Source organism: Microtus pennsylvanicus, chromosome 2, assembly GCF_037038515.1.
Source record: "Microtus pennsylvanicus isolate mMicPen1 chromosome 2, mMicPen1.hap1, whole genome shotgun sequence".
NCBI lineage: Eukaryota > Metazoa > Chordata > Mammalia > Rodentia > Cricetidae > Microtus > Microtus pennsylvanicus.
In genome coordinates, this window is record NC_134580.1 from 4110190 (window position 1) to 4227282 (window position 117093).

Sequence of the window (117093 nt, forward strand, 5' to 3'; positions counted from 1 at the left end):
ACTCTGGGACCCTGTGGGCTGCAGATTGGTCTGACCATAAATAGCCTCTTCTCCCCATGCCTTTCTTGCAGCGAATAAGACATGTTTGTTCTCCATCACAATGCATTTGCAATTTTGTTTAACGTGTGGGTGCGGGCTTGGTGTTTAAAATATGCCAGACAGTGGGGTCTAGGAATGTCTCTGGGCTTTTCCTGTGAGTCCTTGGGGAGTATTTCTCTCTGGGTTCTAAAGATCATGCCTCCCTGGATTCTGATCTTCATGTGACCCCAAGTCCAGGGCTCCCAAGTGTTCAACCCTGTTACCCAAACTCAACAGAAAAAAAAATACACTGAGGTTTTAGGCTAGACTCTCCCCAGAACACCACCTCCAGGACTGGGTAGTCCTGGGTTTTGCCTTTTGGATTGGACCCATGGGGGACAGGCTCATAGGACACCCACTGGGGACAGGCTCATAGGACCCACGGGGGACAGGCTCATCCTGGAATATCAGCCCCTGCTGCAGAGTACAGGGAGGAGGGTATGGACGGAGATGAGCTGAGTTTCATCCGTATGGACAGGCAACTCTGGGGTCCCAGCACCTGATGTTTCTGACATGGATCGGGGGCCACCCTGGCACAAGTTTCATGTCCTCCTTTGTCAGAGCTTTTCAGACTAAGGATGGTGGAGAGACCTGCCAGTTCTCACCACACCCCTCCTTGGAGGGGTGGGTGGGGAACAACTCAATAGATACCCTTTTACCATTGAGGGGGTGTGGCAGAGCTGGGAGTGGGCTTAGCCGGACTGTGCAGTAGGTGAAGATTGTGTCTCCTCCTCTGCTGAGACCATCATTGCCCCCCCTCTTGGCCCACTCAGTCCCCTAGGACACAGGGGGACGTGGATTCAATTACAACGGCTCCTATCATACAGGGCTTAGAATAACTGGAGCTACACCTCAGAGGGCTAGAAGCTGTCACGGGCGCACAGCCGGAAGCCTCTTCCTCACAGCTTGGGCTGCCTTCCCAAAACTGACGGCCACAGAAGCAGGTGTCCTGCTTATGCCCAGTGAGACACCCGAGCTGCATTTTCCTTCACTGTTGGGCCCCCACCCCTCCTCTTTCTTCCTCTAGCTCTGTTCTTCCCCAGTACCTACCGTCCTCCCCTTCCCCTCCCCTTCCTCCTCCCTCCTAGCCCCCTTTCTTCTGTGTTCTCCCTTCCCCTCCCCTTCCCCTCCCTTTCCTCCTCCCTCCTAGCCCCCTTTCTTCTGTGTTCTCCCTTCCCCTCCCCTTCCCCTCCCCTTCCTCCTCCCTCCTAGCCCCCTTTCTTCTGTGTTCTCCCCGCTAGCCTTGCTTTCCTCTTTCCCTCTCGTATACCTTCCTTTCTCCTCCCTAGGCCCTCCCTCCTCCCTCCTTTGTCCCTCTTTTTCCTTCTTCTTTTACCCCCTCACTGCCTCTTCCCTTTCTCCTTCCTCTACCCCTCCTCTTCTTCGTCTCTCTCCCCCCAAGCGAGCCCCCTTCTCCTTTTCTTCCTCCCCCACCCCTTCTTTCCTAACCCCTCTTTTCCTCCCCCAGACTTCCTGAAGCCCTTCACGTTCCTGCTCACTCTTGCAGTCTCATATCTGCACCTTTGATTCCATCCTCTGAGCTTGCACTGTCCCCTGTGGGGTGCAACACTTACTTGCCGCTCTGATTTTCTCGGGTTCCAGCGATCCTACTCTGCTCCAGGTCCCTGGGGTAGCCCAGTCAGCATCTCACACACCAAGACACACAAGTGCATGCGTCTACAAGTGCTACTTCTCAAGGGAACCTGCCAAAGTCACACCCCACCTTGACAAAGAACTGTAGTGGAGGAGTGGGAGATGCCAGCCAGGCAAGATTGGGGCATCAGGCAGGGCAATGAGTGGGCAATACAATGGGAACAGCCCCCACTGCCTAGATTGCAGCGATGATGGCCTAGATTTGAAAGACTTGGTGGTGACCTCCACCAAGGGACGGCCTAACTCGGGTTAAAGAGGTCAGGCCAGTCAATCAGGGGAGGCTTGGGTGGGGTCTACGGTAGCTGTGCCACCAAGAGGAGCCCTAAGAGGTGCCTCAAAGCTACCAGGGGCAGCACACTAGTTAGGTGGCGTTGGGTAATACTTGACCCCTCTTTGCCTTAGCAACTTCATCAGTATAGTCAGTGGCCACAAGACCACTCCTAGGAGTCCAAACAGGTTGTGTGTGTCTCCAGCTCATCTCTGAGGACAGGTTTGGAGGGAAAGAGTGGGCTGCCCTTGTGAGGCTGTGGATGGGAGGGGCTGCTGAGGCAGGGTAGGTCTCTGGTGACTGGCACCCGCCCGCCAGGCAGCACTGAGGGATGCAGGACAGAGGAGTGTCAGAGCTCTGGCCAAGGTGATACTCAGTGTTGGGGAGGAACCACCTCAGGCTAGACCTGATTCTAATCGTCTTCAGGACATTAGACCTTGGTGTCAGTGAACAAGAGCCACAGCTGCCAGCATAGAAGTGACCGCCAGGGTCAGAAGGAGGCAGGCTCAGGGGGCATTGAAGTTAGCTGACATCAAGGACAGGGCTGCAGTCTTGGCTATGGTCATGGGTCCCCACAGCCCGCCCCCAGCACACTCCTCCCCAGCTCCCCAGACCCAGGCTAATTGGCTGTGACAGCTCAAGCCCTCAGCAGCTGAGCAGTGTCGCTGTGAATTAGGCAGGCGCTGAGCCGCCAGTCGCAAATTACTCTGCCTCTGCTGTGCTGGTTCCTACACTGTAGTGTGCTGTGTGTCTGCACTTCGGCAGGGCGGGAATGCACAGGGCTAGAGAGTGCAAGCGTTAGTCTCCGTCCTTTCTCCTGTCGACCAAGGGTCTCTCCTTCCGCCTTCCTACCTTCCTGTGGCCCTTCTGCCCCAGACACTTCACGATCTCCCCATTTATTCCGGCCCTGATCTGTCTCGCCTCCTCTCCTCTGCACCCCTGCCTCTGGCTGGTCCTCGCTGGCTAGTGGTGGGGATGAAGCTCTGACTTCACACATCTCTCAGTGGACCCTAGATGATCCTTGGAGTTCCTAGGGTAGCCACTGGCCCCCACCACAGGATACCCTGATAGTTGGGGTTTAGTATGACCCCCTTCTAATCACAGAGCAGCTCCAGGAAGCCAGCGCTTCTTCCCCACCGTCGCTGACAGTGTCCCCTGCTTCCCCTCTGGCTCCTGGGTCTTACACAGCCACCAGGGTGTCATACTATGAAGGGGCGGGGCTTTCATCTGTTCGTCTGAGGATGCCCATAACCTGTACATCCTTTCTGATGCTTCCCAGTTCCCTCAGGATGGGACATTCTTCCCAGGCTATCCCATCCTGGCTCTCTCTCTGCCTCTTCAAGGAGACTCTCATCTCTCACCTCTGGGTTGGCTCTGTCATATCCAGAATAATGTCACCCCCTAAAAGAGCCCTCGACATACAGTAGATGCTCAATCAATGCTCAAATAAATGAACCGCCTCTCTAGGCGCTCCATTTTTTCCAGGACTTGCCTCTCAGGAGGTAAGGGCAGAAGGATGGTGGTGATGGGTTATGGTGCACCCTCCCATCCCTGGCCTCTGCCTTGGCCTGGACTGGGCTAGAATCTGGAAGAGCATGTGGCAGAGACCCAGTGCCTGCACCCAACAGGGCCTCCCTGGTCTCTAGCATGATTCCATGTCCTCACAAACTGCTGATCAGGCAGCTGGGTCCTAAGGACAGGGTCGGTGGGGGACAAACAAGAGAGTTGTGGATCCAGCAGGATCGGTGTCCCTTCCCTGTGGCTTTCATGGCTGGCGCAACGTTCCCACAGTTACTCTTTCCAGGACAGGCTGCTGGTAAGGAAACCCTAGCTTGAGGTATAGCCAGCTTCATCCTTATGCTTGCTCTGCCTGTCTGTCTGGCCTGTGCCCGGGGACCATCTCTCCTGAAACCACTGCTCCTCCTCCTCGTGCAGCTGTGTGAGGCCCATAGACCTTCATCTGCTGGTGTGTACTAGAGGACCTGTGCCCTTACTTGGAGTCAGCCTTGTGCCTTGTGCATGTACTGGGATGGGAGGTGTCTGTGTGTACTTATTCTGCATGTGTGGCTCTCTGCGTGCACATCTCCAAGTGTTGGTGTCTGTGTGTGTGCACAGCGTTGTGGTGTGCACTCCACGTGCTGGAGACACGCAGGTCTTTTCTTGCCCCAACTGTAGAGCTGGTTATAAATAAGAGATGGGTGGTGGGAGCTTCAGTGTGCAGGGGAGGAAATGGAGGAAGGCAGAGAAGCACCCAGCTGTAGCTGAGGTGGGATCTTCCATGTGCAGCAGCTCAGAGGCTGGTAAATGAGTTGCCCAGAACGAGCAGCAGGGCCAGGACAGGGCTACCTGGAGCACAATAAGACTCATGGAGCCAGGTTTGCAGGCTTGAAGTTCTCAGTCTGCTGGAGTCCATGCTGTGTTGTGGAATCTTTGCAGACCACAGGAAAAGGCCAAGCAGCCTCAAACCTTCCTCCAGGGCACAGCTGGGCTCTCTTGCTACATCTGTTGTTGGTCATTTTAGGCCCTGTTGGTCCCCAGGAGGCAGATGGAAGGATGTGGGGAGGAGACGCTTGGGTGCAGGGTGTGGGATAAAACCCGAGCAGATCTTGTGGTCTCTACACAGCCTCATCAGCAAGATATCTCTCCCACCCCGCCCCACATCCTCAGACAGGAATGGCTGGTGGGAGAGGACTGGAGGCCTGATCTGCTCTGGTTCCCCATACTGAGGCTCGGGAAACACCAGGCTTCTCTTGGCAACATCTCTTGGGGCACCTGGGAAGCAGGCATGGTCCTGGATGAACCAAACAAGGCATTAAATGAAGGCTAATTCCACGGTCCGGACTGTGGTCACCTGTGCCTCAGCCCCAGAACTATATTGTCCTCTAGGCCCTGTGGTCCAGATAGATCATGGCTGATACCTAGTACTGCTATTGCCCTGACACACCAACACAGAATGGACAAGCACGCACATCTGTACACGACACACACACACATGTACACTGGCACCTGCGGGACTCTCAAGATAATCTTAAGTGGGACACTAAGGCTCCTCAAAGTCCCTGGCAGCTCACCCCAACCTCTGAGCCAGGAAACTGGATACCTGAAGCCCTCCCACCCTCACTACCTCGTCCTCAGCAAGGTACTTGGGGACACACTGAGACCTTTTTAAAAAATGGGAGTCTTAAGCCAGCTATGACGGCTTTAAACCCAGCACTTGGGAGATGGAGGCAGGTGGAGCTCTGAGTTCCAAGACAATCTGGCCCGCAGAATGGGGTCCAGGACAGCCAGCGCTATACAGAGAAACCCTGTTTCAGACAACCAAAAAGAAAAAAGAGGGGGAGCCCTTTGTGTAAGAGTACCCGCCTTATGCACACAGGTCAGTACTTCTTCCCCTGCACAGGACAAGGGAAAGCCAAAGAAATCCCCATGCATGGGGTTTCTGAGCTCCCAAAAAGGCTTCTAGAAAAGGCAATCTTTTAACTCCCAGAGTGAGTGGCTATGACTACCAAAAGGTCCACATTCATTTGCACGCCTCAGCCTCACTCCCAGAGGAAAACCAGAGTGAAGAGTGAGAAGGGAGAAGGCAAGTGAACTGAGATCTAATCCTTCACAAATAGGGTGAGAACATGGAGCAACCCCAAGAGGACAACAGCACATGGTGGCTCCTGAGTACCACACCCAGCCGTGTTACAGTAGAGTCCCAGATGCTCAGAGACAAAACCTTGAGTACTGGATGCTGCGAGGCCAGGGTGCTGGGTGGTGAAGGTGGACACAGCTGTTGCCATCTCTCCCCAAAAGAAGTCCAGCGGAGGTCACTCAGGACCCATTTCTGAACTTCCTCCAAGAGGGTGGTTCTGTAATGACTCCGGGCAATGGGAGGGGAACACAGAGGTGCCCTGGGTCCTGTTCTTGACTAGGACTTAGATGTACCATTGGGCCCCCAGCAGCAGCGTTTCCCTCAACTCAGAGCCCCTTCTTGGGAGGACAACTTGTGTGAACTTCTCCACTGTAGCTGGAACCCGCAAGTCTCGCCTCACATTGAATTAGTTCTTTTAGCTCAACCCCCAGTGTCTGTTTCTCCCTTTCCAACAGCATTTTCTCCCAAAAATGCTGGCTCAGCTGCTCCCAGCCTGGGGTGCTACACAGCCCTCTCTGAGTTATTCTAAGGCAAAAAGAGCGGCGGACAAAGCCTGCTTTTCTGGGACCTGGGATTGAGACTCAAACTCGGGTGATTCTCTCAAGACTGAAGCTGTAGTGTGGCAGAAGTAGCTTCCGACTTCCGACCTTCCGACCGAGTGCCCCACGCTAGGCAGGATTCCCGCTTGCTCTAAGTTTGCAAACTGCGGACCTTCACAGTCTACTCTAATGAAGGGAGGGGACTGTCATCTAAAAGTGTAGCTAGCTGCCCACAGCCTCGAAGGGTGAGATTTTCAGAGCTCTCTCTTATTACCTAGGTGGGGCTTGCACCCTTTGGAGAACAGGGACTGGGCCATCCACCCCGGGGAGAGGGACAGCTGGCAAGAAAGGCCAGGACAGTTCGGGCCACCAGGACAGGTTGCAGTGCCCTTGAACTCAGCACTGCTGACGACTGCAGCCTCTGCTGCCCTGCCCTGCCTCGACGGGAGCCCAGGCTCCTTGAAGCCAATCATAGAACTGGCTACTGACATGCATTTTTGCCTCTTGGTCAATCTTTCCCTGATCTTGCTAAAACTCAATCCATGGACTTCCATATTTTTTTCTATTCAAAGAGAAACACATATAAAATGAAAGCCACAGACACGCTAGTCAGGTTCCAGTGACTTTTGGATCTAAACAGATTTATTTTTTAAAATTTTTTCCTTTCCTCAGTTTTGTAACAAATGAAAAAAAAAGAGAACACAACAAAACCAACAACACAAATTTCTTATTTCAACGAGTTGTTTAGCGTCCTGTTCAGAAGGTTCAGCAGGAGCCGCCTGGAGCAGCAGGAGAGACTCAGAGCACCGGAGCCAAACCTCGAAAAACCAGATCTCAGCCGGTGCAGAAGCGCCCAGCTTAGAGTGCCTAACCGCCGGGCCTCTCCCCCGGCTAGTCCAAAAAGCGACCAAGCTTTAAAAAAGATTCCACAAACGAAACACAATTTAAATTAAATAAAAACACCTTACCACCCGCCCATGCCAGGAGGTTCAGGCCTAAGCCTCCTCTTAAAAAATTTTTCTTCTATAACTGTGCATTACTTTTAAAATTCTTCCGCTTCTCTGGAGGGTTAAAATAAGATATATTTCCCCAGGAGTCATAAATACGATCTGGTGCATAGAGAAATAGCAGCGCGGGAGTCCGGGCCAGCCCCCACCCGGCTGAGCACGGCCACCCTCCCCACCCCCCTCCCCTAGTCGAGTATAGCAGGGCTGTGGGACCGACACGCAGGTAAGTTCCTTGGCTTCCTCTACAGGGAGAACCGGACAAGGTGGGGACAAGCGGGCTGGAGGGCAGGCAGGGCCGGACCCCTCGGAGTGAGCGAGCGAGCGAGGGCACATGCGGGCACTCGCTGACCTCCGAGGGCGCACGGGGACCAGGGGATTCCTCCGGCTTTTCTAATTACCAAGCAAAATAAATACTAATGTTGCGAAAATAAGACCGCTTTAAAAAGGAGGATGGGGAGGAGTAAAAACAGGGCTAGGAAAGAGACTGAAAAACGACGGGGGGAGCGCAGAACCAGCGGAGGCTACGGGGAGCTGCTGGCAGCGCGGCCCCGCTGCGGGTGGGCGGAGGTCGGGACGCAGAAGTGCGCTCCACGTCTTTAAGTGGTCGTTGCCGAGGAAGTCAGACCTGGCTCGGTCTCCCCTAGTATTCACCATTCCCGGGGCGCCGAGGGACCTCAATAACGTCTAGACGGCGACCCGGAGGACGTTCAGAGCTGGGGGGGGGGGGGGACGGGCGGAGGAGGCGCACCGCTGTAGCTACCTGGAACTGGGGCGTCGCGGCGGGACGCACAGGGCGAACAGGAGGACCACCGCAGCTGCACGGCCCGCACGCGCGCCCCGGGCCTCAGAGTCCGAGCCGAGGCCGGGGCGGCCTGCGCAAACTTGTCCCCAGCGGCGGCGAGGCCCAGGGTCCCGAGCTCACAGGAAGAAGTCGGGCGCGCCTTTGGCTGCACCGGGGCCAGCCTGCGCCGGCGAGGGCTCCCGAGGGAAGCCGGCCCCGCCCGCGCCCCCGGGGCCGCCCCGGCCCGCCAACTTCTCGTATTTCTCCTTATACAGGTCCCGCTCCTTGGCCAGACGCCCCACCTCCAGCTTCAGCTGCTCCACCTGGCTCTGGAGCTGGCACTTCTCGCTCTCCAGAATGTGCCGCTGCTGCACCCGCTTGAAGCGGCACGACTGCGCGTAGCCGCGGTTCTTGAGCGTGCGTCGCTTCTGTTTCAGTCGGATGACCTCCTCCTTGCTGAAGCCGCGGAGCTGCCGGTTCAGCTCCCGCACCGACATGGACACCAGCTGGTCGTCGGAGAAGCGCTCCTCCAGGCGCACGTGGTGGCCCGCGCCGCCTCCGCCGTGACCCGCGCCTCCGCCGTGGTGGCCCGTGCCGCCGCCGTGGTGGTGGTGGTGATGGTGGTGGTGGGCAGAGTGGTGGTGGTGGGCAGTGTGGTGGGCGCCGTGGTGGTGGCCGGCCCCCATGTCGTCCGCGCCACCGCCGCCCGCGAAACCCTGACCCCGGAAGGCCTCATAGGCCGCAGCGGCCGCCGGGTGGTGCGCTCCGTGGTGCGCGCCGTGGTGGCCGCTGCCGATGAGAGCCTCCACGGCGTCTTCGGGCGTCAGGTTGAGCGCCTCGGGGTTCAGGTGGTGCTGGTACCCGCTCATCCAGTACAGATCCTCCAGCACCGCTTTTCCTGAGGCGCCCCCGACAGTGCCGGGGCCTCCGCTCGGCGGCCCCGGGGCGCCCCCGGCCTGAGCCGCACTGCCCCCGCCGCCCGCGCCGCCGCCGGTGCCCGGGCTGGGTGCGCAGAAGCTGGGCGAAGAGGGCACCGAAGAGCAGGGCGTGCTGAGGGGCGTCGAAGACAGCGAGCCGGGCGGCAAGCGGTGGCAGAAGCGCTCGGCCTCGGGCGGCTCCTTCTTTACCTCGAACTTCATCAGGTCGAAGTCGTTGACGTACTCGATGGCCAGTGGGCTGCTGGGCAGCTCTGCACCCATCGCCAACTCCGCGGCCATCGCCCGGGGCCCCAGCCCCGCCGCTGCCGCCGCGCCCGGCCGCGCCCCGACGGGTGGCGGGGGAGCGGGGGGAGCCGTTGGCCTCTCTCCCCCTAGCTCCCCCCCCCCCGGGCCGAGGTTCGTGTCGCGGTGAGCGCAGCCTCTGGTCGCGCCGCCGAAGGGTGCAGGAAAAGTTTCGCGCAGTCAACTCCGGGCTGCGCTCAGGGAGCGCCGCCGGCCAGGCCTCTCGGGCGGCCTCCCGGCCCGCTGCGGGCGGGCGAAGGGCCCCGATCCTGCGCTCCTCCTCCTGCTCCTTCGCCGTCCCAGCCTGGAGGGTGCAGAGGCCGCGCCCGGGGCTCTGCCGCGCTCGGGGCTCTCCCGCCCCGCCCCGCCCCGCGCCCCACCCGCGCTGCCAGCCGGCCCCGCCTCCCTCGACCTAGTGCGGAGCCGTGCAAGCCTTTATAGAGACGCGCTCCTGGGCCCGCCTCCCCAGGTGGGGGCCTGCGCCCCCGGGCCAATCGAAAGCCCAGCCCTGACGCCCTCATTTGCCTATCCCCATGGCAACCAGAGCCCAGCTGTCAATCTCCTGCGGGAAACAGCTGTGGGAAGGGGTGGGGATGGGCCTCCGGCAAGAGGAGTGGGCAGGGCCCCCTGGTGGCCGCCGCGTGGGACTGCACAGCGGAGGGCGCGAGACCAAGCGTCAGACTTCTGCCACCCGGACCTGAGGTCCCAGGATTGCACAGCCAAAGAGTGCGGTGAAGCTGAGGAGGCCGGCGCCCAGGGGACTCCCTCGACGTCTCGGTTTTGCTAGGTGGCCTAGTTGGCTGTGTCCCACACCCGGCCCGATCGGCTGGAGTCCCCGGAACGGGGACCTCTAACCATCCTGACACGGGTGACTCTGAGCTGCCCGGGAGCACTGGCTATTTTTATCCTGTGGTTGGGACGGGTTCAGGAATTCAGTCAACAAAGTTGCTGGCACCTCGGGCTGGCGGCGGGATGCACGGTGGAACGGCAGGCTTCTGACCCACGGTGTGTAAGGTGGAGAGGGACAGACGCCTGTGGGCCACCATGGGCCTAGGGGAGCAGGTCTCAGGGGCTACCTGAGAGTCCTTGACAGGTCTGGACGACTGCTGAAGAGTTGCCAAATAGGGCCCACAAGGAATCTCAGACCCAGCTGCCCACCACTGGGTTTGGAGGCGCCTTACAGGGTGGGCGAGAGTTGGCATGGCAGGTGGAAAACAGATTGCCAGTCTCACTCCCGCTGAATGTCTGTACAGCAAGAGAAACACAGGGGGACGAGGGGTGACAAGGAGATGTGAATTCTGCGACCCCCCCCCCACGAGAATTTCTGACCCCAAAGAAGATGGAAAAGGAGTGCACGTAGGAGCAACAGCTGGGCATGACTTGGAGTGGGGTTTTTCCCCCTCTACATCGCTGTTAAACTCCTTTAACTATTAAACATAAAAATCATTTGTGCACAGAAAAAAGCCTGGAAGGATGTTTACAGGATATCTATCCCAGGATGCCATGGTGTCAGAGGTTTTGCCTGCTATTTTATAGGGGGAATATCTGGCAGCGAGTGAACAGCTCCCAGCTCCTTCCCACAATGTCCCGTGGTGTCCTGACTCAACTCCCCTTCATATTCCTCTATGCAGGAACAAACAAAAGCGTAAGAAACCCCCACAAAAGTCTCAGCCTCTGCAAAGGAGGCTCCAGTGGAACGCGTATTGTGGGACTCTATAGTGCTGAGGTGGTGGCCACAGCCATTTCAGTATAATCGTGTCCATTCTACAGATGAGAAAACAGGCTGCGAAAACAGGCTTTGTCCAAGACGACCTGTATCGGGTGAACCTGGGCACAAAGGGGGGTCTTTGAGATGGATCATGAGGCCTCACCAAGTGAGCCAGTATTTTAGCTGCCTATGTTTCCTACAGCTTGGCAAAAGATGAGGGACCAGGGGACTAGCCTGAATCCTTAAAGGCCTTAAAGATGAGCCACAAGTCTGGGCATTGCATCCTATGTGGCCTTGGGCACCCTGCCTCCTCTGGGCTCCACTGCCTGTTTTTTTTTTTTTTTTTTTTTTTTTTTTTTTTTGCCTGCCGGCAGTAAGAAAAGGGGGGAGAAGCAAACCAGGTATGATGGATGGCAGATCTCTGAGAAAGAGAAAGAAAGAAAGAAAGAAAGAAAGAAAGAAAGAAAGAAAGAAAGAAAGAAAGAAAGAAAGAAAAGAAAAAAAGGAAGGAAAGGGGAGGGAGGGAGGGAGAGAGGAAGGAAGGAAGGAAGGAAGGAAGGAAGGAAAGCGAAAAGCAAAGAGAATGTTAATTCCATCCCAGGGTGCCATCACAAGCTCAGCAGCACAGAGTTTGTTCACTCACTATTTCCGAGTGTCAGGTCAGGAACATAGGCAGAGCCTGGCAGGGGTTTCTGTTGGCATTTCCCAGGCTGCAGTGAGCTGTGGTCTCATCTAGGACAGTGGGGTTTTTTTTGTTTTTTTTTTTTGTTTGTTTTTTTTGACTCTAGGACAGTTGCTGACTTGCTGCTGCTGGCTGGACGCTGCTGGATTGGGTGAGTGAGAAGTATGGAGAGAGCTGAGGAGGCAGGACAGCCCCCCTCCCCGACATGAGCAGAGGGAAGAGTAAGCCCTGAATGCTGGGGGGGCAGGAGGGTAGCCTGGACTGCAACTGCTTGGCAGAATGGCCAGGGAGGTTGGTTCAAGGTCAGACCTCTGGGGGATGTTGAGGAGCCTGGGAGACCACATGTGGCCCAGGGATTCCTCAAGGGCTTGGAATAGAGGGGAACGGGACTGTGAGAAGTGATGGGGAGGTTAGGGTGTCCATCACGCCACCCCCAACAACCAGTACCACTCACCTCCTGAGACCATCCAAGGCTGCTGCTTGCTATTGCACTCGGCAGCTCCAGTGACTACTGGATGGCCTCAGCTGGGGTATGGTCACAGCACAGGGCATGAGTCACAGGCAAGGCTGATCTAACTTCCATGGTAGGCGGAGTCTCTAGATATTACCCATCAGAAAGCATTCTGCAGTGTGCAAATGGGACCTGTCATTTGTTGCTTTTCATTCATGGGAACGCGGCTACTGGATGAGGCAGTGAGTGCCACATTACACAGAGCTCAAACCACACCCTCTGCCCGTTAGAAGGGTTTCTTTATGTAGCACAATCTGGCCTTAAACTAAAGGGTACAGGGGTTACGGGTGTGTGCCAGAAGAGCAGCACCTACAATGGCTGTCTCAGCCTACGCCAGTACCAGTTGAACACAGGGGCCCATTGGCTGAGTCAGGAGTCCTCCCTGCAGTGATGCTCACTGAGGAAGTGAGTATACAAAACATGAGGGTAGGTTTGCCTAGAATCTACCTGTGAAGGTAGAGTGCTCAAGGACCCCAGCCGTACCCCTTTGTCAATCTGTGGGGTTGTCAGTCATGGGGGGGGCAGGGAACAGGGGAGTGCTGCAGCCTGGCATCCTGCAGTGGGAGCCAGATCTTCCTCCTACCTAGAGAGAGGAGAGAGACAGATCTGTTTGCCAGAGACTTTCTTTTCACAGTGTCTCAAAGGTGGGTACCCCAGAAGCATGGGGCGGAGGATACAGATGGCTCTGTAAGCCCAATGGCCCTAAGCGGCTGTGCTATGGGTGGTACTTCATGTCAGTGGACTTTAGCACTTCATATTCTAGGCAAGCACTATACCGCTGGTCCAGCAAAGTGTGCCTCCTCTGTCCCCCACCCCCATCTCCTCTGCTGGTGCTCATATGGGGACCCTGGCTAAACGAGGGAGGGCAAACTGAGGGGCAGTTAAGTAATAGCTTGTCCACTGAAGGCCAAGGTTGTAGGTGGCACAGGGCATCTAGGAGCCACAGTGCATGCCAGGCAAGGACACCTGGCTGGGTGGGACTTGCCAAAAGAAGGAAACCCACCCTGGTCCTCCTATAGGTCCCTGTTCATCAAGTTCCAGGGGTCCAGTATCAGGGGACTCCAATCTTCACTGACGGATGAGTCTCAGGTTTGTTTGTTTTTTTTTTTTTTGAAAACAAAGATTTAGAGTCTAGCTTTCTACTGAACTCTTTCCACAGTAGCGCCTTGATAACAGTAATGGAGAGATGGTGAGGGGTGCCTGGCTACATGTCTAGACCTGCCTGCCTATGCCGGACAGTTTCTGTGGAGAAGTGTGTTTTCTCAATGAGGCCTAGGTAAGGAAACTCACTTCCTTGGCAGGGGCTGTGGTAAAGTATGAAATGGCACACCTATACCTCCTATAGCCTTGAGGGTAGAGGTCTTACCACCTGTGTGGGTTGGGCACCAGGATCCTGAGGGACTTGGGGTACTGAGTCACAAGGCGGAGTGAAGGCCCAGCTACATGGCAGTGGTCTCACATACTACACTATAGCATGGGCAGTAGCTGACCCATACAAACATTTAGTACAGACACCAGGAGGTTGCTGGCCTGCATCCCTGTAGGCCTGTGAGCAAATCCTTTGATGGTCCATGCCTCATCCTTGGAAGGGGCACTTGAATGACCCTGTGCCCAGTTTTCCCTATCCAGTGTCTATGTGGAACGAACCAGAATTTCAACCCAAGCCATGCCCCTCCCCAGGGTAGCCAGGCCTTCTCTTCCTCTGCCTTGGCCCCAGCCTGTCCCACATAACATCAGATTATGCCCCGCAACCCAGTAAACCCCATTTGTGTTGACTTGGCCAAGGGGAGACACTGCATCTAGCCTCTAAGTCACACCAGAGTTGGTTAGGGCAGGCCTTCCTCCTGCCAAAGGAAGAGAGGACTCTTTCCCAGGAGACTTTCTCCCTCATATACCCAGAGTCCTGTGGTTGTGTGGTAGTCAAGACAGGCCAACTAGACATAGGATAAAACCTTTATTGCTGAACATAAAATACCCACCAGAGAAGCCTGGCCAATGGCCTCTTCCCTGGGCAGGAGTCCTGGATGGGGAGGGCTCGGGCACAAGTCCTACAGCTATTACCACACCCACCACAGGAGAGAGCCTGGGGTGAACCTCACATGGCACTCTGACGGGTGGGAGTCAGGGACAAGTCCTAGTGTGAGGCTGAGTGCCTTGAGGGGTGGGGGAGAACAGGGGATGGACGGGGCCTTGGCTTGGTAGAGGGAGGAGAACAAGGTCTGGGCACACAAAGCCTCCCAAGGCTATAAGCCAAATGGGAGGAGCTATGTATCTCTGTTTATAGCCCCGGTTGGGCTCAGTGGCAGGCTGCTTCTCCTCAGGAGCAGTGGTGGGTAGAGCCTCCATCCTCTCCAGGGGTGAGGGTCTGAGGTAGGTGCGGGTTGGTTCCCCAGGAAGCCTCACAGGCGTGGTTTGATGTGTAGCGGCTTCCCTACATAGAGAGCAAAGGTCAAGCATCAAGCCACTCCAGCCCAGAAAGAACTTCCCCACTCTAAGTAAGTAAGCCTCAGGACAGGGAAAACTACCTGCCCAGCCCTGCCAGCAAGGGTCTACAAGGAGCCAGATGTCCTCCAGCCCCTGCCACCAGTCTGGCCCTGAGGAGTTGAGAGGGAAGGGGATCTGGGGACTCTGCCAGTTGAAGGGCTTCCTGGGCTGAGTAGCAGCTTAGGAGGGCCAGGCAGCCCCTGTAGAGTGGGCGGGCCCACAGGTGGGAGCCACAACATTCTGTGGTTGAGCTATAAATACTGAATGCGTGTAGACACCCAGGCACATGGCACACTCACACCTGGGAGCAAGGCTGCCAGACACAGACAAGGCAGGTGTGCTCTCCACATGGAAAACTGCAGTGTGTGCAAGCAAGTGGCCCCAAAGGGGTGGGGTGAAAAGACCAATAAAAGCTGACAGGGTCTGGAGGCAGGAGGGGCAGGAAAAAGAGGATCCCTGGAGTAGCATGTCCTAATGGCTCCTGCCTGGTGAGAGCTTTCTTTTCATAAATGTTCTGTGTCACTCTCCCAGGTGACAGTATCCGCTGGTCACAGCTATTTCAATGTGGCTATGTGGCATGACCCACGTGCCCCTGTAAGACCTCTCTCATGACGGGGTTCCTTTCTTCGGGGCTGTTAATTCCATTCGCTGTCCAGCCAGCCAAAGACAGGAGTGAGGCCCAGCAGCTGGGCCCAGGCCTGCAGATTCAACTGCCTGGGCCAGGTTAGCCCCCATTTGTCCTCTGGGCTGCTTCAACAGGCACAGCTAGGCTTCCTGCCAGAGATTGTCCCAGGCTCAGCTGCACCTGCCCCTCCAGCTCCTTTCCTGGCTGAACAAGCCTCAAGAGTTTTCTGGAGCCCTCTTCTAGTCTGCCCAAAATGCATGCAGGTTTTAAGTCCCCTGTGGCTTCTTTGGTCCTCAGATTAACTTTTGGGTTCATGATCTTTAAAGCCACACACTGCCTCAGGATCCCCGGCTGCTCACCAGTCAATGGCCACCTACATGAAAGAAACTGTTGCCCCATTTAGTTAGGTTCCAGTTGGGCAAGGGCCTGATATCATCCACTCTGCACCCAAGAAGGACGATGTAACCAGGAGGCAGTCCCTACAGCAGGCGCTTCAGTGTGCTCAGTGGGGCTGTTAGAGAAGCCTGCAGCAAGCATCTTCCATTAACGTTACGGCCGTGAAATATGACAATAAAATGATAGCCGTATGGTCGCAAATTTGCAGCCCGCCGAGCTGCGTGGGGTTTATCGTCACTCAAACGCGCAGAGAGCTGTAAAATGTTTACAGAAAGGGTCGTTTGCAGCCATAAAATCCTCTTTTCTCTCCTAAACAAGGCTGAGTGGAGCCATTTACCAAGCCCCAAACGCTCATTGGGGAGAGGGAACATCTGTTCTCTCCAGGAGTGTGCGGTGATCTTCCAGAACAAATTAACAGAAATGGGTGCTTTCTAATTAAATCAGCCCTCACTGGGGTGGTCTTCGAGGCGGCCACTGCTGTGCTTGCTCCTCACTGGCCTGCCCTGGGCACCTGGTACACTGACTCCCAGGATGCCATTCTAAAGTGAACATTTAAAAAGACCCAGGAAGGGCTGGACTGCTCACCTGAATCCTTGATGCGGGGGCTCCTGGGGGTCTGGGGCCCAGTCTGGCCTCCTGGGCTCGGGGAGGAATGCAGGGAGATGAAGGATGGCAGCTTGCAGAGGCTGCTGGAGCCTGTTCCTGAGCCTGTCCCACCTGTCCCAGAGGCAGCTTCTTCCTGGTCCAGGGATGGGGTGGGGGAGCTAGCAGAGGGGGAGGAGGATGGGGAGGAGGCAGCGGTGGCCTTTGAAGACAGGGTAGAGGTGGAGGCTAATACCCTTGGGGAGGGGGGTTGAGAGACTGGGGCCTCAGTTCTGGAGGTCAGACTAGTGGACATCTGTCTGGCAGGGCGTTGAGCAGTAGAGGGCTTCCTGCACGAAAGGGGGAACAAAGTAAGAGTGGTGGCTTCTCCACAGACACGGAGAGAGGGTGCTTGTCAATTATTCGCATGGCACTCATTCCTGTAACAGGGCTTCCAGCCCCTCGCCTCCATCCCGACCCTGGAGGCTACTGAGCATGGCTATACAGATCATACAGTTCAGGGACAGGCTGGTTCCACAGCCTTTGACCAGAAAGAGATACGGCTGAAGCCTGTGAGATTCCAGCTCCATTCCTCACCTTCTGGGGCCTAGGGTTCATCTGCAGGGAGTCCCCACAAACCACAGGAGATGGGCACAACTGTGGTAACCCCACCTTTCAGGGGCTTCCTCCCCCCCAGTAGGGAGTGGGTTTCTGAAAGCCTTCATGCATGGGGTGTTTATGACTCTGTCCACATTCAGAGATCTAGAATACAGGCATCTTAGGAGCTCTTGCCTCCAACTGAGATTCCCTTTTGGATCTAAAGCCCAGAGTGTTGGGGTGAGACTTTACCCCAGAGGGTCCTAAATGTCCTTAGAGCAGGGATGGGCCACCTCCAGTCACATAAGATCAAATACGCAGCACCCATATGATCTGTCACCTGAGTACATGGCCAGCTGAGGCCCTGCTTCTGGGGGCTCCATCACTGGGCCCTGGGGTAGGAGGTGCAGCTGTCCGCCGGCCATGTCGCTTCTGGTTACGATGGAGCAGCTGGCACTGGGCACCACGGGGACAAATACCCCTGCGGGCAAAGTCAGGACACAGCAGCGTGTGCTTCTTCTTGCACTAGGGGAAGAATAATCGTTGGTGGAACTAAGCAGATGCTATGGCTACACACAGAAAGGAGGGCCAGATACAGCCAGTGAGAGCCTGCTGACTGGAAGCGACCCACCAGGCCTCAGGGTCAAAGGCTGCTTGCTAGAATGATGAGGCCATCAGCCTAGAGTTGTTCCACCTGGACATGCACTGCAGGCAGGGCCAGGGCCAACACTTGCCTGGGGATTCCCAGAACCTGAGGCCAGGACACTGCTGGGGCTCTGCCTGTCTGCTCTGTCTGTCTGTCTCTGTTCCAGTGGGTGTGTTTGGAGCAGAGGAAGGTGGGTGGGGCTTGAGGCCTCAGGGGACCTCATGGAATAGGGTTTGGGCCAGGAGCCCAGGCTAGCAGGCAAGGCAGGTCGGCTGAGGCCGGGCATCACTGGGTTAGGGCTGGGCCAGGCACTCGATCCATGGCACCTGTCATGGGGCTAATTATACCAGTGTAGAGGGTAGGGGGAGGGCATGCCAGGCAGCAGGTGTCCCAGGCCAAGGCTTAGACTCTGTTCTGTCCACCAGACCACATCAGGGGCTCCAGAAGCCTCTGCCCAGTGTACAGTGGCTAGGCCTATCCAGCGGGAAACAACGCAGAAATGTTGACTGGTGTTCAGGGCTCCCAAGCTCTATTCTGGTACAAAACCCAAAACTTCTCCAGGGGAGGGGCTACTACTCTCCCATAGTTTGACAGAGCGAGCCAGAATCTAGTCAATCTTGGGCACCCAAACTACACCTCCTACTGGACCAGGAAACAAGAAGCCCCAGGTCAAAATGAGATATTCCACGGGACTCACAGGGTTTATCAAAATCAGTCATAGTACCAGAGCAGCCCAGGCTAAGTCATGGGTAGAGAATGGTAGCCCAGCAGTACATAGCTCTCACGGTCTTACAGCCACATCCTCTCAGGCCTTACGACCTCCCTATTAGAATGTATCCTCTGAGGGAGGAGGGCATCCCCTACCCTGCTACCAACAACTAGGACCAAGCCTGGCAGAGTGCCTCACAGAGTGGGGAACACCCTTCTCAGCAGGTGTCCAACTGCAGTGAGACGAGCTGGACAGAGTAAGCACCCTGCTGTGATTTGCTCCTGTGTTGTGCAGGTGCAGGCAAGGCTCCTCCCTTCATAGACTCACTTATTGACACCTACCAGGAATGTGAGCTCCTGTGCACTGGGCCCAGCCAGCAACCTGGGGTTTAAAACTCAGGGCCGCCTGACAGAGGGGATAAAAGCTGGAATGGCCAGAGAACAAAAGACTCCCCACCAGCATGCATGTGGGCATGTAGCCATGTGAGCAGTGCAGGTGTGTACAGTGTGAACAGTAACATTCAAGGAGCGTCAAGGGACCCACAAACATGTTTATCAAAGCTGTAATAGACCATCAGAGCTTGGATCAGAGGCAGCCTGGACCCTACTACTCTATACTGTGGCCTACAAGCACCTAAAATGAGATGGGATTAAGCAGAGGTACCCTGCAGTGGTCAAACATGATGAACTTTAAAGTCGGCAGGAAAAAAAAAAGAATACAAAATATGAAATTCTATTTTTCATTGACTACATACTAAAAATTTTGATTGAAGGAAAACAAATTCCACTTGTCTGTCCCCCCCTCCCAAAACATGTGCATTCTTCCCGGAAAGTGCTAAGTTGGTCTAATGATCCTGAGAAGCACCAAAAACCCTAGAAAGAAAGGTAAAGAGCGTCCTTAGATCATCCAAGAGCTATGAGAAAGCAAACAAAGAAAATTTCTAGGTAGCAGAGATGGGGCCCACCTCACTCTTAGACCTGGATATGGGCACTTAGGAAACAAATCAGGGATCACCTCACTCCCAGCCCCGGACACAGGCCACTCACTGATGCAAAGACCTGACCAGCAAGATAGCCAAGGATCTGGAGTCAGGCTCTCACTCTTCCACGGCCAGCTGGACTATAAGTAAGGAGCCATGCGGGAGCTCTGTGGCAGTGCACCACCGTCTGTGCAGGGTAGTGCTGTTCCTAGGATCCTAGAGCCTTAGATGTTTGTAGAGAAAAGAGAACCCATCTCTCCAGAGATGAGAGAAAGCAGAAAAATGAGCCAAAAAATGTGAAGGAAAGAGGTAAAACAGTAGGAATTAACGCCAAGAAACTCCAAAGGTTCCTCTTCTCATAATCACTAATCAGGAAGCAAGGGATGAACAGCACAGGCAACGCCAGTACAGGAGTAACATCTGATGCTAAGACGCACAGAGACATGAGTCAAGGCGCAGCTCGGTGGGACAGTGTAAGCATGGGCGTGTGAAGTCTTTGCCCCAATCATCTGCACTTAAAAAAGACCTATTTTACATCAAGAACAAGCTTTATACCAACCAATCTGAATACATAGGTGACATTGGCAAGTTCCAGAAAGATTAACAAGAAATCTTAAAAAAAAAACTTGAATTTTCTTATTGCCATAAAGAAATTTCAATCAGTATTTAAGAGAGTTCTAACTCAAAGAGTTTTTATTATAATCTTCCAAGAATTTTCAAGACACAGTTCTACTTCATAAACAAATCAAATCCACAGAGGGTAAAACAGAAAACCACAGTCTATAAAGTCAGAATCATCTTGAAAAAAAAAAAAAGCTTGCCATGAGAACATCTAGGCCAACACTGGGCCTAGAGAAAGCTGCATGATGAAGAGGCACTAAGCAACCAGGACCATGAGGAAATCAACAAACAAAAGGTAGAAGTTATCAGGCGGTGGTGGCACACACCTTTAATCCCAGCTCTTGGGAGGCAGAGGCAGGCAGATCTCTATGAATTTGAGACCAGCCTGGTCTGCAGAGCGAGTTCCAGGACAGGTTCCAAAAGCTACACAGAGAAAACCTGTCTCAAATAAAACAAAACAAAGGTAAAGTTGATTAGAGAAAGATTAAGGGCTGACAAGATGGCCCTGTGGTGTAGAAGTGCTTGCCCTGAAAGCATGAGGAATTGAGTACAATTTCTGGACCCCACATAAAGGCTCGGATGAGAAACCTAAACCTACAATTGTCAACTGACTTTCACATATTTGCCATGACAAATGGGCCCCCTCACACACAGCAATAATAACTAAAAATTAAAGATCACCAAGCATGGTGGCTTAAGACTTTGATCCCAATACTCTGGAGGTAGAAGCAGGAGGATCTCTGTGAGTTTGAGGCCGGTGTGATCTACACGATGAGTTCCGGGGTAGCTAGGGTGGGAAATATGGCTTGCTGGCTAACAGTGTGTACTGCTTAGAGAGGAACCTGCTTCAGTTTCCCAGAACTCATGTCAATCAAGTCACACCTACCGCTAACTAGGTTCTAGGGTATCTAATGCCCTCTTCTGGCCTCGGAAGGCACCTGCATGCACAAGATACACTCATCCACACATTCAAAAATACACAAATAAATGGTGCACAAAAATTTAAAAAGAGTTCTCAGTAGTCCTCATTGTCCGCTATGTCCAGCAAGTCCGGTTTTATCCCATGCTTTTTCAGACCCAGGCCAGCTGGCCTTGGTGAGTTCCCGATAGAACATCCCCATTGTCTCAGTGTGTGGGTGTACCCCTCGCGGTCCTGAGTTCCTTGCTCGTGCTCCCTCTCCTTCTGCTCCTGATTTGGACCTTGAGATTTCTGTCCGGTGCTCCAATATGGGTCTCTGTGTTTTTGATCCTACTGCACATAATGGCTTTGGTGGAGCCTAGGCAGTTTGGATGCTCACCTTACTAAACCTGGATGGAGGTGGGCGGTCCTTGGACTTCCCACAGGTCAGGGAACCCTGTTTGCTCTTCGAGCTGATGAGGGAGAGGGACTTGATCAGGGGAGGGGGAGGGAAATGGGAGGCGGTGGCGGGGAGGAGGCAGAAATCCTTAATAAATAAATAAATTAAAAAAAATAAAAAAAATTTAAAAAGATTGATAAACAGAAATTATTATATTACAAGGTTAACTGAGAAGACAAAGTCTTAGATCATATCCATAGAAATGAATTATTTAATAAAATCCAACCTTAATTCAAAGTTGAAGTTAGGCACATTAGTGAAGGAAAGGAACATATTCTTACTATAAGAACCTCCCAGACCTGGAATGGTGGCCTACACTTTAATCCCAGGACTCTAAAGGCAGAGACAACTGGATCTCGGCAAGTTTGAGGCTAGCATGGTCTATTTGTTAAGTTTCAGGACAACCAAGGCTACACAGTAAGAATGTCTCAAAAAAATAAAAATCAGCATGAGCCAGAGAAATGACTCTCCAGCTCAGGCAGCTGCCACCAACTCTGATGGCTGTAGTTCAGTCTCCAAGACACACATGGTGGAAGGAAAGAGAACCAACTCCAACAAGTTGTCCCCTTACCTCCAGCTGCATGCAAGGACATCTGTGTGCGCACATACACAGATGTGCTAAATAAATAATGTAAAGACATTTAGACTAAAGCAGTAAAAGCAAACACGTTGTTCCAGAGGACGGCAGCACAGGTTTCCTTCCCTGCAGTGCTCACTAAGCTCTGGTTCAGCACTGTGGCTCACTATGCCCAACACTTCTTCTCCCTCTCTTTCTGGCTCCTTTTGAGATGGCTCAGAGGTTAGAGGCACTGCTGCTCTTGCAGAGGACCTGGGTTTCTGTACCCACATGGAGGATCATAGCCATCTAACTCCAGTTCCAGGAGTCAAACATCCTCTTCTGGTCTCAGCAGTCACCAGGCACACATATGGTCCACAGAATACATGCAAGCAAAACACTCATACATAAAATAAAAATAAATAAAATAAAAAAATCTTTTTTTTTTCCTCAAGACAGGGTTTCTCTATGTAACAAGTCTGGCTGTCCTGGAACTCACTCTGTAGACCAGGCTGGCCTCGAACACACAGAGCTCCTCCTGCCTCTGCCTCCACAGTACTGGATCTAAAGGCATGCACCACCGCTACCTGGCTACAAATAAATCTTTAAACAAGCAAAAAACAAAAAACAAAAACAAACAAACCCAAAAAACCAAACTTCCAGAAAGCGTGCCCGATGGAGAGGAAAGGCTGGGGCTCCCACTGCTATACTCTACTCATACTACGAAAGAAAGGGGGCATGTACTTGGGCTAAAAAACAAACAAAACCCTCAATGATTAAAACACCAGTGTTTAACTAGGAATCATTACAATTACCATCACAGATACCATGTAGCAAGACAGCAGGAAACAAAATCAACATAAATACTATCAATGAATAGTGAGAAAATAAAACTGTGTGGACCTGGGACTGAACCAGGGCTTCATGTATGCTAAGCAAGAGCTCTATATTCTACTTATAATAGTGCCACTTTAATGGTGGAAAGTTCACCATGATAAAGTGATAAAAGCCCATGTCCGCTCTCACTGCCCTGACCCACAGATTCAACAATCCCAATTAGAATTCCAAGTGTGCCAGGTGTGGTAGGTCCACCTGTGACCCCAGCACTCAGCAGGCAAGACAGGAGAATCCTGAGTTTGAGGCTAGCCTGGGCTATACAGCAAGACTCTGCTTTAAAGAAAAAACAAAACATGAGGCTAAAGAGGAAGCGTGGCAGTTAAGAGCACTTGATGAGCAATCAGGAATACAGAGTTTGGATCCCAGCACCCATGTAAGTCAGGCATTCCACAAATGCCTGTAACTCCAGCTCCAAGGAACCAAATACCTTGGTCTCTTTTGGCCTCCATGCACATGGACATGCTTATCACCTGTACATGTACCCAAGAGTACATACCACTTACACAGGCATAGTCATAAATAAATGAAATTAAAAATACTAAAACAGCAAAAGAAAAAAGAAATCAATAAGCAAACGAAACAACCCAAGTATCTTTTTAACTTGATAAAGTGAATATCAACTGTATTTCCAGGCTCAGTGGTACTATACTTGCCCAGCACATGCAAAATGAATGAATGAATGGAGTAAAATATACTTTTGGAAGACTGAGGGTAAATATAGTGAAAACTAGCTGGGTGTGGTGGCACACAACTTTAATCCCAGCACTCAGGAGGCAGAGACAGGCAGATCTCTGTGGATTCAAGGTTAGCCTGGTCTACATTGTGAGTTTGAGGCTATCCAGGACTACATAGTAAGATCCTGTCTCAAACAGCAACAACAAGCTTAGCTGGTCGAGGTGGCTCATGCCTTTAATCCCAGCACTTGGGAGGCAGAGGCAGGAGGATCTCTGTGAGTTCAGTGTCAGCCTGGTCTACAGAGTGAGTTCCAGAAGAGCCAAAGATACACAGAGAAACTCTGTGTCGAGAAACCAACCAACCAAACAACAAACAAATAAAACAGTAACAACAACAAAAGAAGCAAATCTACATATACTAATAGTAAGAATTCTTGTTCTTCAAAAATACACCACAGAAATAGAAGATGAAAAGAAATAAATATTCAGAAAAAGAAGAATTGATTTCACTAAGGAAATGACACATGAAGACTCATGTCACAGTTGTATGATCTTGGATATTTTAGAGAAACTTTGGACTGCCAGAGAGATTTTGGGTAATTTGAGAGAGAACTGGGTATTTTAGAGAGGCTTTGGACTTTGAAAAAGACTCCAGATATTTTAAAGGGATTGAACCTTTAAAGTACTGAAAATTTAATGACTATGGAACTTCTAAGTTATACTGTATTTTTTTTTTTTTTTTTGCTTTTTCGAGACAGGGTTTCTCTGTGGTTTTGGAGCCTGTCCTGGAACTAGCTCTGTAGACCAGGCTGGTCTCGAACTCACAGAGATCCGCCTGCCTCTGCCTCCCGAGTGCTGGGATTAAAGGCGTGCGCCACCACCGCCCGGCCAAGTTATACTGTATTTATATTGTGACATTAATATGATATCTTAGAGATGAAGACTAAGAAATATTATTGTTCAATAATGTTGTGTTGGTGTGTCAAATCAATAGGGAGCTACTATCCTGGCTAGTTTATGTCCATTTGACACAGGTTAGAGTCTTTTAGGAGAGGGACTCTCAACTGAGGAGATTCCTCCATTAAGGTTTGCCTGTAGGGGCTGGGGAGATGGCTCAGCAGTTAAGAGCACTGGCTGTTCTCCAGAGGACCTGGGCTCAATTCCCAGCACTCACACGGCTGCTCACAACTGACTAACTCCAGTTCCAGGGCTTCTGACACTATCATGCAATATACATGCAGGCAATGAACACAAAATAAATTTGAAAAAACGACTTGCCTGTAGGCAAGCCTGTAACACATTTTCTTGATTGGTAATTGATGGGGGAGGGCCCAGGCCACTGTGGGTGTTCTTAACAAAGCAGGTTGAGCAAGTCAATAAAAAGTGTTCCTCCATAGCCTCTGCTACAGTTCCTACCTCCAGGTTCCTGCCCTGGTTTCCCTAGATGATGGACTACAAGCTGCAAGTTGAAATAAACCTGCCTTAGTTAGGGTTTCAATTGCTCAGAAGAGACAGCATAACCACAGAAACTTTTATGAAGGAAAACAGGAAAACATTTAGTTGGGTGGCTTACAGTTTCAGCAGTTTAGTCCACTATTATCATGGCAGGCAGCATGCAGACAGGGTGCTGAAAAAGGAGCTGAGAGTTCTACAGCTTGATTTACACGCAACAGGAAGTAAACTATAACACTGGGTGTAGCTTGAGCACAGGATACCTCAAAGCCCACCCTTCCAACAAGGCCACAACTACTCTAACAAGGCCACACCTCCTAATAGTGCTACTTCCTTTGAGGGTCATTTTCTTTCAAATCACCACAAAATCCTTTCCTCCCCAAGTGACTTCTGGTCATGGTGTTTCATCACAGCTATAGAAACCTAAGATATTTAAATGTTGAGCCATGAATATGTGCCAACCAGAAGGAGACAGGTATTAGAACCACTGACAAGGGTTTAAAGCAGCCTCATAAACATGCTCCAAACTAATGAGACAGGAGGGTGTAGTCAAACCAATAAATTTTAAGAGCTGAAAAGTACAACGACTGAAACAAACTCAGCAGTGGGCAAAGGGACAGAAATGGAGTGGAAACTAAAATGAACCATAGAGACAAAGTCAGACCAGGAGACCTGAAACTGTAAGCCAAGACCTAATTGTACTGCACTAGAAGACATTGAAGGAAAGGAAAAACAACTGGAATTCAAGAAGTAGCATGAACCCCAAACTGGATAGACCAAGAAATCCTCCTAGAATACATGATGATCAGATGCATAAAAGTTGAAGACAAAGAAATAACCCTGAAGCAACCAAAAAAAGAAATAATTATTTTCCCACAGGAGAATGAAATGACCATGAAGAGAGAAATAGCATAACCTTCTTCAAGATAAAAATAAAGAAAAATACTGCTAAGCTAGAATCTTTTTGCTTATTTGTTTTCAGAGTCAGGTTCTCATCATGCAGCCCTGCTTATCTTACAACTTGTTATGTAGCCCAGATTGGCCTAGAACTCATGGAGATCAGCCTGGTTCTGTGTATTGTGATTAAAGGTATGCTCCACTATCCCCAGCTTTCTGTTTTTTCTTGAGCTTCCTACATTACACTCAAAAGTTACAGCATTTAGTGTGCTTTTAATTTTTATTTATTTTGTTTTAAGCAGAGCTTCATTATGTAGTCAAGGCTTTCCTTAAGCTAAGGGTGAGCCTCCTTGAGTACTTTAGCCTCTTGAGTGTTAAGATTTTAGGTTTGAGGGCTGGAGAGATGGCTCAGAGGTTAAGAGCACTGACTGTTCTTCCAGAGGTCCTGAGTTCAATTCCCAGCAACCACATGGTGGCTCACAGCCATCTATAATGAGATCTGGCGCTCTCTTCTGGCATGCAAGCATACATGGAAGAAATGCTGTATACATAATAAATAAATCTTTAAAAAAAAAGATTTTAGGTTTGACCCTATACACTAAATATAAATGGCACAGATTCACTAACTAAAAAGCAGATATTACTGGGCAGTAGTGGCACATGCCTTTTATCTCAGGAGGCAGAGGCAGGCAGATCTCTGTGAATTAGAGGCCAGCCTTGTCATACAGGGCTAGTTCCAGGACAGCTAGGGCTGCTACACAGAGAAAACTTGTCTCAAAAAGATCAAAACCAACCAAACAACCAAACAAAATCAAAACAGATATTGGCAGAATGCACTTAAAAAAAAAAAGTGGCTGGGCGGTGGTGGCGCACGCTTTTAATCCCAGCACTCGGGAGGCAGAGGCAGGCGGATCTCTGTGAGTTCGAGGCCAGCCTGGTCTAGGAGAGCTAGTTCCAGGATAGGAACCAAAAGCTACGGAGAAATCCTGCCTCGAAAATTTAAAAAAAAAATAAATAAATAAATAAAAAGTGACTTAGTTATATGCTGTCTATAAAAAGTCACTTCAAATACTATGAATAGGTAAAATGAAAATAAAAATATGGAAGCTAGGTGTGGTGTATGCATCTATAATCCTAGCACTCAGGAAGCAGAAATAAGTAGATCTCTGTGAGTTCAAAGCCAGCCTGCTCCAAGTCAGCCAGGATTGCACAGTGAGACTGTTGTCTCAAGAAAAAAAAATGTATATATGTGTATATATGGAGAAATTGGAGAGATGGCTCAGTAATTTGGAGTCTGTCTGCTCTTCCAGAGGACCAGAGTATTGTTCTTGGTGCCAATGTTACGTGGCTCACAACTGCTTGCAATTCTAGCTCCAGATAGATCTGTGCCTTTGGCCTCCAAGAACACCTACCTGCATTCATGTCCACATAACCAACACCCCCCAACACACACACAAGTTTATATGATTAAAAATAAAATGAAAATGAATACATACGTAGGGGAGGGAGTCTGGAGAGATGACTCAGAGGTTAAAAGCATTGGCTACATCCACATGGTAGCTTACAACTATCTGTAACTACAGTTCCAGGGGATCCAATGCCCTCTTCTGGCCTCCAAGAATATTACATGATACAAGAAATGCACAGACATACATATAGGCAAAGTACTCAAGACACATACAACAAAAACAAATAAAATTTCAATATACACACAAACACACACACATTAAAAAAAGGCTAGGTCATACAGAGTTGATCCACTGAAGAAAGGAATGGCCATAACTCAATCTGAAAAGGAGGCTGCTGAGCAAAGAAAGCAGAGCCAGAGGTAGTATATAATGACAGGCCGTGACTCTGTCAAGAGGATGAAGCAATTCTAAAGTGCACATGCCCTATCTGGCATGCTTGCACTTTCTGTAATCACAGCACTGGGAAGCAGGAGCAGAAGTGCCACAAGCTGGACACTGGCCTCCTCTCAGAGTGAGTTCTAGATTAACACAGACATCCTGTCTCAACAAGCCCAACCTAATAAATTAAAACCTAAAATGCATATGTACCAAACAAAATAACTTTTTCTTTAAAATTATTTATTTTGTGTGTATTAGTATATTAGTATGTGTGTGCACCATGTGTGTGCCTAGTACCTGCGGAGGTGAAAAGATAGCACCAGATTCCCTGACACTGGAGTTACAATGATCACGGGCCAACATGTGGCTGCTGGGAAACAAGTCCAGGTCCTCTGAAGGAGTGGCAAGTGCTCTTAGCTGCTGGGCCATCACTTCAGCCCTACGAAAGAGCTCTGTGGGAGCTATAGAGATGGCCTCATCTGGTAAAGTGCTTGCTATTCAAGCACAAAGGCCCTGAGATGGTCCCCAGAAGTTATGTAAAAAGATGGGCACAGCAGCACGTTTGTAATCTCAGTGCTAGGAAGGCAAGACAGCAGGATCCTCAGAGTCTACCAATGTGGCCAATTGGTGAGCTCCAGTTTCAAAGACCCTGCCTCAAAAATTAAGGTGACAAGCCTGTAAGGATGACACCTGTTATCAAGCTCTGACCTTTACATACACATGCACACACAAGCACATATGCCAGAACACACATGCACAGGCATATGTATATACACAACAACAACAAAAAACTTACTGGCATAAAAAAGAGATAAACAGACTCAGGAAAACTCAATGCCTGTGAGCTAAAGATGTAACTCAACTGGCAGAGTGCTTGCCTATAATGCATGAAAACCAGGGTTTTGGTGCTCCCACCATGTAACTCAAGGCAGGGTGGCACACACGTGCAATCCCAGCTCTCTGGATATAAAGGCAGGAAGATCAAATGTTCAAGATCATTCTTAGCTACATAATGAGTTAGACATCAGGTTGGGCTACATGAAACCATGTCTTAGAAAAGAGAAAACTAGACAAAAAGTCAGAACTCAAAAACATCTCTAAGACCAGCAAGGTAGTTCAGCGGGTGAAGGATTGATGGTACAAGCCTGGCCACTTAAGTTCAGCTCCTAGAACCAATCTGAAAGTAGAAAGAGAACAGCCTCTGCAAAGTTGTCCTCTGGCTCGCATCCACGTACCACACAGCATGTGCACGCTCCCTCCACATCTTTGTGTGTGTCGGTCCATGTGTAGTATATTGTATATATATACACATATAATATATACTCATACACACATATATAATAATAACAAAGGGAATTTTTTTAAAAAATCTTTCAAAAGCAAAACCTATTTATGGAATCCCAGAATGTTTTACCCAATAAAAGAAAACATTTTTTCCAGGGTACCACATGGTGATGTTCGTTAGGCCCAATGTTCTCATATAACAATTGAAAACTGGCATTTGTGGTCTGACATGTTTTTTTTTTTTTTTGGTTTTTCGAGACAGGGTTTCTCTGTGGCTTTGGAGCCTGTCCTGGAACTAGCTCTGTAGACCAGGCTGGTCTCGAACTCACAGAGATCCGCCTGCCTCTGCCTCCCGAGTGCTGGGATTAAAGGCGTGCGCCACCACCGCCCGGCTCTGACATGTTTTGAAGCACAGCAAAGGACAGACTGTAGTTTCAACCCTGGGAAACAAATAGATGTAAAGTTTTGAGTTTAACCTTGGTTACACAGAGAGATTTTGTCCCAAACCAAAAAATAAAATAAAATGCAGTTTAAAACCCTTACATAAATGACAATGTGGCTGTGCTTACAGGTATAAATGCAAGCTGTTTCCAACGGAAGGTCAGCAACAAGCCACAGGGTTTGGTCAGAAAACAGCAGCTAGAAAGGGCAGCTGCGTCTCGAGGCTTGCACTTTCCCATCCTGTAGAAAATACCCAAGACATAAAACAGGCCCAAAGAGCCAGGCAATGATAGCACACACCTTTAATCCCAGCACTGGAGGCAGAAGCAGACAGAGCTCTGAGTTCAAGGACATTCAGAGCTATGCAGAGAGACCCCAAAACCAAACAAACAAACAGGTGCTTAGAAACTGAAAAGGCTGGGATGTAGCTTAGTGTAGAGCACTTGCCTAGCATGGGTTTGAGTCCAAGTTGGATGGGTATAGGGGCAGGCAGAAATACTAAAATTATACAGAGTATATTCTTTACTATGAGGGGATCAAATCAAGATCAGAAAGATAACAAGACACATTTCCAGATTCCTGGGAACTGAACAGCACACTTCTGAATAATCCATGGGTCAGAAAGCAGCAGCCATTGATAACTGGGAAAAAAAGACATATTCCTAAACTTCTCCCAGAAGGTCAGCGTTACCTTGAAACCACAACATTCCTAAAAAGCCCAAGGCTAGCATCATGCTTATCGACAGAAAACAAGAGAAGGGATGCTCACTTCTGGCACTTTTATTCAGCAACATACTGGCTTACCAACCAGAACAGCTAGACAAGGAAAAGAAACAAAAAGACTTCAGACTGAAACAGGACCAGTAACATTTTGTCTGTCTTCAGATGACAGATCTTATATTTCAAAAATCCCAAGGAATCTATAAAAATTACCAGTGTTAACAAATTAGTTCACAACATGCAGTGGGGAGGATTCCTGTTTATGGAAATGTGAAGTCGTCCGGGCACCACGGAACACAGTGTGGCAGGCTTACAAAAAGACAAATATAGGACTGATGTACGACCCAGCAAGGAAGTAAAAGCAGATGCATGCATGACAGTGTTCAATATAGCATCATTCATAGCAGTCAAAAGGTGGCACTAACCCATGCACCCATGTCTTTTTACACACATACAGGGATGAACATAATGCCTGCATGCATGTGATGGAATATTATGTGGCCATAAGAAGGAATGATGTTCTTACGTGTTGCAACATGAACCCTGAAAGCACTATGGCGAGAGAAAGAACCCAGACGCCAGACACAGAGGAACAAACACTGCCTGGTTTTATCATGTGAAATGCCTAGACAAGGCTACCAGCAGCCGGGGACAGGGAGGAGGCCAGTTCCTGCTTAATATATTTATAGTATTTCAGTTTGGAGTGCTGAAAAAGTTTTGAAAATATTTCACAGTGGTGGTGATTGCAGATTACTGTGGTTTTTTTTTTTACTATGAATATTTATTTACTTTTGAGACAGGTCATGCTGTGTGACCCTGGCTGGCCTAGTACTCAGTATGTAGAGCAGACTGGGCATAAACTGGCATTGTGCCATGTGCTGGGATTACAGATTTATGCCTTGGCTTAATATTGTAAATTTAATTAAAGGCAGAGTTGCTGCCTTAAGAATAGGTAAGATAAGGAGAGCTGCTGTATGTGTCACACCACAGACTTCTGTAGTTCTGGGACTCACGCTAGGCCGGTGCCTCACCATGGAGTCACATCCCAGCTCCATATTACATTTTCTTTTTCATTTCATGCCATAATTAAAAAACAAAACCAAAGTAAAATAAAGAAATAAAGCGTGAGCAATGAGGGATTATTTCTAAGGCAGGTATTTGCCTAGTGTACATGTTCCAGGCTCAATCCCAAGCACTAAAAACAAACAAAAATAATATGTCAAAAGCTGTGCCACCGAAACCGTACGCTCCCTGAGTTATATCTCAGTGAATCTGTTGTTTCCTCTAAAACCTCCACGTTCAGAGGGAAAGGAAGACATATTAGGATGTCATTTGAGAAATACGCTCACTACATACAGATACACCAAGTAAAGGCCTCACATGACAAACAAATCAACAACAGCGATTCCAGGGAGTGCATGGCAGCCTGCACGAGACAGTCATGACATAGCTCTTTTTACCTTCTCAGCCTCATGTGGCAGGCAGAGCCCTCATCTCTAGGAAAGGACGCATCCTTAGTGGTGAAGAGCTGTGCAGGTGACTGTGACTACAAGTGGCCAGGCAGGCTGGACTTGAGTCTAGCCCCTTACCAACAACCACCTCACCACAACTAGTGCAGTCAGCAGTGCCAAAGATGGGAGCTCTCTGTGATCATGGATAAAGATGGGCCCTCAACAGACTCAGCATATAAATTATGGAGAAAATGGAAGGGCTGCATACAAAAATAAAGATCTGGGCTGACTGGAGGATGCCCCCTCACAAGGCACAGATAGTATGAGGCAATGGGTAGGAAAACCAAGGATACTAAGGGAGGACTCGGGTGTTTCAGTAGCCAAGAGGGTTAGGATGGACTAGTACAGAGCTGAAACCGAATAGTCAGGGTCCTGGATGGGCCTAAGCACATGCAGGAGATGGCAGAGCAGGAGGCACTGAGTACAGTGGAGAGCTGTGTAGCAGGTTCAGCAGAGAGGTGGAAGAAGCTGGGATACACGCGCATACACAATCTCCACACACATGCACATATGCATGAATAAATGGCTCCCAAAAGCACACACACATACCCAAAATGCATAGGTATACATATACAGAGACTAGATTCGCCAGCTCTGTGCCCTGGGGCAGATGTACACAGAATACTTATGATCCAAGGAGATAACTGCTGAGGCAAAGCTAGCGGCGTCACATCCCTCAAGTCATCAAAGTGTGCCCTAGGTCAGAGCCAGGAACGGGAGGATGCCACGGTGCCACACTTGCCACTTTCTACTACAGTGTGAGGATACACCAGACCCAGACAGTGCGAGGCATTCTACAAAACAGTCACCAGCCTGCTGTCACCAACTGTCCTCAAGTCCAGAGGAGTTGTCCTGCCAGCTGGCAGAGGCTACCCCGAGTGGGAGGACCTGGAGCAGCCCCATGGCCCCCAGAAAGGGAAGGAGCAGAGACTTACTCCCAGCCTAAATTATTCAAAAGGAAAGGGAACGTGCCTCTTTAACAAGCCCTGGCTTTATGAAGCAAGGTTAACAGTTTCACTTGATTCAGTGGAATATTATAAACTCTCTAGGGCCCATTTGAGGACTTCTACTTCAGGCGCAAGGTGACGACTCAGCACTTTTTATATTATTTAGAGAATAAAATTAACCCTCACAGGCCCAGACTGCTACCTCCCCTCCCGCTGGATCTGGCCTGCTCAGCGCTTTCCCCCATATATAATTACAAGCTGCTATCCATCATGCGGCAGGGACGCAGCGCTGACACGCAGAAAGGGACGCAGTAAGCACTTCCACTAATAGAAGCAGGACTTAAATATCGCTCTGATATCTTCATTTAAATTGGAATATTTTACAATAATCAGCTGCAGCTTCCATGGGGTCCTGCCCCTCACCTGGGCCAGCGCCTAGAAGTGACCCTGCCAGGTCCTGCCAGTCCCCACCTCCCCGGAAGGGCTTCCTTGCCAGGGATCAGTGCCCTTCAAGGTGACCCAACAGCTCCTGTCAAGCTCATGTTGTCAGTAGAAATACAGAAACATCAGTAGGCTCAAGGAAGTCACTGCTCGTACAGAGTCTCAAGCCACTCTGGTGGGTAGCTAGGATAAAAGACAAAAAGCATCAAAAAGCTCAAGCAACTTTAGAGGGCTATGCCCATGTAGGGTGGGGCACATACACTGTGCTTCTGCTGTCCCTGTGACACACACACACATATACACCCAGCTTCCATGGAAGCAGGCAGTCATACAGCTATTTCAGTCCTGTAGAGCTTCAAACCTCTGACATCTCTCTCAGTCACTACTGGCCTTAACTCACAGCAATATCCCCGGGTTTTGCTGTCTCAGTCACTATAACCCTCCCATATTTTGGGCAGGTTCTGCTATTAATCCCCTGCTGCCCCTGCATGAGGACCTGGAATGCTACCTGGCCCTGTGGGATCCTGGGCAAATAGCTGTACCTCTGAGTCATTTGCGAGATAGACAGAATTACAATGACCACCTCAGGGCTATACAAGACAACAGAAGTCAGTGCAGAAAGTACTGAAGACTGCTTAACAACCTGCCCCACGCCCGCCTGCAGCCCCCTCACCTTTGCACCCAGTGGGCAATAGCCTTTGAGGAAGTCACCGCACACTTCAGCCTTGCGGGACACATACACGTGGCTGTAGGGACAGTTGCTGTTGCTGCAGATCCCCTTCAGAAAGTAGGAACACACAGGCATCTGTGGGGAGGGAAGAAAGGTGAGGGCCCAACAGTCTAGAGCTTTGCACCACACCCACTTCACAAGTACAAATACCAGGACTTGCAGGCCCCTGAGAGGGTCCCAGAGCTGGACACCAGCCACTCAGATCCTTCCTGAAGACCCCCACCATGGTCCTCCTGAGAGAAATGGACACAAAGCTGGGTGTAACAGTGCACACCTTTAATCCCAACACTTGGGAGGCAGAGAAGGCTGAATATTTGTGAGTTCCAGTCCAGCCTGGTCTACATATTAAACCCAAGACTAGCCAGGACTATATCTATATCTATTTCTCTCTCCATATATATATGAGAGAGATTCCGGGGGGGGGACAAACAAAAACAAAACAAACAAGAAATAAACCCCAATCGGAATGAATATACAGTGCCAGCTAGCAGCAGCTGGGGTCTGGACAGCCACTTTCCTATATCAAACCCCTGCTTCCCTTATCACTTGGCCAAAATGAAGATATGGAGCTAAGCCACGGCAGCAGTGCCTTTTCCTAGGTGTGCTATTCCCTACACGTGAACACAGTAAACAGGGCTCATAACCACCAACCCATGGCCTGGTGTATCTTGGGAGCCCTGGGATATAGTTCTATTAATCTAGGTGGGGCAGACTTGGAGATGGGCATCCATATACCAGGTCAGACACTGGTCACATGGTAGCACTAAGGCCTAGCCTATCAGTATGTTGGGTCCTGGAGCAGGAAGTCTGGACCCACCCTGGCAGCTGTGGGTGGACAGGCCTGGGCAAGTGACTCAGCCCAGGAGCCGGATATATATCCTGCTCCTTTCTCAACAGAGAGCCGCAAATCAGCCCTGATGACTGCTGGCACCATGTGGGCCTGGAGGGGAAGATGGGCAACCCAGGGAAAAGGTGGTCTCTGAATTTTCCAGGCTCCTTCCCCTTCCAGGGGCCAAGCACCAGCCCTTCCTGGACTGTTTGGAGAGTGGACATTGTCACTGTCCTTGCCCAGCACACCCTCCTAGGCCCCAGGAAGTGACAATGCACATCTCAGCCTGATGAGAGATGTTCACACTTGGACCAGCAGTGGTTTGAGGAATACTTCCCTGACCCATGCACGGGCTTTAAAAAGTCACTTTTCTGGGCAAAGTGGGAAAGGGGAAGGCAGGAACCTGTCTGAGGGAGGCCAAAGAGGAAGAGGCTGGGCAGCAGCCCTGGAGTAAAGAGGGGGGAAATCAAAGAAACAAAGGGTGATTTACTGAGCAAGAGTTTATTTTTAATTGTCTTTTAACTGCAGCCACAGAGGGGAGAGGGGCTGGGGGCCCCGTTTGGGCTGGCGGTGGTGAAGCTGTAGACAATTCCCTTAATGTGGTTTTTGATATAGAGCCCAAATTAGCTCTAATAAAAAGGGATAATAAAGCCAACTCTTGCACCAAACAGAGCTCCTCCTGGCTGTCAGAGCGGGGCCGTTACCAAGAGGAAACTGCGTTCTCATTTCAATTAACCTTGTTTGCACCCCGCCACGTCCACACAAATAACAATAACATTAATTCAGGGCGCTGGTGCGGCCCACACATTAGACAGCTCGGAGTGCGCACAGGCTCTGGAGCTGGCGCTTAATGAACCTGAAACTCGACGTGAATTTCCAAATTGCTCACGACAGAGTTTCGAAGCTCGATTAGGGAGAAAAATGCTGATTCTCTCCAAGCTTCTCAAGGGGAAAAGCTGTCGGAGCAGCAGCGGGCCTCACCCACCCGCCTCCTCTGCGCTGCGGCCTTGGCCCCAGGCCCTTCCTCACACTCATGGCCATCTTCTCAGAGGACAGAGGGTACAGCTAATGCCAAGAGGTCTGTGGCCCTGACTGCAGTGCTCTCAGTCCTTCCAGGCTGGGGCACACCTAGGCATTGCACTCTTGGCCTTACTTCCATGGCTCTTCAGATCACTACTCCACCTATGACAGCCTTGGGACAGAAGACAGAAAAGACCTTGGCCTCCTACTATAGGAGCATCTTTGAGGTTTCCCTCCCCTGTTCCGTAGAGGAGGTGGCAAGTAGCCTGGCATCATTATAGGACCTGGGGTGATGGAGACAGGAGGAGACTCTTGTCTGTGATATACTGGGACCCCAGGTTTGGTGCCGCTTCCAGCAGGAGGAAGAGGCAGCACAACACAGCGGGCCATGGGAGTGAAGGGGTGAGCTGGAGGAGGAATATATGAGCGTGTGGATACTGGAGGTGGGAGCTGTTAACTTAAGACCAAGGAAAACTATGCAGTCCAATATGTCTGAAGGCTGGATGGCACCCAGGAACATCTGGAAGAGCAGACCTGCTGACCATACAGCACTCACCTTCTCCTTGGATACATGGTGAGAGAAAGGGCAGGACCCATCTGTCTTCTTGCATGTGCCTCGGACAAATCTGCAGCATGGGACAGGAAGGTTTGGGGAGGGCTGGTGCCAGGTTTTGCCACTAACCCCCCAAGTAGTCAGTAAGGACGGGCAGGGCACCTGGTGCACACGGCCACCTTCTCAGGGTCATGGATATAGGGGCAGCGCTCGCCACGGTTACACCTGCCAAAGCGGTTGTAATACATGCAGTACTCTCTCTTCTTCTCTTTCTTCTGCTTCGCCTGCCGGATGATGGCCAGGCTTCGCTGGACGGCCCGGCTGTATACAGGGAGAGGTTTGTGAGCCCAAGAGTGAGCAGGGAGCCCCTACCTTCCCAGCCTCAAGGGACACACCTGGCCAAGGAACGACTGCAGCTGGTGGCAGGGTCCAGTCGTCCTACAGGGGAAGAAACAGGTCACATCAGGCCCATCCCAGCTACAGCCTTTACCTAACCTTCCCTGGCTGACTCACACCTTCTTCCTGCCAAATCATCTTGGCAAAGTACCCTGGAGCCCCCTAGCACTTAGCTCAGGCATAGCCCTTCTTCCCTCTGGGGACACAGCATCAAGAGCGGGGCAATGCTAGGCCCTGAGCCTGGCTTATCTTGAGGGTGGGCAGCCTTGGATCCAGCATCAGGGTCAAAGACTGGAACAGACTGCCAGTCCCTGATGTCTCCAACCAGCTAGGTGACCTAAGATCAACTTGGTATTTGCTGGTTCCCTGCTGGCTTCCCAGTTTCCTGCTCCTGCTCAGTGCCCAGGAGGCTCAAGGGGCAGGTCCTTGCACTGAGGCAGTGATTAGCTCATGGACATGTCTCTAGACTCTGTCCTTGGCCTGGCTACCAGGGAGGCCATCATACAAATGGCAAAGGGTGATGGCACCTACTTTGTAGAGCCTGAGAAGGTAACAGAGGAGGCTACTTATTTATACCAAGGCGGAAAATATGGGCCTGGCTGTATAGGAGAGAAATTGGTTTTTTAGACTTAAAGGATTGTTAAAAAAAAGATGGGGGGGAGGAATGGAGGAAGGAAAGTGAAGGAGAGGAGGGGGGGACGAGAGTGAGAAGGGGAGGAGAGAAGGGAAAAGGGGGGAGTGTGAGGGAAGGACAGTGAAAAGAGGGGAAGGAAGAGGGGGAGGGTAGGAAAGGGGAGAAGAAAGAGGGAGAAGGGGAAGAAGAGGGGATGGGGAGAGGAGGAAGAGGGACAAGGGGAGGAAGGGAAGAAGAGGAGAAAGAAGAATGTGTTGGCACAGCTGAAAATGCGACCTGCAGTTCTGCAAAGTGGCTGCAGACAAGGGTGTTTGGGTCCATTTGGATCTTGTTACTTACAAGTTGGAAGGCTCCCTCTCATACTCCTCAAACTCCCAAACACCAAAATCCAATTAGCCTTTCTGAGGTGACCAACGTGACACGAAGACAACGGAATAGGAAAGGGGCTCCCTGAAAACCTCAAGGCATCTGTGTGAGGAGATGCCCAGGCTCACCACACAGCTTTGCCGGCCTTTTAAAGACACAGGCCAACTCCAGGATCACAGGGCAGGCAGGGCAGGGATTGCTCAGGGTGGCTTTCCCTGGTTCCTCAAATACACACATGACCCTTCCCAGACCAGATCCGATTTCCTGCAGAGCAGCTGCTGAAATGAATACTGCATTAAGAGGCACAAGTGACATCACTCAGAAATTCTGAGGACCTGAGGTGATGACAAAGCCATCTAGGTTTTAAAAGGGGATGTTCTAAAGTGCCTGAATGCACACAATCAGAACACCCGGGACCTGCTCCAGAGCAGCACCCCTCCATCCCCACTGGTTGGGAACTCATACCATTGTCCCTGGGCACCCTGCGAGCTACTTGGCCCTGAGAGCTCCCCACACCCTTTTAGTCTTCCCTAGACAGGGGTGAAATGATATGCTGAACCTTGGTATCTTAGGGACTTTGGGCCCAAGACAAGACCAGGCCTGCTAGGGAAATCCTGTCTGCGGCTAGGAAGTACCTGAGGTATCTGAGGTATGAGCTGTGAAGCTGGATGTTACTCTCCCAGAGTTCTGTGGGACTCTCTGGTCAGAGGCTGCCCCACAATTAACTTCAGTGCCCTTGAGTTTAAAAAGGATATCCATGGGGCCCCAGTGGGGAGCAGGGGCTCTGTTGCATAACTATGCAGGCTCAGGCAGTTGGGGCATGAACAAGGACCTCAAGGAAGGCACAGGAAGGACTGCAGGGTCTGAGGAGGAAGCAGTAAGGGGAAAGGAAGGGTGGCAAAGGTCTCAGGGTGTGGAGAAGCAAGGAAGAATTTAGGGTGGTCTCTATTTCTAGCTGAGGACACCCGCCCTTAGGGTGGCAGTGGAGTAATGTTCAGGTGGCACAGACACATATTCACACCTGCCAGTCTTCGTAACTAGTGACGTGCAATGTGATAGTCTGTCAATGAGCACTGGTTCCTGGGCTGTCACCCAGCCTGCTGGTGACACTGGCACCATCTGCTCCCAGGCAGGAACACGTGGGCATCACGTGCCACCTGTCAGGTCCTGGTAGGGAGCAGCTTTCTCATTTTTCCACTTTCTGCTTTTAAAAACACATCAGCGTGGGGCTCACGGTGGGAGTTTTGACAAGGATGGGAGGCACCTTTCCAAATGCTTTGCAGTGTTAAAAATGCACATAAAGTAGCTGGCTTGAAAAGAAGCAACCAGAGGTGCAAAAAGCTCACCGGCACAGCCCTGACCTGGGAGCATAAGGTGCTGCTTCTGCTGTGCACTCTGGAGCACATCCACTTCCTGGAGTTTCCCAAAATAAATACTGGCTCCCTCCAGCCCCACCCTTGCTTTGTGCCCTGTCTGTTCGCTGGTCCTCAAAGGGAGCTCATCTTTCGGAGATGTCAAAGCCTCTTCAGCACTCAGGCTATCACTCTGGCAGAGTCCACCAGGCAAATAAGGGGCCAAGCTCAGTGATCTGTCCTCAGTTTTACTGCTTAGTTGTCTAGTTGCTCCCAAGAGGTTGGTGCAAGTGCTAAGACCAAGTCTATTCAGCTGAGAGTCCACCAGGTCCAGGTAGGACACATTCTACAAAGGCACCTAGAACTGCAATCTTGGAAAGAAAAACAAAATGGTAGAAAAGTCACAGTGAGGAACAGCAACGAGCAGGGTCTCTATAACCTGGTAGCTCTGTGCCCTTTGAGTGCAGCTAACAAAGCTTCCCTGCATGCCCCTCTAATGTGACCTCCTGGTACCCAAGGAGGGGAAGGCAGGGCACAAATAATTAGTTACAGAGGGCCAGGTGTGGTAGTGCACACCTTTAATCCCCAGCACTCAGGAGGCAAAGGCAGGTGGATCTCTGTGAGTTTGAGGACAGCATGGTCTACAGAGTGCATTCCAGGACAGCCAGAGCTACATAATAGAAGGACTTTGTCTCAAAAACAAACAAAAGAAAGCTATAGAAACCTTCCTTGCCCCGGAGCATACAGATGGCTAGTCAGCAACAGAACACTACAGAGCATACCTGCTTCACTTTGGCCTGGAGGCCCTCAAGAAGCCAGGGCTAGCTCTGTAGTCTGCGACTTCTGTCCCTTACTGAAGGGACTTGTCAGGCTCTTTGTGTTCTCAGCAAGTCCAGCCAACCAAGGATACAGTTCCCAGGCAAAATCAGGGCAAGGGTCAGGAACGGGGCCATTTGAATAGCAGGTAGACTTGGGAGGGTAGGCTGAACTTCACAAAGTCAAGAAAACCATGGCTAAAGCTGACTCTATCCTTGAGGGCCTGGAGTAGTGGCCAGGAGAGGAGTTGGTGCCCCATCCCTCTGTGAAGGGTTGTACTTTCTTGTTGAAGTCAAAGGTTTGCTGACACTAAAGAAGGAAATTTATTTCTTTAATTATGACTAGTGTAAGTGGGCCAGTCAGCTGTAGTGCACTGTTGGGAGCAATCTACCTTCCTCACTGTGGGGTGGGGGTCATGTGGGGGGGCTGTCCAGGCAGCAGGTGCTCCCCAGCTCACTGGTCATTTCCCTTGTGGTCTTGCCAGCCTGTGTCTTGTCCCAGGGACAGAAAAGGCAAGCCCCAGAATGGCTGCCAAGGCTTAGGTAAGGTAGGTCAGGGACAATGATGCTCTGACTGGCAGCAGATTGAAGCCTTGGCAAAGCAAGGACAGGAGTAGAGGTAGAGATAGAGGTAGAGATGCCCCGGGACTTCCACCTGCTCTCATCACATGTTCCCTTACACAGAGCTGGCTGGATGAGGTGAGGCTCTAGGTGGCTGCTAGAGCACTGGGAAACAAGGCTGCAAGGGCTTATGGGAGCAGAAATTCCTTCTTAGTTGGGTCTACAGCAAAGAAAGGGGGCAAAAGGTCAGACTCAGAGTAACGAGGATAGACTGTTCACAGCATGGTGATGTGGAAGCTCTGTGTGTGGGAGACAGGAAGGCAGAGTCTATAGAACTCGGTACTCGGTCCTGGGATCACAGGAACAGACACAGCTTCCCAGTGAGAAGGGACAGGGAAGCAGTCAGCCCTCTGTATAGCTTAGAGTCCATCCTCTCCCAGTGAAGGACACTTGACTAGGAGAGGCCAAGTCCAACACTTCTGCTGCCCTGACAAAATTTATATTCTACAGAATAGAAGGACCCTGTCTCAAAAAACAAATTAAAGTTACAGAGACCCCTGTAACAGAGGTTCTTTACACCTCTCATCTCTACCTCCCCCAGATAGGAGCGATGCAAGAAGCTCAGATGGCTGGTGCAGTCCCATGCCCTAAGCCCATCCAGCCAGAAACAATGCAAATCAGGACGCAGCAGCACAAGATGGCTAGTCCTAGTATCTGAGGACAGGACCATGTGGTAGTCACCAGGTGATGGTCACTTCAGGGAGATGAGAGGGTCTATTTCCCAGCCCAAGGTTCATCTTAATCCCAAGCCTTGGTGCTTAGGAAGCCTGGAGTGTGAGACAGATCAAAGCCACAGGAAGAGGGAAATTACTGATGGGGAAGCGGAGACCCAAGGGCATATAACAGAGTAGGAGCCCAGGCTACTCCCACAGTTCTCAAATGAGTTCACCAGGTTCTTCTACCAGAAAGGGAGAAATGCCAGGAGCTATATTCCCTGAGCATCTTGCCCAGAGAACAGCACCTGGAAGCTCTGGACCTGAAGAACAGCTCTCGAGCACAACCTAGCAGGGACACAGAGGAGCTGGCTGTCCCAAATGGGATAGTCCCTGTATCTTCATCATCCTAGGAGTGCCCTTGACAGTGCCTTCTCCCTGCTTGATTTCTTCTCCTTTAAACCCCTCTGGTGAGTGAACAGGGCTGCTGGGCACAGCTGGGCCTCTGCAATTCCACAGCAATCCATAATCTTGCTGTACTTTTTGATGGGCACAAAAGAGGGTAAAATTGGACTGAAACCAAAATACTTTTCTAGTTAATTTGTACAATAAGCACATCCAGAGCATTTCCTTTCTCCTCAGCCTGTCCCCAGGCTGCAGGGGCTTGCAGCAGTGATGGTGCCTGCCTCCAGATATACTTGGTGAGGCATCACCAATGTGATTAGGGGTGCCATGGCCCCAGGTGTTCGCTCACCCAGGCATGTTTACCATACCTGGCTCATCCTTTGTCCAAGAGCAAAACACAGGTGCTCCTGATGGTCTCCCACAGAAAATCTGGGCTGCTCAGCCAAGCAAGAGGCAAGCGCCACTCAGACTCCCAGGGGATACTAGGGTTGCAGGGCCTCCCAACACTGCCCCCATTCTGGCTACCCTTTCAGTTTCACAAGGGAAACTAACGCCCTGTGCCCATCCAGTTCTCTCTGGGTGCATCCACTCTCTCAGCTCTCTAAGTTCCAGGACCCTGGCCTTGCTCCCTTACATGGCTATGCCCACAGCGGAGAGCCCAGCGACAGTGAGACACACTGACATTCAGTGCTCATCCACATACTCTGCAGTATCCCATCTCACCTGTGCGGAGGAGGGCCCTGCTGCCATCACTGGGCCGACTGGAGGTCTTGGAGAGTTTGTTGGCAGACACTTTGTAGAGAACCCCTCCTATGCAGCGATAGCCTTTGTTGCGCCACCGAGGGGAACTAGGTGGGGCTTTCCCACTCCCAGTGATGGTTGGACGCAGACGGTTCAGCACCAGGGACCTACAGAGACAAAACTGTCTATTAGACATGGCCCAGAACAAGCTATAGATTTGGTGGCCTGTGCTACATCCAGCCTGAAGCACTTGCTATATAGGGTACATTATAGTTGGGGTTTCTGGGTATCTCTGGCCCAGCTGCCAGGGCTGTCCCCTTACCTCTCATAGAGACGTTTCTGTAGCAGTAGTGCCAAGGACTTCTGACAAGGAGACCCAAGGCACAGTATTACACAAACTGGTTAGAAATTCATGAGCCCCCAAAGGGTCACAGAGAGGACTGGCCTCCTCCAAAACACACCTGTCCTTGCTGTCTCCTAGTCTGGCCACTGGTGAGTATCTCCATGCTGGGTATGTTCCCTGAGCACACAAGAAGGCAGCTGTCTGGGCACCTGTATTTTGAAAAGCAGTGCAGGCCCTGGCCCCTTGGCTCCAGTATATGACAGCCACTTGGGTTTCTGCCAAGGTTGGTACAGGCTTTGCCCCAGGACAAGAGAGTCATGGGATCAAGGGGAACTACTGCTCATTGTAGCTCTTTCCTTATCCACTGCTCAGAGAGCCCTGCACTGAGAAGGTATAAGGGCATTCTCACAACCTCATCAGGTCCACAGTGTGGGATAGAAATTACTGTTCAAGAGGAAAGGGGCAGCTGTAGGATTGGTGGCTTGGAGAACAGACCTCAGAGACCATCCTACTGCTCCCCACCCTTTCAAGCTTTCAGGTCTACCAGTCACCCCAGGACCCCTGGAGGCTCAAGCACTAAACAAGCTGAAGAAGGGCCTTGATGTGACAGCTCTTGCCTAGCTGTGATTTGAGTAGACTGCCCTCAAGGAGGGAACCTGGTGCCCCAGGCAGCCAGGTGAGCACAGGGGGCTCAGCTTTCAGCCAATCTTCAAGATACATTCTGGTGGTGTGTAATGTTTATGTAAATCAGATGCTACTTATCACATGATCACAGCCTGCGTGCACTGCCCTCTAGTGGCAAATGTGAGCAATGGGCACCAGCTATGTACCAGCAGAGTACACAGAGGCCTTCATAACAGCAGTCCCCACTCCCCAGGAGACAGCTAAAATGGAAGGTGAGGGCAACATATCCAGACTGGTACAGGGCTGTGACCCTTCTCTTCCAGACCCCACAGGGTACTCCCAGTGGCTCCCATGGCCCTGTGGCCTATCTAGAACTAGCTCCTGGTGAAAGTATGGTCTGAAGTTTCTCAGGATTCCACAGCTATAACAGACCCTTCTCCAGCCAACTAGGGGCCAAGAAGGAATCCCCAGAACTGAACTATAGAGTAAACAGCCAGAGGGGGTTCGCTTGTTTGCCTCTACCAAGACACCTGCAGCACTGCCCACCATAGCTTGCCCTGTCACCCAAGGGAAGCCACACCGAAAGAAAAGCACCAGGGGAAGGGCAGCCATGCACTTGGACTCAGCTACCATTCTAACATTCAGTACCACAGCCCCTTTGAGCCTTGGTCTCTCCACTTGCAAGCTGGGCTAACTCTTGCCAGCCAGTGGCCTCAGAGGGCTCATTAGTGAGATAATGTGAGCAAAGCGAGCCAGCCGTCAGGGGACCAGAGCTGCGGTGTAAGTACAAACAGTAGTGGGGAGGCCACAGAAGGCACTTAACCCAGTTTCTCTTAATTAAAATTCAAGCTCACAAACACCAATCTTGGAGGGAAAGAGTCCTGCCAAGAAGCCAGGCTGCAGTGATTGGTCTGCCTGGCCACTCACTGCCTTACCCATCACACATTCATCAGCCCTCTACTGGGTACCATCTGGGTTAGAGACAGGAGTCCTATGAGACTGTGACCCAAGATCTAGTATATCAGACTTTGTACCCTTGGCTTTCACTGGATATGAGAAAAGGTCCAACCAAGAGAGATCTACTGTCAATCCTGCCAGTCCTAGAGGCTCAGTGGTATGTCCTGATCTTTAATCAGAGCTATGGTCACTTCACAAAGGATGTTCAACTTAATTCCAAATCCTTAGTTAAAATAAACTGGTACTAGAGCAGTAGCTACTAGAGTTTCTTCAATGTGAGACTTGAAAAGACCCCTGCATCCACCAGCCTGGGGCTAGAGTAGCAATTCTGAGGAAGAGGGGACTGAAGAGTACAATTCTGCAGCAGTGATCTCTTAGCTAGCCACCCTATAACTGAAGCTAGAAGCCAGCTCTGGTCCTTACCAGAAGACCTGATGGGGTCCATGCAGACTCTCTTTCCATAATATTTCTCCCAAGCACTCCACACTCCATCTCTACAATGTGAGCAAATACACAGCCACCAGAAATATGTTAATCAGAAGACAAGCACACGCATGCTCAACTACAATCTGGGGCCCAGCCCTGCAGGAACACACCCGATGCAGAGGCATTTTAGGGAGCTGAGAAAGGCACAGGGAGCTCTGAATGTGATTCCCTTCTACTCCTCCCTAGATTTAACCACAGAAGAGGAGCCACAGACTAAAACAGTGTGAGGCAGCCAGAGACCTCAGGCCCAACCAGAACTGTAGAGTTCCTTTATTTCTTCAAGCACTTGCCCAAGCAGGAGGACTGCAGCCCCTCCCTTACACATGAGGAAGTCTCAAGTTGGGGATGTCAACGGCCTGCCTCAAGAAACCAGGAATCAGGAGAAAGCATGGGGCTCAGGCTGGGCTAGGATGACTCAGACCAGACCTGGTTCTCAGCCCTTGACCCTCAGATGAACAAGCCGGTTTTTCATGACTGGTCTTCAGAGATGAAAGGCTCATCTGTGGTTACAATTCTTCCCAAGACAGCCTTAGTTATTCCACATGTTTATTTTGTTTTGCTTTTTTTTTTTTGAGACAAGGTCTTACTATGAGATAACTTCAAACAAGAGACATTCCTGCCTCAACCTCTTGAGTGCTGGGATTACACCAACCTGGCTTGACATGTTTAAATTCTTAGGGATGATCAGGAAATATCCATTTGTCCCTTTCTCTTTCTTCCTTCAAAAACTGCTCATTAGATGGTGAGAACAATTGTGGGCCATCTGTGGATCTACTTGGGCAAGATGCAGGATAGCAGCCCCTGTGTTCTTATTCTAGATGTGTGCAAAGGCCTGTGGATCCAGGGCCTGCAGGGAATAGGCACAGGTGCTACCTGCTGCTTTGCTCAACCAAGAGCCTGAGCCTTGCAAGGGGCTACACTTGGGTGTTGCTATGGATGAGAACTCAAGGAGATCTGATTGGACCCTGTAGCTTAACCAGGTCAAAGCAAAGGCCTTTCCCTCACCCATCCACCCACACCCACCCTTGCCAATTCACTGGCTTTGGAAGCCGCAGCAGAGGGCGCCAGGTGGGGCCTTGTAGCTTTTTACTGCCATGGGTGTCACAGCACTCCAGTAAATTGTTACCCTAATGGAGAGGACAGCCTTTGGAAACGAACTGTACAGAGAAGAGAGGATAAAATTAATGAGATAATAGCAGGGCCAAGGACCCTGCAAGCGCCTGCCCTCACGGCATGGCTCTGTAATTCCTTTTCTGCAACGGGAGCCGCAGATCTAAAGGCTTCTCCCATCCGTCCGGCAGGCCCATGCCGCCAGGAAATTTCATTAACGCTGGAAAATAGGAAAGGTATTAAGCGTGGATAATGAAGGCCAGGGAGGGAACAGTGCCTTAAGATAGTCTTCTTTCTCGCCTTTGTAATGGGAGGCATGAACTTTCCCTTCAAATCCATTTCTAATCCATTTGAAATACTACAGCAAATTATCTTTCCTTCAGCCCGAAAGCGGCCAGCCAATTTACTCCGAATAGAAGTGACAATGCCCCAGGATTTATCACCATAACCTTGACTACACCAGGGTGAGGCTAGGCCTCCCCTCTTCCCCTTGGGGGTGGGGCACAAAGGATGGGGCAAGGGGAGATAACATTTTAAATGAAAAGCAGCGATAATGGGGAGAAAGACACACACCTCAAAAGTAGTTTTTTTTTTAATTTTTTTTTTAAGAAAGAAAAAAAAAAGAGGTGCTGTGTGACCACTTCCTTATGAGCACTGGAAACTTTCAAGTCAGAAGCTGTCTGGGATGGCAGAGAGACAGTGATGGGGTTGAAGGTACTTGGATAGCTAAGCCTGTCCTCCCCTAGCTTTACAGGGTTCAGACACAACAGAATGTTCCAACACTTACATCACCAGCAGCAGACTGTAGCTCAGTGGACAAGCATCTGGTAGACAGCTCTTCCTAACAATTGCCTACCTGCCCCTCTGTGGGCACAGTCCTCCAGGCAGCCTGGCCTCTGCAACCCATTCTCTTGGCTCTGTAATGTCCTCATGCATGAGACCCTGACAGGCAACACACCCTTCTCTTAGAAACCAGTGTGATCAGTACAGACCCAGTATAGACGGTAAGGGAGCAGGGACCCTGGAAGAGACTCTGGCCAGGGCACAGTCAGGGAGCATGCAGGGGCCCAGGTCACAGACAGTGAATTCTAAACTTGGAAGCCCACATATACCAGGTCCGTTAGCATCTTTGAATCACAGAGACTGAGATCAGAGCTGGGTCTCTACAAACACTGCTGATGAGGGAAGAGAGTTCCCTGGGCAGCTGGGGCAAGGAGCTGGGACCAGAGTTCATTTCCTTTCAGTATACCAGACAGCACAGATAGTTTACAGGTAAACTTAAGTGAAGATAGGAAGAGTCCCACCCAGAACCCTCCTGTGCCTTCCAGCTCAGCTCTGGCTCTTGCTGCTATCCATCACACTACAACCTTGCCTGTGAGAAAGAAACAGGTGGCTGGGGAGATGCCTCTATCTGCAAAGCACTTGACATGCAAAAAGAAGACCAGGGTTTAATCTCCATCACACGTGTAAAAAGCCAAGTGCAGAGGTGTATACTTACAATAGGGAGGCAGAGAGAAGAGATTCCAGGGGCTCACTGGCAAGCCAGCTTAGCTGACTTATTGAGCTCCAGACCAATGAGAGACCTTGTCTCAAAAACAAGGTGGACCAGGTGGTAGTAGCACATGCCTTTAATCTCAGCACTTGGAAGACACAGGCAGGCGGATCTCTGTGACTGAGTTTGAGGCCAGCCTGGTCTACAGAGTGAGTTCCAGGACAGCAGGGGCTACACAGAAAAACCCTGTCTAGAAAAAAAAAAAGCAATGTGGATGGATCCTGAGGAATGACACCTAAGGTTGATCTCTGGTTTCCATGTAGATGTGCATATGTGTACACACACACACATTCACATGAACATACCTCTCCCCAACAAGAAACAAACAAAAGCCCATGTGTGCGCCCTCCCCTCACTGCCAAAGTCCACTTGCTTCTATTTACTTTCTACACTGACCTCCCACCCTTTTCCTCTAATCCGTCCACCTCCATTCCCAAAACCTTCTGCCTCCCAGACTTCTCAGAAACATGGCCTTGTTACCTGCCTTCCAACCTCAGGTCTCAGCCACTTGTCCTCTGCTAATACCTAGAGCCCAGCCTTGCTTCTACTGGTTCAGGTTAAGGATTCCTTCACCTACTCTTCTCTGTCCATTTGTTTGAAACTAGTCAACTGATAAAGTTTCCCCAATTTCCTCTTTCTGTCTATTTCACTAGAGGTCCATAGGGCTGAGCTCGAGTCCTTGCTGGTCACTGCTCCCATGTTGAAACCCTCCCTCTCTCTAGTCTAGAATTCCAGTTACCCTAGGAAGCTGCAGAACCTCCAAAGTATTGTGCTCCTGGTACTGGGCCTTTACACATGTTGTCCCTCTGTCTGAAGACATGACTGCATCTGGGTCCAAGCTCAGGCATTATGTCCTTGAGGAAGCCCTAGCCATTGACTGTCATCCGGGACTCAACAGAGGATAAGGCCCATGCTGTGTGGAATGTGGGCAGCTCTGGAAATCTGTACTAATGGGCAAGTGCCAGATATGAAGCAGAGGTGTGGGTTCCCAGGACCTCTCAGGAAGCTCTGGTCAGTTACAGGCAGGGATAGTGGGAAACAGAACAAGGAGATCTTGCAAACAAGGTACCCATCTGCAAATCAAGGCTGAGCACAAGAAAGCAATGGGCTAGAAAGAAGAGGTGGGTCAGAGGACACTTGAGGACAGAGTAGTGACCCCAACAACTGCTACCCAGAGAATGTTAGCATGTGGGGCCAGGGTGCCCAAACTGGTGGTGTTGGAACAGGGGTTGGGCAGGCTGGCTGGGGAGTAGAGAAAACAACCAGGGAAGCATTTTTCAGGAAATGGAGCACGGTTTTTGAAGCTTGGAGCTGAGCGATCAAGAGTGCGCAGTCAGCAGAAGAGGCAGCTTGCACGGCGAATCCCCAAGTAGGTCAGGCGGAGCCGCCGTGACAGGCACTAAACTGCTTAGCAGGGCTTTCCACCAGAAACCGGCCACCCCACGCCAGCCATTCAGCTCAGGAGAGTGAGCTAGTATGTGTGCCTGTGTGTGTGCCAGTACACGAGCATGTGTGTGGATACCAAGCAGTACAAACACTCCTTTCCCCCAGTGCTAGTCCTACCAAATGGTTTCAGTACCTGCGTATCTTGGGCAGGGCAGGGCAGGGCAGTGCAGCCCATGAAATGCTCTGGAAGAGAGAAGCCTCAACAGGCTTTATCTCAACGACCTGAACAACCCAGCATCTCAGGTTCCCGAGATGGAGACAGTCCTGGGGAGAAGACTACCAGGGCCAAGGGACAAGCAGAACACAGGCATGAAGTTGGAGGTAACTAAGAAGACTCATTATCCCTGGGATACAGGCACCATGTACGAAGGAAAAGGGCAGTCTTGCCCTGGAGGGCCACAGTGAGGATAGGATATCCATGGAGAAGGCTGACTGTGTAAACTGTATGGAAGGAAAAAGGTCAGCCTGGGGCAGGTAAGGCCATTGGCAGGCAGGGGACGCAAGTGAGTGGCTATTGGTGAAGGAGGTAGGACAAAGTTGGCTAATTAGGGCCCAAGGCTGACCCATGAACAGGGTTCCAAGGAAGAGCTCTGCTATGTTACCCAAGGACTCTTCAGGGTATCACTCCTTGAGGGATCCTGCTCCACCCTCTCTCTCTCACATTAATGAGCAACAGTGATTCAGGGCCACACCTTGCAGACCTAGCCCAGCGGTGGTGGGTAAAGCTAATTGCACTGCCTCCATTACAAATGACTCTGCCCTATTACGAGGGGCTGGGCGATTTTATGTACTTTATGTGCTCACGTCTATTCAATTGGTATTTCGATCAATGGATACATTACAAGCTTTCCCTTTAAGAGCCTAATAAACAACAAGATGGAAAGTAAAATTCTCCATAAAATGACACTTTTAAAAATCCATTTCAGCTGAAGCTATTGGTGTTTTGTATGTTAGCTGCAAAAAACAGGTATTGCTAGGCCTTAATGGCCCTACTCAGAGTGCAGAGTTCAGCAACATGGGTAAAGAGGCTGGGGCTCAGTGGCCAACACAATTATCCGTGGTGGTAATGGCTGGTATATACCATAGGCAGCATCCTCAGTCCTCTGCAGCTGGGCACGTTTTCCCACATTGTCAGCCCAGGACCCACTTAATACCAAAGCATCAGCTGCTGAGAGGCATGGGTAGGCCCTCAGGTATCCAAGGGTCATACTATTTAAGTAGAGCAATGCTCTTCCACAGAGGCATGGGAAAAAACCTCTCCAAGACTGTATAGGGAATTCAGTTAGCTGCCTGTATGAGGGGAGCCTCGCTAAGAAGTGACCTCTATACCAACACCAGGGAAAGACCATAAAGCTCAACAATAAAAACTCATTAGAGTTAGAGGGATGAACAGATAAATGATATTGGTATATGAGAACCAATATCCTTCCAAGATGCAAGCAAAAAACCAGGTGGAATAATACGTATGGAAGAAAAAGTAGCAAGAACTTCACAGCAGGTATATCCGCCCATATGTGGAGGCAGTGGCACTCACCTAACACTGAGAACAGGATACACACACAGCAAGGCAGGGCCGTCCCGACTGTGCAAGAAACAAGGTAGTAAGAATAAAGTGCACTCTTGTTGCTTGGAGGATGATTGTTGGGGGAGGCTACAAAAGTACACCTAAAGTTCTCCTGAAAGAACAAGTCTTAAGGAACAATCCCAACAAACAGCCTGTCCATTGGTAAAAACAGAGGGGTCAGAAACAGTTCTAGTGTTAAAGAGTCTGAGTGAGGCTTGATACCATGTACTTGGGCAAGTTAAGGGAGATCCTTTCTTATCTCCTTTGAGGGACAAAAGAGTGTTGAAACATCCTATAAAATAAAACTCAGCAGAAGAAGGATCATAGACTCAGAGGTGATTTCTAAGTTGCTGAAAGAAAATATGATCTTGGGTAGGCAAATATTTCTTAAACAAAGAATCTATATAAAAGAAAAGAATGCTAGCTGGGCAGTGGTGCTGGCACTCAAGAGGCAAGCAAATCTCTGAGTTCAAGGCCAGCCTGTTCTGCAGCGTGAGTTCTGGGAAAGTCAGGGCTCCAAAGAGAAACCCTGCCTTGAAAAACTAAAAAGAAAAAAGAAAAAGAAAAGAAAAGAATGAAAGAGGCTGGGCAGTGGTGGCGCACGCCTTTAATCCCAGTACTCAGGAGGCAGAGGCAGGTAAATCCCTGAGAGTTGGAGGCCAACCTGGACTACAAGAGCTAGTTCCAGGACAGCTAGGACTGTTACACAGGGAAACCCTGTCTCAAAAAACAAAAAAAGGAAAAAAAGAAAAGAAAAATAAAAAAATGATAAATCAGAGCATTAAAAAGCATGTCCTCAGATTACTGGTGTTGCTCAGTAGTAAAGACCTTGTTTAGCATGTACAAGACCCCAGCTGGCTTCAGCAGCAGCAATAAGCAAGCCTATAATGCAATAAGACATCTAGGAGAAGGACATATCCGTAATACTTACAGTACTTCAGCAAACACAGGCAAAAGACATGAAGAAGAACTCCATGAAAAAGTACAGCCCAGAATGCTAAGTGTGGAAGACACTCAACATTATTTACTTGTAAAGAAAAAGTGAAAGGGCTTGCAAGTTGGCTTAGCAAGTTAAGGCTCTTGCTGCCAAGCCTAACAACCCGGGTTCAATCCCTGGAAACCACACAATAGAAGGAGAAAAGAGAACACCACAAATTGTCATCTGACCTCCATTTGTGTATATATATATGTATATACACACACACACACACACACACACACACACACACACACACACACACACCCCACACCGGCATCATGGCTCCTTGTCTCTTCCTTTTCTTACGTGGCACCAGTCAGACTGGATTAAAGCTGAACATATATGAGCCCTGTTAACTTTACAATAAGAGAACACAGGGACTGCAACATTGACGCTGTAACTGACTGCAGTGTGGGGCAAGAGCACGGGAACCTACTTGTCCTTTCATCCATCCCAAGGCCAAACTCCATGAACATCAAAGTTCTCTGTCACCTCAAGACATGTCCAGCAAGACTGAGAGCAGCTTTGTGAGCAGATGCTGAGACAAAAAGCAACCGAGACACTTGTCAATAGCAAAATGGACAAGTCATGAGACAAAGCTACTGCCACACACAGCACCCTGTACAGTCTGAGGACCTGTGGTAAGGTGCCCCACTCAGGCTGCCCCACAGAAAGCAGGGGTGCTTCAACAACACAACATGCTTCCTCATGAGGCTGAAAGTTCCAGACCCAACTGCCACTGACTGGTTGGTCTCAGGGGAGGCTTCCCTTCTTGGCTCCAGACGGTGCCTTCCTGCTGTTCTCACCTAGCTTTTCTCCAGGTGTGCACCCATGTCTCTTCCTTTTATTTTTTTTAAAGAAAACAAACTATTTTTTTTCATTTTACATACCAATACATACAGTTCCCACTCCCTCCCCTCCTCCCATATCCTCTACCTCCTCCCCATCCCACCCCCGATCCACTCCTCAAGGAGGGTAAGGCACATTGCTTCAGGGAAGGTCCAAGGCCCTCCCTACTATATCTAGGCTGAGTAAAGTATCCATTCAAAGAGAATAGGTTCCAAAAAAAAAGCCATCCTGAGTGAAGTAACCCAGACCCAGAAAGATGAACATGGTATATACTCACTCATAAGTGGATACTAGCTGTAAAGCAAAGGATATTGAGCTATAGTTCATGATCCTAGAGAAGCTAAGTAACAAAGTGAACCCTAAGAAAAACATAAATCCACCTGGAAAGGAGAAATAGACTAGATCACCTGACAAAATTGGAAGCATGGGGGTGGGAGAGTAGGGAGGGTGGAAAGGAAAGATGAGGGGAGAAGAGGAGGGGGGAGGAGAACCTGAAACACTGGGATAGCCGAGATGGAGGAAGGACAGAAACGAGAGCAAGGAAAGAGATATTTTGATTGAGGGAGCCATTAAGGGCCTAGCAAGAAGTCTAGCACTAGAGAAATTCCCAGGAACCCACAGGGATGACCCCAGTTAAGACCCTAAGAATAGAGAGGGGGCCCGAACTGGCCTTGTCCTATAGTCAGATTGATGAATATCTTAAATATCACCACAGCTCAGAGCTGCTCTGTCACTCCTAATGATGAATACAGGGGCTATTCTAGCACCTCATGGCACTGCTGGACCACTCTGCCAGGATTACCCAGACCTGGGACAAACAAGAGCCAGGAGGGAAGGGCTAAGACACTCTCCCTACAGGTGAGACCCTTGACACCCATAGGTCAGGCCATGTCAGGGCTGTCCCTCCAGCTTCTGCTCAGGCTCCTGCTCAGGCTCTGTGGATAAGTCCTTGCCCCGCCCAGGCCCGACCTCCCTGACCCAAACATGAAGGGGAGGAGGGACCATAATTTATGCTCCCCACCTATGCTTTATGGCTTTCTTAATTCAGCTCCTGCTACTATTAATGTAGTTAATGCTGAGATTATATCTATTTTCTGGCGTCAGGCAGAGATTTATTCAAGCCATTTTTCCGGTGGAGGCTCCCACGCTGTTAAATCAAGCGCCTTGCCAATTAAGTGCTGACTTGGGAAGTGGACGCAATCTTAACAGACATCCCACTGCAAATTACACAAGGGACTGCAGCTCTGGGGAGGGGCAAGAAGCCACAGGCACCCTGCTGACTTGGGGAAAGCCCTCAAGAGCCTAGCTGGGGTCCCAACCAGCCCACCCACCTGCAGATTGACCAGGGTACCTGGGCCTGCTCCTAAAACAAGAAGTCTCTCAAACTTCAACTCCAATCTATACACCAGGTCAACTGTCACCAGCAAAACACACCTCTGGCCTCCGTGAGCCTCAGCTGCCCAGGCAGCATGTGAAGCGTGAGACTTCCAACAGCCATAGCAAATGCCAGGCAGAAAGGGGTGGGGTGGAGGACAGAAACCAAATACCTAGGAGGAGGCAGCTCCCACAGGGGGCCTGTTCCCTAGGCTCAGGGTAGGGTGTCATCCACTCCTATGCCTGAGAACAGAACATTCTGTAGATGAGAGGCCATGAGGCAGGTGAAAGAGGACATAGGAAGGGCCTCACCCTGACCTAAGAGACCATGCCCCCTGGTGGCACTCTTACACCCTACGGAAGCATCATTTTTTCCTGAAAGTACTGTAATGGCAGAGATGCCAGTCCCGCTCACCCTCTTCCCCAGCATGACACAGTGGGGTTCTGGGGTGAGCCCTCCTAGATCCTAAGTGAGCACCTGGCAGGGAGTCCAGGAGATAGCATGATCCCTTCAGATAGCAGCTCTCATGGGAGAGAACTTACCGCTAAAAAGGCCAAATTTCTCAAGTTCTAAGGCAAGGCCATCACTACCCACCATCACAACACCAACCTGGGAGGTGAAGCATGTTTTGAGGTTAGACCAGCTAGAGGACTGATATAGAGGAAGTCAGATATGGTATTGATTATCTGAATGACACTTTACTATCACCTCTAAAACCAGGCTAAAAGAAGTATTTAAAACAGCATTTAATGATGTAAGGCACCCAGGTAGCACTGAGTGACAAAGATACTTAGTTTCTCCCTGTCAGAGTAGCATCTCCACTTTCTTCTGTTGTGTATGTCCAGGACTACCCATGCCTGGCCTTCACCCATGGGGCTCAGGCACCAACTGCAGTTGCATATGGGTCAGCGCAAGTGCTCCTTAAGCTGAAGGAAAAGCCTACAGATTTTCTGAAGGTTCCTTCTTACCAACCATCCTCAGACACACAGAAAGAATGTGCCTTCCAGCTCTATCATTAAACACTTCAGGGTGTGGTCTGGAGTTATGTTGTGGCCGAGTCTCACTGTGGCTCTCCTGGGTCCTGCCCCTCGGGATTCACCCCCAATAGGAAGAGGGACAACCACCCACAAACTATTATGGGGTAAGGTCATACCTGTCTGATTGTGATGTTTTATGCTATAGGCCTATTACCCTAGACAGAACTTCAGCCACAGAAGTCAACAAGAAGGGTAAAGAGACCAATCACTTTTATACCCTCTGAATCAGATTCTGCCACATAGGGTTCAGAAGCAGGAGAATGCCCAGTGCCTTGGAAGCCAGCCTTGATCTGGAGTCCACAATTTCTCAGTGGGTACAAAGAAGATCCTGTTACCCTCAAGCCTTAGCCTTCTGTTAACCCAAGAAGACTGCCCATGTGCAACAGAGCTGTGGTAGACGAGTTCACTGGGGGGAAGAGCAGCATTTCCCCAGAAGGGCTGGAGGAGGATGGGGTGTGCCCACTTGAGCTACCCTCAGGCTTGCACTCGAGGCAGCAGCATGGGGGCTACAGAATTCATGTACGGAATTACTCCTCCACTGGGAAGGCCTCAGCTTCCTTGTGCTGAGCAGCATATTCTAGAGAGCATCCTCTACTTATGCAGGGAGCCTTAGGGTCCAGCACAGTTTCACACAAACACAGAGCCAAGAGTGAAAGCAGAGACAGCATGTCACAGAGGGACAAGAGAAAAGAGAAAGAAGGAAGAAAAGACAACACATGGAATTTGCAGGCAGCCACAGAGCATACCAGACTGAGACAGCTTCAAGAGACACAGATATCACAAGGACCAACAGGAACCAGAACCCATGAGTGGCATCAGGGCAGAGCCCTGGGCAGAGAGGACGTGCAGGTACTGCTTTTGGATGGCTCATTGTCCTACCACCTCCTGATGCCCTCAAGCTGGTCTGTCCACCTTTAGTGCTGCAGTAGAGGGACAAAGAGACCACAGATAATCCAGTGAGGCAGGGGAACAGATCACTGCTGCCTGCCTTGCCTTTTTTCAGCCACATAAGGGCTCAACACAGGGCTATTCCAAGTCCAAAACTTGAGGCCTCTATGTCCAGAAACCTCTTGGTCTTAGCCTGTACTCTTCCCTATCTCCCCTCAGACAGTCTCTTCACAGATACTCTAGACGTCTCTTCTTAGCTTCATGCCCACAGCCCTGAAAACCTGGTAAAAACAGCTGTTGGAAGAGGCTATCAGAGGGTGTGGGACCCTGTGGGAAGACGCTCCTGTCGACTACAGCCCTGCCCTACTCTTCCAGAATCTGAGACGCCGTTGAGGGACAACTCAGGCTCTGCTGAAAGCACAGGGGCACTGAAGTCTCTGAAGGAACTCTCAGTCCAGACCATACATGGCCTGGTCACAGGGCCATTCTGAAGCTTGTTCTGAAGCCATCAACTTAGATGTGGGGTGACCTGGGTGCAGAAACTCCAGCTGGCTTCCTGCTCTGAGGCCAGAGTCTAAGAAGGGCAACTGGAGCAAAGCACGATGTTCATGCGCTGCCTGTCCGAACAGCAGCAACAACTCAGCCAGCAACACTGTCTCGGCCCGGGCACCCAGGAGTTTCCTCCTGGGGGCTCAAGTCTCAGTCTTGGCTCTGTCCCATCAGTTAGCAAGGACTGGGTTTAAAGATCCCTAAGAAAGGGGTTGGAGAGATGGCTCAGAAATTAAGAGACCTTATTGCTCTAGTAGAGGACTGGAGTTCAATTTCTAGCACCGACAAAGTGGTTCACAATAGTCTATAACTCCAGTTCCAGGGGATCTGATGCCCTCTTCTGGTCTCTGCAGGCACCAAACATGCAACTGATACACAGATATACACACAGCAAAGCACCTTATACTTAAATTAAAGAAAGTAACAATAAATAAAAAAGATCTCTGAGAAAGTACCCTCCCTTCCTGAGACTCCTGCATCCCTTAGGGTATTTCCCATCCTCAGTTTTGGTCAGGGGCTAGCTGCTGCCCTTACAAGATGGCTCCCCTGCCCATCCCTCCCTAAGGCTTTGAAAGAGCATGGTCCTCCGCTTTAGTGGAAGCAGCAGGTGTCCAGCTCAGGAGGATGCCACTCAGCCTTGCAGCCCAGCACCACAGAGGACCCAAGCTCAAAGGCCTGACTGCCTCAAACAGAAATAAATAACCAAGGCATGCTTTGAAATGACTTCCAAATTAAGAGTTGCATCCGTGCTGTCAAGCCCCTGCTAGCAACTTCTGTGGCACCTTCCGTGCAAAAACGTATCTCAGCCCATTTATTAGAATGATGAAGGCAAAGGGATCTAAAAATTGCACTCCTTCCTTAATGAGCAGCCGAAGGGATCGGTAAGCATAATTTCAGAAGCCAGTAATATTTTATATAATCGCCGAGTGGTTTAAATTGAAAACCCCCAACTGAATCAATATTTACTGCATTGAAACGAAATGAATAGTAATAAGTCACTAAGCTCCCTGTCCTGTTTCATAAAATAAAAAATTATAAAAATGAGCACAGGCGCAGGGAGGCCATCACATTAACTTTTACAGCACTTGGGGAGCTGTAACCGCCTGTTCTCATAAAATAAAATTCTAAAAAACCTGCCGGAAGAGGCCTCCTTCAACACCACGTGGGTAAGCTTGGAGGGGGCAAAGCAGGAGGAGATGAAGGCTCCAGAACTCATCCAGAGAGACCCCGAGATCTCCTGCGACAGGCTGACGACACCTTCTGCACAGAGGACAGAGCTGCCTTGAATGCAACTGTTCCCCACAGGCAATACCCTACTTTGGTTTTCTTTACCTACTCCTCAAATTTTAGAATATCAGATGGAATATGAGTGATCAGCCTGACAGTGGGTACAGACAGGGCCTAAACAGACAGGCTAGGGAAGGACAGGAGTGAGCTGGCAAGGATGGGACCCAGGGGATGCTCCCTGAGATAAAATCAGGGGATCAGGTCTTGAAGCACAATGGTGTTAGCAGATAGGCTGCCTGAGAGTGAAGTGTGTGCAGGGTATACAGTATGTATGTGGGCATGGGACAGGAGACAGAGGGGGGGCAGGTGAGACCCACAGAGGTCACAACCTTCTTGTTTCCTGAGACCCAGCCAATCCATGAGGCTGATCATGAAGAAAAGGGCAGGGGAAAGGGGAAACATGGTACTGTAAAAAAAAAGAAAGAAAGAAAGAAAAAAAGAAAGAAAAAGAAAAACACACACACACACACACAAAAAAAAAAAAACCCAACATATCCGACAGTTCGAGAATGAAAGGACAAACCACCATGTTAAATAAAATACTTGACTGTATCTTTCACGAAGGAAGAGAAAACAAAGGGCCTTGACCAAGAAGTAAGTGCTCAGTGTCATGTCATGGTCACCAGGAGAGCAGTGAGGCTCTGCCACACACTGAGAGCAGAAATTAAAAAAAAAAAAAAACCTCAATAACATCAGGTAAAAGGGGAACAGAAAGAATCCTACCCTTGGCAAGGAAGACTAGGAAACTTCATACAACCTGAATATTTGTCTTCTCCACATTCCAGCAACCCCCACTAGAGAAAAAGGGAAGCGCAAGTGTGCACAGGTGCTTGGCAGCCTTTACTCTCACCTCTCAAATAAGAATCAGCTCAAATGTTTACCCAAGGAGAATTTGCATTAATATGGAATAAGTAAAAGAAGCCACAAGGATAAGTGTAAAACAGGGCCTGGGCAGGGCAATAGATCTCTGTGAGGTTGACGGCAATCTAGTCTACAGAGCGAGTTCTAGGACAGCCAAGGCTACACAGAGAAAAATAAATAAATAAAAACAAAACAAAAAAGAAAATAAAAGAAAGAGAGTAAAACAGAACCATTGTACTGTGCAAACAAAGTGAGGGACAGTACATATGCGTCAAACAAATGAACCTAAGGGAGGAAAGTTGGACAGGAGCTACACTGGGGCTGGAGGCACTGGAAGAAGCATTAGTCAAGCCGGGCAGGGCAGGGCAGGGAACTGTGACTGTGTATAGGCAATGCTGCACATATAAGCATTCACTAAGACTCAGAGATTCCCACACTTAGATCTCTACATTTCACAACGTGCCAAGAACAATGTGTTACTCTACTTAGTAAGCTCACTGTTTTCTGTGCTTAGTTGGAAATAAGGAAACTTGCATGCCAGGCCTGAACAAATGAACACACAGACTGATGCTGACAGAATGAGGATTCTCTGGGTTGGAGAAGAACCACAGACTGGTGGTGGCAGTGGCAGTGTGTGCACGAACACACATCCAAGCATAAGCAGATACAGAGGAAATTCAAGAGCAACATGGCAGGCTGTGTTCACCCAAGACTAAATTTCAGCACTACTAACACTTGACCACAGACTATTAATAGTCTACACGCTGCAAAGACTGACTAAGTCTTGACACACCATAAGGAGCAGGGCTTTTATAAAGAAGTGATTGATTTGGGGACCATGGAAAGGAAAGTCCAGGGTGAGCCTGGGGCACCTTGTCCCACAGAAAGTGTGTGTCCAGGGAATGATGAGGCCTTGCTGAAAGAACCAAACCCAGTCTGAAGGACAGGACTGACTGAAGACCAAAACAAATAATGATAAAAACAGATCACAGCCTACTTAACAGTGTGAGTTCAGGACCACACCATTATACACCATCAAAGGGTCACTACTCACAGACAGAGTTCCATCATCCACCAGAAGGAAAAGGGGATTGGAAAGTCACTAACAGGTCTAAATGACTGGGTAACAACTCAGCAGGGAACATGAGTCCATCAAGTTCTCACAATCTCCTAGCAATGGATCAGAGTAACCTGTAAAACCCAGTCTGGCCAAAAGCTTCTGGATCACATGGTTCCACTGAGCAAGCCAACAATACATCAGAATCTCTACAGCATTCCAGTTCAACAGCAAATCTACACCTAATTCCAAAAAGACATGGAAAAAGTCCAGTAAAGAGACATTCCACAACACCTGCAGCCTTTACCACCAAATAAATAACCAAAGAGATCAAGTTGGGCCTCAGATGTCCCTCCTGCCTACAGACGTGTGCAGAGCCACAAAGACAGGTTCGCAAGAACCAGTTCAGAAGGCACAAAAGCAATGCAGTAGTAATTGGGCAAAATGAAAATAATTGGTAGGCTTAGATAAAAGAGTATACTAGAGTTCTATATTACTTCTGCACCTTTTTTCTAAGTACAAAATATATCAAAATAAGAAGTTATTTAAAGAAACTAAAAGTAAGAAACTAGTTAGGAAAGGGAACATGTGAGCCAGGAGCCAATAGCAACTCCTCCCTTCCTTTGTTGGGCACCTCGGACACAGAACAAGGAGGCAGTCTGTGAACCAGAGCCAAGGAATGGATTCAGGAAAGCTCCAGCCCAGGCCCAGGAGCTATGGCTTTGGATCTGCTGGCAGCCTTCTACAGACCACCTCAGCAGGCCCCAGTGGGCAGTGCAGAGATGTCAGCAAGGGCCCTGCATGGGACAGTAGCTATATAACCCCATCCACAGATAATAGATTCACCACTGTCAGTCTGCAGCAAGAGCAAGGTCAGGGCAGCTGACTTGCTTTGTTCAGGTCTGCTTGGCCACTCCGGGGTCCCATATTTATCCTCTAAGGCCAGACTCCTCTGCTACAGACCCAGCTGAGCACCTACATTGTTATTTCCCCAGCTTCCTATAAGGGTTCCCTAGGATCTCCCAATCTAGGCTGTGCCATTTCCCCTACCAAGAAGCCTCTGCTATGCCTATGATCTTCCATTCACCAACAGGTACCACCGCTCCAGAGACATCCTGGGAACTGTATCTAGGTCCATCTGTTGCCCTCAGCCTAGGAACAATGACATGTTCAGGCTGGCCTCTGCTGGGCTGTAGCTTCCAAGTAGGCAGGGGCCTTCATATTGTTGAGTGTGGGAACACAAAAGAGCAAGAAAGAAACCACTTGGGATGTAGGTCAGGCTGGCAGGCACTTCAAGTCTAGACCCTAAGCAGGAAGGAAGGCCTCACCCACCTGTGGCTTGCCTATGACACCCACTTGAGGGAGCTTGGAAGAAAGATCAGGAACCTAGATTCTGACCTGTGTCATAACCTCTACACAGTCAACAAGTAAAAATGGGTGCCAATCAGGTGAATAACCCCAATCCACATGACCACCATTCTATGCTACCTACCAGAGACCCCATTTCCCCCAGAACCACAGTATTGGACACTCCTCTCCTGTCATCCTGGTCTTGGGTGAATCAGGAAACCCCTATGCTTAGGGCTGCTTGTACCCAGGATCTCCTGACTTGAGGTAATAGCCTTTGGATGCATGCAACGCTGAGGGAAGGGAGTGTTGCCTCACATTCCCAATACTGACACTAGGCTGAGGAAAGGGAGTCAGAGAAGGCTGTACTGGCTCACAGATAGACAGCAAGGCTTCTAACCACTGTATCCACTATGTGGTACCACCCTAGAGATCCCCTGTCTTCTCTCCTGTAACCCCTATTAACCTCCACGCTACAGAGACTGGGTACTCATGCAAGAGTATCAGGCACAGAGTGAGGCTCAGAGCTATGACTTAAATGTAAGTCACTCATCCTACTGACAACATGCAAGTCACTGGGATGAGGACCTCACAGTCAGGTGCACCCTGAAATCCAACGCTGCAAATGCTGAGGAACTCAGCAGAGCAAGCTCCTAGTCTTAGGGAAGAAAGCCTGACAGTAGAAGTGGTTGTCCTGAGACAGGGGGACAAATAAGTCTGTCAGTCAGTAGCACTGTGTAGCATCAGGCCCTAAGGCCAAAGCATCACATAGGCTGAGATAACAGTCAAAGAGGCCCAGTTCTGCCCTTGGGGGAGGTGAACTATCTTGAGTGACCCTACCTCTTACTCCACCACAGCCAGAACTTGAGATATCATTCACCTGCAGAGCCAGGGGTGCAATCCCCAAGGAGGGCTTTTAACAGTGCTGCCTCATTAGCAAATTGCTCCTCACCTGGAGGCAACAATGCTTATCCTAATCACCCATGATTCCCCATACTGGACTGGCTCAGGAGCAGACCCATGGGCCCTGTCTTGAAAACCAGCTTCTTTCCTTTTAGCAGATATTCTAAACTCTTCTCCAGACCACAGAAAGGCCCTACTGCTATGGCCTGTGCTGCCCTTGCCCTAACCCCTGAAAGCGTTGCTTCCAGAAGAGTCTTCCCTCAGACCAAACCCCAACCTGCTGATTTTGGGCTGATTTCAGCACTTCAGTGTGTCCTACCAGTGGCTACTCCCAAAACCATATGCCTTATTTGTCCATGTGTTTCCAGACTGCCATTCCTACTAGGACCTAGGTCCCAACAGGCCTCTTAGCCCCTAGGCATCTAAGGCCATCCGTATGAACAGAACTCCATACTGAGCTGAGCTAGGGCCTTTGTAAACTGCCAGAGGATTGAACAAGACTAGGGAGGAGACCAGGATGGAAGTAATCCTGGAGAGAAGGATCACTGGCCTCATAAAGAGTCCCTAAGTACCTCTCAATACCACACACTCTTGCAATGTCTGGAAGCTATGGGAACCATACATTCCCTGTCATGGATGGAGTGCTGCAGCCCTAGCTCTAAGAAATGTCATTTGAAGGGAGGGCCTTTGGGAGCCTATTAAGAGTCAGATTAGGTCCTGAGGATCGGGTCCTCAGGATGGGACGAGTATCCTTTAAGTAAAAAGACCAAATGTTCATGAGCTCTCTTCTCCCCTTATATGAAGATGTACCCCCAATAAACCAAAAGCAAGTCCTTCCCAGCCCCCACATTCTGTCTTCACCCTGATCTCAGTCTTTGACCTCCAGAAGTGAGAGGCAAATTCCCACTTCTGAGCCAAACACATGATGACACTTTGTTGTGGCAGCCCTGGCAGTCACCAGACAATCCCCTGCACAGAGAGCAGGCAGGAGGCGGAGTAGGGCAGTTGCTGGCAGCCAGGCTGGAGGGTGCACCTGCTCATTAAGGAAACACATGGAGACAGAGCCCAGGACCCGGCCATGCAGCAGAGCTGCCTCCCATCCTCGGCTGAATCCTCTTTAATGAGACGTCACTTTGGGAGAAGCGTTTCAGAGCCTTTCAGAATCTTGGCCTAAACCTCATCAAACTGCACAGAGATTACTTAAGATTTACTGCATGGGCGCAAAATAAAATAAAATAAGGCAACCCAGCAAGCAGCAGCTCTGTGACAGGACCATTTGTAGTTGGGCTGGAAAAGCCTCTCGATTCATCTGCTTAAGCACAGTGGCTTCTGTTTATTTCGCACTTTCATGTCAAATGAATTTGGAGAAAGAAAAAAAGTGACAGGCAGTTTAGGGATATAAGTCACACTTCAGCTTCAGTTCAGATTAATGAACTTGCTGAAAGCCACAAGGACACAAGCAAATCCACAAATCTTAGGGAGAAAAAAAAGGCCCGCAATGCTGATGTGTGCCTCTGTTCTAGGATGGCTTCTCTCTGAGGCCCCATTCAATTTCTGCCCCCAGTATCTCAGACCCTGGGCCTGCACAGCATTCTTTGAGTCACTTGGGCTGGTTCTGGGCCTGAAGCCCCTGGGATAAGCTCTGTGCCAAGATAACAGTGGTGTGCAATGCTCAAGAATTACTCTGGGAGGCTGAGGCGGTGCCAAGTTAGGCATAGTGTGGCTCCCAGGGCCCTGGTCTGAGCTAGCTAAACAATGGTTCCATCCTGCTAGCTCTCCTGGTCATGAGCCGAACACCACTTTCAACAGAGCAACCGCAGAGTTGAGCAGTACCCAAGAGCCATTGCCAAGCATCTAAGGAAGGCAGAGACTGGCACCATAGACACTACCCTCAAAGTCAGAGTTCTATTTCAGAACAGACTTTGGTCCTTTCACCTTCTGTCACGGGTCTCTATGCATTCACCTGGTCAGGGCAACCAGTGAGCTTGCCAACCACAGCTTCAGGGGGCATACCCATCCTCAGAAACCCAGAATGGGAGTACCTCAAAGTCCTAAGGGTACCTCAGTAGCCTCCCAGTCTTCTGCCTAGATAGAGACAAACACTGACCAACCAAAAGAATCTGAGGCCACTAGCTGACTTACAGCATGTCCAGCCCAGAGACTGCCAACAGTAGAGGACGACCCACTTCCCCGCCTGTGAGCATTCTGTCAGCATAGTCCTGCCAGTTTCTTGTGACCTTAAAGTAAGGTCACCTCATGGTATAGTGTGTTCAGAGACAAGAGATGATGGCAGTTCCCCTACACTGTCATCACAGGCTCTAAGGAGGAAACACATAGAACTTCCCAAAAGGAAACAAGATGGTTACCCCTGCTTTTTCCCCAGAACAGTAGCAGTGCTAACAGCACACAGTGTCAGAGACTTTCTGCTTCCCCAGCAAAGCAGGGAGGGAAAACACAGGCACGAAGCCCTAGGATGTAGCAGGCAGGCCTCACACAATTGTAGTGTTGCCCAGTCACTGACAAGCTCTGCTTAGGATGAGGCAAACAGGCTGGTCTCTGGGCCTTTGAGAATTTCCACTTAACCCGTAGAGCCTCCCTGCTACTCACTATCCATGTCTTCTACACTCACTACCTGCTTTTCTGTTTCTATCACTTCAGAATAGTGATAGATAGATGAATAACACTAATTCAAGGGCAGATTAAGAAACTAAGGCTTCAAGCAAGAAGTGGCTTACCCAGCCAAGGTCATTTAGCAAGCCACCCTCTCTAGAGTGGCCAAATCTCTAGCCATAGTATCCTACAAAGAGTAAGAAGAGGCCATCTCATACCCATGCTGAGCCACCCCACCACATGTGATCCCCAGTCTCCAATCCTGTCCATCAAAACTTCCAAGACTGCTAGGGCTACCCCCAGACCTCCAGGGATGTCCTCCCTTCCCAGGTAGGAGGCAGCTATGGGCCCAAGGTGAGTCCCAGTAAATAGCAGTACTTTCTCTTCACTGCAGCAGTCCCTGCTCTGTGGTAGTCTGAATCCAATGCCATCCCAATCCTTCCTATCGCACAAGGAGACCTGAAAAGCCTTCAGAGTAGCTGCACTGAAGTATGCCTTCCAAATAATCACTGTGGCCCCTGGCTCTGACAGGGCCCAGGCAGCAGAAAAGCAGGTACCAGTTTCACCACTGGCCCTAGAGACAGGCTCTTTCTGCTGCTTCAGTAAACCAAGCGCAAGTGTATGCAAACAGATGATAACAGGTCAAACAACTATCTGGCAGCCACTCTGCTGAGGAGGCAGCCACAACAGGGGATGGGTAAGGGAGGCCCAATCTGCTGGCAGTCACTCCTTTCAGGGTCTCAAGAGAAATGTACCCCTAAGCTTAGTTCCTTCCCCAGCCCTAGGTCCAAAAGTCATGACCTGCAAGAGTTCCAAATATTTGGCAAGAGCTTAGAAATGACCAGGGTGAGTGGTCAGGAAAGAGTGGAAGGGCCCCTCTACATACCCTCAACAACTGCATCCATCTTGGTAAGCTGAACTGTACCTCTGGGTACAGGGAGAGCACTGAAGCCTGGGAGTCCACATTGCTACCTAGCACATAAATTCAGGTTCCTACTACTGTGGAACCTGAGCCATCAAAAGGCAATATCCACCTCACCTCCTGCCCACCAATACAGCTGAACCACACCAGGTACCACATTTGCAGGACAGGAAGTGTAGAGAGAAGAACCCAGGTGACTGGGCTGCTCTTTACCTCCTAGTCTCCACAAGTGGCTGTGTGGCATGCCTGTTGACTGTGCTATCTGCAGGCCAGAAACAAACAGCTACCTTTTACAGGACTCTCCCAGCCCATTGGAGCCTGGGCACAAATGTCTACATAGTGACTCCTTTAGCACCCTCCTAGGAAGCCCTGATGAACTGAAATTTGGAGCCTGCTTAGCTCTCCAAGGTTGGAGGGAGAAGATGGCTGGGTCCCCAAGGAGCATTGCCTTGTGCCCCTATCCTTGCCCCATGAGAGGAAGGATACAGGTCTAATACTGGCTGCAGGAGGGGGAGGTTCTCACTAGCTGAGAATCAATAAATCTGAACCTCATTCACGATGATCTGGGGCTCTTATTAAGTAAATTAATTTAAGTTAATTTAGCTCGATCATGACTCCCGATCACAGTGATTTAGTGAGGGGGAAATTGCATTAGGAAAGGCCATGCTCACCAGATAGAGGAACGGAAGAAAATTAGATCCACTTAGCAATGTGAATTAATATGGAAATAGCAGGTGTAAATTTAACCTTATCGAGAGAGTAAAAATTATCTTCATAAATTTGTAGAAATAGCCCCCAAGATGCATATAAATCTATTTAAAACAAAAATATTACAAAAAGTGCAGTAAAATTAATTTAAAATATACTTCCAGCTATTGCCTCCTGAAAAGTCAGCAACAGGGCCAAGCCTGGTGTGGCCAGTAGTAAGGGAGGAGGCCAGGAGGCTTTGAACATACATGCTAAGTAGGCTTACCCACCATAGGCCCTAGAGCCAGGCAGGGTTGTCCACATGGTATGATGTACCTCTGTTAGCCTCAACCCTGGAATCCTCTGGGTAGCAGCACGAACAATGAAAAAGCAGCACTACGGAGGTGGCAGATCCTGGAATGCACTGTTCTGCAAGGAGGCCCACCCATAGTCTCCAGAGCCACAACTCCCCCAGCACAAGGCTATGCCAGTCCTTGCTCCCTACCTATGCACTGGATTGCTACCTCTCACTGTGTCTGGAGGTAGAACACTTTCACCTTAAAAAAAAAAAGAGAGAGAGAGATAGGTGGGAGCAATATCCCAAAAGACCTCCTCCTGGGACCCAGAGAGAGACCCAAAAATGCCATATACAGGTTGTTCCTGTAAACTGCTGTCTCCACCCTGCTGCTGTGTCACACAGTAGCTACAGCAAAGCCAGTGCATTCTATGAGATGGCCTAGATAGGGCAATGAGGAACCCTGCATCACCATTCTTGACAGTTAGCGTGTTGGTAGTTTTCAGACAGGCTGCTCAGGGCCTGGCTTATCTCACTAGAAATTTCTCAGCAAGGACACCCATGGGCAGCTCACTGTAGAGGACCCAAATATATTAGGACAGCTGTTACCATGGTGCATGAGGTCCCACAAATTAGTAGGTTTGCTGACATCAGCAGTAGACATATGTATCTTTGTGAGCATGCAATATAAGCAAGCTGGCCGTGTAGATAGTATACAAATTGCTAAACAAATGAAAAAACTTAGGCTGTTTGCAAATCAAGACGTTGCACACCATGCAGCTCCTTGAGAAAGCTGAGATCCCAGAGGTCTTAGGCCTCTATGTGTAGACAGTGAGCCAGTACCTAGGTTTGCAGAAGCTTATGTACGGCCCTCCTACCTGGATAAGGAGATTCGCCGGGCCCGCCAGGAGGGCAGAGATGAGGGGAAAGATGGAGCACTGAAGGGAGAAGTTGGGGTCTTCTTGACAATGCGGTAGCGGGTCTTAATCACCTTATTGGAGGGTGGAGTCCTCAGGTGCACACTGGAAGCTGCAAAGAAAACTCAAGCATTAGCATGGATCAGCAGGAAGTCAACAGGGGTAGGCCTAGGAAGCCCTAAGGGGCCATGGCTTTTTTCTGCATTAAAGGAATCTCTATCATCCCCTGCCTCCAGCCTCACTCCTTGCACACGCATAGATGTTCCCAAAGAGCCTGCCAGCTAAGGCTTCCAGAGGTGGCTGGTGTCATCTCCTGGAGAGCCTAGAACATCCTCACAGCCATCATGACAGAATGGGAACACTGCATGACTGTCCCCAGTAAGAGCAGAAGCCCAGCAAGCTGATCCCCAGGCAACAAGGAGGCCTCACAAGTGAAAGTCCACACCAAGAACACCCAAACTCTAAACTCCAGGGTTGGTCCCAGAGGCCAGAGGAGACAAAGTCCTACCCCATGTATAGGAGGGGCATGAGAAAACTCACTTCCTCTCCAACACCTCCCAACACCATGCCAAAACAGATTTATGTACTTAATCACTGTTTTCATAACATTCTGTGGAGTGATATCCACGATAGCTTTTTCTTGCTGAATGTTTCTTGCAATTAGCAGGGATCTGTTTTGCCCGAGTTCCCTTCCACTTGATAGCCAGCAATTTCTCCATAGCTTCAAGGAACGAGCCTAATTGCCCGACTTTCATAATGTACAGCTCTAACTGCCCAGATAATTAAAGCTAACACGGTCGCCTCTCCTGGCTGCTCCCCTCCGGTATGAGACAAAGGGCCCTAAACAGAGCCAAGCCAAACATACCCAGGTGGTCTAACTCCCTTCATCTGTGCCTTGCTTCCTCCTGCTCCAGGAAGACTCAAAGACACTTGTCTGTCCCTGCTCTGTGCTCAGGTTGTGAGTAGCTCTGAGTGACCCAGCAGCTGTGACAGTTGAGAATAATCTGCTGGAGACCAGCAGAGCTCCCACATTCCAGCAGCACCTTAGTCAAATAGACGCTGGAAAGGCCAGGGGGAAGATAAGCTCACGTGCCCACAGTGCCCACATCACAACTGTCCTTCCCCATTTATGTCAGCAAAAGCCTCTCCCTCAAGCGCTGACACAGAGCTACAGCTTTAACTGGAGCTTCAGTTGGCATACACATTGAACGTCTCAGGGTCACCTGGTCAAAGCCCTCCTGGGTTGTGTTGGGGTTGAGGGGCCCTCAGAGTGACAGTGCAAGAGCTATCTGTTCTTAGATATAGAGGCAGATACAAGCCAAAACGATGTCATAGCAGCATCCAGATGACCCATCCCAGTCACTCCCTCCACCAGCCATCAGACCTATTCAACAGGTTCTCTCCTCGTGTTTTTTTTTCCTATTAAAAAATCAGTAAGAACGCATTATACTGACTCATTTACTTATGTGTAGGTGAAAACAACTTATAGGAGTCTCCTTACACCATGTGAGGAATCAAACTCAGGTTCTCATATTTGGAAGCAAGTACCTTTATCCACTGAGCCATCTCACCAACCTTTCTGACCTCCCCCCCCCTGCAGCTTTGAAAAGTTTGTTTGTTTATTTATTTATTTATTTGGTTTTCTCTTTTTTTTCTCCCCCAATTCTGGTTCTCTCTGTTCTCATCTTTCTCTCAGTTTCTCTCTCTCCTTCATGTCTACTCTATTTCCCATCTCCTAGTCCGTCCCTCTCTAAGTCTCTAAGAACAGCAGGTTCTGACCAAGGAGAAAACAGGAGTTCAGAAACCAAAGCAAGTAACTACATTAGAGCTGGAAAGCTGGTTCAGCAGTTAACAACACATACTGCTCTTGCAGAGGACCAAAGTTTGGTCCCTAGCACCCATATCAGGGAGCTCACAACCACCTATAACTTTAGTTCAGAGGATCTGAAGCCCTTTCCTGGCCTTCATAGGCACCTACACTTATATGCCCACACCCAAACACACACACACACACACACACATAGAGATACATATAAAATAAATGTTTTTAATCCCAGCACTCAGGAGGCAAAGGCAAGTAAATCTGTAAATCAAGGCCACCCTGGTCTACATAGTGAGTTCTAGACCAGCCAGAGCTACATAAATGAGACCATGTCTCAAAAAATTTAAATAAATAATACACCTAGTGGGGCAGTGGTGTTGCACACCTTTAATCCCAGCATTTAGGAGGCAGAGACAGGTGGACCTCTGTGAGTTCAAGGCCAGCCTGATCTACAGAGGAAGTTCCAGGACAGCCAGGACTGTTACACAGAGAAACTGCAATAATAATAATAATAATAAATCTAAGAGAAGTTGCATTACTTGGAATTCTGTGATCCTCGCTGAGTTACAAAGTGAATCTGCAACTCTGAGCACTGCCCCTACAACCCAACATGTTTAGGACACAGGGAAGGGCCTGGTACACAGTGGGCATCAATAAATAAATGTTTGTTGAATTGGATTTTCAAGGTCTTAGAAGCAAGGAGAGGCCAACAATCAATACAAGCTTGTTCCAACTAAGAGCTCAAGAACACAGGCATCCTCGTTGTCAATAACCCAGAGATGACCTCACTACCTGCAGGCTCAGCCCAGACCCAGGCTCCTTGCTCCATGAGATGAGAATGTGGCCTACTAGAACCATTCCTTCCCTACATGAGAAGACCATAGTTGGGCTATCTGAGGACAGCATTCCCAGTAGACAGGGGCATGTCAACCAGAGCAATGCTCAGGGATCAACCTGCTTGTTCCCCATGCTAAGATCAGTACACAGAAGGCTCCAGGGCTCTCAATAACTAACCAACAACCTCTTCTGTTCATGCCCTGCTCATGGGTCTAAGTCTGTGTACTGCTACTGAGATACAAATCCTAAAACTCATCCACAGTTTAGAGTCACATAGCTTAGTTCTACACAGCCGAGCATACTCCAATGGCAGAAGCTGGGACTGGGCTATGCTGGAACCATGTCCCCTCTGACAGCCTGCACCAGATCAAAACCAGCTCCGCTCCTGTTCTCTGGTCATCTTTTCAGCTAACATAACCTTCCCTTATCCAGCAGATGTTACCTCCTCTAGGAAGCCCTCCACCCCCACTGCCCATAGGACTGAAATCTAGAAAGAATCTCCCCCTACGCAGCAGCTCAGAACAATCAGTACTTGAGCGGCAGCACCCAGGCTGAGGTCTGCTGTTTTCATTCCTCCTGTTAGCAAGCCCAGGATCAAATTTCTTCACTAACTTCCTACATTTCACTTATTAGTGCCCAATTGTCACACCAAGAAAATACAAGGTAACAACTCAGACTCCCTGACTTCATATCACTGTAAAGAACGGTGGGGTTTTTCACACATCATCCCTACTATGGTCCCAAGGGACAGACCTCTCATGAGAGTGAAATGATCTGGGGGTTCACAGAAAGGATTATGAAGCCCATCTACCCAATAGTGGGGCTGTATCCCCCTAGTCTGGTCCCGAACTATTCACAGCCCCTAGTCTTTTCCAGATACACAGCTTAGATATATTCATGACAATGACCCTGTGGTATAGGGCAAATTGTCAGACAGATGGACTGCAGAGATGGGGGAAAAAAACAAAAAACAAAACAAAACTGATGCAGTAGCCAGCAGGAGCAGGGGTTTCTAAGACTATGCTTAGCACACAGGGACCAGACAGGATGGGCCCCTTCCTGGCAGACAGGGGATAAACACTTAGAGCTACTGGGCAGCCAGACTCACTGTCAGTAACAGCTTGGGCCCTCCTCCCAGAGGACACAGGTGGGGGCAGCCCACCCCGCCTTGCTAGCTGAAGGGTTTTGTGTAGATAATCATGTTATTTAGATAGGATGTTGGTTTAATTCCCTTCATTACAGACTCCCAGGGCTGTAATTTTTTTTCTCCGCATGATGTATCCCCTGTGGCACGCTTCACTCAGATCAAGCCCCTTGCGCCTTTATTGCCTACGCTGCCCTAGCTGTGTTATCAGGCCCACACATGCAGCCCTCTCCGCCCGCCGTCCAGAGGTCACTTCTAATGACTAATCGAACTCATTAGCTTTCCTAATTAAAAACTTTACTACTGCAATGGAAGACAAACTACAAAAAAACTGCTGGCATCATATTTGAATGGGATATGAGCCCCATCTATCAGCAGGGCTCCAGCTCCTGTCCAAGACTGAACTCTCTGGCTGTGAGGTTCAACATCCTCACTCCCAGGCTGGAGGCTGGTCAGGGGCAGCTCAAGGGTACCCTCAAGAGCACATTTGTACCTTCACCCAAGTGCATACTATCAGGAGGGAAGAAGGGAGACTGCTCAGCCCAGAAAGTCTGAACAGCCCCTAAGTGGCTGACCAGGGGCCTAGGAGTTAGCTACTGTCCAGCAGCACTGTGCTCTAGGTGGCTCCACCACAGACAGCAGAATCCTCTGATGGGTATCACAAGGCAGGAGTTGAGAAGCAGTTCAGACTTCTATGGAAATAAAACTTCAAAGGAAAATGGCTAGGAAGAAAGTAAGTTGCTAACTTCACAACCAACTAAATAGGATGATATGAGGACTAGCACTCTGTGCAGAGAAATGCCTAGGGAAACCCAGGAAAAAGCCGCTTCCACACCTCTTGCTCTAGCCAGCTCAAGAGTCAAGGTATGCATGCTGGCCACAAAAGCCACACAAGCTCCCTCAGGAAAGGAGAGAACACTGCAGTGGAATCTTGCCCCATCCACAGGAGCAGAGACTTCTGACTATGCCTAAGGGTGGTGTCCATCAACCCTAGCTGGGGCTCCAGAAACAGGCAGGTGAAACAGAAGCAAGCTTCTGTTGAAGTGGCTAGCATAGAGCAATAAGAGTCTTCAGCAGAGTGGGCTCTGGCTTAAGAAAACATCCTTCCATTCCAGCCAGGTCAGCTAAGAAGGAGGCCAGAGACTGGCACTCAAGCACAGAATGTGCCAGGGTCAGCCATCAGGCAGACATGCCTGCCAGTGGAGTAGAGGTGGGGCCTACAAATAATATAACCTGCCTGACAGAGCTCTAAAAGTTACTCCACGTTCTTGCCAGTGAAGATGCTGGAAAACAGATAGGTAGGGTCGGATCCGCAGAAGGACTACAACCCTCCAGGATGCACACGAGCAGAGAGGGCAGAAACAATGCCACCTGAAGCTGGATTCTCAGAGCTGTTATAGTACTACCCAGGTTGAGGATCCCTCATGGTTGAGGACGGGGACCAACCCACAGAGATGGCTACAAGGCTGAAAGTATCCTGCCCAGTCAGGCTCACTGTCCCTAATTCTGTATGATTCAACTTTCTTCAAATATTGCCTAATCTGGCTTTTTATCAACAGCTACCCTGACACTTCTCCAATATCTTCAAACTGTCTATACTCTTCACCGGCTAAGACAGCTCTAAGAAGTCATCATGGATCAGCTCTTCCAGAAGCCGCATTGATTTCTACGCTGCTCTATAAACCATGCTGCCTTCCCATTCAACTCATAGGCTGGCTGTCCTATCTGTCCATCAATAGCATCTTCATCCATGGTCCCCACACCTCAGGATCAGCACGGCCAACAGTGCACTGGTTAAATTTACACATCCAAATCTCTTTTATCAGTGACAGTAGTCTAAAGTGTCCCCCCCCACTCCCCACCCTTTCATAGTTTTGGATGAGATGCAAGCTCTAGGCCAGCTCAGGATCTGTCCTGGTGCAATTGGCCTGTGAGAAAAACATGAGCATGAGTAGAGGGCAGCAACCAGCAGGAACCAGTCTGACCTGTCACTGGTACAGACAGGTGATAGTGAGCTACAGTTCACAGAGCCTGCAGGAACATGCTGACAGAGATGGGGCTATGCCTGTCACCTTGGCCTGACAATGCTCTCTAATAATAGAACCCAAGACTGCCACACAACTTCATGCCCACCCACCTTCCCTGTAAGTCCTTTTCTTCTACCTTACACACTGTTCTTGCCACCCCATAGTTCAGGAGTCCCCACAGCTGCAGGTTTGAGAGCCAAGGCACAGCCATTCTCCCATGAGAGTAAACGTCTCACAATTAATTGCCTAATTAGTTGTGTTCCAGTGTCATATGTACACAAGTGGGCAAGATAGGAAACAGCATTCCAGACAGTCCAGAGCAACCAGAGAAACTGACTCTGAAGGAGCAGAAGTAGTTACAGATTACAGCCACAGGCCAAGATTAGGGAAGTGCCAGGGCTTCAAGAAGTAAGGACAATACCAGACAAGAGTACCCTAATTCCTGGTAAGACTAAAGAGATAAACTAGAAATTGCCAAGAACCAGGGCATTCTGGGCAGATATCAGCAAGTACCTGACAAGTCAGGCCCCTTTCTCAAGCCCAGATGTTCATCTCATGTGACAGTACTTCGTCCCTCTTGATTTGGGTCAGGAAAGGGCTGGAGGGCAGGCCCAGCAGTGGAGGCAGTAAGAATGGACCCCTTGCCTATCTGGGATGACCAAGATCCAGAGAGCAGTGGTAGTGAGAAGTCATTTGAGCTTAGTGGCTTCTAGGCAGACTCTCAGCAGCTGAGACAGCACAATGGGAAAAGGATACCATCTTATTCCATTCAATTCCCACTTCCCAGAGGCCTTTGTCTCTTCTGCTGCAGTCAGCAGGTGCCCTAGGAGACACTAGTCCTCTCCAGCAACCCACCCCCCTCCACGACTCCTGCAGAAAGACTACGTTACACACAGACAGGCCGACACTCAGGTCTGTCTCTGCAGAGCCAATATGGTGTACTGTGCCAGCACAAGGCCCTGTCAGACGGCCTCTTCCCCACAACTGCTGACTTGCACTCTTGGGGAAATAGCCACAAAATTCTAAACAGAACATGCAGCATACATTTCTGAAAGGCCTCTGCTCCTACGGTTAAAACCGTGACGTACATCTGAGCTGTCTGCAAACCCCACAAGCCTGGAAGGAGCACAGTGCCCACTAGTATAGCAGGAGGGAGCAGAGGCAGTGTCAGCAGGACTTTCTCTCACAGAAAGCAGGGCAGGCAAGAGCTGCTCCTGGGTGGGAAAGCTCTTCCTGAATCGAGCAGGCGTACCCTACCATATAAGGCCCGGGGTTGGGACCTGAGATGTTGCACATTGTAGTCCATGCTGTGGCCAGGTGACACAGAGTAACCAGAGCTTGGGACCACAGCAAGACCTAACCAAAGTGAGCACTATGGAATCAGTCACTTCCTGAGCACAGAGGGTCACCTCAGCCCAGGGTTCATCACTCTTGGAAAACATAGGTATGTGTAATTATTAGTCCCTGAGGTAGTTGAGAAGAAAGCCAAACAAGGTAAGCTGACACTTCGATATCAAAAAGGAGGAGAAAGGATCCAAAAGAGACTATTCTACTTGGGGATCCCTATGCCATCTAAACCCATCCCACTCCTCCGTAAGACTGTAGGACCTTCCCTAGCTCAGGTCCATTTCTCTTCTGTGTCTGCCATACCGCAGCTTGCCTAGAACCACAGTTCAGAGTTAAATGCCCCTGCCCCTGGCTCTGCTTCAGCTCCTCCCAGTGTCTGACTGTAGCTGTATCATATAGATTGCTTCCTGCACAGACATGCAAAGTACACACACACACACATCAAATAATTTCCTTTTTCTGTAGCTCAGTGGCTAGCTTTCCGCATGATACCAATAGCTCCTATACAAGGCAAAACCGAAACTTCAGCTTTCATCCTACCGGACTCCTCAGCTCTGTGCTAGACCAAGTTACATATGACTCTATACTGGAACTGGACATCCTGCTCTGGGGCTAGCCAAAGGAAATAAGAGCTCCTGCAGAACCCAGTCCTGAAGCCCTAAGCTCCCAGGCTGAGAGTATATCTGGGGAGGAATATCTGTGTATGACACCAACAGCCTGGTTCCTCCTGACACGAGGCAAAGTCAAAGACTAAGCACACACTCTCAGAGCCAGGCCAGAGGCACAGAGGCTCCGTTGTGTGTCTCTCAATCTTTCTGATCACTGACCATCTCCATGGTACGTAAGAAAGTCTACAGCTAGGCCTGGCTGTTTCAGTGTATGGCAACTGCTTCTAGAGAGCGGAGGCACATGACCAGGTCCCATTCACTCTACCCAGCAGTAACTCCCTCCATTGGACCACAGATGGATAAAACCAGTACTGCTTCCCACTTATTAGTTCACACCACTATACACCCAGACAGCATCAGAGCCAGTCCTTGGCAGGGTCCCAAGACTGGGTCCTGACCCTACCTAGACCCACTGGAAGCTTACCCTCTGCCTTCTGGTCCCTGACACCTAGCTAAGAAGTTCTAATTGCTTTTTTTATTCCAGACACCATAAATGGGAGTATGTGCTGCCTCTAGCCCTCAGTCACAGCAGCCAGGCGGTCAGTAGCAGGGCCTCTTAGGGTACAGGAAATAATCAGTACTGATGAGCACTGCATCCTGGGCTGCTCATGCATGACACCTGCCTCCCTGCTGGTGGCACTAGCAGGCTGTGGGGACCAACTACTGTGAGAGGAAGCAAAATCAAAGCAGACAAAGCTGAAGGCCTGCCCCTGCCTCCCCTGCCATGCCGCCCCCGCCCCCCAGCTTCTCCAGTGCCCTAGACCCTCAACTATTTAGGGAGGCAACAGCCAAATGATCAGACATCCCTGTCACTAGAAACACAGAGTTCTCTGCCTCTCATGCTCTCACATAAAACAATGGCAATCATATGGCAGAACCGACGGTCATGGCAGCCCTTCAATATACTGATAAGACGACAGCAAGACTTACAAGAACTGGGAACAGCCTGCCTATACCACCTAGCACAGAGGCTCAACACACAGGTCCAGCTCAGGCCATGTGGGCACCAGGCCAAATAGACTTTGTAGGAGCCTCTAAAAGACACATAGGGCTCAACACCTACTATTACCAGTCTGTCAATAATTGCAGAGGCATTGCATCCTCTATCCATGGCAAATGTTAGACTCAAGCCTGCCCACTTGAACTTGGCTTGCTATACCTACCTGTTCACACCTACAGCTATGCCCACATCTCCATCTATGCCCACAAACTATAGGCAGATTTTGCTGTCTGTCTGCACACAGGCGTAATGCCAACCTAAACTAGTCCCAGAGACCATTCATGCTTAGTGTGCTCCAATACCTGACCAGTTTCAGCCCAGGTCTTTAGACCAAGGAGCTCCACCCAGCTCCTCTCAGCCATAAGGTCCCAGCTGTATTATCACAACAAAATTCCTGCTCTCCCAAGCACCCTCCCTGGAGAAAGAGTCATTCATGTGCTCCCAGAGCCTGTCTGTCTGTTTCTCTAAACAAGACAAGATGGCAGCTAAGGCAGGCAGCGACTGGTGAGCCCTCCCCACCACCACGCTGGCACGGCAGGAGCTGCCAGAGACCGTGCTCTAACAAGCTTCAGATGCGGGATGACTGGAATCTCAAAGTATGAATTTTTATGAGTCTAATAAATCACTCTACTTTTCCTGTGTTTGATAGTTCCCAGCAAATCAAAAGGGAAAAGGCATGCCACAAGCAACCAGGTCTTTGGGTTTGGGGTGTGCGCAGGCAGAATAGGGCATCTCAGGCCCCTCCAGAGCACCCTGGCTCTGTACTCTGAGGACAAGGCCAGCATGTCCAGCAGGCCCCTTGGGAACAGCAGCAAGGCAGCGTGCAGGTAGAAGATCATTAGCCTCTAGGAAGGCCCTGTCAGAATCCCAAAATGGTAGAAAAACATGCCTCAAGTCCTTACCAGCAGAGGAGGACTTTACAGTCATATGGGCAGCTATAGCAACAGGCCTTCTAGTTTCCGGTCAGAATCTGTACAAGAGACAGGGACACATGTACACACACATACGCATATGCTCACCCAACACAAAAACAGCAGCAAGTCCCAGCCCTGTGAGAGGAAGAGGCTCTCTGGTATCACATCCTGGGCCTATCTCAGGTACCTGCCCAGACCCAGAAACTTCACCTATTCTGTCCTCTCAGGTGAACATGGTCAAGTGGCTGTCCAAAACCCCTAGCCCACAGCTGGTTTGTCATCAGCCTTCATTGCTGCACCATGGAAACAAGGAATCCATCTTTGACAAACATTTACAGATTATCAAATCACAACGGCAGCCCCAGACAGGGCCATAAGTCACCCTAAGCAGCCATTCGCACTGCAGTCTGAGGAGTCCGGGCAGCACGGTGATGACAAATAACTGCTGTCAGCCACCCTGTCCCCCTGCGCAAGATCCGTGTTCTCTGTTGTTCCACACTACCTGATGTTTAATGACAACACTGTCAGCCCACACTCAGCCACCAAAGCCGCTGCCGCCTCAGACTGTCAGCGCCCTATTAGAGGGAAGATTGAGACCCTACTCTTTCTAAAGTCACTCAAGCAACACAAGCTGCTAGTTCCTGTAATTATTGTGTGCTAGCCATCGATCGTGCACGACACCTGACCCGCCTGTATGAAATGGGAGTAGTTTGTTGCGTGACAGTCACTATAGATTATAGGGGGTGGATCTCCCCTCCCCTCCTAACCATCACTCTATCCGACCTTAAAGGCTGGGGAAGGAAGAAGGGAAGATAATGCCACCCACCATCAGAGAACTGCTAGCAGCAGGGTGGAAGCAGGCTGCCCTGCACCTCAGGCGGCCTCCCAGGTAGCCCCTGACTGGCTTGCTTGCAGTTGTACCCAGTTAACTTCAGGGTCCAGGCTGATTAGAGAACTGCCTTCTCCACTGACATATTCTACAGGACCTTAGGCCCCAAACGCATATGGAAAAGGATCTTCCTTGGTACTGTGAGTCCTGGCTGGATCATGAATCACAATGACTTCACCTCATTGATCTGCTGGGACACTAGCTCCAAGTATGGGGAGGTACAGTGCTCCCTCTGTGCCACAGAACTATCTATAACTCAAACATCATAATGTAGCACATACCAAAGATGAAAACCTGCTCCTAACCTTGATGCCCCTATCCCTAAGGGTATGTATAGCCCCAACTCACCCAACTAGGTTCATCCTCACTCTACCATCCCTGTGACTTAGGGACCCTGTGACAGATACTTCCCCTCTTCCTTGGGATGCTTCTGTCCCCCTGACCTCTGGAACCAGACTCCCACACGCATGGGCATAAGCACAGTACTAGGGGACAGGGCCTGCCTGTGCCAGCACAGCACCTCTAGACTCTGAGTGAGGTACACCAGAATGTTCAAGCCCTCCTCAATTTCAGGGGACAGGCCATAGTGACCTTTCAGTGCCAACTCAGGTCCCTTCAATTGCTACTAGTCACAGCTATCTACATCCCCAGAACTCCAGGCTCTGCTATGTAAATACTAGCATGATGTTGAAGGCAAGGTGGGAGGAAAGGTCAAAGGCCAGGCTGCATCTTAACCCTCCCCCAAACCTGAGCTGCTTAAGTTATTAAATGATTTCACTGGACAGCCAGGTAAGGAAACAGCCTCAGCTTATCCTAAAGAGCCATAGATTGAACCATCACTGGGCTCATTCCTTCCTATCCATAGTTGTGAGCTGCATGCGGCCTTCCCACCACTGAAGCCTGACTAGACTCCAAAGTCAAGAGCAGAAATCACAAGGTGAGTGGCTGCTGCCAGACGGCCTGAGGTCCTAACTCCATCTTATAAACTCCCCCAGAGGGCACGAGCACCTTGCTCACCACAGCCTTGCCTTCTTTTGGCAACCCTTCTCTGCTCCCTAAGTCAGAGCCAGAAAAAGATGCTCTGAAAAGAAGCCTGGAAACCAGACTATAAAAACAGCCACAACTAAGGGGAAGCTGTATTCCTCTTGTTAACACTGGGTTACCATTCCCTTCTTGGCCATTCCTCAGTTCCCTTCTGGCCACCCTGGCCTTTTACTATGAAGCAGTGAGTCAGCTGCCAAGGGGAACCCTTGGAGCTTGGCCTCACCACCAGGACCTTTCTGGGAGTCCATCACTGAGCCTGCCCTGTGTTCAGCACCAAGGACAGGCCCATTAAGCAAGTCAGAGATGGCAGGGTGAGGACTACATTCTCAAGAAAGACCTAGTTTATATCACAGCTTCCAGACAACATGTTACCTGTGCTTCTGCACATATATTTACACACAGATGCACACATACACACATGTAAGGCTTGCCCACAGAGCCGACAGTGCAGACTGGGGCCTTGAGAAATCAGCAAGAATGTCCTCCCTCTGTCCTCAGCCAGGTGAAGACCCCAACAGACAGCAGGGCTCCCTCTCTAGCCTCAAATGCAGCCCACTGTAGGATAGGCACCATCACCCTCAAACATGAAACATACATCCTTTCCCTCCGGAGTCTCCCAACCAGTAGCAATGACACCATCTGCCTTTATAACATCTGCGGGTAATGTTCCCTCAGAACCTGCTAGGACCAGCATAGGATGTCCTGGAAAGGAAGGATTGCCAATATAGCACAGCACTTGTGAGAGCCATGAATAATTCTAACCACAGGACCCTCCACCAAGGTAGGAACAGGGAGGGGAGGAGGGAGCAGAAGGAACCATGCTGTGATCTGGGGAAAGGCTGAGGGATACAAACAAAGCCCACCAGAGATACAAAGCCCACTAGATAGTCAACTAGAATTAGGGTAAACAGCTACAGTGGCAGACTGGTGGATGGATCTTCAAACACTACTGACCTACAAACTCACCGACGGTACCCAAGGACTGAGGCTCCAGAGTAATGCCTCTTCTGGATTAATAGCACCACAGAGGAGCTTCACATGGTAGCAGCTAATCCTGAACCTTCCCAAATCAGTATCAACAACCCAAGTCTTGTCCCCATGGCCCATCTGAACATGAGACCTAAAGAAGAAACCTACCCTGTAGCCTAGATATAACGGCAGAACTACCACTGCCTTTGCCCATCTAGAAGACATAGTCAGAAGCCAGGTGGGCTTCTCCAGGCCCCAAGGAGGGGCTTACAGGAGACAGACAGATGTTACATAGGCCTCTGGAGTTGGGGCAGGTGAGGTCCTAAAAGAATAAAAGGCAGGAGTACTCCAGAATGATATCTCCTGGAATGGCAAGCCCAGCATGGGCTCCTCTGCTGGACCTGAGGGAAGAAGCACTACAGAGTGGAGAAGGAAAGTAAGTCTCAGGAGAAAACCCCCAAAACATAGTCTTATTTCAACCTTCTAGACATACAGTAACGACTGTACACAGGACTAGACTTCGTAGCATGGCTATAGCTCAGACGGGCTTGTTGTCCTCATACGAAACACTCAGAACTCCATGGCATCCTGAGAGACAAACATGAGGATTCTACTGCCAGATGCTAGACTGCCCAGCCCTTTCCAAAAACCTTCTTCTCAGGTGGCTAAGGCTTCAGAAAGTGACCAATGTTACGACCTGGGATTTATCCTCTGTATGTAACACCAACCCACTGCAGGAGCCAGAGCTACCAGAGACATACACCCTGCCACTTACACATTCTGCTACTGATGTGGAAAGGGCAATTAGGAGAAGAGCTGTCAGATTCCGTCCCAGCCCATGCAGCTTTGAGTGCACTGAAAAGAGGAGACGCAGTTTTAGGACTAACTTACAGGAGCAGAGAGCAAAGGCTAACGAGAGAGCCCTGGCTGTAAGAGCTCTGGATGGCCGACCCACAGAAAAGGCATCCAGGACATATCTCATAGCCCTCCAACCACACTGTAACAAGCCAAGAGGGGAACATGTGCCAAAACCACAACACTTTATTCTATGACATTTAGCACTTAGTTCCCAAAACATGTCCCAAGTGAGCTCTGGAGCAGGGTATCTGGGTGGAGTAGGTCCACGAGGGCTCTGAAGTCCATTCCTATAGCACAGCCAGGACAGGTCAAGGACAACTCCCCAGAACCTGTCATCCACTGAGACCCAACAAGCTTCCTGATACTTGGCTGGGGCTGTCACAGATTCAACGGAGTCACTCATGTAAGCCACTCAGAATTTCAGGGCATCCTGTGAGACACACATGAGGATTTTGCTTCCAGCTCCTAGAATGTCCGCCCTTTCCAAAACTTTTTTCTCAGGTGGTTAGGACTCAGAAAGTAGCTGAGGTCACAACCCAGAAATTATCTTCTGTAGGTGACACCAACCCACACCATGAGAGTGGGCTACTTACCTGAATTCTAGTGTCCCAGTTAGAGGCCATACTCCCCAAGGAGGAGGAAGAAAGGGCACAGGCAAGATTCTAGTCAGGCCCTATGTTGAACTACACTAGCCAGATCTACCTGGCTGGGAAAACCAAATGAGACAGGAGGCCCAGAACCAGCTGTGCCTCTAAGTCTACTCCACCCCTTCATACCAGCAGAAGGCCAAGCAGCAACCTGTAACTGGTCATGTGACAGGTGCCCATCCATGACAGCCTGTGCATTAGCCCCAGGAGAGAAGACTGGCACTTCCAAGTGTTTGCCCACAGTCAACAGTTCCACTTGGGCATCACCTTCAGAGCAAAGGGAGAAAAGGCATGTTCCCTTGCTCAGGGCTGGATGGCTGAGGGACTGAGCACTGTGGAAGCGAATGGGGAAGACAGTGGTTTGCGTCTAGTCAGAAGACTCCCCTTTAGCAGTGACCTGCCTGTCTACCTGCACTAGATACTTTGTCCTGATTCTGCAGGGACCAGTCAGCAGTGGAAAAAAAAAGCATGCAGGCCATGCACAGCTGCTGGCCCCTGAGGATGCCCCAAAGACCCATGGATCAAAAGCATCAAAATGAAGATTGGGACCCAGGGGCTTATCTCCAAGGCCAGGGTCCTTCCTGCCAGGCCTGAGAGACAGACACGCAAACAAAGCCACAAATAACTGGACACTTAATGATCACAAGCTGCCGGATTTACAGTCATCATACCCAATTATAGATTTTCTTTGTAAATTCCATCAATTTCTATGCATTTAGACTAAATCTTCAATTGAAAAGGCCATGAATCCTGAAAAGACGCAAGCTACATGACTATGGCACTTCCTTGACCACTCCTGGCCCAGAAGAATTCCTCTCCAGCAGGCTCTGACTAATCCATGCCTCCTCCTTCTGGCAAGACACTAGCCTCCTGTGGAGAATGAGAGCCCTTTACACCAAACAAGTTACTGATGGCAATACTAAGCCACCACCATGTATATGGACACAAGAGAGGGATGAGCAATCAGAAAATCCATGAAAAGTAGAAGGCCACAGTGAATGCAGTCTCCTCTCCAGGGATTCCTATGATATCTAGATGCTCTGACAGCAGGAAAGGCACACACAGCTTGACCCTGAGACAGCCACACCTACAAATCCTGTATCCACAGATCTTCCTCGGTGGAATTACCAGAGGGACCCCAGCATCAAGGGAAAGGAAGACATTCCATTCCAGATTCCAGTGGGCAAGATATCAGGAGAGGATGAATCTCTACTAGGTCACATGTTCCCAAAGAGGATGTGGGCAGGAGAACTGCAGGTGTCAAGAGGAAGACCTAGACTCTGCAGTAATTCCTCAATGAACAAACACACAGAGAAAAACCAAAGTTACAGGATCTCCATGACACAGGGCACCAACAGGATATCTGAGAGGAGTCCCAGTGAGGATCCTGTATTAATAGCGTAGCAGAAGCCAGACGCCTCTAGCCAGTCCAATGACTCATTGCAATGAACATTTGCAAGCAAAGCTGTTTGGGCAAAGGGTATACTGTGTGACACACCATGACAAACCACAGCTTCCATGGGAGGTTGCAAGGGTTGAAGGCAGATATGGAAGGACAAGGCGATGAGTGGGATAGGGGTGCATAATGTGAAATTCACAAAGTATCAATAAAAAGTTAAAAAAAAAAGCACAGTGGCAGGCTGAATGCTTAGCTCAGTACCGTACAGCATTTAAAATATTTATGAGGCCCTGAGTTCATATTGTGGCACAAAGGGTTAAAGTAGTATTAACATGTTTTCTTTCAGACTTGGACTTGGAAAAATGACTAGATGAAAGCCAGGTGTGGTTGTGCACACTTTAATCCTAGCATTCAGTACTAAGGAGGAGAGCCAGGTGTAGCTCTGTGAGTTTCAGACCAGCTAGAATAACATTCTTTTCAAATGCAATTTACCGTCGCTCCCTGGTGGTCTAGTGGTTAGGATTCGGCCCTCTCAAATGCAATTTACCAAACCACAAGTTGAACTACAAATCTACAGAAACATCAAATGGTCTGAAATCCAATTGTACACACAAACTGAAGAAATCATTAGTTAAAATAATTTCAAAATCCCCACGTTTGCAAATTAAGAAGTACCTTTTATACCCATGAGTCAAAGGGAAAAAAGCCACAAAAAAAGCCACATGGAAAACAGCTAAAGCAGGCCAGCAAGATGGCTCAGCAGATAAAAGCTCTTGCCACCAAGCCTAATAACCTGAGTTCAATCCCTAGGACCCATCATATGGTAGAAGGCAACCTCTGATCACCACATGCATGGTGTGGTACATGTGTGCACGTTGTATTCTCTCTCTCTCTCTCTCTCTCCCTCCCTCCCTCCCTCCATCAAGGAATAATTTTGGAAAGCTACACCTAGAGTGATTATAACAGACTGCACATTGAGACATCTATACAGCCTCCATTCCACCCACTGCTTCCTCAGATACTCAGGCTGACTGGACTCTGTGATAGGTGAGGTCCTGTCCCCGGCACAGGAGGCAGAGTGGCTTACAGCCCTTGCCTTCAGGTAATCACCAACCACACTCAGAGTCCTGATGCCCAGATCAAGTTGTGGGGACAGGAGAACCAGATGAACCCCACTCAGGCATATGTTTCCCTCTAAAAATAAGAAGACCTAGGCATAAAGGAAAGAGCCAAAGAATGTTTTTAAAGACTCTTTTTGAGCAAAGCATACCCTTAGAGACCGTAACACAGCTGTCAGTCCTAAGGCCCAGACCTATTGGCTAAGCAGAGGAGCAGGAGCAGGCAAGCCAGCTGGCTGCTCATGTCAAACTCAGATGCACTCTGGCCAAATTTCAGAATGTCATCGCTGGGCTCCAGCACAGGTGCAAAACAAGATCTCTGTACATCCCTCAAGCAGCAATGGCAGTCTGACCTCTAGTCCCATGAAACCACACCCTGCTCCTCACCACAAGGCCAGCCCACCAAGTGAGAGGGACTCCCTATTCAGCTACCTATTCCCAGAACCCTCAGCAGGCACCTCCTATCCCCCACAGGCCTGGTTGTCCTCCTCAGCCAGCCCTAGCTGGGGTGCTGCCCTGGAGCTCCCAGTACAAGTCTGCAAGGAATCACACCCTTTCTGTTTAGTGTCCTTGGCCAGAGGAGACCAGGCCAGGTCCTTTCGTTATGCAGAGGCAATCCAGGAAGGCTCCCAGGCAAGAAGACAAGAGAATCCCTCCCTACCCTAGAACACTGTGTACCAACTACCCAGCTGTCTTCCATGCCCAGCTGTCTTCAGCAGGAAAAAATTCCACATGGAATGCTCTCAAGCCCATCAGGAGCACACCCTTCTAAGCTAGGTGGCGTCCACATTATTCCATAGGACTCATGTCTCTAAGCACCAATGACAGTGCTGCTGCCTCTGGCTCTGCGTGGTTCCAGAGGGAAGATTCTCCCCATCTTAGGAAAAGCAGACCTGAGAGGAGCCCTTGACCAGCTTAAGTCATGAACTGGTGACCAAGGCTAGGTTGTCCAGCACATTGTGCCATCACTGTCCTCCATCAGGTGAAACGAGGGGTGGTCTGGATCCTTACAGCATGGTCAGCCAAACCCATGCAGGATACCCAGGTTCTAGCCCCAAATGCCTTAAGAAACAATACCAGGGCAGGCACCCACTGTAGACACAGAGCCACAAACAAAACAGGAACAAGCTGGGTGGAGCTCATCAAGTGTCTCTCCCCACCAGAGGGGTGTGCTCCATGCTCACAGAGTTCTGTCACCTGCCCCATTACAGTGAGATTGATGATCTTCTTAAGACTACCAATCACCTAACTGGGGACTAGTAAAGACGAAAAGGTTCCTGGAAAGCTGCCCACTATCAGGACACAGCCCAACACTGGAGAGCTACACACTAAGGTTGGCTCATGCATAGGCTGTGCCCTGACCCCTGAATCTATTCTACACTCATAATACAGGTTTGGGTACAGCCCCCTTTCCTGGCCTACCTAGAATCCTGTCACTATGTCTTGAAGCCCACAACCTACCACAGACTGTCTCTAACTCCACATCAAGGGGCACTTGCCTGCAGCTGGCACCCACCCCATTGTCAGGTAGCAAACAAAGTGTGAGTATGCTAAATTGTATCCACATGCTGCCTCCAGGCCTTGCTGACTTTGCTGAAGACAGATCAGGTCATAGAAGATGATGTCCAGCACAGTTCTTATGCCATGTTCCCCAGGAAAGCTCTGGGTGCTCAGTAGTGTATCCTTGTGGGAGTCAGCAGCGTCTGTGGGCCCTGACAGACCAGCAAGAGGCAGCTGGACAAAGTTTAGTCAACTCTGCAGCCCAGTAGCCAGTGTGAAGCTAAGCTCTGGAGATCCTTAAGTCAGTCTACGTTCAGTGGCCAAGGTGCAGTATTTGATTCAAAGTCAGTCAGGACACATAGAAGATGGGGCAATTCTTCAACTAGGAGGAAAGTGACAAGAGAACTATTCTCACTTCAGTTTACACAGGAATTAGCCAAACTACCCTAAAGCAGAGGGTGAGGAGGTCTGCTGTCTTACAAGCTTTAGCCACCCTGATAGCACCACTCTTTCCAAGGCAGGAGTCAGAAGGGGCAAGCTCACACGTGTGTTCATGCCAATTCTTGTGGGATAATTAATTAGCATGGTTGTGACAAACGTAAAATTGGAGGCCTCCAGTGTGCCTGATAATTTATGCAAGATCCAAGGATCGCTGTGGATGCCTTTCCCAGAGCCTAATTCAGCATTTTCTTTTTTCCCTTATGAAAGCAGGACTCCAGATTTAACTGCTCTCACACCCTTTAACAGTGTTTGCCGTAGTAAAATCGAACAGTCCAGCTGCAAACCAGTGAGCAACAATAGATCGCAGACCCTGAGGCATCGGGCAGGACTTCCCAGACAGCAGCAGCCACCACAGAGCACAGAGAAAGACCACACTGGTCTAAACACCTAAAGGTTCCTTGATCTGCATAGAGACCCTGGAGCCTATCAACTCTAATTTTATAGATTAAAAAAAACAAAACAAAACAAAAAAACAAATAATGAGACAGCAGTGCAAAGAACATAGAGGGTCCAAACTCCCTCAGCAAGACAATGACACCAACCAGATAGGTAAGAGGCTGAGCTACTTTATGTGCACAATATCTCAGCCAAGTGCTAGAATTTGTGGCTAATGTGGCTAATCCCAGCATCCAGCATTAAATGGTGCCTAGCAAGCCTGGCCTCTCACCCAGATCCCTGGCCCTGAGCCTTTCCCTGTCAGGTACAGCAAGCTTTCCCTGAGCACCCCAACAAGTACCCTAGGCTCCAATGTACTCCCACAACCCTCGCCACAGCCATCTGCTGGCTGCCTCAGCTGGGCCATATGACTAGACAGAAAACAGCATGCATCCTTGCTATCTATCCTGGGGTCCTGATTGCAGCCCTCTGCTCCCCTACAAGGTAAGACCCATGCCTTGGACTGCATTGGAGAAAGCAGCCAGCCAAGGCCACCAAAGTGCTATTGCCCAAGCCTAGGTCAGGTAGGGAAAGATGATGTCACAACCAAGCTGCAACCCCTTAACCTCTGTGCCATCAGTGTGGGTTCTCTGGCTGAATTCCATTGGAAGTCAGTTCTCCAGAGACCACACAGCTCAGAGCCAAGCAGGGGACTGGGCACCTAAGAGACTGCAGCTGTATAGCCAGCCTGTGAGCACTCTCATCTGCCAACACTCTTACTCCTAGATTTCCCTAACTGTCCTCAAGTAACACAGGTGGTGAGACAATGCCATCCCATAGCCACCCAGTGCTTTGGGGTGCTCACAGACCCTCCAGGCATGCCACTACCACCCTAACCCACCAGGCACATTTGACACGGGCAGGAATAATATCCCCAACAGGTAGGCCTATTGTTTTTACTTGTAGGTCAGTACCTTGCAGACTCTCTCACCCTCAGTGGCTAAATATAATGATGCTCCAATAGTCCCGGGCCTTGGAAAGACCTGAGGTCTCCCAAGTGAGCAGCACTGCTCTCAACAGGCAATCAAACACATCACGATGCACATCTACCAGCCCATATCCTAACCCAACCCTGGCAGCCTAAGATAGATGAGGCAGGTATCCCCAGACCAGCAGGGCTTGCTCACTCAACAAGAGCTCTGGATTGAGGCCAGGAGTTGGCTTCCAGCATATGTGGTGATAAAACTAGAGAGAACAATTTTCACCCAGAATACTCTGCAGAAGAGAATCCTGTCACAAACAGTTCTTCCTATGGTTTCTGCAATGAAATAAGACAACCTATTCTTGCCCTACACCAAGAGACTCACATCTATGTGACAAGAATGGAACAAAACCCTCATGCAGGATGTTTCTAGTGAGGCAATACAGACAATAAACACAGAAATCCACAAAAGGCAGAAAAGGAAGTGGGAATGCCATGGTGACCTTAAAGCGGATAGGCTTGGAAGGCTGACCATGGGCACTGAGTAGTTGTCTGATGAAGGCGGGGGCTCTGAATATCTGAGGGAAGAGGATCACACCACAAAACGGAGGTGACACGGAGGGTTGAGATACTGCTAGCCAGAATGGGTGGGCCTACTCAGAGAAGTCTGCCTGGAGATGGGAAAGGCCTTCAGAGGCAAGACCTTTTGAAGAGGCAAAATCTAGAGCCTGGCCAGAGTAGATGGGGTTTGGCTATGGAGGGGTGGGATCTGGCCCATGAATGAATAGGTCCTGGCCAAGGAGTAAGGCCTTCAAAAGGGGGCAGAATTTTTAAAGGACCAAATCTAGCCAAAGAAGAGGCAAGCCTAATAAGAGGCAAGAGCCCCATAATACTTTAGCAGAAGAGGAGAAGTGAAAGCCAGGAGGGCAGCCATGCCTATAATCCCAGCACTGGGAGGCAGAGGCAGAAGGTTCAAGATCATTCTTCACTACATATTTAGCCTACGTTACATATATAACGTAGGCTTTAAAAATAAAGAGGTGAAGTAATTGATCCAAGCTACTCAAGAGGCTGAAGCAGAGCACCCACCACTCAAGGCCTCTCTGGGTTACAGCGTGAGTTCAAGGCCAATCTGAAAAACTTAGTAACACCCTGTCTCAAAATAATAAAAAGCAAAAAAAGAAATCAATAGCCAAGTATTTGCTTGAGTATGTTTAAGGCCCTGAGTTCAATCCGTAGTACCACAATCAATGGACAAACTAAGTGTGAAGCTATGACTATACCTACCTGGCAAGTTGACCCTTCCCCAGAATAACTGAAAAAAGTGATTCTGAAAGGATATATATCACAAATGACTGTTTGGGAACTCTGCCAGGAGCAGGGGACACAAGGCACTCTAAGGGGGTCAAAGAAGGAAGATGATGGGCACAAGAGATCAAGCAGGTCAGCAGGCTTGAGCACATTTGTCTAAACAGCCAGGAGGGACAGCAGAGAAGCTGTCCTACCTCAGGATAAAGGCAGGCCTCATCCAAACTGAGAAAGACTAGTCAGAGCTCTGAGGAGGCTGCCTTCAGGATGGCTAGAGGCTAGAGGGTAAGACCGGCTCCTAGAGAACACTAACCATCTGAGGGTTTCCAGTCCTCCATGGGGACAGCTCTAAGCTGAGGGTGGACAAAGAGCTACCTAGTTTGTAGTGAGCACTGGGCGGAGAAGAGGTTCATAGTGCTCACACTGGGAGGACTTCCTGAGCTCTTCCTTAAAAACTTTTGAATCTGGAATGAGCACCCGTCCCAGCAGACTCTTACCCCAGACAGGATAAGAAGACCACCACTGAGGGATACCCAGCCAGACAAGAGGCCACGACTCTTACCTATCCTTCTGCCAGAGACCCAAAATGAGTGGTTTTCTTCTTACCTATAAATGTTAACAGTGGTTCCTTCATAGCACAGGGCTACCACAGTGAGCTGAGGGTTCCTGCCACATGCTGGAGGACTCTGCACTAGAGGCAGGCAACTATGCCCCAGAGGCTCAAGTGAAATGTACGTGGCAGGTGGGTCTCAGGTCAGCCCGCCATCTGCACGATATCACAATGAAAATTTACCTAGTCCTTATTATCCAGTCTTCTAGAAAGCTCCAACCCAGAACCTACCAGACTAACCTTTTACCTAAGAAGGTTCTATTTTCAGGGCAAAGTCAAGGATTGTTTGTTTGCTTAAAAGAAGTTTTTTGTTTCTGTTTTTCGAGACAAGTTTTCTCTGTGTAACAGCCCTGGCTGTCCTGGAACTCACAGACTGGCCTCGAACTCACAGAGATTCATCTGCCTCTGCCTCTCAAGTGCTGAGATTAAAGGTGCGCGCCACCACCACCTGGCTTTAAAAGATTTTTTAAATTTATTTTATTGTTTTATTTTATTTTTGTTTTTTTTTTTTTTTGAGACAAGGTTTCTCTGTGTAGCCCTGGCTGTTCTAGAAATTGCTCTATAGACCAGGCTGACCTTAAACTCAAAGATCCACCTGCCTCTGCCTCCAGAGTGCTGGGATTAAAGGTGTACACCACCATGCCTGGCCGATTCATTTTATTTTCAATAGTGTGTGTGTGTGTGTTTGTGTACGTGCTCACACAGGACAAACATGCCTGAGTATGGGTAGCCATGGAAATTGGAGGAGTCAGATTCCCCTAGAACTGGAGTTATAGGCAGCTGTGACCCACCTGACATGATGCCGGGAATCAAACTGGAGTACTCTATTTTTTTTTTTTTTGATTTTTCGAGACAGGGTTTCTCTGTAGCTTTTGGTTCCTGTCCTGGAACTAGCTCTTGTAGACCAGGCTGGCCTCGAACTCACAGAGATCCACCTGCCTCTGCCTCCCGAGTGCTGGGATTAAAGGCGTGCGCCACCACCGCCCGGCTGGAGTACTCTAGAAGAGTAGCATATGCTCTTAATTACTAAGCCATTGTTCCAGCCCTGATTTTTAAATACTTCTAATTTAAATGATTTTTATATGTATGTCCACGTGCTGGTATGCACACACGCATGCAGATATGCACAGAGTCCAGAAGAGGGGTGACAGATCCCCTGGAACTGAAGTTATAAGTAGTTGTGAACTTAACTTGGGTCCTCTGGAAGAGCAGTAAATGTACTCAACTAAGTCCTAAGACCAAAAATTTAAAACATAGCTATAAGCAGAAAAGGACAAGCAATGGCCACATATCCATTTTGGGAAGATAAAAGAGAAGGTTCTTCTACCTCTAAGCCTGTCCACCCACAATGGCTTTTTCTTGGCAGTGGACAGTCAGTGTTTCCAAAAGGCTGTTGGGTAGAAGCCCATGACTTACTGATACTAAGCAGTTACCTAACTTAGGGCAGCAGGTGAAAAGTTGACTGGTATGTCAGATTAAACAGCACCCTATGCACATAGCTCAGGAAGCCAAGCCACATACTAGGTATAGGCCATGCCTTTAGGTGAGTAAGTCCAGGAGCTCACTCCAAGACTCCCAGGTCCTATATCCCAACACCGACCAAAGGCAGAGCATCACATAGTAACTTTACCAATCGCCACATCCCTAAAGATTCATCCCTCCCAAATGCCTTTTCTAGCATCTGTCCATGGGAGGCAGACCAAGCAGGTCTCAGCAGTGACCTAGAGCACATGCCTCCTGGGCCCCTTCAGGGGGCTCTCACCTCACCCCACAACCAAAGGCTGACCAGAAGGGAGACACCACTTCAGACTGGAACCTTCCTGACACTCTCGGTCCCCAAGCAGGAGCAGCCCCATGGCTGCTGAACAATGCAGTTTTGAATTCAATTAAAGCGATTATCTGTTGTGCCAAATAAATTGTGTACAGCATATATCCTGCGGCACTTTACACCTCCAGGCTCATTATTCCCTAACTGTTTCCTCCTGTTTATGCGCTCTCAAATTAAATTGCTGATAATACGCGCCAAAATAAAAAATGAGCACACCTTGTCCCAAGAAAATTGATTCTCCTTCTCCTGAACTGGCGATTGCCAGGTTTTATATACTCGGTTCCTGGTGATCATTAGTAATTCAATTTTCTTTTTATTAGCCCCCTTATCTGCTGAGCAATATAGTGGCAGCGCTGACCTCTTTCGCACGGGTAAATGTTTAAAATCTTTTCCCTGATTAATTTTGCCAGTTAAGAAAAAGAGGAGAAATGGCCCGGCTCTTAGCCATCACAATGAATAAAGCTTAATGTTGATTGTGATGGAATTTCTAATGCCAGGGAAATTGATTGAACGCGGCAATTACGCTGCAAGAGTAACTCGAGGGAGATGGGATCGCTTTCTTCTGGCCGTAGCCTTTTGGTTATTTAAAACAATCCAATTTGCAAGGATAATTATGTATTAGTGTTTTATCTGCCACTTGAAATGAACAGGGGAGTTTCGATACTGGCCCAGCATTAGCAGGTTATTGCTGCAAATTACTTGATATCTGCTTTCTTTCACATAAAGAGGAAATTAGGCAATCAATTACCAGAAAAAGGTGGATGGAGGGAATAAGAGGGGCAAGTGCGCCCTCTGCTGGCTGCTAGGCCACACAGTAGGGCTGAGTAGTGACCTGAAGAAGGGGTGGGCCAGAAGCAGCTAGGCTACCCCACTACTGGGCACCCAAAGTCTACTGAGCAATCAGGTCCCTCCCTAAACACCAGGGTACTAGCATGAAAAGGAGATCTGGAATTAGGGCTAAGCATTTTCTTGGAGAAAAGCAAAAAGAAAAGACACCAAAACACTAGATCAAAGGGCAGCTCTTATCCACAGACCCCATGTACTGAGAGACCCTGACCTCTAACAGCCACATGAGTTCGGGAGCTGTACCCACCTGGAGAAAGAAGAGCTCCACTCAGCAGTGTGGCAAGACCCCAGCCCAGGGAATCAAACAGACTGGCCAGGGTCTTGAACATCATTCAGGCTGGAGTTCTTGGACAAGCAAGGAAAAGAGGCAGACAGTAAGACTTGCATGAGAGAGCCAAGGAAACCACAAACCAGTTCTTGGGGCAAGCCAAATCTACCCAGGGTCAGCCTAGAGAAATTACTATTGTCACTCTCATCTCCTTGGTCAAAACCCTGGCCAAACCAACCCCTGCAGACAGCCTACCCTTGTGGCCTCTGTCTATGTAGAGTTGTGTAGTAGTCATCCCAGCTACAGGTTCAGCACCTCTGTTTCCATAGCTCATCTGTGCTGAGATGACAACTCCCCCACCCCACACACATCTTATATGCAAGGCCTTGCATACCAGCCATCCTGACGGTCTACTCCAGCCCACTAGCCTAGTCCTGCCACCTGATGCTCCTCATATCTCCTGGCTTCCTCATCTATCTCCTCCCTGACATCACAATCAGAACCTACTCTTTCCTTACTATGGCATGACCTAGTGTCCTTCCATTGGGGTCATCCCCTTTCCCAACCCTATAAAGCACATTGGCTAGGCGGCCTTCCTTCTGATCTGTGTTCCATCACTACCTTCACCTGCATATCTGAGCGCTATTTCCTCTCCTCACCTAAGGCTCCTCAAGAAGCACTCCCTAGAGTTTACACCCTCCCTACAGCCCATAACTGTAGTCTTCTGCTTTCTTCTTCTCAGGACACCTTTACTACTGAAAACCAACCGTCCAGGCTATTTACAAGGGTTCGGGCAGCCACTGGTCTCCGGTGAGATGTGGCTCAGCATCCCCAGGAACCAGAAGATAATTCTTGACCCCAAGGTGCCCATCATATGCTCTGTGGGTAAGCAGGTGAATGAATGGATGGAAAGACTGCCCACAATCCTTCCTGCAACAGGAACACCAGGGCACTATGCACTGTCTATAATTATGAGGCTATCCATTCCTACCACCAGTGGTAGCAGTGGACAGCTTCAGTAGCCTCCTAACACATCCAAAGCCCCAGATATGGAGCCACTGGACTCAAGACCCCTCATCCCTCACCTTTCCCTGCCCCCATGTAGGGCTGGGGGGACACTGTGCCTTTGCTGTCCCCAGTCTATATGCCACTCTACCACATAGACACAAGCAAATCATGCTAACCTAGAGGATTCCAGTGAGCAGCCCTCCCTCACACTCTGCCAGGCAACACTAGCAGACCTTCCATCTTCTCCACCCAAAGCTGTAAGCCTCTTCAATCCATCGTTTTCCTTTTGCCAACTGCCCGGGGGAACCCAGCCATGTCCAGCCTACCCCTCTCTCTAGACTCTCATTTGGGTTTCATGCCCCACCCTCCTAACATGGTTCCTGACCACCTTAGTGGAGGGCAGTCCATCTTCAGCCAGTTCCTAACATCCTCCTCTCTGTCATACCTTCCTTGGTGGAGTGGTGGGCCCGGCTGGATGGCATGCAGCACAGCCGATGCCTGGTGACCTGCATCAGACCCTTGTGGGGAGTCTTCTTCAGAATGGGGCTACTCTTCCCCCGGAGGACCTGTCTCCGTCGCTGAGTGAGATGGTTTTTGTTGGTGGTGGTAGCTGAGGGGCTGCTCTTCTTGTCCCCTGGAAGGCTGTGGAGATAAAACACAAAAGACTACCAACAGGTTCGTTGAGTAGATCTGCCCAAGCTCCTTCCTCATCTGGAGACAGCACAGGTTGCCATACTCGCCAAGTGAAGCAGAGCAGAGTGGCTCCTGCCCCAGCCCTTCTCCAAGCCAGGTGAGGCCCTGGACAAGACTAGGGGAAAACTGCTGGAAAAGGGCCGCGTTCCTGAGACAGAGCTGCCACCAGGCCCTGATGCCATCTCTCCAGCACATCACCAAGGCTGTGCCAAAACTCCCCCTCCCAGGTCCCCACCACAGCCTGATAAGAGCAATCTATCCTTAGGCACTATGAGGATAGGATTCAGGGTCAGATAACTACAAACAGCACACGTCTGGAGCACAGAGCCAAAGATCAAACTGAGAATGCAGGAAGAACTTCCTTAGGGGGATTCATGGCAAGGAGAGAATTGTCTTTTGGAAAAACACTGTCTGATGGCATAAGCAGGACCTCTGCCTGGTAAGCAGACAATATTTTTGCTATTGGCAGCTGATCTGAAGGTTCTGACCCCTAACCACATACTCTAGGCTATGATGCCATCTTTCAGTTTCCCACAGTCATGCAAGGGTAGTGATCTCAGAAGTACCATGTACTCATAAAGCAGTAGCTCAGCCTGGTCCCCTGGCCACCATCAGCCGGAATGTAAAACCAATTTGCTTCCTCTGGAATGATAGTCACCCAACAACACCTCAGCACACTTTGAAGGTGGCCAGAGAGCACCAGCCCCTTCCACTGTCACCCAACCTAACACAAATGGTGCACACTTCTGTCTGGGCCAGGACACAGTGCCCCACAAAGCCTGACTTCCTGGAACCTAAAGCCTTCAAATAAAAACAAAGCAGGAAAGTCCAGGCACACCTGGCACCCTAGTTCACCACCCAGCTCAGACACATAACCCCCTGGTCTGGTCAGAACAGCCACGCAGCTTTTACATACTGCTAAACACTGGACAGACCAGGGGTGCTGTTCCCCGAGTACCTAACCTGGCATGACACCCTGTTTTTGAACCCAGTCCCACCCCAGAAGGGAAACTACCCAAAATGATAGACCTGCCAGCATCACCAGTCTCAGAGCTCTTGCCTCCCATCCCTGCTGAGGCCCCATGCCAGGCCCTGACTCACTCAAGCTGTACCTGACACATCCTGACATGACACTACCTCCAGCCTCGCTCCCACTACAAGCATGACTCAAAATCACACACGAAGCTCCCAGGGTAGGCCACACATCCATGGCGCTGAACAGACCCAACATGGGCCTTCTTTTCCCCCAAGGAAACAGGAAGGGAACACAAGCTACAGTCAACGGCTCCAAATTCTCTAATTTAGGAGCCAAAAAGCCTTCATGAGCCTTACCCCACCCACCTAGCTAGGCTGTTGCAAGATGGAAAGATGCGCACCTGGTATTACCCCGCCTCCGGATAATCTTGGTACGGCTCTTCACTTTGTAAGCCGAGAGTGGTGTCTCTCCAAAGAGAGGCTTCAAGTTGTCGGGTCCCATTGCTGATCTGTCCCCTGATGGGGACCTAGATGGGACTGGGGAGAGCTGAGAAGTATGGTCCTTACTGCCAGCTTCTGACTGCCAACGGAAAGAGGAAGAGGAGGAAGCAGAGGGGCTGGAAGCCTTCCACTTGTACTTGCTGGGAGAGGGTCCAGGCTTGGATGATGTGGCCAGTTTCTCAGGCCTGGTCTCTGGGTCAACTTTAGGCTGTGGCTTCTCTGCCTTGCTCGCACTCTCCACGATCGTTCTGGGACTGAGAGCCCTCCGAGTGGCCCGTGGACTCTTCTCGGAGGCAGCAACCCATCTGTAGTTGTTCTTCCGGAACTTGCTGGGTCGACATGATACTAGCAGTGAGGCCTCCCTGACCTGCCTAGTTCCTGTTGCTGGTCTGACTGGAGCCACCACCGAACCCAAGGAAGCTGGCTGGTCTGCACGGCCAGTATTTGCTCTGTGGTCTCCAATGTGTTGTTCGGCATAGGTGGCAGAATGAGGGCCTACTTTCCGGCCCAGGGCCACACCAGTACGTTGGTGCACGAAAGGCGATGGGAAGTGTGCCTTGATGGTGATTTCACTTTCACTGACTGTCCGCCGATGCTCGGAGGGGCTTTCATTTACCCTGCCCACAGACTTCACTACCCGAGGCTTGCCAGGCTCCTTCTGGCAGACCAGAAGGGGGTCGTCCACACTGTAACCCATCTTGGTTCTTCCGGGCCTTGCAGACTGCAGTTGTCCACCAGGGAGCTCAGCCTCACTTCCCTGGGGTCTTTGGTCACTCCAGAAGGACTCATCATAGTCTTCCAAGGAGCTTTGCTGGACCCCTGAAGCACTGGTGGGGCCTGTCTTTGATGGTGGCTTGATTTTAATAACCATATTCTGATCTGGACTGAGCTGGACCTGTCTCTCCAGTACGTACTGCTGGGAGTCAGCATGCTGCCTGTCTCCAGACCTGAGGGATGTGTGCAAAGCATGATCATTGGCTGGGCCCGAAGAGTCCAGAGGCTGATTCACAAGAGAATATTTCTTGCGCCATGAAGGGCCACGGTGTGAGAAGCCCCTCCGACTTGGACGAGAGTAGCGGGCACCAAAGGTCCTGCCACCCTGGAAAACTGGTGGCTGCCACCGAGTAGCTGAGGTGCCCGGGGCAGGGCCATTGCCATGGAGGGTTTTATAATCATCAATCAGACCTGAGAAGGCAGAATCACAGGCTCAGTTATCTAGATGTTAATAAAAAACCTCCTACAATAAAAACAGCAACAAGCAAGACTACTAACCCTTCCCTAATACCCCAGACCCATTCTCCTTCCTGAGCCCCTTACTGACTTGAGAGCAAGCCCTAAGTGCTGGAAACCATAGAAAGTTCAACCCAAATCTTGTCAATTCCATGTGTTCTTCCTCATCGTTGCTACTTCATTGTTATTTTGTCTCCTTATCCTAAAAATGCAGCTTTCAAGGTGTAACTGTTTCTGTTCATTGGTCTCCTAGGACCACAATGATTTGAGGGCAAGTGCCACTCCATATGCAAAAACAGGCCACAGAAACCTGCAGTGCCTGGATAAGAACAGGGTGGTCTCTAGTTTGCCCACTCATGGAAAACATGCCAGAGTGCACCTTGGTAATCGCCGCAGAATTGACGTTCCTGTAACCCAGTGCTTGACAGACAGCAGGAAAAACAACACAATACACCCACTGTCGACCCACCAGCTAACAGCATCTCCCACAGAAAAAAGCCTGATATCACCACCACAAGGATTTTCGGGTGAAGTGATTCATGGAGCCCCTGAGGGAGGAGAGAAGGAACGCAGGCCTGTTCACCCCCCCCCCCACACACACACACACACAGACACGCGGTCTGCCTCAACCCTCACAGCAAGGCCACGCCCAGATTTGGAGATACCTCGGTCGGGTGTGAAGAAAACCCAAAAAGTAGCCCCAAAGGAACAGGCCACCTGGCCTCTCCCCAGCGCTGGCTTTTCAGACCCCTAAGTGTTTTCTCTGGGGAAAATTCTGGAAACGATGCTAAAATTTATAAAGACCGACTTGGGTTTAAAATAGCTGCGGAAGCTACTGCCTGGGTAGTCAGCCTTAGAACAAGGGGGCTGTGCCCGAATCCGGGGAGAGGTACTCAACGGCAGCCGAAGAGAACCGCTCCAGAGCCGGCCGGGGCCCGAGGCCGGTTGATGCGACCACCCGCGGGAGGCCACCGTGCCGTCTCCTGCGAGCCCTCTGAAGCCCGCTCAGTCGCCCCGAAGCCTGGAGGGGGTCTGTCACCCTCGGGCCGCACCCGACCCGGCCGCTCATACTCCCACCCAAGCAGACCATCAGGAGACCGCCACCGACAGCACCCGCTTCTGAAAGGGTCCGCGGCGGTTACAAGAACGGAGAGGACGCGCTCCCGGGCCGTGGTCCCCTCACCCTGCAGGAGGCGGATCTGCCGCCGCAGCTGCTCCTTTTCCTCCATCTCCGGAGTCCGCGATGCCCAGCCAGGCCCCCGCGACGTCATCGCTGAGCGACTGGTTCCTCCGGGCGGGGCCGAGGGAAAGCTGGGCTCCACTCGGTGTGAATTTGAGGCTGGGCTGCAACCGTCGCCCGGGCAACCCTGCGAGAGCGCATGCGCACAACGAGAAACGATTCATCATCCTCAAGCGCCCGGAAGTGGCGGCGAGGTTATCTGGCTTCCGCACGAATTCCTGCGCTTTATTCTGCCGCTGGGAGGTCCATGGAGGAGGTGGACAACAGTTCCCCTGGACCCAAGAAGCCTTTTTACTACTTTACTTTTATTGAGATAAGGTCTTAGTATGTATTCCGACTGGGGAAGCATAGCTAGGGAACTCGTTATGTAGACCAGGCTGGCCTCGAACCCACAGAGATTCACTTTCCTCTGCCTCCGGAACTGGAATTAAAGGCGTGCCCTTTTAACGTCTTTGCTACGGCAGCACGAGAACAGCAGGAAAGAATCGGAGGCTGTTTTGCGGTTGATAACAGATGTTAAGCCGACAAAATCCTTAAGTGGAGTTAGTAGGAAAGGCTGCAACTTCGAGAAAACAGTGGAGGCGTCTCAGTACTAGAGTTGCTGCGTAATCAAGCAATTCCACGTCTAGGTGTATAACCAAAGAGTTAAAAAATACAGACCCTAGGGGCAGGAGAAACCGGTCAGCGGTTAAGAGCACTGACTGCTCTTCCAGACGTCCTGAGTTCAATTCCCAACTACCACATGGTGGCTCACAACCATCTCTAATAGGATCTGGTGCCCTCTTCTGGCGGGCAGGCATACATGCAGGCAACACTCATACATTAAAACTATATAAATAAATATGTTTTTTAAAAAAGAAAATACCTATTATAACTTATTTGTACATCATAATAGCTAACTAGGGACAACCCAAGTGACCATTCACATGGAAATGGAATATTATTCAGTGTTTTGTTTTGTTTCCAAGACAAGATCTCACTATTAGCCCTGGCTGACCTGGAACTCACTGTGTAGACCAGGCTGGTTTTAAACTCTCAGAGATCTGCCTGCCTCTATCTCCCAAGTGCCTGAATAAAAGGCATGTGCCACTATGCCAAGGGGTACAATGTGGTTTTGTTTTTGTGGTGTTAAAGCCTGGAAAGAGTCTGGCAAAGTGTTCTACCACTGAGCTATATCTGCACAGTCTGTTGTTAAGCCTGAAAAAGAAAATGAAGTCTCATTTGGCAGTACACACCTACAAGCCCTAGTATTAAGGAGTGAAGGCAGATAGCCAGGCAATCATAACACACACCTTTAATTCCAGCACTCAGGAGGCAGAGGCAAGCTGATCTCTGAATTCAAGTTCAGCCTGAGCTATAGAGAGAGTTCCAGGACAGCGAGGGCTACATAGTGAGACCCTGTCTTTGGGTGAAAAGAAGAAGGAAGGAAGAAGCAAAGGCAAAGCTGGCCTTGGTGGGGCATGCTATTAATCTCAGCTCTTGGGAGGCAGAGGCATGCAGTCCCTGAAAAGAGTTCAAGGCCAGCCTGGTCTTTATAGTGAGTTCCAGGACAGTCAGGGCTGTATAGAGAGAGACCCTGTCTCAGAAGAAGAAGAGGAAGAGGAAAAGAAAGAATAAAGTTTTCTTAATATATTATGATGTAGAGTTATGCTAAATAATATGAAACAGTCACAAAAGGGCAAGCAAATGACCCACCCCACTTGCATGAACTATCTAGAACAGACAAATATTTTGTGGGACAGGACTTCATGTAGCCTATGATGCCCTCCAACTCACTGTGTGTAGCTGAAGATGTCCTTAAACGTCTTATCCTCCTGCCTCCACTTCCCAAACAATTTAGTATGCATGTGCCACCACGCCAAATTTTATAGAATGCTAGGGATTGAGCCCAGGGCTTTGTGTATGCTAGACAAGTGCTCAACCAATTAAACTACATCCCAGCCAAAAAGCAGGCAAAAAAAATTGAGAAAGTAGATTAAATCTGTTACCTTGTTATGCTGAATAGATTTCTGTCAGCCTGACCCTGACACAGCTAAAATCATCTGAAAGGAGGGGATGTCAATTAAGACAGTGCCCCCTTAAGATCAGGTTGTAGGCAAACCTGTAGGGCATTTTCTTAATTAGTAATTGATGGGGGGAGGGGGGAGGGCCCAGCCCATTGTGGGTGATGCCATCCTTGGACTGGTGGCCTTAAATTCTATTAGAAAGCCTGCTGAGGGCAGCAATAGGATATCCTGGAGGAGTCCTAGTGAAGGCCTAGCATCAGTATGGTAGTAGAAACCTGAGACCTCCAACCAAACCAATGACTTTTAGTTTGTTTGTTTGTTTGTTTGTTTTTTGAGACAGGGTTTCTCTGTGTCACAGCCCTGACTGTCCTAGAACTCAAATTCACAGAGATCTGCCTGCCTCTGACTCCTGAATGCTGGGATTAACAGTGTGTGCCTCCACCATCCAGCTCCCAATGACTCTTTGCAATGAACGCTTGCAAGTAAAGATAAATGGACAAAGGGGTTCACGGAATGACCCACTGTGTCCCACTGCAGCTTCCATGACAAGATTTTAAGTTTTTCCCTTTTTAAATTTTTTCTAATTTTATTTGGGCAGGGTGCAGAGGTGCAGGGTGGGTGCGAAGGCACGGGGAAATGAATGGGATTAAGATACATGATGTAAAAGACACATAAAATCATTGTTTTTTAAGTAGAGCCTGCTGAGCAAGCCAGTAAGCAGCACTTCTCCATGGCCTCTGCATCAGTTCCTGCCCTATTTGAGTTCCTGTCCTGACTTCCTTTAATGATAGACTGTGATGTGGAAGTATAAACCAAATAAACCTTTTCCTCCCCAACTTGCTTTGGGTCATGGTGTTTCGTCACAGCAATAGGAACCCTAACTAGGATGAGTGGTGTGGTGGTTTGAATGAGAATTCCTCCATGGGCTCATTGATTTGAAGAGTTGGTCCCTAGTTGGTAGAACTGTTAGGGAAGGATTCAGGGGTGTGACCTTGGAAGAGGTGTGCCACTAGGGCCAGCTTTGAAGTTTCAAAAGACTCAGGATTCCCAGTGTTCACTCAGCCTCATTGTAGATCAAGGTGTGAGCTCTTAGCTGTCCTTCACAATCATGGATGCTACCCCTCTGAAACCATAAGCCAAATTAAATGTGTTCTATTATAAATCACCATTGAAGGGGCTCTAGCCAGTCCAAGCACGGCAAACATGGTTCTGGCAGGCCTTGCCCTTCTCCCACATTCCCTCTGCCTTACTAAAAAGCATTAGATTACATTCCTAAAGCTAACCAACCACCAAGGACTAGTCCCTTATTTGGTCACTTCCTCCTCCGGAAACTGACTACCAAGATCATGCTTCTAATGAAGCACCTACTCACATATGCAAGGACATCAAAGTATTGAAGTCCAGAAATCAAAAGCCCCGTTTGTTTCACCTAATGAACATGCCCAATTAAAATTCAACACCTCATCCTAACACGAGGTTTTTACTTTTATAAACCACCATTTGCCTGTGAGCCACGCCTATCTTCTTTTTATCCAAGGGCAATCCTTTGCGCCCCCCCCCCAGGACAAATATCCCTTACCCCTCTCCTTTGTCCCTTCCCCTTCTCCCTTGCCCTCTGTCCCCTGTATTTGTCTCTTATTTCCTGCCCTCTGTCCCTCTGGGGCAAATAAATCCCCTTTTGTTGTGCCCAGACCCTCTACCCCCAGAGAGGCCACCAGAATCCGAGGGTTGAATGCAAGAGCAGGGTTTATTCCAAAGTGTGATGCCAGACAGGCACAGAACTCATCCCGCACTCTCGACACAGTGAGGATGGGAGGACTCCCCTCTTAGGGTTGCAGGGACTTTTATAGGCAAAACTCAGGAGACCGCTGGTTTTAACCTACTTTGCATACTCAGACCTAATTGAGAACAGCAAGCAGTTACAAAAAGGAGTTACAAAGAGGCATGAACAAAAAAAGAGTTACAAAAAAGCGCAAAATTAAAAAAGACTGATGCCATTATGCAAATGAAGTATGAATATGAGCATGACTTTGATTGGCTGGTTCCAGTCTGTCCTTGGGGCATGTAAATGAAGCATAATATGAACACGTTTCTGAATGGCCAATTTCTGGCTATTCTTGTGGCAGCAGTATCCCAGCTGCTATCAGTCTCTGCCAGATGGCCCTTGTCACGTACTCTCTGTTTTTCTCCTTGAAGTGTTTTTCATCTTAGCTTAAGTAATATGGTCAATTTAAGCCAAAGCAATAGGTCATTTTGACCTCTTTGTTTTTATTTCTCTCATTTTGTGCTGAGGAGTTGATCTTGGGGGTCCTGAACTGATACTTGTCCCTTTGGCCTTGACCATGGTGTTTTATCATACTAGAAAAGTAAGGCAAGTAGCATCTGTCTTTAATCCAGCGCTCTGGAGGCAGAGGCAGAAAGACCTCTGTGAGGTCTGGGCCAGCATAGTCTATGTAGAGAATTCCAGGCTAATCAGGACTACAGAGTGAAAGGGTCTCATAAAAAGAAAGAAAAAGAAGAAAGAAAAAGATCAGATAGGCTATTGATTTGGGATCAGGAGAGGACAACGGATTTCTTAAAAGAATACAGAGTTTCTGTTCAGAAGAATAAAATGTTTTGGAGACACTGGTGATGGTTACACAACATTCTGAGATAATTTCCCAGAATTGTATCAATTTGGAAGCAGCTAAAACTGCAACTTTTCCCTTACATAATAGTTTGCTACAATTTAACAAAAAACCTTGGGCTTGGTGGCTCAAGACTAGGATTTCAGGACTCAGGAAGTGAAGACCAGAGAATCTTAGCTACAGAGGGAGAGAGAAAGAGAGAGAGACAGACAGACAAAGACAGGCAACCTTGGCAGTTACACTCAGACACAAGAAACAAAACAAAACAAAAAAAACCACTCCTTCCCCCTCAAAAAATATCTTTGGAAAAGTGGAAAAGAAGACCCTTACTCTGATAATGCAAAGGGAAGCGGTTTCTACACAGAAAGGATGTCAGCATAGAGAAAAGGCAGAAATGTCAGGCCAACTGGTTTGTTGTGAAACAGTGGGGGGGGGGTTGTTTGTTCACTGAATTTTGAATTTTGTCTGTATAGGTGTTTGTCCTCCATTTATGTATTTGCATCACATGCACGTGTAATGCTCAGTGAGGTTAGAGGAGTGTTGGGGCCTCTGGGAGTGAGTTGCAGGCAATTGCGGGCTGCCATGTGGGCGCTAGAAATTGAACACTGGTCCTCTAGGAAAGCGGCTGGTGCTCTTAACCACTGGCCATCTCTGCTGCCCAAGATAGTGGTTTTTAAAGGCCCCAGCTGTGAAAAACTCCTGCCCTTACATATCCAGAGGCTAATACTCCAGGCAGGGAAAATAGTCACACTCTTCTCATATAGCCTTCTTCCCAAATTCCTATCCTATGGGTTCAGGATGCAAAGCCTTTTTCTAATGAATATTCTGTAGCTCGAGATTTCTCCCTTTTCTAATCATGGGCTCAGCCACATAGCAGACTTCTTGCAACTGTCCAACTCTCAGAGTTCTGAGATAAGCGGGTACCTGTCACCAGTGGGGAGCAGAGGGGGCATCCTGCCCATCTGTGATGAGCCATAAGCTCACCTCATAGATTTCCTTGTTACCTGGCTACCACAGACCTGCACAATAATAAAGGAGATTTCTTCAGGCTGACTACAAGAATTTGGTTCTGCAGCAATAAAAACTGCAGGGAGTAGGAAATGTTCTAGTTAAACATAAACATTGTTGGAGGAGCTGGAGAGATGGCTCAGAGGCAAAGAACATTGACTGCTCTTCCAGAGGTCCTGAGTTCAATCCCCATCAACCACATGGTGGCTCACAACCATCTACTATGAGATCTAGTGCCCTTTTCTGGTGTTCAGGCAAAACACGCAGACAGACTATTGTATATATAATAAATAAATAATTAAAAACATAAACATTGTTTTCTCCAAAGCAATTAAATATATGTTGGAAATTTCCACTCTGATCTCACTCCCCCATCTAAACCCCAGCCTTTCTAGAAAGCTGGCCAAGCGGCAGCTCTTCCCCCAAAATTGCTCAAGATGGGTCCAACAGCGTATTTATGTTCCCTAGAACTGCCTATGACCTAGAGCTGCCTATTCCCTAGAACTGTCTATTCCCTAAAACTGCCTATGACCTAGAACTGCCTATGACCTAGAGCTGCCAATTCCCTAGAACTGTTTATTCCCTAGAACTGCCTATGACCTAGAACTGCCTATGACCTAGAGCTGCCAATTCCCTAGAACTGTTTATTCCCTAGAACTGCCATGTGATTTCTCCACCCTGCTCCCCTCCCCCACCCCCCATGCTTTGCTCATTAAACCTGGACTTTTTATTCGGTCTGATCTGGCTTATTGTATCCGTGGAGAAACCCATTACCAGGGGTTCAAAATACTTAACAATATCTTCAGCAAAATAACTAAAAATGTATAGAGGGCAAGCAAGATGACTCAGCAGGTACAGTGCTTACCGTCAAGCCTGATGACCTCAGTTCAGCCCCTAGAATTCGCCTGGTGGAAGGAGAAACTGATTCCATAAAGATGTCCTCTGGCTTCCAGGCACATGCCATAGCATGGGCATGCACTCTCACACGCAAATAAATGTTCTTATAAATATTCATATGCATAAAATGGCCACAGTGCCAAAGATTCACACTACTCATGCTTCTAATGAAGCATCTGCTCACATACGCAAGGACACAACTATTGTCTGGGCCCCACTCATAGGAGCTCCCATGGCACCTCCATGCAATGACAGGTACTTTGAGGACCTCTGTGATCCTGGTAGAGACAGCATGCAAGACTGAAAAGGCCTGGCTTTCCCCATCAGAAGGACAAACAGAGGCTAGGGTGTCTAAACAGGAGGATTACGCACATGGAGGCTTTAGAAAGCAAGGTGGGAAGCCATGCCCAAACAGAACATCTCTATGGAGAGGCTGAGTCTATCAGAACCATCTTTTATCCTGTTTGCTTCTGTACCCAGGCCTATCTCTGTACCTGCAAGACTTCCTTACTGCCACACTCTCGGCTGAACTTTAGAATGTTTCTGGTTCATTCCAGTATATGCAGCCAGATGTACCCAAGGGAGTGGCTTATGTGCCAGAACTGGTGACTATGGATTGGCCCTGCCCACACCTCAACAGTTAAGAGATGTAGGCCTTGGCAAAACTTAGATGTGGGGGAGAAATACCCAAAATGTGTGAAATAGAATGTCCATTAGCAGTTAGTCTTGTTTTTGTTTGTTTTTCAAGACCTAGTTTCTCTGTGTGACAGCCCTAATTGTCCTGGAACTAGCTCTGTAGACCAGGCTGGACTCAAAGAGATCTGCCTGCCTCTGCTGGGATTAAAGGTGTGTGCCACCACCACCTGGCAAGCAGCCTTTTCTTCTTTAAGTTTTTTTTTCCCTGGATCTTTAGTTACAGGTGTTTATGAGTTGCCGTACGGGTGCTAGGAATCGAACATGGATCCTCTGCATGAGCAATAAGTGCTCTTAACCTCTGAGCTGGCTTTGCAGAGCTCTCTGGGCAGTCTTTTTAAATTTATTTTCTTTTTTTCTTTTAGGATTTTTTTTGAGACAGGGTTTCTCTTGTGTATCCCTGGCTATCCTGGAACTCACTCAGTAGACCAGGCTGGCTTCGAACTCATAGAGATCTGCCTGCCTCTGTCTTCCGAGGCCTAGCACTAGGATTAAAAGTAGTGGGCCACCATTGCTGAGTCTAAGAAGGCTACTCTTTATAAACCACCAACAGCCCAACTATAGAAGCACCTGCGATGGCTAATCTCGGTTGGCAACTTGACTGCAACGAGAATCAACTAAAAGGCAAGCAGCTGGGCACTGCTGTCAGGGTCGGGGATCAGATCATTGAGCAGGTAGAGTCACCCTAAGCTTAGGTGGCAGCCCAGATGAAAGGAAGCAGAAGAAAGAGACGGCCTTTTGCCTCCTCTCCCTCACTCTCCCTGGCAAGATCATCTATCCTGTTGCCGCAGCACCCTTCACTGATGCTAGAACGAATTTCTCTGAACTTCCAAAGTAGACTGACTGAGAGCAACAGCAGTCCAGGAATCTTCCAAGCCTTCGTGATCAGTTCTGTCCCTTTAGAGAACACTGACCGGTACAGCATCTGCTCTTGAACTTCAACCCGTGGAGTGTGAAGAATCCCTAAGTCCCTAGAACCACTTTCGCTGACTGACACCTGTTTAATGGTGACCATCTGCCATATGTGTGAAGCCACAACTTGCCTTCTGAGCACAGAACTGGAACAATGCCTCGGGAAATAGAAATGAACCGCCTCTGCTGAGCCCTGCCCAAATTACTAACTCACAGAATTAGAGGCAAATTTTGGATGTGGTTGGTTGGTTGGTTGGTTGGTTGGTTGGTTGGTTGGTTGGTTGGTTGATTTTCAATTCCCAGCACCCACATAGCTGCTCATAATCCTCTGCAAATCCAGTCCCAGTGACCTGATGCCCTACTTCCAGACTCCATGGGCACTGCATGGCAAAAACACCCATATGCATAAAAATAAAGGTCAAAAAATTAATTTAAAGGGCTGGAGAGATGGCTCAGTGGTTAAGAGGATTGCCTGCTCTTCCAAAGGTCCTGAGTTCAATTCCCGGCAACCACATGGTGGCTCATAACCATCTGTAATGAGGTCTGGTGCCCTCTTCTGGCCTGCAGACATACATGCAGACAGATTATTGTATACATAATAAATAAATAAATAAATATTAAATTTAAAAAATTAATTTAAAAATGTTTTCAAATTGGCCAACCCTGTGCTCAGCAAGCTCACCACCACTGAGCGGCATCCCTGGGCCTAACAAGTTCAACCTTCACGACATTCCTATTAGGCACAGAGCTGGAGCCAATGCCTGAAGCCAGCACTTCAATTAGAATGCAGGCCAGGTCTAGCAGTGGGGGAGCACGCCTTTAGTCCCAGCACTCAGGAGTCAGAGGCAGGAGGATCTATGTGAGTCTGAGGCCAGCCTGGTTTACAGAGAGTTCCAGGATAGCCAGGAGACAGAAAAACCCTGTCTTGAAAAACTAGGGCACTGGGTGGGGAGATGGGGGAGAGAGGGAGTGTCTAATACCTCCTCCATGGACTCAGCCTGCACTCCATTCCACTTCCAGGGTGTGGTTCTTCCTCAGCTCCCCTTCCTGGCCAAGCATGCCTGGCTGCAGTGGAAAAGGTCCTATATACCTCCTGTAGAGAGGAGAGCCGGAAGTGACTGAAAGAAGCCTCCACTACTGCCAAGCTTCTTAGACCCACAGAGCCACTCCTGACCTCAGGTTTGCTTGTTTTGTTATGCATTCCCTCCTTTCTGATTAGGTAAAACTAGACCCAGGAAGGCTTCAGCCCCGTGTGTCTGGGACAATGACTTTCTCAGGAGTCCAGCCAGAGATGGCTTGCTCTACGCGTACCTGTGCTTTGCAGGCCCAGCCCATGATGTGGATTTTTGCAGTTGAAGTAATTCAGACAAGATAGCTTGTGCAGTATAGCAGGGCCACCTCTAGCAACTGCTGTGTCAAGTCACACCCTGGGCTTCCAGTCACCTTGGGTCCAAACAACCTATACACATTCTCCTCTTCTCTCAAAAAAACAAACAACAACAACAAAAAAAAAACAAAAAAACTTCTTGCCAAGCTGGGCAGAGGTAGCTCAAGTCTTTTTTAAAATTTATTTATTATATGTACAGTATTCTGTGTGCATGTATATCTGCGGACCAGAAGAGGGCACCAGATCTCATTACAGATGGTTGTGAGCCACCATGTCGTTGCTGGGAAAGAACTCAGGATCTTTGGAAGAACAGGCAGTGCACTTAAACCGCTTAACTGCTGAGCCATTTCTCCAGCCCTGGTAGCTCAAGTCTTTATCCCAGCATTCTGGAGGCAGAGGCAGGTGGATGTGAGTTCAAGGCCAGCCTGGTGTGCCTAGTGAGTTTCAGAATAGCCAGGACTACACAGGTAAACCCAATCTCTAGAAACAAAAAGCAAACAAACAACAACAAAATAAACTTCTTACCAAACAGACACCTTTCCTCTTTGGAGAATTTGTGATTTAGGTTGAATTTGACACCCCTGACCATGTGACGGAGCATTCCACCCAGCTCCTGGGGAACATGTGGATGGTGTGAATTTGTCAGTGTTTTCTGAGGGCAGAGACAGGTGGTATAGCTCCCCATTGTCACCCTCAGCTACCTAAAGAGTTCCCTTGGACTTTTAGGGACCTTAACTTAGCCCAAATGGGGATTTGTACTGTTGATGCATTAAAGAATTTCAGGACTAGCCAATATGTAGCAGAGTTAGGGTATAATAAACTTTTCTTTTCCTCTGAGACAGGGTTTCTCTGTGTAACAGCTCTAGCTGTCCAGGACCTCACTCTGTAAACCAGGCTGGTCTCAAACTCACAGAGATCCACCTGTCTCTGTCTCCCGAGTGCTGGGATTAAAGTCGTGCACCACCACTGCGTGACATAAATATTTTTTTTAAAAAAATATTTTTAATATAGGCTTAAGTACCAGAATTAACAGAAAGAGGGGTGCTCCAGGAGAGCATGCATGTGAGGGTCTGAAGGAAGAATCAGTCAAAGACACACTGCAGCATGGGCGCGGGCCCTCAAGGGCTAGCTGGACCTGACCGTTTTACAATAATCATATTGGATTTGAGTGGGATTTGAAATTTTCTTCAAAAAATTGCTAAGAAGCAGGGTGGTGGTGGTGCACGCCTTTAATCCCAGTACTTGGGAGGCAGAGGCAGGCGGATCTGTGAGTTCAAGGCCAGCCTGGTCAACAGAGTAAATTCCAGGACAGTCAGGACAACAACAACAACAACAAAAAGTTGCTAAGAAACCTAAATAAGGCCACCAGGTGGTTCTTTGTGCCCACAGATCACTATGCAAACCAGAAATGTTAAACACACAGGGGCCTCTTCTCAACGGAGAAGGTTAAGTACCTGTTTTCCCACCTAGAAGGCTGGGACTGGGTTTTGTTAATGACCTGGTGACCTTTTCGCTCTCTGAAGTGTCCCTTCAGAGACACTTCACCCACCTTTTGCTGTAGAAGCAGACCTCACTCAAATTCCTCAGAAAAGCTTTCCCAGACTCTTCCCTCCCTAGACCATTCGCCATCCTTAAGGGAGAAATCACACGTTCTCTACGGCCTCCGACCTCCATGCTATTGGCCAAGTTTAAGGTGTGGAGTCACACCTTAAACTTTATTGGGTATCTAGAATTGGACTGATTGCTGCCTGGAAATCTCTTCCCAAACTGTACCGTTTTGAAGATTTGTTTATTATGTATACAGAACACTGTATACATAATTCTGCCTGCCTGTCAGAAGAGGGCACATATCCTATTTTAGATGGTTGTGAGCCACCATGTGGTTGCTGGGAATTGAACTCAGGACCTCTGGAAGAACAGCCAGTGCTCTTACTCTCTGAGCCATCTCTCCAGACTCCTGTACTGTGTTTTAAATATGCTGACAATGAACTCCCTGGCATTAGACTCCCCAAAGTCTCATCCAGGCTGACGAAATCAATCTGCATAGGGTTTTCATTCTCATTTCTTCTAGCGGTTAACTCTCCTTGTCTGACTCCTGCAGGGTGGCCCTCAACAACTAACACTGAAAGGATAGAGGCCCTGACCAAAGTCATACGGACACAGGCCTTAGACCCGGCAGTGCTGCTGTAACATAAAGTATCTATGTATGAGAATGTTATCTCTAGGTCAGCAGCCTTTACCGCAAATGTTCATTGTGCTAGATCTTGCTTCTCAGCTGGTGAGAGGTTTCAGTCCAACTCCAGATAAGGGGGTCCTTTCCCTTCCCATGTCCTCATAATGTTCTGCCCCAGCTTCCACTTGCTGAGTCCCAGGCCTCATAGATTATCAGTTGCTGAAAAACAAGTCCTACTCCCAAAGAAAGACCTAGGAGAAAGTCCGGGGTGGGGGGTGGAGACACAGGGCACTATGTCCTTTCAACCCATCCCCTTGGCACTGGGACCTGATCCTTGCAAAAGGAAGTAAGACGAGAAGGATGTGCCAGGAACAGGCACCTACAGATGGGCCCCGGATTACATGAGGGAGCAAGAACCCCCTTCAACCTCACTGCCTGACTCCAGGAGGCAAGCAGCTGGACACTTTCCCTGCTTCCTTCCCTCAGCACCCTGAGTTCTTATGCAGTCTTTCTCAACCCATCTGAAGTGACACCCTTGCTGCGTCCTCTCTGCATTGGCCTATCCCACTGCTCCCATTGGCTCTGTCTGCTCAGCTTCCTTCAGTCGCACAGTACTGCCTAGGGACCCAGCTAAGGGCGAGAAGAGAAGCCAAGGTGATGCCTCCCTTCCTCAGGGCCTCCAGGAGGCTAAACCAAGAGCCTGGGAACGAGGTAGAATCCCCTCCCCCACCTCCTCCCTCACATTCCTAGGTCCCCAGGTTGATGCGCCTTGACCATGCTCCTCACTCCCCACCCCAATGCTGACCACCAGACTAGTCCTGTGGACCTCTTGTCGTGTGTTCCACAACCTGCCCCTGCTCTGCAACCAGGGTCGTTGGTCCCTGAGGTCCACTGCTATTGGCCCAGTGCCCATCCTGACAGACTGCAGCTGTGGAATAAGCTTCCTTTTCTTTGCACAACCCCATATGGACTCGCCTCATCTAAATGACCCTCTCCTACTCTCCTTAGAATCCTGATCCAAGGCTCCTAGGCCCCAGTCACACTTCAACCCCAAAGGCTTGCCTGGCTCTGAAATAAAAAAGCCTAACCAGCTCTCGCCCAGGGAAGCCACGGTCAACCCCCATTACCTCCTGAACCTCATTACCTAATAGAAGGAGGAAGTCTGTCACATGGGGTGTCAAGGAGTTGCAGCAATGTGTTTCAGACTCCTTGACCCTCAAGAGGAACTCGGGGCCCTCAGCCTGTTTGGTCCTCCCTGTGGATGGCACCTACCTGGCCTCCATGTTTCAAATAATCCTGTCTCCCCAAACACTGATCTTCTAAAAAGAGTAAACCAGGGACCAGCAAGGTGGTTCAGTGAACAAAGGCCTCCATTCCCAAGCCTGAGGACGTGACTTTGATCCCCATGGCCAACCCTGGAAGGTTGTCCTCTAGTCTCAACAAACTCCATGTAGTTCATGTGTGCAGGCATGCACATGCATGAACACAAAATACATCAAGTGGGATACAATTTGTTGTTGTTGCTGCTGCTGCTGTTATTGAGTCAGGGTTTCTTTGTAGCTTTGGAGCTGGTCCTGGATCTCCTTTTGTACACCAGGCTGGCCTCGAACTCACGGAGATCCACTGTCCCGGCCTTTTGAGTGCTAGGATTAAAGGTGAGTGCCACCATTGCACAGCGTTTAATACAATTTTTTTAAACTAAATATTAAAACAAAAGTAAAGCAACCAGGCAGTGGTGGCACATGCCTTTAACCCCAGCACACAGAAGGCAGAGGTAAGTGGATCTCTGTGAGCTCGAGGCCAGGCTGGTCTACAGAGCAAGTTCTAGGACAGGCTCAAAAGCTACACAGAGAAATCATGTCAAAAAAAGAAAGAAAGAAAGAAAGAAAGAAAGAAAGAAAGAAAGAAAGAAAGAAAGAAAGAAAGAGGGCTGGAGAGATGGCTCAGTGGTTAAGAGCATTGCCTGCTCTTCCAAAGGTCCTGAGTTCAATTCCCAGCACCCACATGGTGGCTCACAACCATCTGTAATGAGGTCTGGTGCCCTCTTCTGGCCTTCAGGCATACACACAGGAAAAATATTGTATACATAATAAATAAATAAATAATTAATTAAAAAAATCTTTAAAAAAAGAAAGAAAGAAAGAAAGAAAGAAAGAAAGAAAGAAAGAAAGAAAGAAAAGCGCAGTTCATCACATCCTGCTGAAAACCCACAAGATAAAGACTGCTTTGCACTCAAAAAGTCACTTCCAGCTGGGTGTGATGGCTCACTTATCTAAGCCTAGTACTCAGGCAATAGAGGCAGGAGGATCTAATTTGAGGCCAACCTGATCTACATAGTGAGTTCTAGGACAGCCAGGACTACACAAAAAGACCCTGTCTCAAAGAGCACAAACAGAGACCACTTCCCACTGTCCCTGAGCTAGAGCTGGCTCTCCTGGAGAAGATGGAAATAGGGAGCAAGGCTGGGCAGGGCTCATGAGGGCTGGGGTTGCTTGGAAGAGGACCAGGGGAGACTGAAGACCTGGCAGGTCAGATGAAGTCCCTTCCTGCAGTGGGCAGCCCTGGCCTGACACAAGTCCTACTGATAGACTCAAACACATGCACTATGCAACTGTGTACCCATAAACACAAATGCATCTATACTTACAGATGTACACGTGTGCACATGCTCATATGGAAGCATGAACACATAAACTAACACATAAACACATGAGCAAGTGAACATGTACATGCTCATATAACACACACAGATATATACGCATATACATACAACATACACAAACTGCTTGAGTTTGCTTCCTGTTGCTGAATAAAGCACTCTAACTAGGGGAAGGAAAGGGTTCTTTGGCTGCTATTTGACAGTTCATCTTCATGGGAAGTCAGCACAGGAACTCAGGCAGGAACCTGTAGCAAATACCATAGAGGAACGCTGCTCGCTGGCTTGTTCCCTGGCTCACTCCCTGGCCCATACTCCCAGAGGTTATTTAAGGGTTATCTGTTTGACCTTTTAAAACGCTGCCCTGGGGACTGGAGAGACAATTCAGTGGTTAAGAACACTTGCTGCTCTTGTAGGGGACTGGGGCTCACTTCCCAGCACCCACATATCATGCACATGCATACAGTCAGAAAAAACACACACATAAAATAAAAATTTTAAAATCTAAAACAAGATTTGAAAAACTATCATGAACATTGGTGTATACATATCTGTTCAACCTCTTGTTTGCTCTTCAAGCAAATGCTTCAGCTACTGACAACCACAGCTAAAGACTGCAGCCCTCTTCACTAACGTTTTAGTTTTGATGTGCACATAAAAGTCTAATCGCTAGGTCACCTGGTAACTAAGCATACACCTGTTTGAAAAACCTGCCAATGTATTCCAAACCAGCTTTGCTACACTTTGCACTCTCTGCCTGTCAGACTCCCAAATTTGTTTCTCTACATTCTTACTAGTAGTTTCTTAGGACGAAAGCCAGCCTAGTGGCCTTAATGCACCCTAGTTTTGATTTGCATTTCCCTGATAACTAATGTACTGCCTGATGGGCAATCTGTACAGTTGTGTATTCCCTAAAGATGTCTATTCAGATTTTTAACAGCAGCTCAGATGTTTAAGAAAGAAAAAGTGCCAGACGCGGCGGAGCAACACCGCATTCAGGAAGAGGCTTTGGGAGACCAGCGCTGCGGCAGACGCAAGCAGCAGGGACAGGCATGCAATAAGGAGAGCAGATCGCCCTACTACAATTAAATCAAAGAGGTAGGCCTTTGGTTGGCCAGGTCACTGGCAAACGGGGAGCCTGGTCCTGTCCTGAAGACCCTTCGGAGGGGTGGGAGGGTTCTTGGCCGGCGGCAGGAACCAGGAAACAGAGCGAGGGCATTTTGTAAGCGGAGCCCTGGGCCAGCAGGGAAACCTGATCCGGTTTTTAAAAGACCCATTAGATAGGATCAATAGGAGGAGATGGGCAGGCGCCAAGACAAGAACTCACCCAATAATCTGAAAAACAACATGAAAACACCAGAACCCAATGATCTTACAAAAGAAGTATTTGAACAACCTAACACAGAAGAAGTGGAAAAAAATTGACTTTATGAAGGCAATAGAGTTAAACAACATGTAAAAAATGCCCTTATAGAAATGGATGAGAAGTATAACAAAAAGTTTGAAGAAATGAGTAAATACGTACATGATACCCTGGGAAACCAAGAAAAAATGAACAAACAGGTAATGGAAACAGTTCAAGAATTGAAAACTGAAATGAAGGCAAGGAAGAAAATACAAACTGAGGACCAGCCGGATATGGAAAATCTAGGTCAACGAGCAAAGTCTACAGAAACAAGCATAATCAATAGAATACAAGAGATAGAAGAAAGAATCTCAGATGCTGAGGACACCATAGAGAAAATAAACGAACAGATCAAAGAAAACAGCAAAGCCAACAAAATCTCAACACAAAACATTCAGGAAATATGGGACACAATAAAAAAACCAAACTTAAGAATAATAGGAATAGAAGAAGGAGAAGAGTCACAGCTCAAAGGCCCAGAAAATATTTTCAACAAAATTATGGAAGAAAACTTTCCCAACTTAAAGAAAGATATTCATTTAAATATTCAAGAAGCATACAGAACACCAAACAGACTGGATCAAAGAAAAACATCTCCTCACCATATAATAATCAAAACACAAAATATACAGGTTAAAGAAAGAATATTAAGAGCTGCAAAGGAAAAAGGGCAAGTAACTTATAAAGGTAAACCGATCAGACTTACACCTGACTTCTCTATGGAAACTATGAAAGCCAGAAGGTCCTGGATAGATGTACTGCAGAAGCTAAGAGACCATGGATGCAAACCCAAACTTCTATACCCAGCCAAGCTATCGTTCATTATCAATGGAAAAAACAAGACATTCCAGGATAAGAATAAATTTAAACAATACGTAGCCACAAATCCAGCCCTACAGAAAGTAATAGAAGGAAAATCGCAACCCAAGGAATCCAACACTGCCAACACTGCCTACAATAACCCAGGCATCTAGTGACCCTTCACCAGCACATCTCAAAGAAGGGAGACACACAATCTCTACTACCAAAAGCAATAAGAATAACCGGGGCAAACAACCACTGGTCATTAATATCACTTAATATTAATGGGCTCAATTCACCTATAAAAAGGCACAGGCTAAAAGATTGGATACGAAAACAGGATCCAACATTCTGCTGTTTGCAAGAAACACATCTCAACCACAAAGACAGGCACCTACTCAGAGTAAAGGGTTGGGAAAAGGTGTTTCAAGCAAATGGTCCTAAGAAAAAAGCAGGTGTGGCCATACTAATTTCTAACAAAACTGACTTCAAACTAAAATCAATCAGAAGAGACCGAGATGGTCACTTTATACTCATAACAGGAACAATTCATCAGGATGACGTCTCAATCCTGAATATCTACGCTCCCAATATAAAAGCACCTACTTATGCAAAAGAAATATTACTAGAACTCAAAGCAGATATCAAACCACACACACTAGTAGTAGGAGACTTCAACACACCTCTCTCTCCAAGGGACAGGTCAATCAGACAGAAACCTAATAGAGAATTAAGAGAATTATTGGAGGTAATGAAGCAAATGGACTTAACAGACATCTATAGAACATTCCACCCAAATAGGAAAGAATATACCTTCTTCTCTGCAGCTCATGGAACCTTCTCAAAAATTGACCACATACTCGGAAACAAAGGAAACCTCCACAGATACAAAAAAATATCAGTGTCCACCTGTGTCTTATCAGATCACCACGGATTAAAGTTAGAAGGCAACAACCACGCTACCCCCAGAAAACCGACAAACTCATGGAAACTGAACAGTCAACTAGTGAACCACACCTGGGTCAAGGAAGAAATCAAGAAAGAAATTAAAGTCTTCCTTGAAGTTAATGAAAATAAAGAGACAACATACTCAAACCTATGGGACACGATGAAAGCAGTGCTAAGAGGAAACTTCATAGCACTAAGTGCCCACTTAAAGAAAACGGAGAATGCATACATTGGGGACTTAACAACACACCTGAAAGCTCTAGAAAAAAAAGAAGCAGACACGCCCAGGAGAAGTAGAAGACTGGAAATAATAAAACTGAGGGCTGAAATCAACAAAATAGAAACACAGAAAACAGTCCAAAGAATCAATGAAACAAAAAGCTGGTTCTTGGAGAAAATCAACAAGATCGACAAACCCCTATCCAAACTAATTAAAAGACAGAGAGAGAACACACAAATAAATAAGATCAGAATGAAAAGGGGGACATAACCACAGACACAGAGGAAATTCAGAGAATCATTAGATCTTACTACAAAAGCCTGTATGCCACAAAACTGGAAAATACAAAAGAAATGGACATTTTTTAAAAAATAAGTACCATATACCAAAGTTAAACCAAGACCAGGTGAATGATCTAAATAGACAGGTTACTCGCGAAGAATTAGAAACGGTTATCAAAAATCTCCCTTCGAAAAAAAGCCCAGGACCAGATGGTTTCAATGCAGAATTCTACCAGAACTTCCAAGAAGAACTAATACCTATACTCCTTAATGTATTTCACAATATAGAAACAGAAGAGTCATTGCCAAATTCCTTTTATGAAGCTACAGTTACCCTGATACCAAAACCACACCACAAAGACCCAACCAAGAAAGAGAATTACAGACCTATCTCACTCATGAATATCGACGCAAAAATTCTCAATAAAATACTGGCAAACCGAATCCAAGAACACATAAGAAAAATTATCCATTATGATCAAGTAGGCTTCATCCCAGAGATGCAGGGCTGGTTCAACATACGAAAATCTATCAATGTAATCCAGCATATAAATAAACTGAAAGAAAAAAACCATATGATCATTTCATTAGGTGCTGAAAAAGCATTCGACAAAATTCAACACCCCTTTATGATAAAGGTCTTGGAGAGAATAGGGATACAAGGGTCCTACCTAAATATAATAAAAGCTATTTACAGCAACCCAACAGCTAACATTAAATTAAATGGAGAAAAACTCAAAGCCATCCCACTAAAATCAGGAACACGACAAGGATGTCCACTCTCTCTATACCTCTTCAATATAGTGCTTGAAGTTCTAGCAATAGCAATAAGACAACATAAGGAGATCAAGGGGATTCATATTGGAAAGGAAGAAGTTAAGCTTTCGTTATTTGCAGATGATATGATAGTTTACATAAGTGACCCCAAAAATTCTACCAAAGAACTCCTACAGCTGATAAACACCTTTAGTAATGTGGCAGGATACAAGATCAACTCCAAAAAATCAGTTGCCTTCCTATACACTAAGGATAAGGAAGCAGAGAGGGAAATCAGAGAAGCATCACCTTTCACGATAGCCACAAATAGCATAAAATATCTTGGGGTAACTCTGACCAAGGAAGTGAAAGATCTATTTGACAAGAACTATAAGTCTTTGAAGAAAGAAATTGGAAGGACCTCCCTTGCTCTTGGATTGGGAGGATCAACATAGTAAAAATGGCAATTCTACCAAAAGCAATCTATAGATTCAATGCAATCCCCATCAAAATCCCATCAAAACTCTTCACAGATCTGGAGAAGACAATAATCAACTTTATATGGAAAAACAAAAAACCCAGGATAGCCAAAACAATCCTATACAATAAAGGATTGTCTGGAGGCATTACCATCCCTGATGTCAAACTCTATTACAGAGCTACAGTATTGAAAACAGCTTGGTATTGGCATAAAAACAGAGAAGTCAACCAATGGAATCGAATAGAAGACCCTGACTTTAACCCACAAACCTATGAGCACCTGATTTTCGATAAAGGAGCTAAAAGTATACAATGAAAAAAAGAGAGCATCTTCAACAAATTGTACTGGCAAAACTGGATGTCAATCTGTAGAAGAATGAAAATAGATCCATATCTATCACCATGCACAAAACTCAAGTCCAAATGGATTAAAGACCTCAATATCAGTCCAAACACACTGAACCTGATAGAAGAGAAAGTGGGAAGTACTCTACAGCACATGGGCACAGGAGACCACTTCCTACGTATAACCCCAGCAGCACAGTCATTAAGGGCATCATTGAATAAATGGGACCTCCTGAGGCTGAGAAGCTTCTGTAAAGCAAAGGACACTGTCACTAAGACAAAAAGGCAACCCACTTACTGGGAGAAGATTTTCACCAACCCCGCAACTGACAAAGGTCTGATCTCCAAAATATATAAAGAAATCAAGAAACTAGACTGTAAAAGGCTAATCAATCCAATTATAAAATGGGGCACTGAGCTGAACAGAGAATTCTCAACAGAA

General features: G+C 48.9%; 2 protein-coding genes across 4 annotated transcripts; both read right to left on the bottom strand.

Moving 5' to 3' along the window:
- Positions 1 to 6789: 6789 nt before the first annotated feature.
- Positions 6790 to 9317, bottom strand: Mafa (MAF bZIP transcription factor A). The gene has a single exon (XM_075959548.1). The coding sequence runs from the start codon at positions 9178 to 9180 to the stop codon at positions 8101 to 8103; it is 1080 nt and encodes a 359-aa protein (XP_075815663.1). The 5' UTR covers positions 9181 to 9317; the 3' UTR covers positions 6790 to 8100.
- Positions 9318 to 14019: 4702 nt separating this feature from the next.
- Zc3h3 (zinc finger CCCH-type containing 3) lies at positions 14020 to 97257 on the bottom strand. Of its 3 annotated transcripts, XM_075959549.1 has the most exons (12): positions 97000 to 97257; positions 94487 to 95771; positions 92863 to 93059; positions 66470 to 66620; positions 41846 to 42030; positions 36276 to 36318; positions 36043 to 36201; positions 35884 to 35953; positions 33422 to 33553; positions 17109 to 17293; positions 16175 to 16521; positions 14020 to 14515 (listed from the first exon to the last, which is right to left on the bottom strand). In XM_075959549.1, exons 1-12 carry the CDS (start codon positions 97085 to 97087, stop codon positions 14484 to 14486), a joined length of 2874 nt encoding a protein of 957 aa, XP_075815664.1. In that variant the 5' UTR covers positions 97088 to 97257; the 3' UTR covers positions 14020 to 14483. The 3 variants fall into 3 exon arrangements, with proteins under 3 accessions (XP_075815664.1, XP_075815665.1, XP_075815666.1); XM_075959550.1 differs by lacking the exons at positions 94487 to 95771; positions 97000 to 97257 and adding an exon at positions 76256 to 76323 and having other exon boundaries at positions 92863 to 92988; XM_075959551.1 differs by lacking the exons at positions 41846 to 42030; positions 66470 to 66620; positions 92863 to 93059; positions 94487 to 95771; positions 97000 to 97257 and adding an exon at positions 37250 to 37337.
- Positions 97258 to 117093: the final 19836 nt, after the last annotated feature.

Bases quoted from the DNA above. Each gene is read 5' to 3' on its own strand.
- Mafa (XM_075959548.1), bottom strand. From the start codon at position 9,180: ATGGCCGCGGAGTTGGCGATGGGTGCAGAGCTGCCCAGCAGCCCACTG.
- Zc3h3 (XM_075959549.1), bottom strand. From the start codon at position 97,087: ATGACGTCGCGGGGGCCTGGCTGGGCATCGCGGACTCCGGAGATGGAG. The intron at 95,772-96,999 runs GTGAGGGGACCA...CTGCCTTCTCAG, and splicing joins GCAGATCCGCCTCCTGCAGG to GTCTGATTGATGATTATAAA. The intron at 14,516-16,174 runs GTGAGCAGTCCA...CTCTCTATGTAG, and splicing joins CCCCCGCATCAAGGATTCAG to GGAAGCCGCTACACATCAAA.